Raw genomic sequence first — 144,179 nt, 5'->3', positions numbered from 1 at the left:
ATGTTGGAAAACTAGAAGTAGGTGAAGTTTGAAAAGACTACACAGGGAATGAATTACATTATCTACTTTCCCCCTTTTATTTGGGGGGGGGTGAGAGAGAAAACAAGCATACACTTTATTGTAAGAAACTGGCTCACTTGGGGTGCCTGGATGGCTCAGTCAGTTTAGCATCCAACTCTTGATTTCGGTGCAGGTCATGAGATTGAGCCCCACATCAGGCTCCATGCTCAGTGTTGAGTCTGCTTGAGATTCTCTCCCTTCCCCCTGCTTGCATGTTCTATTAATTAATTAATTAATTAATTAAAATCTTAAAAAAGTAATGGGCTCACACAATTGTGGAGGCTGGCAAGTCTGAAATCTGTAGGGCACGCTGGCAGGCTTGAAATTCAGGTAAGAGTTGATGTTACAATCTTGAGCCCAAATTCCAGGCTGGTCAGATAAATGAGAAATTTAGGCAAGGTTTCTATTTTGCAGTCTTGAGGCTGTATTTCTTCTCCTATGGAAAACTGGTCTTTGCTCTTAAAGCCTTCAACTGATTAGATGGGGCCCCCACACACTAAGGAATGTAATCTGCTTTACTCAAAGCCTACTAATTTAAATGTTAATCACACCTAAAAAATACATTCACAGCAACATCTAGACTAGTGTTTGGCCAAACTATTGGGCACCATAGCATAGCCAAGTTAACATAAAAAATTAACCATCACAGTGTCTCATTACCTATTAGGCTCTGTTTTCTGACATCTTTTCTTCACTCAGCTCTACTTAGTTTCACCTTAATCCACCAAATAAAATGCAACATGATTTCAGCCTTGTAAGGGTCTCCAATTTGCTAAAGACCTGAAATCCCCGAACTAATCAAGATTTCAGAGAGCTGTCTAGATGACACAGCCACAAAGACCAAATCTCCAGGAGCTTTGTGTGTCAGAGGTTTTCCTGCATGGTAGGTTTGGTGGAAGAGACAATGAGTGAAAGAAGTGGATTATGTGAGGCAGGATGAGCTCAAAATGTTAACACAGATTTGTCCCTGAATTGACCTTATGGATGGTGTATCACTTGTGTCATTATTTCTAGAAGTAAATTTTCATGAAGTCTTTAAAGGAGTACCTTGATACATATGTCAAGACTGATGAAGTGTGGGTAAGTAAAGGTGGATCTGAACTGCTCTTTCCTGCTGCATTTGGAATCTCAGTGGTCATCTCCTGGATTTGTTTAGAGCAGAACTGATACAGCACATTTCGAGCTCTCAAAATGACATTTGAATGCATTCAAATGAATGCAAGTAGCTGTATAAAGTAAGCACTAAAAAATGAGATTAACCACTGCTAGGCTTCATGAGCCCTAGCATGTTTTTCTTCTAGCACCGTGGTAATAATAAAACTTACTTGTAGAGGTCTTGGCAGTTTAAAAGCAGCACATTTGTATTTCCACATTTGACTCTCCCTCCAAATAGCATGATGGTGGGAGGGGGGAACGCCTGGATGGCTCAGTCGTTAAGCATCTGCCTTCGGCTCAGGTCATAATCTCGGGGTCCTGGGATCGAGTCCTGCATTGGGCTCCCTGCTCGGCGGGGAGCCTGCTTCTCCCTCTCCCTCTGCTGCTCCCCCTGCTTGTGCTCTCTCTCTCTCTCTCTCTGTGTCAAATAAATAAATAAAATCTTAAAAAAAAAAACAAATAGAATGATGGATAAAATATTGTTCTACAGATATGGAATTTGGGATTCAGAATTCCGATTTCACTTGCTGAAGGACAAATAGTAAATACTGGGGTCAGAAGTAGATAGACCACAGCTTTTTCCACTACATCATCTACTCTGTTAAACATTCTTAATTGCTGTTCTGGGAGATAAAAGTCATTATGTTTCTAAAGGAGATTATGAACAGCACTGAACGACTTGTTTTAGTGGTAGGGGTTCTTACACAGGAAAATAAAAAGCAACTACTTGTGGCATTACTGTGAAAGCCCCTTACTATGAATTATCAGAGAAAAAAGTTAAGTTTACATGAATTTCATTGATTTAAAATGTAACATGAAAATGCTGGAAGAAAAAAGAAATGGTGTTTTTCAGTTATGATAATAAAGGAAGTAATTTTCTTTTGTGACTGGTAATTGCATTGGAAAACATTAAAAAAAAATACGTGCCACTCAAATTTAAGTAGATCTTTGAAGAAGTGGAGGAAGGAGGAGATTCATTCTGAGGATCAGCTTGATCTTTGCTTCTTTCACAGAGATCAAAAGATTTATTGTTACTTGAGAAGGAAAAGCAGAATTCAGTTAGGACTGAAATGAAGGACGCTAGGAGCAGAGTAGCTGCATTCTGTACTTCCTAATTGGGTATCCTGTCTCCAACTAGATACTCTTAACTGATTCTTCAAATTCTTAATTTCAGTAATTAAGTCATGTAGACATCGGAAGGATGTTAACAGAGTCCAGTAAGAGCAACAGGATTCAAAGTCATTGCAAATGACTAGAGGAGCAAAGAGATGAAGGAATTGGAAAAGAGGAAAACTTTTTTCCTGGCCCTCCAAAGTCAATCTGCAATGCCTCAAATGAGTTCATTTATCATTCACAAGCTAGATAATAGGTCTCAGAAATCTCAGAACGGATTCTCTCCATATAAATCCATCCTTTGTTTTAGGTTCAAAACCTAATTATTCCCATTCTGTCATCATCAGCTCGCGGACTTCCGAGCCCTGCCCAAATCAGAATTTGCTGGCTGAAAGTATATTTAGGGGCCTGAACTTTGTGGCAGAATGTTCTTAACTTCCCTAAAATCAAACTCATCACACACAATACATTAAGTTCTGAAGTTGTGTTTTTTTTTTTTAATGTTTTATTTATTTATTCATGAGAGTCAGAGAGAGAGAGAGAGAGGCAGAGGCAGAGGGAGAAGCAGGCTCCCCGCCTAGCAGGGAGCCCGATGCGGGACCTGATCCCAGGACCCCGGGATCACGACCTGAGCCGAAGGCAGACGCCCAACCATCTGAGCCACCCAGGCGCCCCTGAAGTTGTGTTTTTTTTAAAAGCACAACCATGACAAAAGTAAGTGATAAAGCCCCAACTGCATTTCATTTCCATGACAATGAAATGTCATGGAACAATGAAATGTTCTCTGTTTCTAAGAGAGGATCATACGTTCTATAGCACATAATTTAAGAAGGCAAGTTTTAGAGCAGTACAGACATTCAAAATTTGGGCCATGTATTTAATTATGTTTTAAACTGCAATTGTTATTCATTCTCCGTCTTTTGCCCTTTGCTTATCTCAGTGGACAAGCATATTCTCAATAGCCTTCCTCTTTTTCCACATATATGGAATTCCAACCATATAGAGTTGAGAATTAGGAAGGAAATTAGTATTCCCTAAACACCAGTCACTGTCCTTCATAGTGCTTCATTTTATTTACTTCAGAGCTTTCCTCAATATTGCCTCGAATGACCTTGCTCTTTTGTTCAGTTGTTCATGGTTAATTTGTCCCTCACCAGAATGTAAGTTCCATGAAAGCAGAGTCCTTCTCTGTCATGTGCTCTTCTAGATCCTGAGCCCCCAGAGGTGTGCTTGGCACACAGTAGGTATTTATGCTTTGGTTTGTGTTTGTTTTTGTTTTTGTTTAGAGAGAGAAAGCACATGTGCGTGGGGGGAAGGGGCAGAGAGAGGGAGAGAGAAAATCTTAAGTAGGCTCCACGTTCAGCATGGAGCCCGACACAGGGCTTGATCTCATGACCCTGAGATCATGACCTGAGCCAAAATCAAGAGTTGACGCTTAACTGATTGAGCCACCCAGGCACCCTAAGGTATTAATGTTTTTTAATAAACTCCAGGCACAGGATTAGACACATTGTGAACATTACCTCATATAATTCTCAAAGTGATCTTGAATATAAATGTATTATCCCTTTTTCACACGGAGGAATCAAGCTTAAGGGAATTAACTAACTTGTCAAAAATCAAACAATTAGGAATTTAGGTCTGATGGTGTGTTCTGTTTGGGGTCCATGTTATAAGGAATGTTCCCAAAGTGGTCCATGGCTGTAAGTGAGAGGATTATGGGTAGTAAACAAAGTGGCATTAAGTAATGACAGCATTAGACCATAAGAAAAGTATTCCCTCTAAAACTTCTTTGTAATTAATTTTATTACATCAAGGATAAAGTCTCCGATTGGTGCCAGTGCCATTAATCTGGTGCTCAGATTAATGCTTCGCCAGTAATTGCTACTCTCTCCCTCTCTCTCTCCTTATTTCACTTAAGGGCGGCAGGTAAGTCTATAAAGCCAGAGTTTGTTGGCAGTGTATAAGTTTTCTACAACTTAAAGCAAGTGGTTCTGGTTTCCCATTTGCAATAGTTACATAGTTCCTTCAGAAATGAAATTTTAGATAAAAGTCCTGAATTTAGGGGCGCCTGGGTGGCTCAGTCGTTAAGCGTCCGCCTTCGGCTCTGGTCATGATCCCAGGGTCCCGGGATCGAGCCCTGCATCGGGCTCCCTGCTCCTCCCTCTCCCGCTCCCCCTGTTTGTGTTCCCTCTCTCGCTGTGTCTCTCTGTGTCAAATAAATAAATAAAATATTAACAAAATAAAGTCCTGAATTTACTTAAGGAAAATATTAATGGTACAGGGGATCTATTTGGCAAAAATTGTGGAGGTGGCACAGTGTCTGGTTTAGGAAACCCTGCTCTAAAGCAAATTTACAAGGCCCTGAAATAGAAACAAGCAACAGAAGGCATTGCTATGATCGGGAAACTCAGACACATAAAATAAGTATCTCCAAAATTCTTTAGAAGTGGTGTGCTTGAGGAACAAAAAACGAACTCGACATAACTGGGGAAAATACCACTGAGATACAAATTCTGGATGTACAGTGAAGTTATAGTTCCTGACTAATCGTGCCAAAAATACAGTGGGGGACATATATAAGTAACCAGAATACAAGTAGGGAAATAAAAAATGCCCAAAAGAAGAAAAAAATACACGTGGATGTGAGAAATCACAGCTCTACGGTGTTAGTTACCTTTAATTACCTTCTGTTATCATTAAATTTGTTAATTATAATGAATAATTATTTACAGTAATGACATATTTGTTTAAAGTCATAATACATAAATTCTATAAATATTATAAATTAACTTACTTAATTTCAATTAATAATTTTGTCATGCATGCTCAGAATAATGAGTTTCCTTGCTAACTCTATCATATAAGAGGAGAAATAAGAACAAATAGCTTTAATCTCATTGTAGATGGCACACAAATGCAGAATATTCCCACTTGCAAAAGGGCTGGGCACTCTTTCTTATAACTAACTGCAAGAAAAGCCTCGATGGCTTTGGCAAACAGGAGCTGCTAAACTGCCAACCATTTAGAAGAAATCGGAATTCATAACCCCGGTAAAGCTGCCACGTCTTTAACATGGCACCAAATCAGGGCTCCACCAAGGTATGGTGCTGCCCGAGAAACTGTCATCACTTAGTACACTTCTGCGTAAACCTCTCCCGATGAAGGGACTGGATTTGCTCTTCTAGTCTTTATGCTGACATCTGTTTGTAGGGAGTATCGGAGTCCATTCAAATGGTCCCAAAGCTGGGGCTTTCTGTGAGCCACCTGTCCGTGGCTTGCTCCTTGTTCTGCCATCAGCTTCCAAGGTAGAAGCTATAAGCTAATACAGGACATCTGCCACTCTCTAGCTCCGGAGAGGCTATCTGGTGACAGGGCGGGCAGGGACCCGACAGCACAGACTCCACGTTCAAATTCTGATTCTCCCGCTTATTTGAGCGAGTTGCTTAATTTCTCGAGGCCTCAATGTCTTCAACTGCAAATTGAGTGAACGGATCTTATTAGGAGATTTTGAAAATTAAGTGAAATAAAGCAGGAGGTTATTCGGTGAGGCCGGGCACATGATAAGTGAAACGTCAGTTATCATTAGCTACTATTAGCCTGTGTTAGAAGTACAGTGTTCTCTCCTCTGGGCATTCCAGAGCCCTTGGGAAACACGAGCCTTTTCATCGGACGCTCTTGTGTCGGTACTTAGGGTAGCGCTTCAGGCCCGCTTCCCCCATGCAACTTTTGGCTGTTTCCTCAGCCCCTCCGAGTTCTCCCCCCCGCTCTCTCTCTCCCTCTCTCTCTCTCTCCCTGTACCTCCCCGGCCAGAAGAGCGACTCTGGAGGCCCTACCTCCCTCAGTGACTCAAATCCCTCTCCTTCTGCTACACCACCAAAGAGAAAGCCTGCATTAAAATTCAAACAGGGACTTTGGTTTCTCCAGAGACGTGACTTTCACCATAACCTCCGCAGAATCTAGTCTGGAACATTCTTCTCATTTGCCACTCGCTTTAGTTGGCTAAGAGTTCACATCGAATACAGTGCTTGTGCTAATCTTTTTATAGCCACTGGACGGCAGCTCCCTGGAAACTTCTACCTTTTGCTTCTGACAAACAGTATGTCAGACATTTGCCCAAACAAAACACAAAGAAAGTGCCTGAACTCCGCCTGTGCTATCTTTGCATGCCTTTCACTTTATAGCCAAGTGCTACGATAAAGACGTTGTGTACATTTAGTGAGATAGAGTGTGTAAGACCCTTAGACTCCTTCGCCTGTGTCTAGAACAAAATGTTTACTTCTTCAGAATATCTATCTGGAGGAAGAATCATTCCCGAATGGTCTATTTCCAGGAGTGTTTGCCGAGTGGGCAGTGGGCCCCCGCTGCTGGGTTCTCAAGCCCTGCCAGGCTGGCTTAGCCGTTTGGCTTTCTGAGAGCCAACTGGAACGAAGACACCACAGAACTCTTACTCAGTCCTTGCTTTTACTCATCCTGAGGCTTCAGTGTTCACATCTCCTCGGATTCTCAATGTACCGGAGTACCCTTATTATAAATTACCTCTTTGGGCTTAGGCGAGCACAAGTGGATATCTGCCATGTATAATAAGAATTCAAATTTAAAACTGAAATTTAAAAAATTTTAAGGACATTAAGCTTCTCAGCAATCTATTGGGCTTTTATTTTTCTTTCACTGTAAAAGCTCATCGACTTGTTTCAACAGCCAACAGGTAGGGTTAACTGCCTCTAAAAATATCAGGAAAGAAAAACACTCTTATTCAGTGAATTTCTCAAAGTAATGAGGAATATAAAACACACACGTACATAGCATTTCAGATTTCATTTTACCCTCGCCAAAATTATCTTCTTGCTAAAATGACCTAAATCTTTTGAATTAAAACAAGAGGAGTTTCTTATGATACTCAATATTCAATATTCTTGTGATATTAGTAATATGTGCCAACTCTAGAATTTTAAGTAGTGATATGATATACTTTTGCAAATGCGTATCATTTATTGTAGCAACAGATTTTAAGCAATTTGTGGGACTGGGAAGTCACAGTAGCTGCTTTACTTCTTTTTGTAACGTATATGTTAGGAAATTTAGTCCCACCATCCTTCCTCAGGCTCTTCTTTGACTATTTACACATACCCTTCCAACATACTACGCACTTTCTTGTCTCTGCATCTCCCCCTTAACTAAGTTTGCAAGGAAAACTTCTAATCATCCTGCAGGGCGGGATGTAAACATCACCGTCGGGGCAAGTATTCTCTGCACTTTCTGTCTATAGCTCTCTGAGCAGAAGCAATTTTTTACTTCCCTTTTATTTTTCGTCATATCACTTTGTAAAAACATCTAGCATTTTTATATCTGCTCTATTAGTAATTTCAAGCCTGTCACCCCAAGTTATCTGTAAATCCCTTTATGGCAAAAACTAGGTCACGTTCATAATCGTGTCTTTCTAGCACATTAGACAATTTCTCATTGATGACTGACATTTAGTACATGTTTGTTGTTGTCAACAAGGAATTTCAGTTCAGAAAAATGTGAGGAAAGTTTCAGGTGGTCCTGGAGTGATGGTTTTGAGAATTACTAAAATGTTATTAAATATAGTACTAGGGCCTTTTCTGGTTTAGACCTATTTTTTCGATTTATGATTTTATTAAAGCTTGCCAAAAGTTTTTCAAAGTAGTTTTATCAATTTCTATTCCAAGCAACAGTGTGTGAGAGTTCCAGTTGTTCCCTACCTTACCAACGCTTAGCATTTTCACATTATATTTATATACTTATATACATACACACCTATTACTCGATTTGGTTTGACATCTTATTCAGCACTTTTGTTTCTAATGTTTATAAGTGAAGTTGGACTATATTAACTAAACTTTTCCTAATTTAATCATTTCCTTCATTCCACTTTGGGTACATGCTTCCTTTTTTCTAGTTTCTTAGAGTGAAAACTTAGGTTCACACAGATTCAATAGTCTTTCTGGATTTGTATATGTATGTGTGTATACACATATGCATGTATGTATACATATATTTATATATTAGATATCATTAGATATATATCTTAATATATTAATGGTATTTATAGTATATAATATCAATCTTATGTCTTACATATTCTTATTAATATCTACTTTTTTACTGTATTAATTAATATGTAATATAATTAGTATATTAATATTAGCTATAGTAATATCAGGAAAATATATCTTAAGGTAGAATTATTTTCTGAAGAAGTTTAAGTTCTAATGATAAATATTTAATATATGCAATATATAATACATATAATATATAATCTAATATATAATAAGATATATATTAATGACATAAGTTTATCATATATCTTCATTTATACATAATTAATATGCATATATTAAATATAGGTTACATATTTTATATTTGTATTTGTATGTATATTGTATATTTATATTCTATTTTAAATGTATATTATATATTTTATATATATTACATATAATATATAAATTATACATTAGACTATATAAGTAAATAATATATAAGAAGTTTAAGATCTAATGATATATATCTAATATATACATAAATATATATTAGATTTATGTATGTGAAAGATATATTCAATTATATATTAGACTATAATTTCATACTTATATGTAACTTAATATATAATGTACACATATAATGTGTGATTGATATATATTATATGTCTATACATTATATATTATATAATTTATACCTTTTGTGCAATCTGCCAAGATAGGTGGGATTCTCTCTCACCAGATTAGCTTTCTGTGCTTATGCTACTGTGTTTTCTCCCAATCACTTAAAACAAATAAAACCCAGAAGTTCCTTACTTCTGAGACAGCTAGGATTGCTTACAGTTACCCTAATTTCTGCTTATGTTCATTTATAAATATTGTGCCGTCATTTCAATTACCAAGAAACCAAGCTACAACCATTCATTGTTCTCAGGTACTTATGCATCCATGTTAGAAATCAAGTGACCAACCTCCTCTGCTAATGCTTTTGACTCTTCTCAAAGCCAGCCACAGAATTCAGGAAAATCAAAGGTGAATGAATAAGCAAATTCAAGATGCCTTTTTAAACTATTTTGTTTTCTTTTTTTCTTACCCTACAAAGGAAACACTACTAGAAATAAACTTTATTTAATATTCCATCTTTCACAATTAGCTCAATAGTATCATAAAAGCTACAAGGGAAGAACTGTGAAATCAGACAAGTTTCACCCTCATTGGTTGTTATATTCTGGTAAAAGTGTTATTAATTTAATGTATGTCAGAGATTATATACTTTATAGAAAAGCACTCATATATCATACATAATATGTTACTATCCTAAAGGGAAACTGATGTAATCCTTATGTAACATTTGCATATTCTACCCAAAAAGAGGATTTTACTTTCCTCCATTCTGATGTTGTTGGTTACTGATATAATCAACCACAGTCATTCATCCTTATCCTCCACAGGTAAAAATTTCCTTTCCTGCTTGCCCCAAAGCTCTGACATTAGGCAGAGAGGCCAAACACTGTCTTCTGTAAGGAAGGACAGTTTCAGAGCCTCGTGAAAAGGATTGTACCAGGCACTCTAATGACGCTTCAAGGAATGGACTCAAAATACAGCACAGAAGCAGCAGTTTGAAAGACACCTGGAAGGAGACTGATTTCCTGATCTTGCAACTTGTGCTGGGGGTATAGGGATCTTTAGGAGATTTCTCCAAGAACAAAAGAGCTGGTGGGTGCAATTTCCCTCCCCCGCGCCCCGCCCCCCAGTCTAAATATCTAGACAACTGCAGGATCCAGCATGAATACTCTTCACTTAGCTTGCTAACACCGTATGCCTCACCCCTGCATTCTCCTGCGGACCTGCCCACTTCAACACACCCTCAGCAAGAGTCCATCCAAAGCCGCATCACAAGCCTGGCAGTGTGCAAGCAGCCCTAACAGGGGCCAGCACCACTCCACAGTGACTCCTGCCCTGGGGAGAGGGCAAGAAAACCACATACACCAGTTTGTCTGCAGCCCCAGCAGTGGGTTGGGGGCAGACATATGGTCTGACTGCAGGCCCCACCCCCCAACAAAAGCTCCTCGGGGGACAACACAGGGAAAGTACCCTACAGTTCAGTGAGACTGAAGCTCTGGCAAACTGCTGATCTGAGTAAACTCAAGCCCAGGAGGGCCTCAGACTGGCCTATTAACAGCACAGAGACCAAACCCTGCCCACAACAGACAAAGAGAGCCATTGCAGATGACTGGACTGAAGACAAACACAGGTCAGCCACAACAGTAAGGCACATACAACACACATAGGAGACGCCTCTGAAGCATCAGGTTCTGGGCAACAGGGGACATTGCACTGCAGGGCACAACAGGAACTCTTCTTCATAAGGCCACTACCTTCAAGAGCAGGATATGTAGCTGACTTTCCTAACTCAAAGAAACAGAGAATTAGACAAAATAAAGAGATAGAGGAGTATGTCCCAAATAAAAGAACAGCACAAAATCACAGCAAGAGAGCTAAATGAAAGGGAGGTAAGTAAAATGCCTGATAGAGAATTTAAAGTAATAGTCATAGAGATACTCACTAAATTTGAGAAAAGAGTGGAGAACCTCAATGAGACTCTCAACAAAGAGATAGAGAACATAAAAAAGAACCAATCAGAGATGAAAAACTCAATAACTGAAATTAAAAAGACACTGGATGGAAAAGAGGCAGCACGCTGGAGGAAGCAGAAGAATGGGTCAGTGACCTGGAGGGGAGAGTAACAGAAAGCGATCAAGCTGAACAAAGAGGGAGAAAGAATAATAACAAAAAATGAAACTAGACTTAGGGAACTCAACACCACCATCAAGCATAATAACATTGCATAATAAGGATCCCAGAAGAAAGAGAAGAGGGGGCAGAAAATGTAGTTAAAGATATAATAGCTGAAAACTTCCCAAATCTGGGGAAGGAAACCGAGATCCAGATTTAAGAGGAACAGAGGGCCCCCAACAAAACCAACCCAAGGAGGTCCACACCAAGACACACAGCAATTTAAATGGCACAAAGTAGTGGGAAAGAGAATTTTTGAAGCAGCAAGAGGAAAGAAACTAGTTGCGTACGAGGGAAACCCCATAAGGCTATCAGGTGATTTTCAGCAAAAACTTTGCAGGCCGGAAGGGAGTGACATGATATATTCAAAGTGCTGAAAGAAAAAAACCTGCAACTAAATACTCTATTCAGCAAGGCTCTCGTTCAGAATAAATGGAGAGATAAATAGTTTCCCAGACAAAAAAAGTTAAAGAAATTCAGCACAGCCAAACCAGCCTTACAAGGAATGTTAAAGGAGATTCTTTGAGTGAAAAGAAAAGACCATAAGCAGGAATAAGAAGCACAAAAGCAGTAAAATCAAGTATATCTACAAAAACTAGTCAAAGGAGTCACAAAACAAAAAGATGTAAAGTATGTCACCATACACCTAAAATGTGGGGAGAGAGGAGTAAAAATTTAGTGCTTTTAGAATGAGTTCAAACTTAAGGGGAACCATCAACTTAATAAAGACTGCAATATGTGTATAGATGTTACATGTAAACCTAATGGTAACCACAAATCAAAATCTGGTAATATATATGCAAAAAATAAAGAGAAAGAAATCCAAGTAATCCACTAAAGAAATCCTCAAACTGTGAGAGAAGAGGGGTATGTTCCCTCTAGACCTACTTTGTTGAGGGTTTTTTATCATGAACGGATGTTGTACTCTGTCACACACTTTGTCTGCATCAGTTGAAATTATTGCATGGGTTTTATCCTTCCTTTGTGGTTGTGATGTATGATGTTGATTGATTTGTGAATACTAAACCACCCTTGCATCCCAGGAATAAATCCTATTTGATCGTGGTGAATGGTTTTCTTAATGTATTGTTAGATTCTGTTTGCTAATATTTTGTTGAGGATCTTTGCATCTATGTTCATCAGAGATACTGGCTTGTAGCTCTCTTTGTATTTTTGGTAGTGTCTTTATCTGGTTTTGGTATCAGGGTAATACTGGCTTCATCGAGTGAATTTGGAAGCTTTTCTTCCTCTATTTTCTGGAACAGTTTGAGAAGCATAGGTATTAACTCTTTAAATGTTTGGTAGGATTTGCCTGTGAAGCCATCTGGCCCTGAACGTTTGTTTGTTGGGAGTTTTTTTGGTTACTGATTCAATTTCATTGCTGGTAATCAGTCTATTCAAATTTTCCATTTCTTCCTGATTCAGTTTGGGAGACTATATGTTTCTAGAAATTTATCCATTTCTTCTAGGTTGTCTAATATATTGGTATGTCATTTCTCATAATATTCTTATAATCCTTTGCATTTCTGTGGTGTTGGTTGTTATTTCTCCACTTTCATTCTGATCTTGTTTATTTGAGTCCTCTCTCTCTTTTGATGAATTTGGTTAAAAGTTTATCGACAAAATTGATAACTTTGTTGGTCTTTAAAAAAAAAACAAAAACAGCTTCTGGGTTCATTAAGAAAGACTTTTTGAGGTGGCAACCTTTGAATACAGACTTAAAGAATGAGAGATGACAATCTATGTGAAGACCTGGGCCAAGTATATTCCAAGCAGAAGGAATAGCAAATCTGAATCTCTGAAGCAGCAACAAGTTAAGGGAAGAGCAAGAAATCTGGTATGGCTGAAGCAGAGTAACAAAAAAGGAGGAAGTAGCAGGTAAGTTCATTAAGGAGGTAAGGACAAGATCATATAGGGCCTTGTTTACCATGGTAAGAAATTAGAATACAATTCCAACCAAGGTTTAAGCAGAGTAGTAACATGAGGCAATATAATTTTTAATAAGATCACCCTGGTTGATATGTGGAGGACAGACTGCAGAAAAACCAAGAGTAGAAACAGGGAGATAAGTTAGGTAGTCCAGATGAAAAACGATTATGCACTGAGCCAGAGTGGCAGCTGAATAGACGGTGAGAAATAATTATATTCAAAATATACTTTGAATATAGAGTTAGAATGGTCCCTCTAAGAGCCCAATCCTAATGAAGAAGAAGCTCAAACTCAGAGAATTGAGTTCTCTCCTGCTGGCTCACAGGACAACCTTAAGTTTTCATGATAGGTTAAGGACCTTGCCATAGCTTAATGGGAGCTGAATTTCTAAAATATCTGGGCTGGCCATAGTGTGTCCTCAAAGCTGGGACAAGAGTTCCCATAGCTGCATATTTGACTGAGTGACTGACAATACTGTTCTCTGTGAGTGCCAAAATAAGCAGTTCTTTTTCCTCTCATTTGCCCATGAGGATTAATACTTCATCTTTTTCATATACCTTGTTAATTGGTGGAGTAAATGATTTTGTAAAAAAATAATTTTCCTTTTCTTGGTAATGGAAAAGTCTTCATGTTATCCAAGCATAATAACCATCATTTATTAAGTGTTTATATAAGTCAGACTACACCAAATTTCTTACATATTTTATCTCATTTATTCATCTCAATATGCCTATGAAGTAGGTATTGTTATGACCCTATTTTTTTTTGCACATGAGGTAACTGAAGCCCAGAAAATATAACTGACCTGCCCAGAACCACATGGCCCATAAGAGTAAGAGCCAATGTTCAGACCCAGAACTTTTCCCAAAGTCGTTACTCTTAACCTGTATCATATGCATACACAAAAATAGGCTGTGGATAGCAAGAGGAAACCGATATAAATATTGTGAGACGGAAGAATATTCTAGCTTTCCCTTCTCATTCACATGTTCATCCAAGTCCGTTATACTTAAACAAAAAATTCCCCATTTCAGATCTTTGGGGGTCTTCTAGGGATTCTTTTACCTACCAGGAAAATTTTCCTACAATGGTGGAGATTTTTTTTAATAAAAAGGAAGAGAACAAAAGTTAGAAGTTAAAAATGGAAATGATAGAGAATAGTTTCCCCTCTACGTCTAGGTAAATTCATTTCACTTAAGAGCTCTCTTTAATCTTGGTGAAGATAGAGACCCTGAGCGAGTAAAACCAGTATTCTTCCCAACACCTGCTCTCACACAACGAGGACTAAGGATAATCAGGGAAGAAGAACCTACTCAGTCTGCATCACATGCTTCACTAGACTGGCATTGTTCCAGACGAATAAATTACTTGACTACAGAAGGAGCAGTTATATTGGAATTTCAACTAAACAACTACAATAAGAGCAAAAAATAACAATATTAACAACTATGGATTTGTGCACTTATTAATTGTTCAGAAATGTGAGATCCACAACTCTGATGTGTCTGTTGTCCAATGCTTGGTCTGTGGTATACAACAAAAACTTTTCCCTGAAAATTCGTGTGAAATTTACATCCAGTGAGATTCACAGAACCCAATTTTTTATTGTCCATTTTGTCCGGGACTCACTGCCTTATTAAAATCACCCTCTGTCAGCTATTTTTTTCTAATGTGTATTGGTTTCTTATTTAGTCAAACTTACACATTTTATTTCCACTGAATATGGAATTCTAATTCCTTATTATTTAACCTTAACTCAAATCTTACCCTTTTTTTGATAAATTAGGACACACTGGTCTTATAAAATATTATTTGTAATTATCTGCTAGTACATTCCTCTCTCTTCTTTCATTTGACAAGTGAGACATACAATAACTCAATCTTTATGTAAAGATATTTGATGAAATAATATAGATTTTACAGAATACTGTGTATGTTATTTCTATTGAATAATTCATTTTAGTGTTTCCATCCATCAAAATATAGCATTCATATAGAGTTTCTCGAATAAATTTTTTGCCCCTTATGAACAGACATATATAAATGAAGTAACTGCCTTATAACATGAACTTGAGTTGACTTATTTATTTGTATGTGGGGGTTTATACACTGATTTGTCTCCAAAGATCAGTTGAATTAATTTTTAAAAATGGAAAACATAAAAATTTTACTGTGAAGACTACAGGGAAGGTTTTAATTAAGGAGAAGGCTGACAGATTTTCCTGGTGATGACAACACAGACCTTGTTAAATTTCTTTGTGAGGACAATGAGAGAAAAGATAGGAAGGGTGCTTTTATAAAGTTATTGTTATTATTACTCAAGTCAATGAGCTGTTAAGTACAAGCTTAATTATGACCTCTGTTCGTCATCTTGATACTTAATAATGCACCAGATGTGCTTTTCCTGCTTTGTCAATTGCCTGATCTATCAGTTGACTGAGTATTCCCTGCCAAATGTGTAACTATCTTCCATCTCCAGAGGAGATAGATGGTTTATCCACATCTAGCCTCCAGGCAAGTGCCAACTCATTTTCTTCTCAAAAGATCTTGCTCCCTGGGACCTCAGGTTCCATCAGAAATTAAGCTGGATATTTGTTGCTTACTCACCACATCTTAGGTCAGAAGAAACATAGGAAACAGTATCTCAACTTGATAAGTGATTGAGCTATGTCAGATGGCAAAATAACTTTAAGTTAAACGGTTATTTTTGACATGGAGTCTTTCCAGAAGATTCACTAGCTCCAGAAGTTAATGAAATGAGTGTCCTACACAGATACAGCAAAGGAGCACTACTAATTCAAGTGCTGCTCTGCAGCTAACAATTCCGTGGAAGTCTTTCATTTATTTCTCAGAAAAGTTGAGCTCAAATTGAATAAAGAATTGTATTTTTTAAAAGATAGAGAATGAAAGATTATAAAAAGGAGTATTTTAGATTCTTATCAATGGAAAGATATAAATTATCATTTTTTTCATTCTAAACTATCCTTTTACTAATGAAGAACATAATTCTCCAATTTTCAAAGAGTAAAAACTGATATTAAATTCCAAATTTACTTACCAATTGAATTACCCTTCAACTATTTCAGGTGCTCACTATTTTTTATTTTTGGTCTTCATAGGAAAATTTAGATCATAGTTTAGGTCAAACAACAGCCTTACAATTTTTTGTTTTGTTTTGCTTTGGTTAGGTAAAGTATTCTTTACTCAAAACTCAAGAGTTAGTCGTCAGTATTGTACTGACAAATACAGCCTAGGTAACATACACAATTATTTTTGCCTTTCAGAGTAAAAGACCTTTGTTCTTTAGCAGATACACACACATACACACACACACACCTACAACTTGAAAACTGAGCTTCCGTTAGGCCCTTTCGCCATCTGTCTGTAGAAGAAATCAGTCATTTGATAGGCTTTGTCATATAGACTGACCATCTGCAATCCTGGTAACAGTATTTAAGCTATGAGATCCCAGTAGGAAATCTGTTTAAATGTGCTTTCTCAGGTCATCCAATGCTTCATGTTTTCAACTATTTTAAAAGTAAATAAAAGGGAAACCTTGGTTATATTGGGAGAAGTTTCCTTTTCAAGCAGAATGATCTAAGTAAACACTTCTGAAGATGATATCTGGATGCATACAATTTGACATTGTGCATTTCTGCAAAACTATGAGATTAGTTGAAGGTATCAATTAATAAATAGGGATTATGAAAAGTCATTTTAACAAATATAGAAGATTTTGATATATTCACAGAAATAATATAATTTTGGATATAATATTAGATAATTTTAGTTCTTTAAAATTAACATAAATTAACATAGTTACTTTCAGGAAATTTAATCCCAGAGCTGAAATAAGGCTGTCTATGCCAGACTATCAAATATATAGCTAGCACAAGCCGAATGTACTAGAGAACAAAATTAGAAGATGACTTCACGAAGAGTTCCATGGCAAAAGTCATTTCTACAAATTATAGAAAGAACTATTAGTTTCCTCTCATAAATATACAGTAAGAATATTTAGTTTAAGTTGTGAAAGGCTATCCACTCATGAAGGCTATTCATTAGATACTTAATTAAATATAAGGCATATTTTACAAAGGTACATTTTATGTGTAGCATATAATTCAATATTATCAAAATGCCTTAGTGTCCCTCAATCTTATAAAACTTAATATTCAAGAATGGGTCTGATTTCACTGTTTGTTCTTCATAAAACCAGGAAAGAGATAGTTGCAAATAATCCAAATTGTTCCTTCTATTATTAGGCATTACAGAGTCACTGAAGCATCTGTGGCCCCAACAGTCCTGCTTTCTAACTATAGACAGTCACCATGGGCTAGTGGGTACCTATATCCTCTAGATAACATAGAATGGAGCAGAGAATAAACACCTGTTCTTCAGGATCAGCACTCACTACCAGCCCTGGAGTCCTTCCTAGCAATTCCCCTATCCCTTCTACTCTACAGCTGGCCTTTTTTACTCATCCCTAACCTCAGCCAAGTTCCCTGAAGGTTATTCTTTGTCTCCTTAGATCTTTTACATACAGGTCTCTCCTCTCAGCCAGACTTCCTATTGAACTCTCTTGGCCATCTTGCCCAAATGCCACTTAACAGCTCAGGATGATCATCTGTGTCTTGTCTCTCCTTCTAGATTTAAAGTTCCTTGAGGGTATATACCATATTTTATGCCTCACTGTGATCTCATGTAAACCTACAAAGTACACTCAGTAAGTTTACATTAAGTTGATCCTAGGGCCATACAATTTCAACATAAAATTCATTGGACTGGATCAGAAAGAGTCAGACTTTAATTTACATGTTTTATTGGAGTTGGCTGCCTGAAGAGCTGTGTGGATAAAGACTGAGCAGTGGTTATCTGCTGTTTCTGTAGGACATGAGAAAGATGACACCCATGCAAATAGTTGTGATCTTAGCATGAATTCGAGGCAAAGAGTTGCAGCTTCTCATCTAAATGTTTTCGAAAGATTCTGTAGAAGTGGTCTTGCGTGAACTTTTATAGGATAATATGTACTCTTGGTCACGCTCTGCTTCTGTATTGGTCAAATGAATATTTATTTATTTCCTTTAGACCAATGGGACCAGTCTCTGGCCAGGAATCTGGGAAATGGGCTAGGTAGAGCCCAAAATGAATGCTGGCTTTTGGAGTGTAGGCTTTTAGGATTGCATAATACTATCCTTTATAATTACTGCACTCCTAATCTGTAATGATAGGCCATGTAAAAGGATATTCAGCGTCCACAAAAGACTGACTCTTCATAGTTCCTGGCTTAGTAGTAACAACCACAATGAGAATTTCTTGATTCAGAAAAGCAGAATAAAATTCTCTAAATTTCAAAGAGTAAAAATTATTATTAAATTCCATATTTTCTTACCAAGTGAATCACCCTTCAGCTACTTCAGGTGCTCACCATTGTTTTATTGATTCCTTGCTTCAAGTTTCGTTTTATCATATTTAATAGCAATTATTGACATTTTTTATGACTTCTCATAAAACTGGAGGCCAAAGCAAGTGGACTCACTTGCAAAAATTCTGAAAGTAAGATTAGTACTTCCATCTTCCAGAACTTCCTAATCCTACATACACTAAAGGAACCTGAGTGTCACCAAATGTGTGCCTTGGGTTCTCATCTCTCCATCTCACATCCTCCAGCTGCACCAACAGTTAAAGCCAATCTTGATAAAAGTTCTTTATTAGTGTGTTCTCATCAAAAAACACCATACTCTACACTAAAAAGCTAAGGAGTCAGCCAAGTTACCATTTGCCTTTCATCACTGTCTTAAATCTTGGAAGTTTAGATTTCAGAAGACCAAACAGTAGTCCATTTAGAATTATAAAGCATTATGAAACCAACAAGGTGCTTTAATTTCACTCAATTTACATTTAGGACCTCTCAGCTGCTATTTCTCAAGAGTTGCTGAGAAACAGTTTTTACTAAATCTACAGAGCATTTTAAAAAGGGTGTAATTTTCCTCCTACAACATGGAATGTAGAGAAGCTAGCTAATCAAAAGCAGGCTCTTTACTAATGTAACAGTGATACAAACAATATTAAATATTAAAAGTTTTATTCTTGGAGAAATATTTATGAGTTATGGGAAGAACTAACACATAAAAAGTATAAAAAGTAACCACAGAAACTTAAAATATTAACAGCACATACAAACAAATGGGTTAGCCTGTACTGTGAAATGGTAAATGGACTGAACAAAATATTATGTTCCATTTTCTCTTATCTACACTCATCAGAGTTAATATTGTGCAAAATGCTGGGCTATGCTATCTGTTCCCATTTGTAAAGAAGACTTCTGCACACTTTTCAATGCTCTCTTTTTCTTTTTGATAGGCAGAAAGTTTCATATATACAATTTGCGTATTTTTCTGTCAACGGTTTCTGCAGGTCAGTGTAAAAATAGAATGATTTGATCTTTTTAAAAGTGTGCTGCTTTTTGAAAGAACTTTTAAAGAAAATTTTTAGAACTGGGTGTTATACACAACTAATGAATCATTGAACATGACATCAAAAACTAATGATGTATTATATGTTGGCTAATTGAATTTAAATAAAGAAAAAAATTTTTTTATTTCATTTGTTTTTGAGGGAGCAGGCACAAGAAGTTTAGAAAGATTAGGCATACTTTATTCAATGTATTGAAATGATTTTATTTCTCTTCTGGTACACTGAGGTATGAGCCATTTAAACACTCAAATGGGGTGATCCTGTGGATGGTACAATGACAAATACCTTTTTAAAGAAACATCTCATTAGTACTTAGCTGGGAGGGCAGAGTACCAAACTGAAGGCAGAACCTAAATCCCTTTTTCAGCATATGCATTAAGAAGTAATTGTACATCTAAAACCTTTAGAGTCTTTTCAGTTTCGTTGCCCTGTCATTATAAATATGCACTGTATGGTTTCTCTTCTTTAAGAGCTTAAATATAAGGCAGGCATATACATTTCTGTCAGCACCATCCCAGTCACATCATCTCTCTCCCACATATAAATACTTACATAAGGTTAATTTATACCTGCATTTAAGAATGTTTGTATTTTGTATCCATATGATTTTAATTTTGTAGAATATTAGGTTACTTTACATTCTCTATATCATAAATCCATCTGTATCGCATCCCTCTGTCAGGAAGGCGTGTCTAGTATCTGTCCAAAATCCCTCCTGTTTTCGTGGACGTCTATTTCCTCTGTGTGTGACCTTCGCTGATACAAAAAACAGCTGTTCACCATTTTCTATGTAATGTCTTTTTACATGGATCAGACTTTGTATGTCAAACTGAATTCCGGGGTGCCACAAGAGACTTGGGTAGAAAACCCTACGTTTGATTTGGGAAAGAAAATTCTCTGTACTGATGGGAATAATTGCACCATTATACAGCTTTATTATTCATAAGCTGGCTTAGTCTTTGAAATGGAAAATTATGATCTAATTTAAATTCACACATTTAAGATATTAAGCTGATCCCTGCTGTGCAACAGCTTGAAGCGTGTATTCCAACACCGTCCTCAGAAAACTATTTCACGTGAGCCCAGGGCTGCTAAGAGTAAAAGGTGATTTTATTAAGTGTGATAAGACTTCCAAAGACCATGAAAAGAAATAACCCTTCCTCAAAGATCAATTGCTAACATATTTACATACAATACACAAAAGTACTGCCAAAGTAATTTAAGAAAACTTTTTTTTTCAAATTGCCCCCACAAATATCTACTGGACACATGCTACATCGCACTCACTATGCTTTATGACAGTGTTATTCTAGAAGGATTCCTGAGGTGGCCTCCACGGATCCTTCTCCTGGTGTTCACACCCTGTTGTGATTCCCCTCCCCTTGTGTGAAGGCAGAAGCTTGACTTGTTCCCCACAAACAGAATATGGCAAAGGTGATGGGATGTATGTAATTATGTGTATGTGATTGCATGGTTATGTACATAAGATTATAGTCCCGTCTCGCTGGGGTCTCTCTCCCTTGCTAGCTCCAAGGAAGCAGGCAGTCATGGTGGGATAATGAAGGCAAGGAAATGAAGGCGGCTTCTTGAGGCAAAGGGGGGCTCCCAGCCAACAGCCTGTTGGGGTCCCAGCCAGAACTCAGCAAGAAAAAGAATCCCTCGGTTCTACAACCACAAAGAATTGGATTCTGCCAACAGCCTGAGTGCACTTGGAAGCAGATCCTTCTCCCACTGACCCTCAGATGAGGCAGCTCTGGCTTCCCGCCCGGTTGCCTTGTGAGACCTCCCCTGAGCAGAAGACACTGTTTAGCGGAGCCTAGACCCCTTATTCACAAAAACTGGGAGATGACAAATGTGTGTTGCTTCAAGCCACTAACATTGTGGTAATATTGTTACAAAGTAGTAAATAACTAGGTCCTCAGTCTTTCTTTGTCTTTCTTGACCTTGAAGTCTTGGAAGCATACAGGCCAGTTATTTTGTACAAAGTGCCTCAAACTGCGTGTGTTTGTTTGGAAATCCCTCAATCCGATCCTCAGGATTAGATTTAGGTTCAGGAATAACATAGAAGTGATGTTGTGTCCTTCTCAGAATATCCTATTTAGAGGTTTATATGCTTGGTTTGTCCCAATATAAGTGATATTAAATTGATCACTTGGTTAGAAAGGTATCCATAAGTTCTCTCCATTGTAAAGATACTATTTCCCCATGATGACTAATAAAAAACTTATGAGGAGATACTCCATTCATCATCAAACTCTCACTGATTAGTTTTAGTAACCATTAATGATTCTCTTACTACATAATTCCTTTTGTATTCATTAGTTAGCATTCTACTGTAAGGAACATTCTCTTCTTTCCTATTTACTTACTTATCTAGTGATTGACTTATAGCAGAGTGAAATTACAGTTTCTTATTTTAGTCAGCTGTTAAAATTTGTTACTATTACTGTATCCCAATTTTGATATTTAAATTGCCCTAGATTTGTCCATTGGAAGCTCCCTGCAGATATATCCTCTGTCCTTCTGATATATTGCCATCTTTTCAAGCCTTTCTAATTTTCTAGCAAAACAAGATTTTCCAGGCTTATCTAATACTTTCTGTGTCCTAGACCTGGAATTTTTTCTCCACAGACTTCTGATTCCTTTTAAAGTGAAGAATGGTTTTTAGACACCAAAATCTGGGTACTAACTGTACTCATTGCTACTGGAATGTCATAGCTTCTAGTACTTCTCAGTGACAGAGCTGAAGTAGATACAGAGATATATCCAACAAAATATGTGTAAGACAAATATACTAAAAACTACATTACTGGGAGACATTTTAAAAGACTAGAATAAATGGATAAATCCACTATGTTCATGGATTATAAGACTCATTATTATTAAGTTGTCAATTATGAAAATGTCTTAGCATCTTACAAGGCTGCAAGTCTATATATTGGCTGGGATTGTGGTCACATCTGGGGCTCGAATGGGGAAATATCGACTTCTGCACTCACACAGGTTGTTAGCAGAATTTAGGTCCTTGTATTTGTAAGACTGAGGGATCCATTCTCTTGCTGACAGGAACTCCTTGTAGGCTGTCAGCTGGAAGGTACCCACAGCTCTTAGAAACTGCCTGCATTTCTTCATCATGTGGGATTTCTCCCCGTGATACAACTCACACCCACACACAACCCCACATGTTTAATTTTTAACCTCCAATTCCATTTCAACACCACAATGTACCTTCTAGTCTTCCCCCTTCAATAGTGAGGAAACTGGATCATAAGTGCAAATATATTATAAGTGCAAATATATTAATTTTCTCAAGCCTGGAATACACTGGAAGGTTGCAAAGGGGACAGAATATACTGTATGGGATTTGAATGAAAAAAAAGCAGGTCAGTCACTGATATGAGGAATTCTTAATCGCAGGACACAAAGTGAGGGTTGCTGGAGTGGGGGGTGGGGTGGGAGGGATGGGGTGACTGGGTAATAGACACTGGGGAGGGTATGTGATCTGGTAAGCGCTGTGAATTGTGCAAGACTGTTGAATCTCAGATCTGTACCTCTGAAACAAATAATGCAATATATGTTAAGGAAAAAAAAAAAAAAAGGAAGAAGAAGAAGGTAGCAGGAGGGGAAGAATGAAGGGGGGGAAATCGGAGGGGTAGACGAACCACGAGAGACGATGGACTCTGAAAAACAAACTGAGGGTTCTAGAGGGGAGAGGGGTGGGAGGATGGGTTAGCCTGGTGATGGGTATTGAGGAGGGCACATTCTGCATGGAGCACTGGGTGTTATGCACAAACGATGAATCATGGAACACTACATCTAAAACTAATGATGTAATGTATGGGGATTAACATAAGAATAAAAAAATTAAAAAAAAAAAAGCAGGTCAGGAAAGATTTCATGACTCCTGTAATTCACATTCCTTTTTTTGAGAATTTGATCATCATTGATTTATTTTTTTCTAGTTGTATGATCAAAACCTCAAGAGTAGAGGTAGGTAGAAGTCAAATCATGCAGAACTTTGTAAGCCACATTAGAGAGTTTGGGTTTTATTCTACTACGACGGGAATTGGAGGCCTTTCTGTTAGGCCTCCATTGTGCATTTGTTTGTTGTAAATAGCATGAACAGCATTTTTAAAGTTATTTCCTGATAATGTTTATTATTTACTCAATCTTCAACTCATTCTAAAACAAGATTGGAGATGCTTAGGGCAATCCATACCAGTAAGTTAAAACATTAAAAAATCTATCAGATAGGGATAAAAAATAAAATGGAGCTGGGAAACAAGAGGTCAGGGTGAGGTCACCTTTAAGAACTTTAAAGTTACAGAGATTTGTTACAAATTTTATCTGAGATCTCTGGAGACTAGAACAGTTTGAAATAACTCATCCCCCAAACCACTGTGATATGCTCACTTCAAGTAACCAGCCTTCACAAGAACCCCCAATCTGCCATGTATACCACACAGAATTCAGACTCGCCAATGGCAGAATCCACGGATTGTTTTTCTTGCAGTAACTTTTCAGAAAACTCTCTGGTTTCTGATAATTTAACCCTTTCAGGTTAAGAGAAAAATGGACAGTTAGATAGTGCTTGTTTATTTAATCAAGGCAGCCAGCTGAAGCAAACAATTCAAGCCAAAAATTCACTTCATTTTTTGTAGGAAAGTATAGTTTTAAATTATAACTGACCCTCTGTTAGGAGAAATGCATGGATTTCCACAGGGAAAAACTGAGCACTGAGGACAAAGTCTCGAGTTCACGAGCACTGTAATCACACATCAGGATCACAGAACTCGCATTTTAAAATCCGATATAATTTATTGCACATTATTTCACATTCTACTGCTTTGCTTACTTTTTGTTGGTTTGTGGTTACTTGCATACATCAGTAAAGTTTCAGAAAAACTATAATTGTAGAAGGACAATTATTTAATGCAGGAAGGATAAACCATTGCATTGGCGGATTGGAAGACATTTTTTAAAGTTCTTATATTATCAATTTAATTATGCATTTCTATGTAGTAATACTCATTCTATGAGTAATGTCTAACATTCTTGCCAAGAATAGTTTGAAAGGACTTTGTTAAAAGTATGTCAGCTAAATCACTATGGGTATATCACTGCTAATGGTGTCGTTCACACGTTGTGAAACATACAACTCCATATTTCATTCTGCCCCCAAATTAGGTCATTGCAAAATACCGTTATTAAAACTGCAAATTGCGGGACAAGGAGATGGAGATGAGAACAAAGCAAAAGGAAGACACCAATTCCTTTTTGGAAAGCATGATTGGGATAGGACAAAATAGAGTAGGAAAGCTGAGCCCTTTGAAACGGATACTTTTTTGTGGGGTGTGTGTTAATTCCATTTAAATATAAATGACTAATAAAACTTGGGCTAACCAGTCTGCTCTGTACTATCCCCGGGTAGCGTCTATGCTCTCTAACCTAATTGTACAGAGGTTCCCTTGTCTTCTGACTTCATACACAAACCATGATGATTACTTCAGTTTTACCTTTTCCTTTTCCCAGAAAATCTTGTTGCAGTCATAAAAAGGGAATGTTTGATGCAAAGACGCCTACTTTATAATTATTTGTGGTTATTAACAACATAGTAATTACGGAAATGCCTTTGTTGGAAGTTACCCACCAGGAGCCGCAAATCCGTGGCACACCCCCCCGGGCTGCCTGGGCTCGGAGGAAGGTCGATCCCTGCACCTTCCAGACCCAAGCCCTGGGGAGGAAAGCGAGGCCGGGCGGTCACTGTTCACTCAGACCTGAGAAAAGTCGCCAGGGTAGCCGCACCTCTTACTTTTGGTGGAAGGTTCCCCTAACTCCAGCTTTCAGGACTTGGGATGGGCGCACACATCGCGACTCTCCCTTTCGTACTGTGGGGCACTCTGCGAACACACCCCCAGTCACCTCTGCGCGCTCCCCCGGAACCCGCTCAGCCCACAGCGCACCCCAGCGGCCGAGCGGCCTCCTTCCAGCGGCGGCCACTTAGCGGCCGGAGAGCTCGCCAGTTGCCTCCGCCGCCGCCTTGGAATCTGGGGACCCGACAGACGGCGAGACCCAGCCTCCGCCCGACCCCGGCGAGGCCGCGCGGCTGCTGCGCCTGCCCCACCCGCCGCACCTGGGAGCGGTGATCACCAGGAGAGGTGGGGCGTGGCGAGCGGCTGGCCGGGCGCCGGAGCAGCTTCGCCAAAAGCCAGCCGGACCGGCGCAAGGCGGAGGGGGAGGGTCTCGGGGCAGAGGCCGGCTCCTCCGAGGGAGAGACCCCAGCTGGGGTGGAAAACGGCACAAACCAGCTGCACAGACGCTGGGCGCGGATCATGGAGCGGGCCAGCCCCGGCTCCGGGGAGTCGAAGCTGCAGCGGGACCAGGATTCCGTGGAAGCGTGGCTGGATGATCACTGGGACTTTACCTGCTCTTACTTTGTTAGGAAAGCCACCAGGTAAGAAGAGGACCCCTGGAAGACCCACCCGGGGCGCTGAGAGTGACCTGGGGGCTCATCTCTCTCCCTTACTGAATTTTCCTCTTCCTTTACCATTAAACGACCTCGGTTCCCAGGCCCTTTGCTTTTGAAGTAGGTCTTTGGTCCTGTTAGGGTGTAGACACCTCGACTTTATGGCTAGTACAGTCGAAAAGCCCAAGCGTGGGATTCGATCCAACTTGCTCAAAAAGTTCAATGCAAAAATGTACATGCGGACCCCCCCCCCCCCCACACACACACACGGCCGGTGAGAGCAAGATTATTCCCTGAGAGCAAGATTATTTACATACATCCGCGCTCACGGGCCTTCCCCCAGCCGTTCTTTAGCCTCCTAGTCCCCCTAAATCTCCTCAGCGAAACCAAAACAGTTTTGAGCCCCTTCCCTGCGGCTCCGGAAGCACCATTTCCAACTCGGTCCCAGCAGCTCCGCTCCTCCCCCGTCCCCCCTCGCCCTGGCCCTTGGCGGGCGGGGAAGTCGGGGTAGGGGCGAGACCACGAGGAGCCCAAAGGCAGCAACATGCCGGAGTCTTCCCAGAGTAAGCGCTGTCGCCTTTTGCCCCTTTCCAGTCCCTTGCTTGGCCCGGCGCTTCCTTTCACTCTCTCTTGCTCCCAAGGCGGCGCCGCTGAAAGGGCTCCGCAGAGGGGTTCGCGGCGCGCACACAAAGGGCGCTGGGGAGGCGCGGCGGGAGCCGACAGCGGGGCGCTGACGGGTCCCGCGCAGCCCCAGCCGACCCCAGAGGCCAGCTCTTCCCGGTCGAGAGCCAAGCGCCGGGCGGCCGCTGCCGAGGGCGGGGAGGAGGGTGCCTGTCCTTTGGGAGGTGGCTGCCCGGGGGGCAGTTGGGGCGCGCGTGGGAAAGGCTCCCGTAGAGTTGGGGAGGAATTGAGGTTGAAGCCGAGGAAGGAGGGGCCGGAGCAGAGAGTGGAGGCGGGCGGATGCCCTGAAGCCTGAGGAGTTGGTGAGAAGCCGCTGCGCGGGCAAAGGCTTCTACACGCGGACTCCGACTGACTCCAGGACGCGCCTCTTTGGAGAAGAGTCCCGGACCCGCCGCCGCCGCCGCCGCCGCCTCCAGGCAGCGGCCGTCGGGCAGCCGGCGCTGGCTGCCTTGGCCGCCAGGAAAGCGCACTCAGGGCGGTGATGGTGGAGCGGCCGGCCGAGGCTCGGCGCTGGGCTCCCCCCCGCCGGCGTTCGGCCTCCGCTCTGCCGGGCGCTCCCCGCCAGGGGGCGGCGCAGCGCGGAGCGAGCGGGCTGCGGCGGGCGGCGGCCCGGTGGCGGGGTCGGTAAGGGAGCAGGCTTGGAGTCACCGCCTCCCCTGGGCACGTCGTCGCCCCCCGGCGCCTCCCGGAGTCCAGAGTCTGCGGAGGCCGCGTGGTCTGCACTTCGACCTTCCTATGTTTGCTGTGTTGCCCTTTGGAGACAAAACAAGGTAGTCCCTTCAGCATCCCCCCACTTGCCACTTTACCTTGGGGGCGCGGGGCTGGGTGCTGGCTGGGGGCGCCCAGCGGGGGCGGGGGGGCAGAGGGATGCTTCATTGAAAATGGACTGTCTGATATTTTTGTCTTCCTTTATTCTCTTACGGTGTATTCCTTTGGGATTTTAGAAGGGGCTCTTTTTAAGGCAGTTTCTCCTAAACGAGTTTGTGTATGTATGTGTCGATTTCATTCCTTTCGGGGGTTTTGGACCGAGGCGATAGCTTAGGGCAAATCTTATCTCTTCTGTTTAATTACTCCGCCCTCCTTTTAAAGTCCTCTTTCCCCGCTTTGGCTGTCTTCCTTCAAAATCTGAATCTGGAGCAACCAGAGGATAAACCCTGAAAAGAAAAGAAAAAGTGGTTTCTTTTCAAAGGACAGTTTCCTGCGAGTTCGGGGTGAGGCACGAAGGCCATCTAGATCTGGAATTATTGATTGTTGTGGGCCCCCAGTTTTCAAAGGTCACCTGCTACTCCGAGGCCATCTGTCCCTAGTTTCCTTTCACCCTTGCACACTTCCACTTTTCTGCCCCCATTGAATGGGGAGCGGGCAGGAGAGCTGGGCTGATTTTTTTCAGTGTGTCAGGCTGTTCTTTGGAGATGTTCTGTAGGCAGATTATTAGTTGAAAGAAAAAAGTGATTTGTCTTACAAATCAACATCAGTGTCCTCTTCTTTTTTTTTTCCTTCTCTCCCTTTAAAGACAGAAACTTAGGATAGTTTGGTGATCTTTTTAAGTAGTCATACATAAGAACACTTCACTCAGAGCCTGCCAAATCTTTGAAAGTAACATTTTATTGGAAGTTAAATGGAAGGGGTTACATTTAATTTAATTTTCTTTTCACATTACTTTTTCTCCCAAGTAGCACAGGATTACAGTCCTCATTTCTCAAAGTTACACTTTTCTGTGTAAAATTCAGATCATCTGAAACTCTGTATAAAGACTTTTTTAGTTACGGTTTTTATATTATAGCTGATGTTGACAATAGGCTGACCACTTTCTATGACATGTATGTGTATATATATTCTTATATATTTCTAAGAGTTTATGTTGAGTAAAACGTGGAAAACGAAAGTGTAAAATATTTAAGAGTAGTACAGGCCCTCCTTAAGTATAAAGTGCTGAAAGTTGTCAGTTTAAAGAATACGATCTAAGAGCTTGTGTGTAGTCAGAGGTTCCTGTTTGGGCTTATATTTGGTGGCATTAACTAGAGATTTAAGATTGAGAGATTAGACAGTAGTTGATTATAAAAATAAATATAAAAATTCCAAACTTCTATACCCAGTGTGATTCATATGGTTGTGGTAAAAACTTATTGCAGACATTTGAACTTTATAGCTAGGATTTTTTTTTTTAACTAGAAGCTGTTACTCTGCTTTTATCCTTTTTGTTACACTCTGTAAGTGTAAAATGAGTACTGTGTGTGATTCAGGACCCCATGAGACAGTTCTGTAGAAACATTTAACATGTTTTTAAATTTAAAATAAATTTGGATTCACTTAGATTGGCCATCTGTGCCGGTAAACAGGCATGTTGATGGAACTACTTCCATGCATGACATTCATGCATGCTTTTTTATCCTATTCCCAAACTGAATGATCTGTACTCAGTAGTAGTCACTGAACAGAATGAAGGTTTCTGGCATCCCTAAATTCTCATTTAAATACCCGTGAATTTTGGTTGACCTTGAAAGCAGTTCGGCTGCTATATTACATTGTTTCCTATAACTATCTTCAAATACAGAGCTAAGCACCTAGTTCAAAGCTACAAGCTTGGAGCATAGATGCTTTTTAGTAATCACAGCTGCTTTTTTAGTGCCCTGAAAGTACTCATGTGTATCAGATTCTTTCCTCCTAAAAGAAGCTGTAGGAGCCCTTATAATGATGTTTCTCATTGCCCTTCTATCGCTAGTGTTCTCAGGGTTTCAAATTCAGATCCATTTTAGAGTCTGCAATGCAAGGTCATGATTCCTAACAATGTGGTAGAATTAATGCAGTGGCAATTATTCATAGTTGCATATCTCAAAATAAATCTATTTGCTTAGCTAACAAAAACTTAAGTAGGCATATAGTACAATTCAGTAGCTTTTTTTCAGATCTGTGAAAATGGCTGATATTTTCATAAGATCATGTTTTCAACACCTCAAGGTGTACAATTTTTAGCATTTTGAATATGGTGTGCAACAAAATTTTCTTTTAAAGTAATTCCACCTAAATATTTAAATATTTAAAATATCTGAAACTGACCCTCCCCCCTCTCATGTGCTCTCTCTCATTCTCTCTCAAATAAATTAATTCTTTTTTTTTTTTTTTTTAAGATTTTTATCCATTTATTTGACAGAGAGAGACAATGAGAGAGGAAACACAAGCAGGGGGAGTGGGACAGGGAGAAGCAGGCCCCCGGCGGGGCAGGGAGCCCGATGCGGGGCTCGATCCCAAGACCCTGGGACCACGACCTGAGCTGAAGGCAGACGCCCAACGACTGAGCCACCCAGGCGCCCCAATAAATAAAATCTTTAAAAAAAAAACCCAAACCAGGTTTTGGCGTCTTCTTCCCTCAGGCCGGTCTAGTAGACCACAACTACACACGCCCAGCCGGGACCCTGCGGAGCTTGACCACCCAGAACTGGGCGACCACGCCTACCCCCTGCGCCTGCGGACAGGCCAGCTCCGAAAAGCGCCCAGAGGACCTGCAGGCCCCGCCCCACGGGGCGGGGCCTAGAGGCTCATCGCGCCTGCGCCGAGGCCCGAGGGCGTGCTGCGCCGTTACTTTTGAAACGAGTGGCGGGGAACTGCTGTGGGCGTCTCCGCCGTCGCTCTCTGCCGGGGGGAAGCGCACTCCTTCGTCTGTAGGACTGGCCATGGCGCTGCAGCTCTCCCGGGAGCAAGGCATCACCCTGCGCGGGAGCGCCGAAACCGTGGCCGAGTTCTTCTGTAAGTCCTCCTCGCGCAGGCCGGAGGGCGGGGTGAACTGAGGCCAGGCCGCCCGGTAGGCCCGTGGCTCAGCCACGGAGGCGGGGGAAGCGGTAGGGGGCGGAGGGGAGGCCGCGAGGCCGAGAGGCCGAGAATTAAGCTCTCTCTGCCCCAGCCTCCTGCCCGGCGGGAGAATCTAGGAAGAAGCGGATGCAGACGCCGCCTCCGGGCTCCTTGCTAATGGTGGAGCTTGAGGCCTAGGTGCTGCTGAGGCCTGCGGCGCGATGTAGCCCCTCCACCTGCAGCGTTGCTTTCAACTACAGAGCCAGGCCCTTTCCGCCCGCCCCCAGCCTCCGCGACTTAAGAGGGCGTAGGGCCGGGGTGGGGGCCACGTATATTTTTAACAACCCCTCGGCCCCTCTTTGATTCTGGTATTGGCGGTGATGGACTAGATTTAGGAAACGCCATTCCGGACCAGGACAGTTGTGCCTTCTGATAGAATCTGGCAGGACTTGTGAGGAGAAAAGGAGGAAAAAGAGGGAAAGGTTTGCTGAGAGCATTGCAGAGAACAGTTAATCAGTTGCTAACTGAGATGCAAAAGCCTATTTTGACACCCTCTAACCACATAATCTGAATTGGGACTTGGATTACAGTGAGTTGTAGTACTATTTTGACAGTAGATTAATGCAGTTTGGCGTTTTTCTCTTTTTTTGCCACAGAAATGCAGGTATCGTGTTCTCTGTTAATTAGAAGCAAGGTTTTAAGAATGTTTAATGCCACTTTTTAGGAATACTTTTATTACAGCCCATCAGGGGCTGTAACTTTAACCTACGAATTGGTGTGGGAGGGAGACACAATTCAATCTGTGGCAAGCAGCAATAGTTCAGCTCTCCCCACCGCGGCGTGCACTCACGCACACGCGCACGCACGCATTCCCGCGCACGCACGCACGCACTCACAAGGCGCGGCCCCGGGAAAGGGGACTAGAGTTTATGTGTCCTACCATCAGCAGCTGGGAAGCTGTGTAGGCCCCTCTCTTCCTTCTCCAGGCCTTACAGGGGTCCTAGCCTGCTGCAAGGGGTAAGTTAAAGGGGTTTATGGAAGATCTTGCGGCACACTGGGCAACACTCCATCTGGTCAGTCATCAAAAGAGTTCTAAAGATCATTGAGTAAAAAATATATTCACTGGACATAGATTGGAAAAACAGCCAGTCTGCTTAGTCCCTGGGCCCAAGACATGGACAGTATTTGGAGGCAAGAGTACAACATAAGGAAATCATCAGAAGCACAGGCAAAGAATTATGTACCAGGATGTTCATAGAAGCATTATTTAAAGTTGCAGAACAACCAAAAAAAAAACCTGGACTCAAACCAAATAGCCCAAAATATGGGATAGTTAAATAAGATGGACTATTAAACAGACATTAAATATTATGTTTTCAAAATATATTTAATTAAATTGAAAAATACGGAATACTGTAAAGTTAAAAAACATGCACAGCCGTATATATAGTATGTTTTAAATCAGTGTCAAAAGTGCTACGTTCAAAATGAGCCGAGACTTGTGAAAAATACTTAGGACAATATAAAATACTCTTCCATCATATTTTAGGCAATGAGAAAAGAAAAGGCAGGAAAAGAACCGTACTGCTTGGGGAAGAGAGCAATTTGCTAACAAACATTAGAATTTCTTTTTCTCCAGCCAGGAAAATGATCTTCAAATTCTACAAATAGAATATGCAAAGAAAACGTAAATTTCAACACCAAATGGTGAAGAAAGCTAGTAGTCCATAGTTTAGATAAAGATAAAAATCCTGTGTTTGTGTACCATCACATCTATGACACTGGGCACATTGGCACATAATACCATCTCAGTTAAACTTGTGACAAACAACTAAGTATAAGAATGAATACAATGAATACACACTGAGAAGTATTCAAAATGGTGGTTATCAGTAGCTTAGAAGTGGGAGATATGCAAAGATAATTGATTAAAGGGTATAAACTTCCAGTTACAGGATTAGCAAGTTCAGGGGCACCTGAGTGGTCAGTGGGTTAAGCATTTGCCTTTGGCTCAGGTCATGATCCCGGGGTCCCGGCATTGGGCTCCCTGCTCAGTGGGGAGCCTGCCAGGGAGCCTGCTTCTCCCTCTCTCCTCGCTCTTGCTCTCTCTCGCTATCTCTGTCTCTCTCAAATAAAAAAATAAAATTTTGAAAAAAACTAAGATTAACAAGTTCTGGGGCTCTAATGTATAACATGGTGATTACAGCTAATAATACTTTGTATTATATATGTTTATTTATATTTATATTATTATAGCTAATAATACACTTTAAAGTTGGTAAAAGAGTAACTCTTAAATGTTCTCACTACAAAAAAGAAATGGTAATTATGTGACAGGACAGAGGAGTTAGCCATAGGATTATGACTTAGTCATAATCATTTTGTAATACACAAGTTTATTAAATCAACACCCTGTATACCTTAAACTTACACAATGTTATATGTCAATTCCCTCTCAATAAAGTGGGGTAAAATTTTTTAAATATATATTTTTTAAAGTATCAAGGACTTCAAAAAAATTCAGTGATATATCGAGTTGCTCAAAAAATGTCCAGGTATGTCCTCAGTATTTGTAGATAAATTTCAAAACATCAACGAATCTCTTGAACGGTTTCAGAAGAGTGTGTAGAGATTTTCCAATAATTTATCCTGGAAATGAAAATTGATGTATTCGATACATTCAATCCTAAAGACCAAGGAGATGTTAGAGCAGATTGCCATACAGGTGATTGATCAGAAGGGATTGTCGTGCTTAATGTCAAAACAATTATATATCCTTTTATCCATATGTGACCCAACAGAACTCAGCCTCTGCTGGTAATTGTCTTTCATTATTTGGTTAAAAAAATTTTTTTTAACAAAAATAGGGAACCACTGGAGATTTTTGAACAGGGAAACACCTCTCATTGATAAAGATCAGTCAGTTCTGTACCTAATACACTGGAAATTGAAGAGACTGGAGGCCTAAAGATCAAGCATATGACAAACTAGAATATTCTAGGTAAAAGCAGTAATAGGGTAAGAAATACAAAGTAAAAGTCAAAAGGGTGTTAATAGTAGAGACATAAAGAGAAAAGCAGCAGTACAACTGACCTAGCTGGAAGATGGAAACAGAAAAAATCAGAGACTATGCCAAGATTTCAAAATTGGATGGCTAAGTGAATAGTTGTGCCATGACTAGAAAGAAGAAAGTCGTGTTTCCTAACTTAGAGTGAGGTGATGCTTAATTCGATTATTACTCATTATACGTTGGAACTCTCAAATAGCGCATTGAGATTATGGACCCGGCCCTCTGGAGAAAAGTATATGCAGTCCTGCGCCTACACCGTGACCGAACCCGGGAGGTGGGGGTGTGGGGGTGGGGGGGCGCCGAGGTTGTGCACATAGCCTGCTGGGCCAGGTGGAGCACGCCATCTGCTGTAACTGATATTCGCAAAAATGAGTCCCCGTGTTCTACGAAAAAGAAGTTCATTGAGTTTTGAGTGTAGTCCACGTCCACTAACTGCTTCCTCTTATTCCATTCTTTACTGTGTGCTGAAGACCCATCAACGAATAAAGCAGTCTCTTGAGATTGCCACGAAGCACAAAATTTTAGAGATTTTTTTCAGTATTCTCTATATAAGAATAACAGTGTGTTGTAGAAATATTTCTATCAGAAATAGTAAAAAAAAAAAAAATAGGCTTGTCATTTAAATGCATATTCTTCGGATATCTGGGAAGTGTACTGGCATGGAACAAACTTTTCTTGAGCAATGCTGGGAAAATGAGGTGTTGCTGTATTGGGTTAGTGATATTAAATCAGAGATTATATGTAGACAGTGAAGGGATTGAGAAGTAATTTTGGTTTCCTTTTCAGAACGGGGGGATCAGAGAGATTTTTTTTTTTAATAATAATCATCAAGTACGGTAATGGCAAACACTCTGAAAATATTAAGTGTTGCAAGCAATTTATTATGTCTATTACATTCTCAGAAAGACAATCAGTCAATATTGCAATCTTAAATATAAACTTGCAGAGTGCTAAATCCTCTTCCAAACTAAACTTCAAAACCCTCAACGATGATTGTCTATAATAAACAAGGCAGAGTAGTTTACTTATGGCCCAAAGTTAGACTTTGAAGTTCACTTTTAAAGAACGTATTTGATAGTAATTCTCCAAAAGAATGTTAATTATGAAAATGAAAGGATGGATTAAGTCCTGTAAAATTTTATTTTTCAAAGAAATGCTTCAATGCCTCCTTTGATATATGACTCATTTCACCACTTTAAAAGACATAGCAACAGTAAAAACTTCTTTAAAATTAGCAAATCAAAAATTCTAAAATCTCATGATCTGTGTTCACCTCAAAATCATAATACCATAATGATTGCAAGGATGACATTATTGTATGTACCACAAAGAAAGGAATAAAAACAAAGCTACACAAGTTATAACACGTGTTTTTTGTAGCTCAGAACTTTCACTACATACTTACTGAAAGAGCTTTATAATACCTACTGAGGTATAGGTTTTTATCTTATGCCCTGCTTGAATCTATATAAAAATGAAACTGTAAGAGGGGCACCTGGGTGGCTCAGTCAGTTAAGCATCCGGAGGACTCTTGGTTTGGGCTCAGGTCATGGTCTGGGGCTCATGGGATCCAGCCCCAGATTGAGCTCCAGGCTCAGGCAGGAGTCTGCTTGTCCCTCTCCCTACCCTTGCCCCTCCCCCTGCTCCCTGTTCACGTGCATGTGTGCTCGAGCTCTCTCAAATAAATAAATAAAATCTTAGAAAAACAATAAAGTATAAGCAAAACAAATCGGTTAGGGTATTCCTAAAGCTTACTCCCATCCCAAATCCAGTATTTCCAAACATGTTCAACTCAGAGTCATGGATGACCATGTTTCCCACACAATACTATCATCTATGCTATCAAGAGTGCTGGTCATACAGTATCGTCTCTGCAATTTTATTCCAAGTTGCTGATATTCATACTGTAAGTTTTTATGCACGTGGACTAGCAATGACAAGGACATCAGAACCACAAGACACAACCTGTTTCCAGAAATGTGAAAATGTAAAAAGAAATGTAAATGTTAGAATCTTTGAAATATGATGTATCTTAAGAGCTAAGATATAGTAAAGAAATTTGATTTACAGCTCTAATTTCTGACCCCCTCCCCTCATGGAAGTAGAGTTGACACACGGTTCCATTAGTTTCAGGTGTACGACCCAGTGATTCAGTGACTCTACACCTGGTGCTGTGCTCACCATTCAGCTCTAATTTCTTACAGGCTCTTGGACTTTCTTCGCTGTTCACCAGAAACTGTAAATCTGACATTTGCAAAGTGTTAACCTACTCTAAAGGGTGAATTTGGAACTTTAAAAAGGAAAGCAGTGGCCTTTCTACTGCTTCAGTGATGTCAGCACCAACAAAGGAAGCAGCCCCGGCATCCTCACCAGCTAAGGCAAAACCATCTATTTGGACTTATGTCTTCGGACCTGTTAAATTTATGTAGAACTGAACTCATCCTATCCCCACATTCCCAGGATTTTTAAAACAAACAAACAAGCAAAGTCCTTGCTTCTCGGAGGTTATAAGTAAATCTAAGGGAAATGGTGTTTTCTGTTGGGGTTGTTTGTTTGTTTGTTTTGAGAAAGCATTGTCATCTTATTTCAAGTTATAGACTGACTTCTAGAAATGAGATTCAAATTTTTTGAGGCTATAAACACCGAGCCAAGCAATACTCTTGAAGTAAACATCCTAGAAGTCAGACTAGTATGATATATATGATTAAGGCATTGCTGTGCTCACTTTTGCAAGTTTATACTTAAACCAGAGAAAATCAGCTACAAGATGAATCTAAACAAATAGTATGCCGGAATATATTATGTACACTGAAATTTTAGTTTTTTAGCGTTCATAGCGGTAATGACTCAGATCAGCTTTGATATTTTTTTTTCAAACTTACCAAATATCCCAGAAAGTAAAAACACAGAAATAGCAAAATATTTTTTAGAATTTAAATGTAAAATGTTTTTAAATGCTAAATTCTGATCTGTTTGCCACTGGGAAAATCACATACTTTGCAACTAGATTCTGAGAAAGGGGGATTAGGAAAAAAAGTAAAGAGCGAACGATATGTTTTACTAGACATTTACTTCATGTATGTTTATTACTTCTTTAAGAAACATAAGTTTTATCAATCTTTAGTTAAAAGCATGAAAGAAAAGCAATCTAAAATGGGTCAACTGAAAAAATATATATAGCAACGAAACGCTAAAAATGAAATTACATTAGCATGTACCTGTATTTCAAATAGGAAAGTAGATTTAGCTTGAGATGATATTCAAAATCTGTAAGTGCTGGGCACAGACACCAATCAATGAGAATGGCACTGCTCTCAATGGCCGGAACAACCATATATATTATCAACTGGATACCAAGCCAGCAAGTCAGCCTGTGATGTGCTCCACCAATTGCTCAACATCCCAATATATGGGAGAAATAAATGCAAGATGTCTACTACTTTTTGTTTGTTTTACTTACTAGAAGATTTTTGCATTTTCTTGGATCAGTTAATGTGGGGGAAAATGTTTAGAAAACAATGTGCACATTTTCCATTGATAGGCAAGAGATGATAGAGATATGGTGGCCAGTTACTCGAATTACTAGAGATGACAGGACCATCCAACAGAGGGAGGGAATAAAAGGAATTCAGAAAAATGACAACAGAGAAGAAAGATGGCTAATGAGAAATTTCTAGTAGCCAACATGGCGAGAGGACTTTTAGGAACTACTGTCCTGATTTAATTTGCTTTTAAAATTCTTTCTGTGTTTAATCCTCCTGTATTAACCATGAAACCTATGCTACTTACATAAATACCCTTGTTGTAGTATAGCTTGGGGAAACTAAAAACCCAAGGCTGAGTCCTATACTTGAAAGAAAGAAAGAAAGAAAGAAAGAGAGAGAGAGAGAGAGAGAGAAGGAAAGAAAGAGAAAGAAAGAAAGAAAGAAAGAAAGAAAGAAAGAAAGAAAAAGGAAAGAAGCAGAGTAGGAAAAGGACAGAACCTAAGGAAAATTACAAATAGGAATTGAGAAATATACAAGAGTAGTAATTTAGAGCAGGCTGGAAATCATCCCACCCTAACCAAGAATTAATAGAAATACCGAGTAAGGCAATAGGCCTCTCACAATACTTAAAATGGGAGTTCATCTATTACATTTGGACATAGAAAAAAACTGTAGGTAATATCAAAAAGCTGGAGTACATGGGACATCTTTGCTTCACTATATAACACTTTACCATATAATAATGGTTGTCATTAGTTTCTTACTTCCCATGTGTCAAAGAACCTAAAAAGCTATTTTAGAATAAGTAGATTTATGGCTTATTTTGTATTTATATCTTTGACTCAATGTTTTCTACTATGTTTCATCATTTCACAATATGAAATATTTCCATCAAAAAAAAAAACCAAAAAAACCCCCCAAAAAACCCTCCTCTCTCATCCTAAAAATACACCCAAATCAATCAGTGTTATTCTCACTCAAATGCATAGATAGGCTGTCACGTACTTACGGACCGCTTGGATGGAAATACAAAAAAGGAACATTTTTAATGTCAGTTAAGAATAATCACTCGTATGGACCATAACTGACACTGAAACCAGTTTCTTCGTCAATGTTTGTGTAGGAGATGGCTTGGAAATGGACCAACTTTTTAAGGCCCACCTGTGTCAAATTGGTCTAGAGGTAAGGATCATGCGATGCAGATAACATGTTTATTTACTTCTTGGAATTCTATTCTACGTCTAAATACTTGACATAAAAAATCCTAGAATATTGCAATTTAGAATATTTGAGTGAAGTAAGCAAGTTAGACAAAACAAAAGGTTGAAGAACATTATGAATCCCCACATCAGATAAGATCCTTGATTTTTGTGAGGTGATATACTTGCCAGTAAAATAGCATTAGGTAGAACAAATAAAGAACAGAACAAATAAATGGAACAAAGTTGAAGAGTTGAAGAATCCTAAGTATAACTCCAATCACTGCTGTTTCAGAGGACGAGCAATAAACTTCTCAAGAGAGAAAATAAAGTAGATTTTGGTTTCTATGTGGGTATTAACAACTTGGCATCCACGAAAAAGTGATATATACTCATAGGGAGGCACTTGATTTTCAACTAATCCTAAAACAATTCAATTTAGCAAAACTCTACTGGTAAAGGCCATTTTACAATTGATTTTTTGTGTGTTGATTTTGTGTCTTACAAACTTGCAAAATTCACTTATTAGTTTGAATAAGTTTTTGCAGATTCAATTGGATTTTCTACAGAGACAATCTTGCCATCTGTCAATAAAGATAGTTGTACTTCTTCCTTTCCAATCTGTAGGCCTTTGGATTTTGAGGGAGTACAATATTGAATATAAGTGGTGAAAGCATACAACCTTCACTTGTTCCTGGTCTTAGAGAGGAAAATACTCAGTCTTTCATCATGGAGTATAATTTTAAATAAGGTTTTTTATAATTCTTTAGCAGGCTCAGGAAGTTCTCTTTTAATCCTAGCTTTCTGAAAGATTTTAACAAGGAATGGATGTTGGATTTTGTCAAATGCTTTTTCTGCATATATTTGAGCTTATCATTGGGTATTAAATTGATAGATTTTTCAAATATTAAACTAACCTTGCATTCCTGGGTTTATCTTGGTCATGACATATTATCACTTCTGTATACTGCTGTAATTGATTTTTTTATTATGTTAATCACCATACATTACATCATTAGTTTTTGATGTAGTGTTCCATGATTCATTGTTTGCTGTAATTGATTTTTAAAAATTTTCTTTGATAGTTTATGTCTTTCAAGAAATTTGTCTATACCAATTAAGTTACCTTAATTATTAACATGAAATTATACATAATATTCCCCTATTATCTTTCTTTTTTTAGATCAAAATGACATATAACATTGTATTAGTTCTAAGTATACAACATAATGAAAAAAAAATTAAAAAAAATAAATAAATAAGTATACAACATAATGATTTGATATATGTATATATTGTAAAATGATCACCACAATAAGTTTAATTAACATTCATCACTGTACCTAGGTACAATTTTTCTCTTAGGATGAAAACTTTTAAGATTTACTCTCTTAGCAACTTTCAAATATACAGTATAATATTGTTAACTATAGTAACCGTCCTGTACATTACATCCCCAGGGCTTATTTATCTTATAACTGGAAGTTTAGATCTTTTGACCTCTTTCAACCATTTTTTCTATACCCCACCTGCACCCTCAACATCTGACAACCACCAATCTGTTCTATGTACTTATGGATTTCATTTTTTTATTTTTTTAATTCCCCATCTAAGTGAAATCATACAGTATATGTCTTTCTCTGTTGGACTTATTTCATTTAGCATAATGCCCTCATGGTCATCTATGTTGTTGCAGATGGCAAGATTTCATTCTTTTATATAGTTCAGTAATATTCCATTATATATATAGTGTGTGTGTGTAATATAATGAATGTAAAGTACATATATATACCACATCTTCTTTATTCACCCATCGATAGATACTTAGGAAATGTTCATGTCTTAGCTATTGTAAATAATGCTGCAATGAACATGGAGGTACATCAATCTTTTCAAGTTAGTGTTTCATTTCCTTTAGATATATACCCAGAAGTAGAATTGCTGGATCATAGAGTAGTTCTATTTTCAATATTTTGAAGAACTTCCACACTGTTTTCCAAAATGGCTGCACTAATTTATATTCCCACCAAGAGCGCATGAGGGTTCCCTTTCTCCACATCCTTGCTAGCACTTGTTATTTCATGTCCTTTTGATAACAGCCATTCTAACAAGTGTGAGGTCATTGTGGTTTTGGTTCACATCCCTCATTATTAATGATGTTGAACACCTTTGCATGTATCTGTTGGCCATTTGTATGTCTTCTTCCCTAATTATCTTTTTAAATATTTGTATAATCTGTGGTGATGGCACCTCTCTTTTTCCTGACACTTGCAATATGTGTCTCCTCTCTTTTTTTTCCTGACCAGTCTGACAAGACTGCCCCATAGCAGTTTGAAACCTCAATACCGCGATCAGACTGGCCTCTCCAGATCTAATGATCTATCACTGACAGCTGAATTTCCTCAACCTACAGCCTCCTTCATCACCAACCAAACCCAGGGCCCAGTGAGTGAGGAATAAGTCTGGGGTGTTCATGTAGCCAGATCCTGTTGGCCTAATCCATTAGACTGAGTGTCTGGCTCTATCTGCCTCTCTACATTCTGCCAAAATAACTGGCCTAGAATTCCAGCCCCCATGTTTACCCTATTTCATACCACCCCACACACAAACTGTAGAATTGGGATTCTGCCTTGAACCTCAAAAAATAACAAGAGGTCCCTAGTCTTTTGCCTCAATTATGATAAGCCCTTTTCTTTACCTGATTAGTATACTCTGAATTTGTCCACCAATGGCAGGGGATCTGGAGATTTGGAGACATGCACCCTGTTTTTCCTGACTTCCAAAATTGCTATTTATTATTCTTTATTGCTGTTCTCCAGCAGAAAGAATGATTCCTGTTACTATAATTTCCCATTTGTTACTTAGGCTTATGCCTTTCCATGGACCAAACTATATACATGGGAGTCAGCTTGCCAAGGCTGTTTCATCTACACTATTTCCTCCTTTTCCTTTCTGATGGAACATCACTCTCATCCCAGGATATCTCAAACTTAACGCCCATCCAAATTTAATATGACGATCATCCTGCCATTTAGGAATACTTTTTATTAACATCAATACCTACTGAATAAAGTCCAAACAACTTGCTCCAAATTGAAGTTTCTCAGCAATCTGGTCTCAAGTTTCCTTTTTCAGTTATCTATTACTATCCAACAAAGCTGGTCGTTGAGCTGTCCCTGAAATATTCTTGACTTCTCCCCACCTTTGGGGCTTCAGCTGACAATTTTTCCTTGAGCAAGCATAACCAACTACCTTCCTTCCTTGTATTAAAATTATATTCCTATTTCAAGGCCAAATTTAAATCCTACCTTCCCTCCCAAATGATTGGTTTAAGGGTATCCTCCCAGGCTGAGATAGAAGAACAGAATGATAAGTAATAGAAGCTACACTAGAAGAAAGTTTCCCAAGGAAGGGACCTCAAACATCATAGACTATAGGCCTTTTGAGAGCCAAGCCATAAAGAACATATCCTTATCCTTTGTCCAAGAGGCCTTGTGGACTTTTCTTCTTTATCAGACAAGAAATAGCTTCTAGTATGGCCAAAAAGCATTGTTTATATTACCCTAAACTCCCTTTTTAATGAGTGATGGCAAGATCAGAAGCAGCGCAAATGAAAATGGCATAAAGACACAGCCTGTCACTTTTAGAAGTGTTAATGAATGCCCTGTGGATTTTTTTTTTTTTTTAACTTCATGAGAACAGACAAGGAAATGTCTCCATAAAACTGTCGATTCTCAGGGAAACGTGTTCATGTTATGTAAATTAAAATTTGAAAGTCTACTTAACTGAAATCAGTAACTCAGTAACACCAAGAGTTGTGCATATGGAAAACACAATTCCTCAGTCCCAAGAACAGAGCTGTCCAATCTGCTGAGAGCTCTACATTATCTCCAGCTTGGCCATTTTAGGAATTGCTCCCATTCTATGTTACAGTGTAAGCGAGGAGTTCTAATTGACTCCAAAGAGATTTTCCCTGGTTGGTAACTGGTGGTGTGAGGGTGTATCTGTCCAGAAGCAGAAGACAAACCTGATTTCTCTCTTTGAGAAAATTTCATAAAGGCTAAAGTATTCTCGAGAAATGGAAGTAATTACACATGTATGCCCTGAAGACACTTTTCATCCGTGTGATTCCTAAATTTTTCCATTAGACAAATAGGATTTTTTTAAAAGTTTGAAATGAGCTTTTTGTGGGGATTTGGCTATAGATACTAAAATATAAATTAAGTAGCATTCCCATTCTTTATTTTATTTAAATGTTAAAAAGGCAGTTATATTTCCATTCTTTTTCTCATTCCTTACCAGCTTCAGGCAAAAAACTTTTTAACCATGCTACCCTCTGGTAGCACAGTTAAAAGAAATCATGAAATTATAAGTCACAGTATGTATAATATCTATAAATTTTTATCATGGCATTAGCTAAGAGAAAGCCTGAGGCTTTCCAACCTGGCAAAGGTATATTGCTCTATTAATAATTAATAGATAGGTTATGGCTATATAGTTGTTGTGGGTGCCCAGCTACAACACTGAAGAAAATTTAAGAAGGGTAGGATTATTTTACGTAAAGAAATGTAAGGTCAATAGTTTAAGCCAAAAAAGCCCCACAACTTTTTTTTTTTTTAAAGAAACCCAAAATAACCTTGCCCGAACTTGATGTACTCTAGTGCTATGATTCTCAAAGTGTGATCCACAGACCAGCAGAAAAGCATCCCTGGGAGTTTATTAGAAATGCCAAACCTCAAGCCTCACCCAGATCCCCAGAATCAGGGTTTGCATTTTAATAAGATCCCCTGGAAAGCTGTAAGCACATGAAAACTTGAGAAGTACTACTCTAGAGCCAAGCGTAACTGGGAGAAGAATGATGTGAGAAATGACTATGCAAAGACAAATAATGTCCTTCATATGTGCCATGAAGTTTGTACCGATGAGAAGGACTGGAGGGTTTTCTTAAGCAAAGGACTGATGTGATGTGTGTCTTATAAAGATAGTTCTAGTGGCCATGTGGAGATACATGTTTGTGAAGAGAGCATGGGACATGGAAAGTTCAGTGATGGGCTACAGTAACATGATAAGAATGATAACTCCTATTTATTGAGTGCCCAGTACATGCCGGACATCATGGTATTTATATTTTATATTTATATTTATATTTTATATGTGTTGTGTATAGTCTTCCCATAATCCCCAACGTGGGCCTCAAACTTACAACTCTGAGATCAAGAGTCACAAGTTCTACTGACTGAGCCAGCCAAGCGTCCCCCAAATGATCTTTTAAAAATAGAAATCCTCTGTTTAGCATCCAAATTAGAATAAAATGTAAATTTTGTAACCCAAGTCCACAGGCCCATAATAATTTGGCCCCTGCCTCTATCTGAGATCTCATTTTGTGACACACTCCCCCATCACTGTATTCATCACACTGTACATTGAATAACACCAAGCTTTTTTCCCCTTTCAGGACTTTGCACTTATGCTTTGCTTAGATCACTCTCATCCCAAGTGTTTAAACTTGTTACTTAAATATTTTAAAAATATAATCAACTATTGAAAGTAAAAATGATAACAAGGTCCAAGGGGCTTAATAACATGTATAAGTGAAAGGAAAAAAAAAAGGATGTATAAGTAAAATGCATGACAGCAATACCACAAAGACAGAGAGGGAAATAAAGGAAGAACACTTTAAAGTTCTTATTCTATATGTAAAGTATTAGAATATCACTTACAGGTAGGCTGTGAGAAGTTAAAGAGGTATAATATATACCCTAAAATAACCACTAAAATAATATAGCAGAGAGTTATAACTAATAAACTCACAAAGGAAGTAAAATGGAATCCCATTAAGTTAAACTAGCATATTAGCAATCTATTAAATAACACAAATTTAAAAGAGGGGGAAGGAATATTGTATATATCTGATATGGCAAATTAATTTTGGAATTTTATGATATTTCTTGCTCTTAATGCACTGGGTTATAGTCACAATAATATAATTTTCTCTCTACCTCCTATATTACAATCACTTCAAATCCCACAGTCAGTTATTTAAAAATGTAAATCAATACATCTTATCATGTACCACACTGTATTTTAAATTGCAACATTTATTTCCAAATATAATCAGTTATTCTTCTTTTTGTCATATTTCTCATTCTTCAACACTTCTCAAATTATCTCTATAGAAAATAAAAATAATAGAAGACAGATATCTTGATGTCTCATAAAACAAAACAAGAACATTTTCCCCAAGTTATACCTAGCTTCCACAGAATTTGGCAGGAAGCTTCCTGGTGGCATGAGGAATGCTAACTGGTCATTCCCATTTCTTTTTCAGTAATTCAAACTGGAGAAGACAAAATGAAAGTCAAACAACAATAAATTTGATTGGTCCTTTCTAACTAAACCTTCTGTTATTTAAATTTGAACCTTTCCACTGACTAGTAGGTTATCTTCATCATCTATTATCATTTCTGTTCAGGGATGAGACTAGATGTGTTCCTGGTACTTTCCTCTGCGGACTGCTTAATCTACTGAATTAGCTGCTTTTTTGCTAATTACCCAGAGTTAAGATTGGGGGATGGGTGCTGAAATTACCTCTCACATATGGATAGAGAATATATCTACTGGGAGGGGAGCTCCACTTACCTGGTTTCAGGTTCCACATGGAAGTTTATCCACTGCAGTAACCTTTCTGACTTCTGTTCCAACCAGGTAAGGAGTGACTTACCGGATTGGAAATTTTAGAACAAACCGGGTGGTTCAATATGGGCCATTCCTCTCTCAGTGGCAACCTGACCTTGGAAAGTCTGCCTTGGGGTCAGCTCTCTGTGATGGAGAAAGGGATCTGCCCTGAGAGGGAGGCTTGTGCCAGTGGCAAAAGGGTAACCCTGTCTAAATTGGAGGTGCACATACCTATTTGGCCATGGATTGTAAGAAATCCAAATTGTCATTGTATCCAGGTAAAAGTGGATTAATGAATAAATAACAATTTATTAATGAATAAATAACAATTAGTGAAGGCTTATATTATGAGAAGAACACATTGAATTTGGGGGTTAAGAAAAGTAAAAATACTACTCAATGAACATATGGAATCCAGAGGCTAAGAGTTCAATTTAAAAGGACTATGCTAGAATACTCTGATTCTAGAAAGCAGCTTTCTCTTTAATAAAAGTGATGTATTAAGTGATTATTTTCTTCTCTCAAAATCCTGCATCTGTCTCTGGATTGGTTCCAGACTTAGGGTAGGGACAAAAGAGTAGTACTTAGTGATCCAGTCAAACTCCAACACCTTGGTAAATGGGCAGGAGACCTTGAGAAATAAATAAGAGATGGATGAGGGAGGGGACAAAATTGCCCCGGAAATCACAGTGTTTTGATCAGGGCTGGAGATTTAGTGTGTTGGGCTATGTGGGCTTTCGGTCCTGGGTGGGGCATGGAGTCTGGCAGGTAACTTGAGACTCTTGACAGTTCTGGCTGACCCTGCAGGTGTGGCTGAGGCAGGGATTAGGTGTTTTCAGGCATTTTGGGGTGTAATAATATTTGCAGCTTTTGTAGTGTTTTTGAGTCAAGTCTTCAGGCCTTCATTTTAAGGTCCAAAGGCAGACATGTGGCATGGCCTTAACATGTGGCTGCGAACTGGGCCTGGTTTGGTTCTGAGATCTGTGTCACCAGCTCTGGGAACTCAAGTATATAGTCACTCTTCTTGGAATAAGAGCCATGTGGTTGCAGAATGCGTGGGGGTGGGGGAAGCTACATCTTTTCACAAGGTCCACTCCAGTCAAAGAGTCTTTAGCAGCAGATGCAAATGCATCCCGGAGCTTTCTGTTGCCTACACAGCAAATAAATGATGAAGAAGGTGAGCGAAACAGAGGGAAAAGTTATGGAGAGTTCTTTGATGATAATTATGACTACCTAGAGTGTCAGACTGAAAGGTTTTTTTTGTTTTTTTTTTTTAAGATTTTATTTATTTATTTATTTATTTATTTGAGAGAAAGAGAGTGTGAGCAGTGGGGAGGAGCAGAGGGAGAAGCAGACTCCCCGCTGAGCAGGGAGCCCGACATGGGACTCGATCCCAGGACCCCAGGATCATGACCTGAGCCAAAGGCAGACACTTAACCGACAGAGCCATTCAGGCACCCCAGACTGAAAGTTTTTAAAAAGGAATTATTATGTGATTTAGAAAGACTACTCCCATACTAGTGTGCAGGATATATTAAAGCCCAGAAAACCAGCATGTAGAAGGAGGAGTGGAAAGGCTATCACAAGGACAGACATGAGATGGTCAAGGCGTGAGCTAGTGTGATGGTATTTGGGATGAAAACTTGGACCTGAGAGGACTCGGTGAGAGCACGGATGGAAGCAGCACAAAAGTTGGAAAAGCAGTGCTTCCCTGGTACACAAAGCGAGCACAAGAGATCACTGATATAGTATGGAAGATGTCCTAGGCCTGTGAGCTGCAAAAAGATGGACATCTGGTTGGAAATGTACAGAGAATACCTGGAAAATGCAGAAACACAGTCTGAGGGAGAGACTGGGATTGGACATTTAACTATGGGAATCACGGAGGTTATGGCTAATTGAGAGAAAGTAGGTAAAAAGAGAAAAATAGTAAGGAACAATACAGAACTTCCTGCTTACCTTAAGGAGCTAGAAATTAAAACAAAAAGCCATGCAAACCAAGGAACAGACTCTTGATAATAAAGAACAAACTGATGGTTCCCAGAGGGGCAGGGGGATGGGGGGAATAGGTGATGGGGAGAAAAGAGTGTACTCGTGCTGAGCACCGGGTGATGTATGGAATTGCTGAACCACTATATTGTACACCTGAAACTAATAATTCACTGAATGTTAGCTAACTGAAATTTAAGTAAAAACTTAAAAAATAAAGAGAATAAAATATATACATAAGGGGAATAAAACCATGAAAGAAGATAAGAAAGGAATAGTCAAGGAGGTGAGAAAGAAGCAACTGAGATTTATGACAAAATCTAATTCAAGAAGGATGGCTAATCTCAAAATATACAAGGTTCAAGAAAATATTCTGGGGAATCTAAAGTGCATCAAATGTTCAACAGCATTGATTTAGTCATATATTCAGCAGCTTTTCCAGAGTTCTTAACCTGTGCCCAACACTGTGCCCTTGTCCTGGGCAGAAAATAGAAAAGCCAGCTCAGACCCTTCTTTCTTGGAGCTTACAGTATAGTGAAAGAAACAGTTATTAATCAACTGATTGCATATATACAATGGAATATTACTCAGCCATCAGAAAGGGTGAATACGTACCATTTGCCTCATGGATGGAACTGAGGGGATTATGCTAAGTGAAATAAGTCAAGCAGAGAAAGTCAATTATCATATGGTTTCACTCCTATGTGGAACATAAGGAATAGTGCAGAGGACCATAGGGGAAGGGAGGGAAAACTGAATGGGAAGAAATCAGAGAGAGAGACAAACCATGAAAGATTCTGGACTCCAGGAAACAAACTGAGGGTTACAGAAGGGAGGGGGGTGGGGAATGGGGTAACAGGGTGATGGGTATTAAGGGGGGCACGTGTTGTGATGAGCACTGGGTGTTATACACAACTCATGAATCTTTGCATACTACATCAAAAACTAATGATGTATTATATGTTGGCTAACTGAACATAATAAAAAATAAAAAATAAAAACCTAGCTAAAATTAGGCATAAAAAAATCAACTGATTGTACAAATAAATAATTATCAACTACAATGAGCGCAGTGTGTGGAAATCCAAGGCTGTAGAAATGAGATTGCACAATAGGGGAACCTTATCTATTCTGGGAGAGTATGAAAGGTAAAAGATGGTTTCCTTGGATCTTGAATATATTGATAGCCACATCTGCAGAAATCCTCTAGCATGGCTATTGGACTCACAAGCAAAGAGTGACATTACTGTTTTCATCATTAAAAAAAAAACAAAAAAACATGAAAATGTATCATCTGCATTTCCTAGTGGAAACAAACAGACATCAATTTTAAAAGAAAAGGGATTTTAAAGATTAAAGAAAAAAAAAGATTTTTTTTTTTTATAATTAGTTCATTGTTAGAACATTTTGTACCAATGTTTACAAGGAAAAGAGACATCATCAAAACAATGTGTGGGAACATTCTAAATTATTTTTAATAATATGTGACATATTATATGAGTGCCATAAAAGGAAATGTGTAGTTTGGCTTTGATTTCTGGAATACAAATTCACCACTGAAACAAATATTTTCTTTTGGAAATCAATATTTTGGTTCTCAGGGCTCAAGCAAAGGTTTTATTTGGAAATTATTTTCTTGTATACTGACTGTGAAGACAGAAATCTGGGAAAGTAGATCACCATGCCAACAACCATTGATCAAACATTTATTGATATTCCCATGCAGCTCATATCTGTTTAATACATAGAGATAAAGTTATCTCAAAAAAAGATAAAAAGCGAAGGCATTAAGACCTCATCCATGCAATAAAAGTAAACGTGAAAGTTGATTCACCTAAAGAATTAAGAAATCAGGTTCAGGGATGCCTGTGTGGCTCAGTTGGTCAAGTGTCTGCCTTTAGCTCTGGTCATGATCCCAAGGTCCTGGGATGGAGCCCTGAATCAGGTTCCTTGCTCAGCGGGGAGCCTGCTTCTCTGTGTCTGCTGCTCCCCCTGCTTGTGTGCTCACTCTCTCTCTCTGACAAATAAATAGAATCTTAAAAAAAAAAAAAAAAGAAAAGAAATCAGGTTCAGAAATGTGAGCAGTGTTTGTTAGGAAACAACTTTGGTGCATATTAAAATGTTACCCTCTTAACCTTGGGGTTGTGTTACTATTGTTGCAACATTACAATTTATTTTTTTAAAGCAAAAATTAGACTCCTTTTAGAAATCTTCTTGGGGCTAGTTTCAAAGGTATTAAAAGTTTGTTGATATAGTTTCAGATTTCACATTGCATGGGATCTTCAACAAACTAGTACTTGTGGAGATTTGGAGTAATATTAAAGAAGAATACCCACATTTATCTGAAAAAATTAGTAAAATGTCCCTCCCTTTTCCTCCTGTACATTTGTCTGAAGCCGAGTTTTCTTCATATACTTCAATCAAAATACCACACTCTAAGAAATTGAATGTAGAAGCGGGTTAGAGAATCTAACGGTCTTCTGCTAAGACATACATAAAAGACATTTACAAAAATGGAAAATAGTGCCGTTCTTCTCAATATATTTTACTTTGTTTTCAAGAAACTATATTATGTGTGTTAACATGTAACGCGTATTCACTGTTATTTTTAAATGAATTAAATGGATATTTTAAATGAATTAATACATATTTCAAAAATAGCTCAGATTTAATATCTAATGTGATAAATACCCATAGATATAATATCAACAAAATGTCTTTGGGGGTCTTCAATAATAGAACTGCAAAGTGCTCCTGAGATCCTGAATAGGTACAATTCCTGTTTACCATGGTTACTAGTTGTTATTTTGGATCATTCCAGGGATGCTTTAAACACAACCTACTTCTTCCATTTTGGAATTAAACTGTAACTTTCACGGAGTGGTTTGCTTCAACATCACGGCCAAAGTGGTAGTGCCAAGGAAAGAACAGAGTACTTGCCCTTGCAGGTATTTGCCCTTGCAGAGATTTCAGAGGACCGGAGAAAATCATGGTCAAACTATACACTACCTATGCTGGGATCCTAATATGTCTGTTATTTGAAACTGAAAATAGTTACATTTCTTCCTAAGTATAAAAAAAGTCATTAAAAATGGAAGCCAATTCTATAAATAACCCCAAATTTATCCATCACCCAAAGATAGTGTTAACATTTTGGTATGTTTTCTTTCTGACGTTTTTTTTTTTTTATATTATAGTGTTTGCGTGTGCGCGTGAATGTGTGTGCATGTCTAAGGAAGAAATAATCCATGTATACACTTAGCTACGAAAGCTCTATGATCAGAAAAAGTTTCAGCTTGGAAATCTCTGGATTCTGAAAATCATTGGGGTCTAAGAAAGCTATCATATAAAGCTAAGTGTTAATTCCACTAAATCAAATGTTAACTGCTTTACATGCTACAGCAATAAAATGAAGTTTTAAATCTAAAATATAGCTGAGTTGAAATGACTGGGTGGCTCAGTTGGTTAAGCATCTGCTTTCGGCTAAAGTCATAATCCCAGGGTCCTGGTATCAAGCCCCACGTCAGGCTCCCTGCTCAGCGGGAGCCTGTTTCTCCCTCTAAGAACTCATTTTCTCTCTCTCTCTCTGACAAATAAATAAATAAAATCTTCTAAAAAATAAAAAAATAAAATATAGCTGAGTAACAGATTGGTCATTAAACTGTTCTCCAGTTAAAAACTTTAGGGATCTTAATACGCAGAAGCCATTCTACTAATCATATTAAAATGCTATTATGAGTTAGAATAAGCACAAGTAAACTGTCACAGTTCTGTTCTGGTATTTGGTATTATTAAGAAGGCCTGTATTTAAAAAAAAAAGAATGCCTGTATTTTAAAAATCTCATCTCACTGGATCTCTACCTTATCTACCAAATTTAGCCTTAAAACCTTTCTTAAAAAAGTAATGTAATCCTATACACTCACCGACATTTAAGTCATGTGAAAGGTAGGAAGTAATTAGTATCAGATGTTTCTTAAATTAAAGGCCATCTGCTTTTAATTTTTCCTCAGATGTCCTATCCACCTTCACTATGGAAAATATTAACTTTCCACAGATTAGGCATGATTGAAACAATTTTTAAGAGGGGAGAAAAACTGGTAGAACTGACCATTATACAATAAACCATTATACAATAAAGTTGAAATGAGAACATCCCAAATATGCAGGTGAATGCTTTTTTTTCTTAACTACCTTGCAAATGTTTCAACTCAATGCTTTTAATTATGTGACTACTCTCTTAAAAAAGGAAATACATACTCCTGTGGCCTTCTGAATTATTTTATGTATCACATTCAGGCCTCACTGATGAGTTCCAGCAATCAGATTTTGAACAATATTATCTGAAATAATTTACTGAAGTCTTAGAGATTTTTTTGTTATACCACAGTGAAAGGTATGTCACTATATTTCAGTCTATCATATATTAAATGAGTTGTTTTGAGCAAAATAAAGTCAATCTATAGTTTTGACTTAATATACAGTTTATAAACTTTACTGTTAAATGATTTCTTCTTGATTTCAAAGTTGGCTTGCACACTGCTCATTTACACATGGATGTGACTATGAACTGAAAAGGCATCAGACACAAAGAAAGGCATTTACAGACTAATGTAAATGTAGGCCAAACAATAAATGTAAGAATCGTGTTAACTTGCCATTGTATTTTCAGTTTAAAAAATGCTAACCTAATAATTAAGTTATACTACTTAAGGAGTATATTTAATTAACATGAAGAGCACTTACTTAAAACATATTCACTAGTTTTAGATGTTATTGAAATCACAGTTTAATTCAAATGGCCATAAAAATGTTGGACTTCAAATAATTCCATTTATATGCATGTAGATGTTCTCACAGACTGTATAAAGTCCCCACCATGTTCATTTTAAGATGGAGATATACAACATTTACTTCAGTTCACAAAGTGTGGGCATAAAACAATCTACAGAAGCTTTTTATAGGGTTTAAAAGAGTTCTAATCACCCGTGCCAACTGCACTCCTCTCTCAACACAAAACTGCTTTTGAAACCAAGCATTCATTTGCTAAAACAAGGCATCTGCTGTTAAAGAGATTGATTATCCTGGGGCCTGACCTAATTGGGAGATTAGATATGCTTCTCTACTATGGATGGCATGGTTTATAAAGAAAAAAAAAAATAGACCGAAAAAGAGAAAACTTCTTTTAGACTCCAAGTGCACTTTTATTTATTTCTAATTTTCTTTAATAGAAACAAACAGTATTGCGAATGTCAGGTTGGTGAAATTAGTGTGTCATGAGTGAAAAATGCATTGAGTTCATGTCATTTCTTTGGTAACAGGTACACATTCACTTTCATCACATAAGCCAAATAGTACCAAAAAATGACATTTTTGTCATATCCTACTGAGTTAAGATCATTATATAATAGATACACACACACACACACACACACACAATCTGGTCTTCTACTGATGTTATCATTTCAGTGTTTTCTATTGCCAGTTAGGTGTCAGTTTTTTCCCCCAAACACAGACATCACCTCATTGCTGTGGCTAATTGCATTTTTCTTTCTAGCCTTTGACAACCAGACCTTTCTTAATGCTATTCACCAATATATCAGACTCAGGTCATCCATCCAAAACATGACAAAAGACCCAGATGCTCATGTAAATTGCACTCCCCCAAAGTACTGCCCTCTTCCTCCATGCAGATACAGATCTGTGACCCCCTCCCATTTTTGTCCACTCCCTTTGTTTTCACTTAATCTTTCATGGTTAGAAAAAGTGGTTATTTGTAGGCTTTAAGAAACATTATACTTTGTTTACATAATAAATCAAATAATCAAGTTAATTATGAAGTTAGATAAATTTTCTATACAAAATTCAAAAATTGCTTCTTCCCATTGAACTTCAAAATGGATTCATTTTCCACAAAAAAGACTTCTTGCTACCCATTTTTTACCCTTTCTTGAGCTCTCAAGATAAAACCAAGTTTGATTGTCCTCTTCCACTGAAAAAAAAAAGAAGAAAAAAGGTTTCATGTGGAATTGTGCAAGCAGAAGTGTAGGACTGAATCATTTATAAAATATCTCATAATTAAAAAGTTGATCTTATAAATGCTTTCTTATTGCCTTTGGTACATTTGTATTAAGCATTAATTACTCAAAATTACTACTTTCCTAAAGCCTTAACTTAAAAATAATTTTGAGATACTTAGAAACTACTGCAATGATGCTTTTATTTTTTTTATTTTTATTTTTTAAAGATTTTATTTATTTATTTGAGAGTGAATGAGATAGAGAGCACATGAGAGGTGGGAGGATCAGAGGGAGAAGCAGACTCCCTGCCCAGCAGGGAGCCCGATGCGGGACTCCAGAATCATGACCTGAGCCGAAGGCAGTCGCTTAACCAACTGAGCCACCCAGGCGCCCCTGCAATGATGCTTTTAAAGGAAGGTTATTATGGATTCAAATGGCATAGGGACATATTGTGTATGTGTGTAGATATATCCATATTCTAGATTCAAGACTTCTTTCTATTCATTTTCATTCATTTTTTTTTTTAATATATTTTCACCTCATATAGTTAAATGTTCACTATGTTTTGGATACTAAGTCACTGTAAGAGAAGGCGGAAACTGATAATTTCTTAAATAGAAAAACAATGTAACCAATAGAAACCAATGGCAATATTTTAGTATTTTAAGGGGAACATCAAGTTAATGTATATGATTTTCTGTCTTTAATTTTAAAGACTTTCAAATTTGAATAAAATTATGTGAAAACTTAGTAAAATGATAAGAAACATACAGGGTTACTAGAGCTACTATCCTTATCTTCTATTCACAAACACAAAGTTTAACATGCTCCTCTGTTAGTCATAATCCCATGAAAAAAAGGCAGAAATATTTTACTGAATTTAAATAATAAAATGACATCAAACATTAGTAACCATTACAGCTAAGCAAATATTATGGGATATGGCAGTAACATAAGGAATGGAGTGAGTTAGGGCCTCAGTTGATTGAAATCTCTGTGGTGGGGCTGAAATGTGCAGGCCTACTCTCTGAATCGAGTCAGATCAGAGCAGAACAGCTCATACACATAGAGCAGTGGAAGACAAGTTAACAAGGCCAAGAGGAAAGGGTAGGAGCTAAGAAGAAGAGTAAAAATTTGGAGGAATTAAAGAACCAGAAATCAAAGACACCAAAGATAGGGAGAAAAGGGGGGAAACTGATGAATCTATGATAATGAGGCCAAAGGAAGGATTCTCCTGATGATTACAGCACGTGCTGCAATTTAAACAGTGAAGAAACAGTCTTGAGTGCTTCTTGCCTGGACTGTTACATAGCTTTCCAACCTGTAATTCATGTCAGCTACCATCATGTTACTAAAACATCACTATAATTAAATTCTTCCAAAGTTCCCAAACTTCCAATGGCTTCCTCATGTCTCCTGGGAGAAGTCCCAACTTTTCAGCCTGCCACACAAAGGCTCTCTAGAAAAAGGACCCAGATGTGATCTAATTACATCAAGACTGTGTCGTGGGTAAAAGTGAGCTGGTTTGGTGCTTCCATACTTTTGGTCTATTGATGTTAAGTTCTGTGCCTGTAATGTCCTACCTTTATGTCTACATCCAAAAAGGTTATTGTCCTACCTTTTCTTTATGACCCACACCAGACTTAATTGTTCTCAATTTAACCTTCCCTAACAGCCACCCATCTTTGCCTGCTAAAGTTCTAAACACTCTTCAAGTACTGCAATGTCCTCCAAGACACATTCCCATAGTTATTTTTGAATTCATTTTGCATTTACTGCATACATTCACTTGGCTGTTATCTTATCCCTCCTTCTTTGCAGCTGTTTTGGTATATTGGGTCCCCAGCTGCATTTGCCTGGAAAAGAAAGGCTGTTTTTTTGCATCCATATACCTCCACATCATGAGATAAATAGTACTCAGTAAACATCTATCGAGGAACAATGCTCTGTACTATTATTTCTTCTTGGTTGAATTCTCTTCCCATTCCGCACAATGGCTGCCCCCAGAATCTTTCCAACCCTTTTTTCTTGTCTGCCTATCTTTGCCCTCCCCCGCTCCCCTATCTTGCCTCCTCCTCCACTGAGAAACTGAAGGTGATTCCTCACTTCACTTAATATTTCACATCAAGAATGGAGGGAGGGACAGGACATAAGGACCCACTATGCATCACCTCATGATAGATTATCTAAGATATAGCCAGACCTTTCATACTTACAGGATTCATATCCTGCTACCATCTGGATTGCTTGGACTTGACTTCAGTTCTCTGAGTTGGGTGATCTTGGATAAATGATTCAACTTCCTTCTGTAAGTTAGTTTTCTTAGCTATAAAACACAGGTAATTAAAGTACGTAACTTGTGTGCTTGTGAAAGGATTAAGTCAGTAGATTCACATAAAGCACTTGGAAGAGTGTCTGGCAGAAAGGAAGTGCTCAATAAATGCTAGCTATTATAATTGTATTTTGTTTACCATAGTGGTAAGACAGGGTCTGTCCTCATCTTTTTCCTGAAGTTGCGTTACCTGAGGACTCCTCTAGTTATCCTAGACTACACATGTATCAGACTCAGGAAAGGTACTTGGGAAAGTGGAAGAAAAGCTATCTAAATAATAATAACAATAATTTATAATGACAAGAATATAGCAATAACAAGAATAATATATTAACAATAAACCAAAGCTTCAGTTGTATTATCTCCTGTAATCCTCACAAAAATTTTGTCACAAGTATTATCGTTACCTCCATTTTACAGGTGAGGGAAAAAATATCCTTACAGAATTCTTCTTAAATTGTCCAGATATTCCACCTCTAAAATATTTCTCTAGAACATGCGAGGATGACACCTTTTACTTGCACATGTGCCTGTGAACTCTGCTTCTGGTAGATTGGTTGGACATTGTTGCTTCCTTAGACAATGCCATGACCTTCCACCTCTATGCTACAAGTAGTAAAGTTTTTTCATGTGTTCCAAGTGGACTTTTACCATATAAGAATCTGTTGAAACTCCGAAGAGGGTTTTTATTCTGTGCCTTCAGCAGGTTTAAGTGGAAAATGGTGTTCAAAAGTCTGGGGCACCTTTTCCCAATAAAAATAATGTCTTTTCCTCACAGGATTGATCTGGCAGAAGCTGGCATGGAGAATGAGAGCTCACATTCCACACAGGCAAGTCAGTCATCCAAGCTACATTTGTCTATTCCATGTGTACCTGAGAGGGGGGGCAAGCAAGGAACACTACTGTCCCCAACTCAGGGTACCTTATCCTTCCTGTAAACATACTTTTAACTAATGGTTTCCAAAGTGGAATATGTGCACAAAATAGTCCCTTGGGGGTATAAGAAGAACTGTTAGAATGTCTACTTATATTGATTTTTTAATCTAAGAAAATACACTAAACTGTACTAAAATGTAACAAATAGATTGACACCAGCACCCTATCAGAAAGTTACAGGTCACTGTTGGTAGATTGAGGAAATGAAGGCCAACTGTTTCAAATTTACTCACCCTTTCTCTATGTAGGCAACACTCGGTACTGTGCTATCTAAGAAGAATTTCAGAAAAATTAACACTCAATATGTTCTTAAAAAGGAAAAGTGACTTTTTTAAATGAATGAGCAAATGATTTTCAAAAGACAGTCATGCTGCTGAGACAGCATGTTTGTATCGATTATTTTTTTAAAAAAAACTTCATCTGTACAATTGAAAACCTTGGAAACAAATTTTTCTAATCCATTTGTAATTTTTCTAAATTACAAATTAGTTCCAAAGGCAATTAAAAGATGGGAACAATTAATTCCAAACTAATAGAAAGATGTGTTTTCATATTTTTAAGAAATGGGCGAAAACTGCTTAAATCTTTGGTTTTAGATCCATTTGTTAAAACTATAAAAATACAGATAAATATAAATAAATAAGTCATTAATGGACTTCTTCCATTTGTATCCTCCTAAAAACAAAAACTTCAAAAACAAACCAAAAAACTCCCAAGTATTAAAATAAACTGAACTCAGTATCAGACTTTTAAATCATTTACAAATAATTAAACCAAATTTTTTTTAAAAATGAGGCATATTAACCACATAAATTTTAATAGAGTTATTAATACATTTAGTGAACATAAAAATAAATTATTTTCTAGTGATATAACAAGAATCATTTTTAAAGATTTTATTTATTTATTCTAGAGAGAAAGAGAGCGAGCCTGAGTGGGGGGGAGGAACAGAGTGGGAGAGACTGGAGAGGGAGAGAGAATCTGGAGCAGACTCAGAGCTGAGCTGAGCTCAGAGCCAGAGGTGGGGGCTCAATCTCACAACCCTGAGATCATGACCTGAACTGAAACCAAGAGTCAGACGCTTAGCCTACTGGGCCACCCAGGTGCTCCAACAAGTATCATTTTTAAAAGAAACATTCATCTCGGGCGCCTGGGTGGCTCAGTTGGTTGGGCGACTGCCTTCGGCTCAGGCCATGATCCTGGAGTCCCTGGATCGAGCCCCGCATCGGGCTCCCTGCTCGGCAGGGAGTCTGCTTCTCCCTCTGACCCTCCCCCCTCTCATGTGCTCTCTCTCATTCTCTCTCTCTCAAATAAAAAAAAAAACAAAAAAAAAACGAAAGAAACATTCATCTCATCTTTCTTTAATTTCTAACTTGTGTATGTTTTAAATATATACATATTTATTATGTTTAAATATAACATATATAAAATATAACATTTGAAATACATATATATTTTAAATATATATAAATATATAGTATATACTACATGTACCTAATAGTCTGGAAAAGTTTATAATTTAGAGATAAATAAACCTATATTGGTGTATATTCATCATTTTTTCTATTCCTAATGGGATACACTATTTTAAACAAGATCTTTGAGAAAGAAAAGAGGAAGGTATATACACATTTCCAGGGTCCTTCAAATAACCTTCCGTCAAGTTCCAGGGGGACCTGAGGCATTAAGTAATGGCCTGCCCTTCCCACACTCCTGATCTTTTTCCTCAGGCAGGCAGCCATCTGAGAGCAGCACAGAACTTTTTAAGTCCCTAAGACGCTTAACAGTGTTACAGTAGTATATTCGGCTGCCTTTAGGAGTTAAATATTATAATTTCTTATTAATTCAATGGAAACTAAAGATAACTCAAATTTAATAAGAATCTTAATGTAAAATTCCAAACCCAAAAAGGAACCCATCTCATCAATAACTCTTAATTATACAAACTCATAACCACACCTCACTTTTAAGAATATCAAAATTCTGTGAATACATTTTGAATATCTGAATGCTACGGCCTGCTGTTTCTCAGACAAGGGTCTGCAAGAATATTCTTGGAGATAAACAAATTAATGAAACTTCATTTCAAGTCTCCTTTTGATATGAATGTAACACGGGCTTAAAAAGGTATATTCTGGATCATCCAAAAGACAGCCTTACAACAGATAATTGCCATCTATTTCAGTGTGAAAAGTTAGCATCTTTATTTACAACTATACCGAAACTAAGCAATAATAAAAAGATACCATTTATTTTTTAATCCACTTGATCTCCAACACTAAACCAAAAACTCTAGGGTTCAGTAAGACGTTTTGTTGTCAGTTGATGTTGAACAGACTATGTACATTACTCAAGAATAAAAACCACTGTCATAATCAATTTTTAAGTGGGAAATCCCAGCAGAAATAATAGAATTAACGTGCATGACTGATCTGTAACCTGATAAATATGGCTTGACTACTATATTGTTTGAATGAGCTATAAACACAAGGCAGCTTATAAGAGAACAGTTCCAGGTGACAGAACCAAGTTTATCTAAATAGAAAAATATAAATTTAAAGTAAAGTGATTTTCCATGTTTTCACAAAGCTTTGTCTTCTCATGAGTGTTTTATAAGTTGGTATTCACAAATATTTGAGAAAGACCCAAATTTATGGTTTATTTTATTTTGTCTGTAGAACTCCTCAAAAAATATCTTTCTATTCACTCAGATACAATTTTGGTCTAATTATTAGTTGACAGATTTAGCAGAACTAATTCACCTTTACTTACATATGGGCAATAATAAAAATAACCCTATATACAGAATATTCAGAAACAACAAACAAAAAATGTATGATAGGCATAGAATGTTTGATGAGATTTAATATATAATTATAAAATCATTTAAGAAATTAAATCTATTTTTATTAATTTAATAGCAACCATGGCTTTTTCATTCTTCATAGAGGCTTTGTGTTGATAGTTTCTGTACCTGAAACTGTTCTGAGTTGTTTTGAGCTTCAATTACATTTCAAAATACACCGTGCTGTCAAATCCAACTGATTGCAGAACCCATTCTTCATATATATGTTACACACACACACACACACACACACACACACACACACATTCCATCAGTCTGGGGATTAACTATGCATAAGACTATCACCTGCCTTTAAAATTATACCTTTGACACCTAATCCTGGTTGAGCCATGAAAAGACTTCTAAGTGATTATATGCCATTATCATAAGAGAATTATAATATCAAAACAAAATCATAAGAAAGCACAGTAATACTTTCTGATAAGAAACAGCCCATATTTTTCATTATAAGAACTTATGGAATTATTACTATGTTCTCAATAATATTTGGTTCTCAATAATATTTTCTCAATTTTTACTAAAGAAAAGATTATAATATCCTGTATATCAACTGGATCATTAAAAATTATAAATTACACCAGTATGGGGTTATATTTGTTCACTCTATTAAGCCATTGCTTATTAATACAATGTCATGATTCAAATTTGTTGTGCTATCTTTTTGAACATGTGGACCAACAATCAAAGAAAGTCCTTAGCGGGAAAGTATGTGAGGAAAATAGGTCTTTATGACAACATCCTTTTTTTAAAAAGAAAAAAGCACAATCTGCAAACTGACATAATTAATAATTAATTTATTACCTATGTGCACAGTAATTTTTTTCAAAAATTATCATAAAGTATCCCTCTGCTTTAACAGATTTAGAACAAACTGCTTTATGTCAAGATGTTGGCCTCAAGAATAAAATAACACCTAGTGATCTGAAGGAAAACTTTCGTAAGTCTGCAAGAATAATGATTCAACTACCTAAAATGTTTCCTTTTTCCATGTAAAAAACAATATGTAAATTAAGTGTAAATATAGTGAGCATCCATATACTAAATGTTTATAATATATGAATTCTGTAGTATATCATGAACAATCTTTCATTCTGATGTATTTCACATATACCGATACCTTAGAAGCCACTAAATACATTTTCCCTTAATTTTACTTTGAACTGAAGCACAAATTGAAACATATGCACTGAATTTTTGAAAGGTATTATTTCACGTGTAAATAGCGCCATCTTGTGGCGCAGTTGAAACAATTTGTGTATTAACATAAAATGCATTATGGATTGTAACTGCCGTTTTCTTGACAAGTTATATGTACAGTTTATTGAATAAAACCCCTTAATCTTGGGGCACCTGGGTAGCTTAGTCAGTTAGGGGTCCAACACTTGGTTTTGGCTCAGATCATGATCTTAGGATCCTGGGACTGAGCCCCATGTGGGGCTCCTCGCTCAGCATAGAGTCTGCTTGAGATTCTCTGTCCCTCTCCCTCTTCCCTTCCCACTCATGCTCCTCTCTCTCTCTCTAAAATAAATAAATAAATCTTAAAAAAAAAAAAAAAACCCTTAATCTAAAATCAGTTGATTTTTTAAAAATAGCCTTTAAAAACAAGAGCATTAATTAGCATGTCTTCAAATTGATAAAATTCAACAAGAGACTAAGTCAGAAACTCTAGATTCTACTATTAAATCTTCTAACTAGATATTGAATCTTAGACTAACCATGTATCCACTCAGGACCTCAGTTTCCTCAACTATAAGATTGTTCTACTAAGTCATTAATTAAGTTACTTTCAGTCTAAAATTCCATTTGATTCTAGCTTTAGAAATTTTCATTTCTGGTTTTAGCATCCTAATATTGAATTTAAGCCTGTTTATGACACACTTTTTCATAGTTATCTCTTTTGGTGATATGGGTTTGTTTGGTTATGCTCTCTGCTTGAATTTTCTTCAGAAATAAATCTTAATTTATATTTATACTTCTCACTGTCCAAATAGCTTTCCCCCAAATATTAGAAGGACTTCACTGAATTATAAATAAATCTAAACTCAAGTAACTGAAAACAAGTTTTTAAAAAACATTCTATAAAGATAAGATGGTTTAGATAAGATAGGTCAATGTCGAATGGAGCAATTAAAATTAATAGGAAAGACATCTCTCCAAAGCTTCTGGAAACTTAAGTGTTTATGTGATAAATAAGAAATAAAATAGGCTGAGTTTGGGCAGTTCTTCCTAACATACCCATAGACTTCACCAACACTAGCCTGTAGTGCAGGCTTGCCACCTTGGATTTATCTGTACTACCAGTACATTCTTCTCCCTTTTAAGTCATCGATTCAATTCTTGCCTCCAAATAGCTTGCTCTCATATATATACATATGTATATGTATACCTTCTTTTTTTTTTTTTTTTTAGTTTTTGATGTAGTGTTCCATGATTCATTATTCCAACTCTTTGGCATCCATCTAGTCCAGGTTCTCAACCTCCTAGGCCCTCCTGGGCCTGCAATACTAAAATATCCATTATGGTCTAATGCTTTTCTAAAAGTAATGTAAGGATCATTTGGGATGCTGGTTAAAACATGTCATCTCCTAGACCCCATAAAGTAGACCAGCACTGTCCAACAGAAATCTCACATGAGTCACACATGTAATTTTAAATGTTCTTGTAGTCAGATTAAAAAACTAAAATGAAACAAGTGAAATAAATCCAATACATGTGAAAATATCATTTCAATATGTAATCGATTGAAAGACATATCACTGTGATACTTTACATTCTTTTTTTTTATACTAAGTCTTTGAAATCTGGTATTCTTATACTTGTAGCATATCTCAGTTCAGACAAGCACATTTCAAGTGCCTAAGAGCCACCTGTGGCTAGTGGCTATGGTACTGGACTGAATTAGATTTGGAGAAGGGAGAATAAAAGTCAGGAATCTACATATAGCAAAATACCCAAGTGATTCTTTCACACTCTCAAGTTTGAGGACCACCACTCGAGACCGTCCTATATACGATCCATTCTACAACCACTACTGAATTTACACTTGAAAAAAATACCCCTTTAATTATGTCAATTCTAAGAGCCTAGAAATCCCTGGTACGTCCAACTTATTTCAGATGGATATTCAAAGCTCCCAAAATGTGGCCTCACCTCATCCATCCAACCTGCTCTCCAATTTGAAAATGTCTTGGGTTCTTCCATGAAATTTTCCTAGGCAAGTATTCAAATGATCATTCATTCAACAAATATTGTTGGACTAGCCACTGTCATCATGGATCCTCCATGGTGACAAGGAAGATATAACACAAATCATGACGTAATTATTACAATGTCATTGTTTTCATTGTAAGAATGAAAACAATGCTCTGAAATAGTGTTCTGAGATGCTATGAGAATGCACAGGGCAGGATTTTATAGTCCGAGAGGTCAAAGAAAATTTCTAGAATACAGTTACATTTAAGTAAAAAAAAAAAAGTATAAATATAATTAGCAATTTGAATGGATAGAAATTTCTAGGCAGAAAAAAGCACATTACGAAAAGCCCTGAGGTGGAAAAATGACTAAAGGAACGGGCAGATTAGGAAAGTAATCTGAAAGGCAGCCGAAGAGTTAGGCAGAAGCCAGATAAGGCCAAATTATGAGACTTCAATTTTTCTTTTTTTCAAGTATGCATATTTATTTATTTTTTTAAAGATTTTATTTATTTGACAGAGAGAGAGAGAGTGAGAGCAGGAACACAAGCAGGGGGAGTGGGAAAGGAAGAGGCAGGCTCCCCGCTGAGCAGGAAGCCCAATGGGGTTCCCATCCCAGGACCCTGGGATCATGACCTGAGCCGAAGGCAGACGCTGAAGACTGAGCAACCCAGGCGCCCCTCAAGTATGCATATTTAAACAAAACTAGATTACAAACTCCTCAAAAAGTACAGACTTGGTCTTCTAAACATAATTATTTCTTACATCTCACAGAGCACAAAAAAAATATTTAATACTTCTATATATGGAAAACATCTATTTTGCCAGCCTTTTAAGCTCTAGAATCTCCAAAATTATACTAACAATTATTTGTATCTTCAGGTAATTTCAAAACTATATTACCATGAAACTGAAGAAAGTCTTTCCTGAAGTGCTCTGTACTGACATAAAGTTCCTTAGAAAGAGAAACAATTTTTATTTGTAGTAAGGTGGGCATCATGCTCTACCAGTGTGATGCCAGAATTCTGATGCTAAGTTCCTGGTGGAAGGAGTGAAAAGATGGTGAGTCAAACACACAAACACACAGGTACAAGAGACTAAAGGATGTAAGGAAAATATTTTAGGATTACTCGGCCTATTACCTATGTTTTACTCTTCAAACGGATCAAAATCTGATATGTAACACTGTCATAAGCAGCATTCTAAGATGGCCACAAAATCCATGGCCTCTAAGGAGCACATCTTATATAAATAATCTCCTCTGCTTGAGTGTGGCCAGAACCTGTGAATATGATGGGATATCACTTCCCGGATTAAATTCATCAAAGAGGAAATTATCTGACTAGGTCTAACCTAATCAGATGAATCCTTAAAAGGGATCTCCATCAAGTCTGAGAGACTGAAAGTATGAGAAGGCCTATGGAAGAACTACCTGGCAAAGGCACAAAATTTGCCTCTGGCCAACAACTAGCAAAACCACCTCAGTCCAAGAAACAAGGATATTAATTCTGCCAACAACCAAGGGGCTTGGAAGAGAACCCCAGATCTTCGATGAGATTCCACTTGCAGACACCTTTATTTCAACCATGGGAGACTCTTAAGCAGAGCATCCAGCTATATCATACGAACTCCTGATCTTCACGACTAAGATAATGAATGGGTGTTATTTTAAACCATTAATTTGTGGTAATTTGTTAATAGAAAAATAAAACACGAATGCATTTCTCATAATTCAATAGTATAGCTGGTACATAGTTTTTGAGACTTCATTTTACAAATAATTTTTCTAGCTGCTTTAAGAATAAAGTTGTTCCGTAATTGACATGAACAGTAATTGTGCCCTTTAGTACTTCTCATCCTAACAGGAAGTCAATGAGTTTGTGAGTCAAAATTCCCTGAAAAGTTCTTCAGTGTACGTGGGCCTTTTTGATGAATGAGATCTTATTCCTCATCGGCGTCTGTGGGTGCAGCGTACGCGCGGGGTAGACCAGGCCTAAGTTCGACTGCAGTCCCTGCCGCTCCAGACTGCCTCACAGCGGAACTGGGTGGAAATAGGCTGAGCCCAGGATAGACAAAAACACAGGACAAAAAAGGCCGCGGCTCATCCCTTTAAGCCTAACCCAATTTCTCAAGAAAAGCCGCGATTCCATAGAGTAATCAGGCTCTCTCAAGCTGTGGCTTGGCTACCGCGCACGCGGTTTCTTTACTGACTCCCAAAGCATCTAGGAAAAGTTTCAATCGCTAGTTTCAATCTAGGGATCACTGGGGCCACTTAAGATGCGGCTGACGGACAGTTCATATCACCTTGAAAACAGCTCTGAAACTGACAAATTGTGCTCCTTGGTCGCTCACTCCGCACGCCTACGGAGCGGCCATTAAAACCAGGTTTTGGGGCGCCTGGGTGGCTCAGTTGGTTATAGCGACTGCCTTCGGCTCAGGTCATGATCCTGGAGTCCCTGGATCGAGTCCCTCATCGGGCTCCCTGCTGGGCGGGGAGTCTGCTTCTCCCTCTGACCCCCCCCCTCATGTGCTCTCTCTCAAATGAATAAATAAAATCTTTTTTTTTTTTTTTAAAGATTTTTATCCATTTATTTGACAGAGAGAGACAATGAGAGAGGAAACACAAGCAGGGGGAGTGGGACAGGGAGAAGCAGGCCCCCCGCAGAGCAGGGAGCCCGATGCGGGGCTCGATCCCAAGACCCTGGGACCACGACCTGAGCTGAAGGCAGACGCCTAACGACTGAGCCACCCAGGCGCCCCAATAAATAAAATCTTTAAAAAAACAAAAAAACACACCAGGTTTTGGCGTCTTCTTCCCTCAGGCCGGTCTAGTAGACCACAACTACACAGGCCCAGCCGGGACCCTGCGGAGCTTGACCACCCAGAACTGGGCGACCACGCCTACCCCCTGCGCCTGCGGACAGGCCAGCTCCGAAAAGCGCCCAGAGGACCTGCAGGCCCCGCCCCACGGGGCGGGGCCTAGAGGCTCATCGCGCCTGCGCCGAGGCCCGAGGGCGTGCTGCGCCGTTACTTTTGAAACGAGTGGCGGGGAACTGCTGTGGGCGTCTCTGCTGTCGCTCTCTGCCGGGGGGAAGCGCACTCCTTCGTCTGTAGGACTGGCCATGGCGCTGCAGCTCTCCCGGGAGCAAGGCATCACCCTGCGCGGGAGCGCCGAAACCGTGGCCGAGTTCTTCTGTAAGTCCTCCTCGCGCAGGCCGGAGGGCGGGGTGAACTGAGGCCAGGCCGCCCGGTAGGCCCGTGGCTCAGCCACGGAGGCGGGGGAAGCGGTAGGGGGCGGAGGGGAGGCCGCGAGGCCGCGAGGCCGAGAATTAAGCTCTCTCTGCCCCAGCCTCCTGCCCGGCGGGAGAATCTAGGAAGAAGCGGATGCAGACGCCGCCTCCGGGCTCCTTGCTAATGGTGGAGCTTGAGGCCTAGGGGCTGCTGAGGCCTGCGGCGCGATGTAGCCCCTCCACCTGCAGCGTTGCTTTCAACTACAGAGCCAGGCCCTTTCCGCCCGCCCCCAGCCTCCGCGACTTAAGAGGGCGTAGGGCCGGGGTGGGGGCCACGTATATTTTTAACAACCCCTCGGCCCCTCTTTGATTCTGGTATTGGCGGTGATGGACTAGATTTAGGAAAGGCCATTCCGGACCAGGACAGTTGTGCCTTCTGATAGAATCTGGCAGGACTTGTGAGGAGAAAAGGAGGAAAAAGAGGGAAAGGTTTGCTGAGAGCATTGCAGAGAACAGTTAATCAGTTGCTAACTGAGATGCAAAAGCCTATTTTGACACCCTCTAACCACATAATCTGAATTGGGACTTGGATTACAGTGAGTTGTAGTACTACTTTGACAGTAGATTAATGCAGTTTGGCGTTTTTCTCTTTTTTTGCCACAGAAATGCAGGTATCGTGTTCTCTCTTAATTAGAAGCAAGGTTTTAAGAATGTTTAATGCCACTTTTTACCTACTCTGCTTTCAGCAAGACACCCACAAACACGTTAAGGCATTTATGGTTTTATGCCATTAATGAAACGTAGCCACATCTAAATATGTTTTATTTTCCAGAGTTACAAAGTGATAATGACTTTTCTTTAACATTCCTTTTGTTTCCAGCATTTGGCATCAACAGCATTTTATATCAGCGTGGCATATATCCATCTGAAACCTTTACTAGAGTGCAGAAATATGGACTCACCTTGCTTGTAACAACTGATCCTGAGCTCATAAAATACCTAAATGATGTGGTGGAACAGCTGAAAGGTATTTAATTGTTGCAAACCATTTTGAGTTTTGCAGGCCTTGTAGAACCCATATTTTCTGGCATCTTGATGGTCATTTTTCAGCTCTGTACAAAAAGGTATAAAACACTACAACCTCAAATATAGTGATTCTTAATTGGAAGGAAGCAAATAATATATAAATTGAAAGAAAGTCCACCCTTCCCATACTGCAGTTTGAGTGGGTTGAATATTTTGATATTAGGAATCTGATATGGCTTCACAAAACTGTCTCCATCAACTTCCTTAGAAATGATTTTTGCAGTTCATGTAGCCAGATGGAACAAGTTGGAATTTTCTGTCCTTATGATGGTGTTCACTATTGGAGAAAAATCCACTGTATATTTTTAACATATATTTTCTGTAACTGCCTAGAGTTTAAAGCCATCATTACTTAAAGGAAAATAAAATTGGATCCAACCTGGAAACTAAACTTAAAGAAAAGAACTACTAAGTAATAGAGCACCCAGTAGAGTTTTATTTTTTATATATTTCCATTTGTCTTTTTTAAAATCCTGCCTTTAATCAGTAAGCCTTTTCTATCTGAGCACTCACTGTTTTTCTTTAGCTCAAGAAATTACTATATTGAATCAATACTTGTTCTCCATCTATTCCTTTTTCCCCTCATATTTTTCTCTACTTAGGATTCCCACTTCTAATTTTTCTGTTGTAGGATGTTTCTCCCTAGCTCCCCATTTGATCTTCCAAAACTAGTTCCAAAAAACACTAGTCATCTTTTTTTCTTAATTCATGAGTCATATATATTTCTTTGTATCAAGTAGCTTTATTTTTAAAATTAGATTGTTTTTTTTTTTTTTATTCAGGGCTAAAAAGTAAGATTATTAGTAAGCAACTAATAATCTATGTCATCTTAATTTGATGGAGAAGCAAGCCCCACCTAAGCTACTGGTTTTTGGGTTGTCTCCTTTAAGACTACACTGAGGATATTTCTTCACCTCGGATGTATGCAGACCTTCCTATTTAATTTCTCCCTTTTATTTTAGTTAAAATGGAGGAATTGCTCTTCTTAGAGGCAAATTGTTCAATCTGAATCCCCATTCCTCTAGCCTTAAGGATTTTATCCTAGTTCTTCTCTGGTATTTTTGATTTCTTTGTTTTGATCTCTCTTCAGTTTTAAAAGAAAAAAATTTCCACCCACCCCAAATCCTTAAGTTACTACCCAATTTCTTCCTTTTCAGAGCTAAATTGAGAAAAAGTTGATATATGTCAAGAAAAAGTTGATACATACGACAGCCCGTGTCTAGCAAGTGGCTATTTTTGTACTGCCTGCAAACTAAGAATGTTTTCAGATTTTTTTTTTTTTTTTAAGATTTTATTTATTTGAGAGAGAGAATGAGATAGAGCATGAGAGGGGGGAGGGTCAGAGGGAGAAGCAGACTCCCTGCTGAGCAGGGAGCCCAATGCGGGACTCGATCCCGGGACTCCAGGATCATGACCTGAGCCGAAGGCAGTCGCTTAACCAACTGAGCCACCCAGGTGCCCTGTTTTCAGATTTTTAAAGGGCTGTTTTTTAAAGACTATGCAACAGAGACCTAGGTGGCCCACAAGCCCTAAATATTACAAAATTGTTTTGTCTCTTAAAAAAAGAAAAAAAAACACTACAGATTCCTGAGTATACTATCCCAATTTCCAAGATTAATTCAGGGCTTGTCCTGAGGCCCTCTTCTCACTATAATCTCTCTCTAGGATGATCTCTGACATGTACATAGCTTCACTAACAACCTTGGTGTAGTTGACTCACAAATGTACATCCAACCCAATTCTCTTAATTGTGCTCATATATTTTGTGGCTCCGTTGATATCTTCATCTGGCTATCGCAGTGATACCTGAAAACTAAACTTAAGGCGCTCCTGGCTGGCTCAGTCAATGGAGCATGCAACTCTTGATCTCGAGATATGAAGTTGCAGCCCCATGTTGGGTGTGGAGATTACTTAAAAATAAAATCTTAAAACTTAAGCATCATCTCCCATTTGCATTCTTTTTCTCAGTGAATGGATCAGCCATCCAACTAGTGATATAAACTAGGAAGTTGGGAGCTATCTCAGTCTTTCTTCTTGCTTACTCATAAGTAGTCAATAAATCCTAACAGTTTGAACCATGAAATCTCTTGAATCTATCTACTGATCCATCTCTACCAGCTTATCCTTCTCTAAGCCTTCATTACCTCTTGCTTGAATTGCTAATTAATTGGTGTCTCTAGATCCCCTCTTTACCTCTACTCTACTTTCCACATCACAGCCAGAAGGATAGTTCTGAAATACAAATTTAATTACATCATACCATACTTCAAATACAGTAATGACTTCCCTGGTTCTTGAAGTGTAACTTCTTTAATTTGGCCCATATGGCCTTGCGTGGTCTGACCCCTGTGTATCGTACACAAACTGACCTTGTTCATTCTCCCCTTTCTTTACTGCAGTTGTATTACCCTTCTTTCAATCCTCTGGTCAGATGCTCTTCCCTTTTCAATATTTAAGACCTGTACCCTTTTCTGTATCATTTTGCATATTTAATGATAATTTATTTGTAGAACTGAAGTCAAGTGAGAACTCCCTGAGTGAGTCCAGTTTTCCTCTATTATGCTCTCATTGCGTCACATACTGCACCTTCATAGCGTTTACCACAATTAGAATCTTATATTTATCGGTGCAGTGATTAGATTAATGGCCATCTCCTGCATCTTACTTGGATTAGGGTGTACTTCCTGTTTTCTACTCTGTCTTCAGCACTCAGTACTATATCTGGTACAAATACTGAGAATTTGAAAACAGGAGCTAGGTTATTGTGGGGCAGGTTTTCTGTACAGGTTGGCAGAGTTCCGAAATACTAGCGGTAGGAATTTGCTGAGGATAGAAAGTGAGACCTGGGAAGAGAGTTGTTTTGTAATGCAGTGAAACAAAAAAGATTCCTTGTTATGTATTGCAGATTGGTTATACACGTGTTCAGTTCAGAAACTGGTGAGGTCCTTGAAAGGTGGCAATTTGATATTGAGTGTGACAAGACTGCAAAAGATGACAGGTAAGTATGAAGTAAATTGCTTCCATTTTTACAGATCTTTTTCCAAAACTGTTTTCTTTTACTAGATGAGTTCTACTTATATTGAACTAGTTTCATATAAAGTAGTTTGTTTCTAAGTATGTTAGATGTGATCTTTAATCTCCTGTGGAGAAGGATTGGGCTCACAAATTGTGCTCACGAAAGAATTTTGCCTATCACGGACTTTTAACATCATTGCGCTTAGGCTAAATCCATAAATTTCAAACTTTAGTGTTTATGATGCTATATGTAAAGCTACCATGGTGTCCGTCCTAGGTGGGCCATTTCATGAATTGTAGAAAGGTACTTTTAACCATGAAGTATTATCCTAGACTTTCTCCCAGCTTACTGTGCAGCTCTACTGTATTTCATTTAATGCTACAAACTTCTTAGACATTCCTTTTTTTTTTTTTTTTAGGATTTTATTTATTTATTTAATAGAGCATGCGAGAGAGGGAACATAAACGGGGAGTGGGAGAGGGAGAAGCAGGCTTCCCGCCAAGCAGGGAGCCCGATGTGGGGCTCAATCCCAGGACCCGGGAATCATGACCTGAGCCAAAGGCAGTCGCTTAACTAACTGAGCCACCCAGGCGCCCCTCCTTAGACATTAAACTGAAGTTTTTAGATTATCTGGATGGGAGATGCCCATCATTATATGCTAATTTCTAGCATTGTCCTAGGCATGCTTACCTGTAAACTCTGAACTCTCTCTCATAATGAAATGATGGAGTTTGCTCCTGAAGCCTTTGGTCTGTTTTAGAAAATGTTTAATTATTAACGCCATACACGAGTAACATCTTATTTGAGGCAATAGGAAATTAGACATTTAGGCATTACTAAAAATGCCAAAATGATTATACCGATTCAATATTTTAGATACTCCTTGTTATCTTTATTTTAAGACATGCTGAAGCTTTCCTGACTTGAAGTACTTGGCAGGTTTTCTAGTCATCTGTTATTTAATGACTTGATACTAAGAACAACCCTAAAAAATGATTGGAAGGATAAATGAAATAATAGAGATACATATTGTGCCTACTAAGTTTCTTAAGGACATATATTTATTTTCATTTAAAAAAAAACTCCTTTTGAATGCATTACTTATTTGATTTTGGAAGCATTTAATCAGATAAATAATCTTACCTGTGTTTCAAATAACTTGTTAAAACTTAAAATGAATTAATTGGTTTCTTTGATAGTGCACCCAGAGAAAAGTCTCAGAAAGCTATCCAAGATGAAATCCGTTCAGTGATCAGACAGATCACAGCTACGGTGACATTTCTGCCACTATTGGAAGTTTCTTGTAAGTATTATACAACTTCACACTGGCTTAAATTTGTTGTGGAAAAGACTAAGCTACTACTTTAAGAATTAACGCGCTCATTAAGTTTTTTCTTAATTATAAATGTCATGTTATATGAATGAGAAAACTGTGATAAAGCTAAAGTAATGCTATTTGCATTTTATTTACAAGTGCTGAAAAGGAAAGCAATGAAAGTATTCTACAGTACTCACTCTTGAATATTTTGATGTCATTTGTCATTATTTTTATTTTCTACACATTTCTATGTATATAATTAAGATTTATAGCTATAATTGTGTCTTTGTTTTCTTAGTTACTCCTTCATTCATCAGATATATCCTAAATACCTACTACATGCCAGATGCTGTTCTGGGCACTGGGATACAGCTGTCACAGAACCAAGGTATTATCTTTTCTATGGCTTAGATTCATGCTGTCTCATGATTAATTGTATACTTTCTGCAAATATTTTTAGTGGTTTTCTCTTTAAAAAAAAAACTTGAGTTTTTCATAAAGTAAAAGGAGTACAGTATTTTCTGTACTAAAATTTCCATTGAGGAAAAGCAATTAGTTAATATAATTGATTAGAGATCAAGGTAAACTAGCTTTTCTGACACTATAGATGGTTCAAATGTGAAAGACACAGGAAGGGTGGTTGTACTTTAGAAAAAAATAATTGTACTTTAATGATCTTATCCCCAATTTAGGTTCATTTGATCTACTGATACATACAGACAAAGATTTGGTTGTACCTGAAAAATGGGAAGAGTCGGGACCACAGTTTATTACCAATTCTAAGGAAGTCCGTCCCTTCGTTCATTTACTACTACAATCCACAAAGTAAATAGCATGGTGGCCTACAAAATTCCTGTCAATGACTGAGGATAAGATAAGGACAGTGATGTACTTATAACTCTCAGATGTGGTTTTCCTGAAACCAAGTCAACTATAGTTGATACATTTTGTTTCACTGGTTAATTTTTAGATGGGGAAAACTTAACATTATACTTCTATTGAACTGTGCATAATTGTTCCATTTTTTGGTACCCGTATGACTTTATACAGGGTTGGTATAAATTATTGCACATTGTTCAGAAGGGAACTAGCAGATTACATCAGCATTGTTAATGTCAATTCCTTTAAAGGTGGTAACTGTAGATGGAAAGCTTTTGCCATAAAGCTAAATGCCTTCTTAAACCTTTTGGTCAAGTACCTTGATTCGGAATATAGGTAGGGAGATATTTAAATATAAAATACAGCAAAAGAAGTCTGAAAATTCAGAGTCTTTGTTTAGATCCTGAAATTATCTAATGATAATCTGTAAGTAATGAAATACTGCTCCTGTTAGGTCCTTTTGCCATTTATTTTATTTGTATATTTTCCGTATTAAAAGCATTTCCAATTATTTGATTTTAATTTATATAACTTGAACTTACAAAGCTATGTATATTGCCACTGTTTAAATTCCTGTGATACAGAACACTTAAACATTTTTTTTATGTTTTATAAAATCAAGCTTTAAATGATGTAATAAAGTTAAGTATGTATATTTTAATTTGTCTTAACATATTTTTATATTGGTGTGGTATTAACACAGTTAAATAGCAGGATGGATTCAGTATAGCAAATAATATCTTGTACCTACCAGGGCCTAAGAATACAAACTTGAGTCAGTCTGGAGGTGCTTTCAATTTAATGGACAAGCTTTGATTATACCCCTTTAATCTTATAACTGTGGACTTAAAATAAGCATCATTCTTTGTATAAAATAATACATGTCATTTGTTAGCGTATGTTGGGCTGTAGAACTTTTCTATACTCCTAGCCTTATTGCTAGCCTAGTCTTCCTTATTTTGCCAAGGTCAGTTGAAGGCAGACTTCTAAAAAGTCTCTTCTAATCTCTGTTCTAAATCTTATCTCATTTTGTAATAATTAAGTGCTTAGTATCAGGCACTATTCTAAGCTCTTTATATGTATTAACTCGTTAATCTTCACTATAAAGTAAAAACACATAGCCTGTATCCATTCCTTCAAAAATTACAAAGTGAACACCTGTTAACGTGCCAAGTATTGGGATGACTGAAACAGGGTCCTGGCCTTTCTGAAGTTTGAGATATGAAGGAGAGGAAAGTACATGGCAAGCTTCCAAGAAGTAACTACACAGATTTATCACATATGTATTTGTCTTTGTTATTTCACCTGAATGATCTGTTTGATCCTGTTGCCTGCCTGTTAAGAATAAAGGGCAATTCTCTCACTACAAGACAAGTGTAGGTCCCCGTATTTGATGATGGGTGTAGTGAATGCTGTTGCGAAAGCCCATTCCCTTGAGAGTTGAAGCTATCTAATTTTAGAGGTCCACCCACAACTCTTGCCTGAATAAGAAAAGTAGTTATGCAGAAATGGAAATGATTTTGAATTAGGTATGGTCAAGAGTCTGGTTTTCCAACATGAGATATAGTACAAAGTGGTCACTAGTAAGATTAAAACATTTGAATTCTTGGCTGTACATAACCTTCATAACATGACACATTAGGTTGAGAAAGAAAGCAGAAATGGAAGTTCAGTAAAAATATGGAGAGAGTTGAAAATTCTGGAACTACTTTTGGGACAAAAGTTTGAAATTCTTTTCAGAAAGCAGTAACTGCTTTAGGAAACACAATGCCTCTGCTAAATGGCCGGAAATAATGTGGTTCTTCCCCCACAAAAGCTCACTGGTAGCAACTTTCTTAATATATCATTGGTAATACTTAAATTTCTGTCATTTGTGTTTTTATTTACCAAATTAAATGACCCTAATATTATCACTTTTAATTTGTGATTTCTAACATTGCTAATTTCCCCCCTTATAGATTATGTATCATTTAAGAAATACAAATACAAAGCTATGAGCTTTGTTGGTAAAGCTCAATTGGAAAAGCTTTGGCCTATGGCTCCAGCTAAACTTGTCCTGCCTTCTTTCCTATACCTGAAGCTCACCTTAGGAGGGAGATATTTAAACCAACAGGTTCAAGAATTGTGAATGACCGATGAGTACTGGGTGTTACGTGTAAGTGATGAATCACTAAATTCTCCTGAAACTAATATTACAGTATATGTTAATTAAGTAGAATTTAAATAAAGATTTGGAAGGAAAAAAAAAACAAAAACAAAATGTGCGTGACTTCCATACCATGTTAAACAGAGAAGCCAAGATTCCAAGAGAGTCTGATAGGCCTCTGATAGGCCTGGCCTGGACTCTGACTCGGTTTTGCTTACCGTAGGTACAGGAATGAAAACAACATGTTCCGATTGGGCCTGTCGAGGTCTGAAACAGAGCCCCAGATGGGACTGAACCACACCCGGTCTTCAGGACTCTTCTCCCAGTGTCATCAGTTGGACAGAGAAGTCAAGCCTTGATGGGAATTTTACACAGAGGTATAACGATCTCATGTTTTAGTTGGCTTTTGCTTCATAGCAAACAACCATAGGATAACCGTAAGCATTTTTTTTTTTTCCTGTAAGTCTGTGGATTATCTGGGGTGCTTGTTTTATTCTCATGCAAATCTGCAGGTCACATGTTTCATTCTACCATTGAAGGGGCAATAGCTAGCCAGGACTTTTAAAGCTTAGTTTCCAAACTTTGACACTGACATTTTTGCCCACATTCCACTGATTTTGGCCAAGTCTTGTGGCTGAGCCAAACTTCAGTGGGGCAGGGAAGTATACTCCTCCCATGGAGTTGGGGAAAGGGGTATGTGAAAATGTGATGAAAGTGATAATATTATTATTAGACAGGAAAGATCAGAATAGCTATAATGCCGCATTGTAACTCATTTTCCACCAGATGTCACTAATGCTGCAATATTCAAATTAAGGTGAACTTTTGACTTTAAAGGCTGTAATATTCAGCTTTTCTTATTGGAAATTAACAGTGGGATTTCTGGCTACAAAAATATAGACATCCAAGGAAGGAAATACAGCATCTGTAATTGGCTAAGCACTTCACATGAATTATTTAATTTAATTCTCATGCTTTAGTGCACAAGTAGAATTGCGGAATCAGCGGGCGTGCAAACTGCACTACATTTTTTAGAGTTTAGATGGTCTCTTCTGTCCATGACCAAGGAAGCTCATCTGGCTCCTCAGCAAGCACATCAAAAGGAGTGTTTCTTCACCCGTTTCCTAATGGCTCTTACCTTTGACATCCTCTTAGCAATTGAGTGTCCAGAGCAAACTGGTTTTCATTTACTCCGCTTTACAAAACTCTACGTCTCTTTGGGTGCATTTGTATTTACACTTTCCTCAGATGACTTCCTGTAACTTATCCATATTGTGCAAAGAATAAATCAAGTGTGCATTTCTGAGCAGTTGTGAGACACTTTACCCACTAGTCAAAAGAATTGTTCGTTAAGTAACCTCAGTTACTCTTTAGGGAATTAATTTTTGGCTAAAGTTGTAAATAATAATTTCTTATTCTTTTTTTAATTAAATATGTGAAATTAGATTTTAAGTTATTTTGTTCAGTGTAACCGTGATAAAAATTTGTGTTGGAATAACTATGGAATAGAAATGCTGCTAAATTCCAAATTTTATGAGCTACATTTTCTAAGAACAGATCTTTAAAGATCTTTCCATTCATCACGAACATGGCTTTGAAAGCCAGCAGTATTAACTGATGCTTATTAAAAAAAATCTAGTTGGGAAAGCTACTTAAGCTTCATTAGAGTTGACAATGCTGTTCCAATCTGGCAAAAACACTGTAGCCTTAGCAACAAAACTATTAGAAAAGGCCTAGAGAGAAAAATGTCAAGATTTGACCCTCTGATTACACAAGTCAGTTTATGTTACCGTTTCACCTATTTTTGTGCTCTTACCATTTGATCTATTTTTATACTAGAGAAACATAATTTCATTTATTTGTATAAATGTCATTTATGACATTTGTATATGTATATGTATAAATGTCCATTGTCATCTGCGTTTATCTGCACCATTTTGTTATGTAAGCTTGTTTGCACAAAGGTACACATCCTATCAAATTCTTTATTGTTTTGGCATTTTATCTGTGCTGAAAAAGGCCTCTGAATATAAGCACGACCGCTCAGGCTCCACTTCCATGCAGGGGAAAGATGTCAAACCTCTTTAAAAGCTATCTAGATATGGACATGCCCAGTGGATACCTAGACATGGATGTGAATTTCTTTCTGAATGGCAGTCTCACTGACTCACACTCATTTCCTTTAATCCTCACAACAGCCCTAGGAGGGTTATTGTTGCCATTTTACACACGTAAAGCCTGAGATTCAGGGAGCCTAGGTAATTTGCCCAACTTCAAACATCCAGAATCTGTCCTCAGGCCCGACCCCAAGGCCAATATTCTTTCTAGTATATCTCATTGCTTCTCAGAGACTAGGGAACAAAGGAGGGTGCCCCTGCTCCAGTGTGCACAGACTCAGCCAAAAAGACTAGACTGCTACATGACTCTAACCCCAAGTTGGGGAAGGAGAACTCAACAGTATTTGAGTATCAAGTTTCATTAATTTTTTAAAAAACACTTTTTCATAACAAGCGATCATTAAATGTTTATATACACACAGTATTTTGCTGTACGATAGCTGCATGCATCTTCTTCCATCAACATTTTCTTCTCTCATTCTTTCACTTGTTTTTGTAACTACATGCTGTGTTGGAATTTGAACGAGTAAGAAAGAGGAGACAGAAGGCGATTGAGATGTATGTTATCATCCAAATCATGGGGTTCCCTAGCAAAGCTGGGTAGAGTGAGGCTTAGATCTCAAGCAGAAACAGGGTTTGCTACTACACCTCCAGAAATGAGCCGGGAATGGCCAGGCAACTGCAGGCATCCTCGCGCAAGCCCACTCCAACATGGGAGCAAGAAGCCCTGCGTCCTGAACGCCAAGTGCACAATAAGAAAGCACTTGACTCGAACTCCTATAAGTCTTAGAAAGGTCTTTTCTCTGTTGCTTGGGATGGTGTGAGAGAGAAAGTGGAGAGAGGGGCCCCAAATCTCTGCCCAACACCACCTTCTGTCATCAGGATTGGAATGGAGACCCGGAGAGTGGAGTAGCATGCATCCCTCTCGTTGAATATTTGCCAGCTTTTTAAGCTTTTTAGTGTATTACACTGTGCGTTCCACGGGCGTCCTGTGAGTTGCTTTAGGTAGCATGCTCACGGGCATTTTTTTTTTAATTTTAGTAACTATGTATTTTAATCTGTATTCAGAAAAACGTATAACATGTTCTAACACATTACCATGAGCGAAGATTCTAAAGTCCACTCTGAATGTTTAAAGAAAAACATATCAGTATTTTGTATGGATGATGCAAATGTAGACAAGGTAAGAAGGCCGCGCACACACGATGGGAGGCTGAGAACCAATGTCGTAGCCCTTTGTGCTCCAGCCTCCGAAGGGAGCCAGGGCAGCAGTCCCCTTAGCGGAGCCGCGCCTGCTCCCGCTACTGCTGCGCTCACACACGCCTGAACTCGCCTCCTCCCCACAGAGTCCTTCTGGAACTGCTGAAGGGCATCTTGCTTTCTGCCCACAAAAGACTCCGGCCCCATGAGTCCGGTAGAACGCCATGCAGCACGCTAAGCTGAAAGTTAACTCTCCGGTCCATTTCGTATCACTAATTAGGTCCAGTCATGTTGTCCAAAGTGGCTCACCAGACTTTGATGAAATGAACACAGAGACTGTATCCACACGAAAATGTCCCAAATTTGAACAATAGGACACTCTTTGTTTATGACTCCACTTCCCCCCAAACTAAATCCCCTCACAAAAGCCCATAGAAATTAAAGTCCAAGTGCCTTCATTCTCAATCGTATACAGTTGGCTCAGTGTCAGCCAGAGGCTTTTACGCAGAGCCTGGGTTCCGGTAGCTGTAGCGGTGTCCTGGGATTTCACAGGAATGGGCGTAGCTTCTTCAGCCTCTTCAAAGTTGGTTCGAACCTCGAATTAGTTCTAGTCTCCAAGGGGTCAGCAGTCACAAAAGAAACTGCATCTCCCCTATAGAAGTTGTCACAAACAGGGGCGCCTGGGTGGCTCAGTTGGTTAAGCGACTGCCTTCGGCTCAGGTCATGATCCTAGAGTCCCGGGATCGAGTCCCGCCTTGGGCTCCCTGCTCGGCAGGGAGTCTGCTTCTCCCTCTGACCCTCCCCCCTCTCATGTTCTCTCTCTCTTTCATTCTCTCTCTCAAATAAATAAATAAAATCTTTAAAAAAAAAAAAGTTGTCACAAACAAAACTGTGGTCCCCCAATTAAGTGAATAGGTAATGGCGTGGCAGGTGACTTAGTGCTCCCTCTATTGGAGACAGCGAGGACCTGGGAACTGTTGGGTTTCAGTCCCACGGCAAGCCAGCCAGAGGCACCCGCCTTGAGTCCACAGCCTGTGAGTCCGTATTCACTGAGCACACAGCGCCCAGCAACTGTTGTGCTTCCACAACGGTTTATGTTTAATATGTGTGTGTATTTCTTTGTGTTTGTTGTTGTTACTGTTTTGTTTTGGTGACTCGTGTGTAGTTATCTCCCATATATATTGCCTACTTTCAGGGAGTGACCTTTTCTTTTTTTTTTTTTTCTTTCTATTAACATATAACGTATTATTTGTTTCAGGGGTACAGATCTGTGATTCATCAGTCTTCCACAATTCACAGCGCTCACCATAGCACATACCCGCCCCAATGTCTATCACCCAGCCACGTCATCCCTCCCACCCCCCCACCACTCCAGCAACCCTCAGTTTATTTCCTGAGATTGAGAGTCTCTTATGGTTTGTCTCCCTCTGGTTTCATCTTGTTTCATTTTTCTCTCCCTTCCCCTATGATCCTCTGCCTTGTTTCTCAAATTTAGAGAGTGACCCTGAGACATTATTGCCTTCTTCGAAAATTTAGATATTCTGGTTTCATTTCCTTGTGTCTCGTGTCCCATGCTTTTGGCACTTTGGTGCAAGATTGTGGTCTAGAGAAAACGTCTACTCCCAAATTCCTCCGAGTGTGTTCTCTCCAGAACAGTGGAGTGAAACACATTCTCCTCTGCCAGTGCATGAGGAATGGGGTAATGAACGTCACCCTGCTCCCTTAGCACTATGTTTAACTTACTAATATGCCACGTCTTACTTGTTCTGATAGTAGTAATTGTCATCACTCTTCCATAGACTTTTCATTCCTACCTAGGCAGGCTGAGTTGGACCTGGCTAGGAAGTAGTTGACCAGAACCAAGATTCTAAGAAAATAAAATACCACGGTCGCAGTAAGAGCCAATGAGTCAGGATTACTCTTTGTCAAGAAGGAACAGAAGGATACCAAAGTTTAGCAAGACTTTAAGAAGGTTCTAGACATCACAGATGAAAGTAGTCAAAAGTTAGTATTCCAAAGAGTGGCGCCATTTGAAAAGACAGAACACAAGCACAAACAAATAAAAAAGATTCCAAGACACTTAAATTAAGGGCAGAAACTTTTCTTTTCTCTCTTACTCCTTCCTGTCTCAGTAGGATCTGACCACTGGTGTAAGGAAAGAGACTGCAGCTGGGAAGGAAATGATGCCAAGAGCTGCAGCTGCAAAGAGGGTTTTTTTTTTTTTTTTTTAACTTTTATAGTGTAAAATTAATACATACACACATTTTAAAAAACAAGCAGTACAGAGTGGTACCAAATGAAAAGTAAATTCCCTGCCTGAGCCTGTTCCCCAACTCCTCATTTCCAGCTCCCTATTTTTAAATATTTTCTGTTCTGCTGGTGGTTATCACAATACCTCTGAAACCTATGTTAATGCTTTCATTTCTTGTTTTATGAACTTGAAATAGCATCTATTGAAAGATGAGAAACTTATTTCTTTTATCCATCTGCTTCTACATTTTCCAGTTACATTGTTTTGGTTTTTCTGGTTATTACCATTTTAAAGAGTATGCTTACGTCTGTATTTTGTTACATCAATTTTAGACAGTGTATCTTGATTTTTTGCTATATAAATAAATAGGTGAAAAAGATCTGTGACATTATCTCTTCCACGTCTCTGCTGCCTTAATATTCAGACTTCCATTTTTTTTATATTATCAATGTTAGTATTAGTCAGATTCTTTTACAGTTGTTGTCTTCCAAGTTTTGTTTATACGTTGATTCTACAAATTAAAATAGCATTTCCATTATTCCAATGATTAAATTACTCCTTACCGAAGGACCAAATAGCTCTACTTACTGAGAAAGAAAGGGTAATCTTATGTCATTAAAACTGAAAGATGAATGTTCCAAGTGTCAAAGTCAAGTGGGATTCCTGAAACTCAATCTTCAAGACTTTCTAGTACATTTAATTTGGTCGATGATATCTTTAATTTCCAAAAAATCTTTTTCTTTGTTCTTATTTTATAGCCACCCATTCTTTGGCTTCTTGACTCTGAAGATGTTAGTTGGTTTTGTTTTCTTAATCAGTTTTTTTTTTTTTTTTCCCTGTTCTCTTACTTGTTTTCTTTAGGATTCGACTGTTACAATATCTGTTCCACTTAGACCTCCTCATTTTTGTTTTTCACTTACTCTAAATTTTCTGGGTTTTTTCCTCCCATATATGTGAGTGATGAAAAAGGTTGACCAGTATTGATAGCATGATTTGCCACTGCAGTATTAGACCTCTTTCTTGAATGAAAAGATGGATGGCAGGTTCTGTGTACATATAAGCTAGTAGTACTGTTTTAGGGTACATTTAGATATTTTGTTCACCATGTATTTTTTGCAAATTGACTTTTTAAAATACTATATTAAAATTAAAATATCATATCTTATTTACTTAGTTTTTTGGTGCACCTCAAATTTTGTGTGCCTGGTTTCACTCACTGTAGTATCTATTTGGGCCAAGGGCCTGAAAGGTTAAATGTACTTTCCAGGTATGGTCAGTAGAGGGCAGCAAAGGGTAGTGGAGTGAGCACTCGCAGCCAAGGCCTGGGCATCCCTTTTTTCCCCTCTATAGAGATAAAAACCCATCAGTGGTAGTAGAAAGTCCAGAGTGCCAGAATCAGGAGAGAAATTACTCATAGGGATACTGATCCAGAATGGGGATCAGCTGAGGAGGCACAATTCACAGCCTGGTATCTATCTTAGCGATGTGAACCACTAGACATCAGGAGGGGAATCATTCGACTTTCCCAGTCCTGACTCCTCCTACTCCCTGCCTGTCTAAAACCTCAGATCTGGCTCCGTAAAATAACAGGAGTCTCCTGTCCATCTTGGGAGCTGATGCAAACTTCCTGACTGAGAGTTAGGACATGGTACCAGCAGTGGCTAAGTGTTCCTCAACCAGCCATTTCAGGGAGGAGAGACTGAGTGGGATAGGGGCACCATAGGCAAACACTGACAGCTGATGAAAACACTCACATATGTGTCAGTTAAATAATTTGGGAGCCAACCTAAATGGGATGTGGCTTAAAATATATTTTCTTTCCTCCTCCAGAAGGAAAACATTGTTTAGGTGAGGAAAAACTATATGACTTTGAAATTAGACAAACTTGACTCTGCAGATTATTTGGTATGTGGTTCTCAGTTACTTCACTTTATTGAGCTTCAGTTTCTCCATCTATAAAATGGAAATAATGATTCTTACCTCACAAATCTGCTGCAAGCAAATGAGATGATGTCCATAAACTGCCTGGCAAAGAACTTGGCAATTTGTAGTTACTCAATTGGCATTACTACCTGTTCTCTCTCCCTGTCTTTATTCATGGGGGAATACCCATTATATTGTTGCTATTTTTGAATAAAAAGTCTCATTGTCTCCTGTAAGCATAACTAAATTATTTGAAGGATTAATCTGTTAGGTACCATACTAACATTTCTGCAGTATGATCTCATTTAATTCTCACAACAACCCTATGAAGCAGATGCTTTTATCATCATTTTGATTTTGCAGATAAGGACATTGAGACTTTAGAAGTATAACTGGTTTACCCAGTGTCATGTAGGTAGTAAATCATAAGGAAGGATTAAAACTAGGTAATTGGATTCCAGAGCTCATGCTCTCGACACTACATAATGTTTTCCAATATACACATTTAATCAAAGATTTAAAATTGTAAGGGAATAAATCAGAGAAGAAATTAAAAAATACATGGAGACAAATGAAAATGAAAACACCATGGTCCAAAAACTGGAATCCAGCAAAAGCTGTTCTATGAGGCAAGTTTATAGCAATCAAGGCCTACCTCAAGAAGCAAGAAAAACATTGAAGAAACAACCTAAACTTACACCTACAGAAGCTAGAAAAAGAACAAACAAAACCCAAAACCTAAAGAAGGAAGAAAATAATAAAGATTAGAGCAGAAATAAATGAAATAGAAACTAAAAAAAACCCAATAGAGCAGATCAATGAAACCAGGAGCTGGTTCTTTGAAAAGATCAACCAAATTGATAAACCTTTAGCCAGACTCATAAAGGAGAGAGAGAGAGAGGGAGAGGACTCAAATAAACAAAATCAGAAGGGAAAGAGGAGAAAGGACAACCAACACCACAGAAATATGAAGGATTATAAGAATATTATGAAAAATTGTATGCAAACAAATTGAACAACCTAGAAGAAATGATAAATCCCTAGAAACATATAACCTCCCAAAACTGAATCAGGAAGAAATAGAAAACTTGAACAGACTGATTACCAGGAATGAAATTGAATCAGTAATCAGAAAACTCCCAACAAACAAAAGTCCAGGAGCAGATGGCTTCACAGGTGGATTTTACCGAACATTTAAAGAAGAGTTAGAAGGAAAGCTTCCAAAATCACAAATTCATTCTGTGAGGCCAGCATTACCCTGATACCAAAACCAGGTAAAGACACTTAAAAAAAAAAAAAAAAAAAAAAAGAGGATGGCTGGGTGGCTCAGTCAGTTAAGCGTCTGCCTTCAGCTCTGGTCATGATCCCAGAGTCCTGGGATCGAGTCCCCCATCGGGCTCCTGGCTCAGCGGGGAGCCTGCTTCTCCCTCTCCCACTCCCCCTGCTTGTGCGCTCTCGCTCTCTCACTCTTGCTCTATCGCAAATAAATAAAATCTTTTTTAAAAAAGAGAGAACTACAGGCCAATATCTCTGATGAACACAGATGCAAAAATCCTCAACAAAATAATAGCCAACCAAATCCAACAATACATTAAAAAACCATTCACCGTGATCAAGTGGGATTTATTCCTAGGATGCAAACGTGATTCAGTATTCACAAATCAATTAACATCATACATCACGTCAACAAGAGAAAGGATAAAAAGCACATGATTATTTTCATAGATGCAGAAAAGCATTTGACAAAGTACAATATCCATTCATGATAAAAACTCTCAACGAAGTAGATTTAGAGGGAACATATTTCAATATAATAAAGACCATATAAAAACCTACAGCTAAAATCATACTCAATGGTGAAAAACTAAAAGCTTTTCCCCAAGATCAAGAGCAAGACAGGGGTGTCCATTCTCACTACTTGTATTCAACATAGTACTGGAAGTCCTAGCCCCGGGAATAAGACAAGAAAAAGAAATAAGTGGCATCCAAATGGGTAAGGAAGAAGTAAAACTTTCACTATTTGCAGGTGACATGATACTATATATACAGAAAACCCTCCAGACTCCACCAAAAATAGACTAGAACTGATAAATGCGTTCAGGAAAATCACAGGATACAAAATCAATATACAGAAATCTGCATTTTTATACACTAATGAAGAAGCAGAAAGAGAAATTAAGAAACAGTCCCATTCACAATTATACCGAAAATAATAAACTACCTAGGAATAAACTTAAACAAGGAAGTGAAAGACCTATATTCTGAAAACTATAAAACACTGATGAAAAAAAATTGAAGACAACATGAATGGAAAAATATTCTATGCTTATTGATGGAAGAACAAATATTTTAAAATGTCCCATACCCAAAATGATCTACAGATTTAATGCAATCCCTATCAAAACACCAATAGCATTTTTCACAGAACTAGAACCAATAATTCTAAAATATGTATGGTACCACAAAAGGCCCCAAATAGCCAAAGCAATCTTGAGAAAGAACAAAATTGGAGGTATCACAATCCCAGATTTCAGGGTATATCACAAAGCTGTAATAATCCAAACAGTATGGTACTGACGGAAAAGTAGACAATAGATCAACGGAACAGAATAGAGAATCCAGAAATAAACCCATGATTTTATGTACAAGCAGGGAGGCAAGAATATACAATGGGGAAAAGATAGTCTCTTCAAAAACTGGTGTTGGGAAAACTGGACAGGTACATCCAAAAGAATGAAACTGGACCACTCTCTTACACTATACACAAAAATAAAATTCAAAATGGATTAAAGACCTAAATGTAAGACTTGAAACCAAAAAAGTCCGAGCAGAGAGCACAGATAGTAATTTCTCAGACACTGGTTGTAACAACATCTTCCTAGATATGTCCCCTGAGGCAAGGGAGACAAAAGCAAAAATAAATTATTGGGACTACATCAAAATAAAAGGCTTCTGCACAGCAAAGAAAACCACCAATAAAACGAGAGGACAAGTTACTGAATGGGAGAAGATATTTGCAAATGATATAAAAGGTTAGTATCCAAAATATATAAAGAGCTTATACAACTCAACACCAAAAAACCAAATGATCCAATTTAAAAATAGGCGGAAGACATCAACAGACATTTCTCCAAAGAAGACACAGATGGCCAACAGACACGAAAAGATGCTCAAATCACTCATCATCAGGGAAATGCAAATGAAAACCACAATGAGCTATCACCTCATACCTGTCCAAATGGCTAAAATCAACAACACAAGAAACAACAGGTTTTGGCAAGATTGTGGAGAAAAAGGAACTCTTGTGCACTGTTGGTGGGAATGCCAACTGGTGCAGCCCCCTGTGGAAAACAATATGGAGGTTCCTCAAAAAATTAAAGATAGAATAGCTATATGATCCATAACTGAGTATTTACCCCCCAAATAGAAAAACACTAATTTGTGGGGTGTCTGGGTGGCTCAGTCGGTTAAGCATCTAGCACATGGTTTCAGCTCAGGTCATAATCTCGGGATCATGGGATCGAACCCCACATTGGGTTCTGCGCTCAGCACAGAGTCTGCTTGAGATTCCCTCTCCCTCTTCCTCTGCCCCTGCCCCCACCTGTCTGCTCACCCTCTCTCATTCTCAAATAAATAAATAAATAAATAAATAAATAAATAAATAAATAAATAAATAAATAAAATCTTTAAAAAGAGAAAAACACTAATTTAAAAACATATATGCACCCCTATGTTTGTTGCAACATTATTTACAGTAGCCAAATTATGGAGCAAGCCCAAGTGTCCACTGATAGATGAATGGATGAAGAAGATGTGATATATACACACACACACACACACACACACAATGGAATATTATTCAGCAATAAAAAAGATGAAATCTTGCGATTTGCAACAACATGGATGGATTTAGAGGGTATAATGCTAAGTGAAATAAGTCAGAGAAAGACAAATACCATATGATTTCACTTATATGTGGAATTTAAGAAACAAAACAAATAAAAAAGAGATAAACCAAAAGACAGACTCTTAGCTATAGAAAACAAACTGATAGTTATCAGAAGGAAGGTGGGTGGGGGGATGGATGGTAGGTGATGGGGATTAAGAGTACACTTATCATGATGAGCACTGAGTAATGTATAGAATTATCGAATCACTCACTATATTGTACACCTGAAACTAATAATAACACTTAATTATACTGGAATTGAAATAAAATAAATATAAAAAAATTAAAAGAAAGAAATTGAATTAAGAAAATAGTCTAGGGGCACCTGCATGGCTCATTCAGTTAAGCATCTGCCTTCGGCTCAGGTCGTGATCTCAGGGTCCTGGGATCAAGCCCCACATCGGGCTCCCTGCTCATAGGGGAGTCTGCTTCTCCCCCTCCCCCCAACCCCCCTCCCTGCTCATGCTCTCTCTCTCTCTCTCACTTCTCCCTCAAATAAATAAAATCTTCAAAAAAAATTTTTAAATAGTCTTGTCTTTGCAACATGCTTAAAAATATTGGTATTATGGGCCTAGGATTACCTTATACTATCTCTTCTATTTGATATTTAGGGTGAAAAGTTAAGTGTTCAATGAAATAGATGAAAACAAACCCTATCACTGTGATTCTATTTAGAGCTCATTCATCAAATTAAAATAAGTAGCAATGGTATTTTAGAAGAAATTAAGCTTTAGCTATTACTGTAAATGTAACTATTACATGACTAAGGAAAGCTCCCTTTATCTTTCTAAGAAAACTTTTCTCTCCTTGGCTTTACTACAAGGGGAAGATAGAATCAGAACACTACATCTTTCTCAATTAATTCCTGAAGATTAGTAACTCACAATCCTGGTGACATACAAGAATCACTCAAAAAATTTTTCAAAATACAGGTTTTCTGGATCTGATGAATCAGAACCTCTGGGGGTTAGAGAGGGAGTGCCTGAAAACTCCCCCAAGTGAGACTGATGCGTATCAGTATTGATAAGCAGATACTAGATTCTAGAAGGAGAGTTTTCCTGGTCTCTAAATCTCTAACCTCTCTGAAGGGAGAGGCAGAGAAATGGGACATAATCTGGGAATTGGGGAAGGTGCAGAGATAAGTTTGCCTACATTTTTACATTAAATAACTGTTGACAGATGCTTGATGGGAGGCCAGAAAGTGTTGCCCCATGAGCCTCCATGGTTCTAATACAATCAAACATGTCCAGACTAGCACTTGTCCCTTTAAAAGTGGTGAGAAGGGGCATCTGGGTGGCTCAGTCGGTTAAGCTTCTGACTCTTGATCTCGGCTCAGGTCGTGATCTTGGTTCAGGTCATGATCTCAGGGCTGTGAGATCGAGCCCCAGGTCAGGCTCCACTCTCAGCACTGTTTGTGCTTGTCCCCCTCCCTCTGCTACCCCCCACCCAAATAAATAAATAAAATCTTAAAAAAAATAAAAGTGGTGAAAAGTCTGAAGGCCACTATCTACATGTCACTTCTGTGCTAGTTTGGTTTTAAGATGAGAGGCCTCAGTAAAGTCTAAAAGGTCTACCAGGACTTGTGCTCTTGCCTCTACCTACTTTTTCAGGCATATTTCATGCTCCTGTACCTTCTGCCTGTATCTCCAAACTAGCAAACTCTTCCATGTCTCTGAAACGTCACATATTCGCATTCTGTCCCTTCAGCTGAAAAATGTATCTTCCCTTCCAATACACTTCTCTTCTTGTCCCTTCCCTCTGCCTTCCTCTTTTCTCTCCTCTCTCTAATCAATCCCTAATTATTCTTTAAAGCTCATTTTAAAGGAGCTCTTCAAAGGAGACTTCTTCACAACTGAAATCAGGTGTCAGGTCCCTCTTTTAATTTCTCATCTCACTCTTTAATTTTTCTCTGCAGTACTTTCCAGAGTCTGGTGTTACACAGTTATTGATGACACTCTTTGTTTAATTTCTGCCCCCCCCCCCATTTAAATCCTGGTTTTGTGAGAGTTGGGCCTGGCTCTCTGTTGCCCAGACCTAGCAAGTGTCTTTCTCCTAGTACAGGTTCAAACACTATCTGTTGAATGAATGAAGTAAATGAGAGAGAGACTAGTTTAGGTCATGCCTTTTCCCCATCCATCCATGCCAGAAAACTATTTCATTCACCCATTCAAGAGAATTTTTGAATTCCTCCAATGTGCCAATGTTTGTGAGAATTAAAATGATAAATCAGACATAGACTCTTTCCTTGAGGCCCATAGAGTCGAGTGGGGAATAAAAGAGAGGGATTCACATACCTGTTCGAGGTGCCTATAAGGGAAACCATGAACTTTGTTAGTAGGATCAAATTTCAGTCCTCCACTGTTGTCAAAGGAAAGACACTGTCCGTGTGAGAAGAGTGGGGGGCCCTCACAGGAAGCTGAGTGACCTCCTGAGTCAGCTGGATTTGAATCCTTCATGTTATGTCGCAGCTGCTTGAATTGAAAGCGTCTAACCTGTCCGTGAAGCACCTCCTCATCTGTAAGATGGTCAGTTTTCTAGTGGACAGGGAACACCGTCTCCACGGAAAATGTTTTTAACAGACTACTGTAGGTTCCGTCACACTGAAGAAGATGTCCGCACGGCAAATAGATATTTAGCATCACTAACCATTGGGGAAATGCACGTTAAATCCACAGTGAGATATCATGACACAGCTATCAGAACAGCTAAAATAAAAAATGACAACACTAGTTGCCAGTGTGGATGCTAGTGTGGATGTGGGGAAACTGAATCACTCCCACAGTACTGGTGAGAATGTGAAATGGCAGAGCCATTCTGGAAAACAGTTAGACAGTGTCTTAAAAAACAAAACAGAGCAGCTACCCTAGGACCTGGCAATTGGAGTCCTGGGCATTTAGCCCAGAGGAGAGAAGACCGACGCTGACACAAAAACCTGTACACAGATGTTTACAGCAGCTTTATTAGTGAACGCCCAAGCCTGCAGACAATCCAGAATTCCTTCAGCAGGTGGTGAAGCAAACTGTGATACAGCCATATCCTGGCATACTACTAAGAGACACAGAGAAATGAACTGTGAGCACCTGTGGCAATCCGGATGACTCTCCCGTTATGTTGAGTGGAAAAAAGCAAATCACAAAAATGTTACATACTATATGATCCCCTCTGTATACCATTCTTGAAATGTCAAAATTATACACATGGAGAACAGATTCGTGATTGCCAGGGATTAAAGAGGTGGGGGAGGTGGAAGGAAGTTTGTGTGGTTGTAAAAGGGTAATAGGAAGGATCCTTGTGGTGATGGAAGTGTCTGGAAGTCTCTATCTGTAGAAAATTGATGTAATCTCTCTGTATTATTTCTTACAGATACATATGAATCTATAGTTATCTCAAAATAAAAAAAGATTACTTTTAAAAAATCAAAACGTGCAGGCCAAATCAGGGAAACAAGTATGTCAGTTTGGCAGTTACGACATGAGCCTTAGATCCGTGACATCATAATGGTAGTGATCTCAGGTTACTATGGAATCCTCAGGCTTCAAGCATTTTACAGTACTCTGCCTAGTGCTGTAGACTCACTTGATTTTCAGTCCTGAGAACTGAAGACAAAAGGATGTTCACATCATTCAGAAAGTATGCAGAACTTATAGGTGGTCATTCAAGGCTTCACTGCAGAAGGTAGTCTTTTGATATACTATTTTTGAGCCTCAAAACAGACTGACAATAACAGGAAGTGTTGTTCTCTTTTGTTTCTTCTAATACGTGTACACTAATGAGTAACTTCAGCACCAGCTTCGTGAAAGGCTACTCAGGTTCATAAGATTCAGTGCTGCTGAGCTGAAGAGAGCAGGGTTTACATTCTCGGAGGAGACACTTTCTTGGCTCCACGAGAGAGAATTTTCCCAGGTCTATGAAAATATCTGTCCTATTTATGAAAGAACTTTTGCATTCTGTTCAATTTAGCTGTTTTACCTATGATGACCAGAAAGTCCTATCAGAGCTCAGTCAGAGCTCAGCCAAGTAATAGCTAAACTCTTGTGTTTAGAAACTTTTTGATGTTTCCAGTATTTTTGCCGATCTTTGAGAATTTTTCCCCCAAGTTTGAATATTGATTTAGATAAGATTTAGATAGATTTAGATAAGTAAATTTCCAGAATCTTCAGTTGTCTTCATTTTTATCTTAACATGAAAGCAAATTGTAATTAATTCTTCACACACACACCGTATCATTTTGTTTTATATTAGGCCACCAATTGTCCTGTTTGTTGTTGTTGTTTGTTTGCCTTCTTGTAATACACTCTACCTCTTGATCCTCCCCTTCCTAAAAGCTCATGATTAGCTTTGCTGCTTTCTCCACCCCACGTCTAAGTGTTGGCATGCCCAAGGGCTTTGTCCTTGAAACTGTTCTCCATCTGCATCAATTCACCAAGTGACCTCATCTCTCTCTCCTTTTTTAAAATATTTTGTTTATTTATTTGAGAAAGAGAGCATGTGAGAGAGAGAGAGAGAGAGCTCAAACAGGGTGGAGGGGTAGAGGCAGAGGGAGAAGCAGGCTCCCCGCTGAGCAGGGAGCTCGACGTGGGACTCGATCCCAGGACCCTGGGATCATGACCTGAGCTGAAGGTAGACGCTTAACCGACTGAGCCACCCAGACGTCCGACCTCATCTCTTTCAATAGCTTTCTATAACTCAGCGATCCCTGAATGTGAGCTCTGGAGCTCTGCTTTCGGGGTTGAGACTAAATTTTAGTGTTATGCGAACCTTGACATTTAGCATAAAACTCTATTGTATATTTGACTAGTAACTAGCTGCTCCGTGGTGTTTGGTGGGTTGCAGGAAGAGCTCTTCTGTTGAGGTGGATGCCTGCAGCAAAAGCACTACATCATCTGAGGGTGCCGCCCATACCCTGCTTATCCACGGCCCCGTCGAGCTCAAGAGAGGCTGGAGGAGGCAGAAGCGGCACCTCTTCTTATTCAGCGATTTCTTGCTGGTGTCCGATACCAAGTATGTATACTAAGCAACGTGCCCTTGTGATGATCACGAAGTTACATTTCCATTAACCCTTACCATGAGAAGACATGACATTTTTTTTCTTTTGTTTTTGCCCATGTTTGGATCCTTCATTCATTCAACAAGTACTTATGGAGGTCTTGTTTTGTGCCATACCCCCCTCCCCCCCCCGCCTGCAGAGAATACAATAGAGAATGTGACAAGCAGTGTGTCTCTTGCCTGGAACTTACAAATGACAAAAATAAGAGGGGTAATTATAGATTGTGATTAGTGCTTCTGATAGAAAGTAGGCAGGGGGCCGTGTGGAGATGATGGGAACGTATGAGAGAGGGGTAGTCCAGGAGGGCCTCTCCTAGGTGGCAGCACTGAAACTCGATCTATGGGATGAGAAGCAGCCACAGTCCTAGACAAGGTGCCTGAACCTTCTAGGCTGAGGGACCGGCAGGCTACGTGGGTGCAACCTGACCCCTGGGGGGAGGGACTCAGGAAGGCTGATTTGATGGGAGCCGAAAGCATGGGGCATGCGATCAGATGTGAAACTGCGCTCAGGGTCCAGTCACACACGGTCTTCACAGGCCATGGTGAAAAGTGGAAATATTTTGCCAAAGCATTTTTAACTAGGACTGACTGAATCTGATTTATAGCTCTCGCAAATTTTTCTGACTGTTGGCAGGTAATGGGTGGATGGTTAAGCGAGAGTGGGGGCAGGGAGACTGGTTAGGGGAGGCAGTAGTCCTGATGGCTGCTCCCAAGGGCTCCAGGATAGGAGTGCAGTGAAAAGGAAGGAGGCAGCAGACAGCCTGGGAATGTATTCTGGAGACAGAACTAACTGCGTGCACTTTCCTCTCAACCCTGAACACAAAGGTAACTGATAGCCAGCCTGGAACCTGATGATTGCTCAATAACTGTCCAAAAGCAGGTGGATGGGAGGTCAGCTGTTTACTTGCTCTGTCTCTGTTTTCATTATTCACAAAACATCATGAAAGACAAAGACTATTCCAACAAACCAAATATCAAGAAGCTTTTTAGTCACCAGAAAAAAAACTACGCCCCCTTTATTTTGCTGCCCTCACCAGCTCCCAGTTATGCCATGCCATTAGTAAGACATGCAAGTACTAATTTGGCAAAATGCTGTACTCAATCTGAGTGACATTAATGATAATTTATCAGGGGCTTACTACATGACAGGTGTTATGCTAAGAACTTCATGTATGCAATCTTCTCCAACCTTACAACTACCCTGTGAGATGGGATTATTTTTATTTTAGAGAAGACCTCTGAAAATCAGAGGTCTGAAGGTTTTGCCCAGGTCACCATATTAGTGATGAGTAGAGTCTACGTTTGAAATTAGGTCCGTTTCTTTCAAAGTACAGGCTTTTATTCTACGTGTGGTGCTGCTGTTTCTATTATTTCTATTTTTCTGAATTTCATACAACATTCCATGAACACCTAGATTCTCTCTCATTATTGAAATCAACCTTTCCTTTATGTTGAGTAAACAACTCCAATCTGCTTGGTATCTGGTAAGAAATAGGTCAGAATGCTTAGTGAACTGAGAAATGAAGGTAGTGTAGCTGTCCAAAAATAAATAAATAAATAAATAAAAATCAGAGGCAAAGACAGAAATAGTAAAATATATTTGAGATGAGTGATATTGCCTACAGATGTAGCCTTGGAGGTGGTGATGTCATGAGGAGGACAGAGAGAAAAAGACTGTCCAGGTCCTGGCATGAGGTCCGTATGACGCACTCTGCTCCTCCTGATAGAGGGCCACATCATTATTTTTAAAAAAGCAGACTAGTTACCATTCCCTTTATTTAACCAAGGTGAGTACAGGAGACTAAAATGTGTGGGATGCATGCTGGGGACCACACAAGGAGCATTACAGATTCCTCGTGTAATTTCCCCACAGCCCTCCAAGGCCAGTATTGTTACCATCCACCGACTGCAGAAATGAAAGTGGGGATGGAGGAAGTCTCAGGAATGGACCTGTCATCCACAGGGAAATGGTGGGAGAGACTCCAAGCCAGGCCTGCCTTCATCCCAAGGCCACACTCTTCCTGCCACACCATGCCACACCTACTCTTGCATGCTCAGCCCGAGACACGCTAACAAACAGCAAACTCCTTTCCTGCTCCTTGGGACCTTGCAGACCACTCACATTCGATTTATAAGGGGAACAGGTTGTCCTTCACTTTGTTTTCATCTTTGTAATTATTATAGCACTTAGGGAGAGGAGAAGACCTTTCTTTTCTTACTAGAGCCATTTATTGTCCTGGATACTGCTTACCTCTCAGCGGGTTTTACAGAACCTACGGTGTTCTGCTGAAAAGATTTTATATAAAGGCAGTGTTCTTTCCCCATGAGAGAACTGCATCCTTTTAAGAGCTGAATTTTTTATTTTGATTGGTTCACTATTACAAAAGAAGTGCAACATTTTTCCTCTTCACATATTGCTTTTGAGATAGGTCTTTGTGTCTACGCAAGGGTTTTTATGATGTGACAAAATCTACATCAACGTATTTAATAATGTTCTCTTTAAGAGACTCAGCTCCGGAAAGATTATCTTATATACTTTTTACATCCATTTGGAATATTAGAAAATGTAAGTGATCTCAGGCACTTGAATTTGGTTTCTAAAACCAAGGCCCTTGACAGAGAGAGAACACAGATTTTTGGAAGTCCAAGTTCGGGACACCATCAGGGTCAGGTTCCCGCGAGAGCTGTCTTTCCCGCAAGAGCTGTCTTTCTGCTTGCAGATGGCTGCCCTCTCGCCTATGCCCTGTGGGGTTTCCTCAGCGCCTGCACGTACACACACACACACAGAGCTCTCTCTCCCTCTTCTTACAAGGGCACCAATCCTACTGGATTAAGCCCTTACCCTGATGGCCCCATTTACACTTAGTTACCGCTTAAAAGCTCTCTCTTCAAACATGGTCATATTGGCAGAGAGGGCTTCACGGTAAGACTGTGGGGAGCAGTGGGGGAGGGGACACAATTCTGTCCCTAGCAGTCACGAGCAGCACTTCATGCTGTGGCCGCGTACAAGTTTTTGCCACAGTTTTTAGAAAACGACCATGAGGACATTCCCATAGTAAATATTTGGGTATATTTATGATCATTGTTAATATTGGAAAAGTTTACATTTTTTTTCTCTAGAAGGAAACAACTAAAAAGAAATAGCTCCTGCATTAACAACCTTGTTTCATCCCTGTCATCCTTGTTCTTGGAGGATTGTGTTATGCCCTGAATCAATCTGTTCAAATTAATAATCTGAATTTAGGGCCTACGTTTTCCAATTAGCCATAAGAAGGGGTTGGGGTGACCCAGGTTCCATTTTACCTCAGCTCACCTGCAGGCTTCAGCTGGAAACTCTCATCTTTAGGTTGACGCTATAGAAATTAACACAAATTGGGTAAGTAGTTGACTAATTGCTACCTATTTATTCTGTCAAAATTAGTGAATTTTAGTTTGTGTGTAATAATAAAAGGAATTTAAATGTTTGTTTCTTCACAAAGAACTTATATTTCTCTAGTCGTACAAGATGTTAATAATAGTGAAAATTGTTTGGGGATTCTTTTCATACACCTTCAGAAATTTCTCAAGAATTAAGGTCAGATGGAACCTTCCTTATTACTTTTGATATTCATTAGAATACTAAATAAGTTATTTTTCAAAGAAAATTATTACTTTAAAGAACAGTATCTGCTTGATAAATATTAAGATATTAATACTAGTAGAGGCCCATGAAGAATTTACAAAAAGGAAGGGACTGAACTTAGTTCTTTAGACATCACATTCCTCATATGTAGTTATTAAAGAATATAAAATGAAACAAAAAATGAATTTAAATTAGGTCAAAAGATGAAGATGACTATTAACTCATTATCCGTGAAATTACAAAGAATTACTTACAGAATATAACAGGACCCCCACTCCCAACATCTGTAAAAGGATACCCCTATCTTAGAACAGGGGAAATCCCCCTAGAATCCTGTAAATTTCCACAGTGCACTGGGGCTTCCCTTCTGGTATAAAGGTTGAGGTAGCAGAAAGCAAGAGTGATATCCATCATGTTAATACAAATATAATAAAGGACTATTTTTAGAAATAAAAACCACAGTTCTTTCTCCTCCTCTTTCTTCTCCTCAAGTCAGTTTACATCAGATTAATACTTTCTAATTTCTACTGAGATAATCCAGTTGGGTCAGTGATTGAGAGTGAAGAAATGCAGTAAGACCCTAGAAGAATCCACTGAAGTATGAAGCTTTGTTGTAATAAACTTTAAATATTTCCAAGCTAGTAACCAGCTTTGTTAATATAATGTCTTGAGATTTATCCTCTCACTCCCCAGATAATCCAATGAGAAAGCCTGATGGCTCTGGGGACCGAAGTGAGGCTGAGTGAGGGTAGGAAACATGAGAAGGGTAGTTCATGGAACGATAGGTCAGCACCCACAGAGGCCAAGTGGTTACAAACATGGGCTCAAGAGTTAGGCTGTCTGGGTTCAAACTCTCTTGCCTTTGGCAATTTAGTTGACCTTTCTGTGAGTTTCCTTATTTGTAAAATGGAGCTAATAAAGACCACCTAGTGTAGTTGTTTGAGGATTACATTTTTTATATTTGTATTTATAAAATATTTAGAACAGTGCTTGGCATATGATAAGTGCTCCAAATGTGATAGGACAGTCGAAACCATGCTCTGGGCTTTGGGATAACTCCTTGGTTTGGCGTAGATAATCTTGGTGCTTTCTTGAACTAAGGAGAGAATTACTGAAATGCCTTTTTCCAGGTCAATGTATTTGGAAGTTCCCACACAGTACCTTGGGTGTCTGTATACACACAGATACCTACATTAGAAAAAAAAAAAAAAAAAATCTTAAAAACCAACAGATATATGTCTATCTTTCCCATTAGCCATATATTTTTACCCTGACAATGCCTTTGGAGTTACTATCTAGAAAAATGATTTTATCTGATAATCAGACATCTGATATCTGATAATGATTTTATCCGATGACTTTATTCATTGTGTCATAAACTTTGAATCTAGATTATCCTTCAAGTGTGCGTCCAGCAAAATTATTTTTATTTCATAAAACCCATTGGAGAGTCTTAGCTTTAATTGTTCCATGAATCACTGGAGTCACAGGGATTTTTGCACATGAGGTGTCTTTGATCTCATTTTAGTTTAGTGTTTCCACATGTGTTTCTGAATAGTAAGGAGTTCCAGAGTGGTGTGTCCAAGTTCCCTAAGCATCCCTCAGAGGGCTTATAACTATTTAAATCCCAAGCCCACCTGAGAGTTAAAGTTGTGAATTAACCAAATCAATCAATATGGTGGTTTTCATGTTAGAGATCAAAGAAGATTAGGCAGAAATTGTCAAAAAGCAATTTCACCACTGACAAAGTTGATCACCTTCTGACTCCTCAGAGAAATGGGAAGTATCCATCACTCACATATAAGACCTCCTGACCGCTGATCTGGGATTGATTGATGGATGGATTGATGATTTTTAAATTGGGCTCAATCTGTAGGCTAACAGTTTTTCAGTTTTAGCCAGAATCTAAGGGAAAATGATATGGATAAAATTTTAAGAAGGGAAATTGAAAATAACCTATGCTTTAAAGGCTAGAAAGTATTTTTTTAAAATTAAGGTTGAAAATAACTTTTAAATCTTTCTGATCCCCCCCCCAAAAAAAAATCTTTCTGATCCAAGTTTATTTTTTGTTCTTGGTTTGTCTCTCTCTCTCTCTTTTTTTTGAAGATTTATTTATGTATTTATTTATTTTAGAGAGCATGAGCGTGAGCGGGGGGAGGGGCAAAGGGAGAGGGGAAGCAGACTCCCCACTGAGAGGGGAGCCTTACATGGGGACTCGATCTCAAGACCCTGAGATCACCACCTGAGCCGAAACCAAGAGTTGGATGCTTAACCGACTGAGCCACTCAGGCGCGCCCCCTGGTTTGTGTCTCTTAAGCAAAAAATTGTATGACTATTTTTATAAATCGTGTATCAGGTAGCTTTGTTCAGCCCCTCAAATACTTTTTGAAGTAAGCAAGTCATAAATGAATAATTAACTATAATAATAACCATAAAACTATATATAATAAGAAACAAATTCTAACAATAATAAATGAATTAATGGTTTTCTTAAAAAGCTCTGGAATATATAGTCTTTACTCAACACTCAACATTCAGAAAAATGGCCACTTGCTGCCATTTGAGGAAGTGTTTTCAGGGCCTTCCTAGGGCCAGACTTCGCTCAACACACACTTTGTAAAGGTCATGTCACCATTTGCTGTGCTGGGCACAGAGGGTAATAGAGACAAGGGAGGCATGCTGTGCCCTGGAGCAGTGAGAACTGGTCTCTGATGAGCACAGCTGTTCCCATAACATTTATGAAACAAACTAACAGAGGTCTTGTTTGGGTATCTTTCTAGGTATAAGAAAAAACTTAAGATAAAAAAGAAAATACCACTGAACACCATGTGGACTGCCAACTGTATGGACAGAGTGGAGGATGCCAACATCTGTGCTGGGAGGTCCTTTATCCTGGGCTGGCCCACGGTGACCTTTGTGGCCACCTTCGGGTAAGACCGACCGTTTGGTCTTGTATTTACATGGGATAAAAAGAAAAACATTTTAATCTGACTATATGTCAAGCCAGTGACTCCCTTTTTGACTTCCCATAATGACACTCATTTGCCTTGTACTTCCCCCCAAAAGGTATGTACACATGGGAGCAAGTAGATAACATAGAGTGGGAACTATTGGAGTAATTTCTTTTGGTTTTGATCAGTGGTTTTTCCCATGGGCTCTAGGAGCCACTTGAGGAATTGGGTGTTTTAGGCATATGGAAGGAGAATCAAGAGAGTGAGGTTCTAGAACCCCTCTCCAATATCCTGCCCCCTAATTCCCAGGGGGTATGTGTGTTTCTAAATCACTGGCATATTTTTCTTGAGCAAGTACTATTAAAGAGTCCAATTAAATTTGAAAAATTGCTCTTATACTCCCAAGGTCATTCCTTTAAAAATAGTATGGAATTATACAAATAAATTAATCATGTCATTGAATATGAGGTTGCCTGAATTGCTGTGTACTGATTATCTTAGTTGGTGTCTCTAGAGAGGTGGCCATCTAAAACAAAAGTATGATTGCATTGAGTAGAGGTTAGTTGTGCAAGACACATTCTTAGGCTGACACGAGGATGGGGAATGTGACTCTCTACCCCGGACATCCTGAGCAGACACTCCTGAGTTTACAGGGGTGGTGCAACACTTACATCTGCTGTTTGAAACAACCACGCCCCAAGTCTCATTCTTGTTTTGCACAATGAGTGTTCATCACATGCACTTAACACCCTTCTTTCTTCTCCTCACCCCACTCCACCAAAATGTCCCACGTCATCACAAAGGGAAGACAACGAAAATGTTTACAAGTTGTTAATTTATGAAGCCCTATAATGCAGCGTTGACTTAAGGAGAAATTTTCAAAGCTTATTGGGAAGAAATATGTATTTATATGCTCTCCGCATGTCTTCTTTTCCACGACGTATTTCTGTAAAGATTCTCAGTTCCTCTTGCTTCCTGTCTTCTCCATGTTGCAAATGGAAGGAAACAGTTTCAATTGGGAATGTATAAAGTCTTTGACAGGGGAGTTTCCAAGAGACTTTTTTTCCCTAACAAGGAGGAAAATGGGGAAGCCAGGCTTATACATGCTATATTAGTTAAAAAGCTGTGTAAACATATAGAAGGCATTTATAACAATTCCTGGCACCTAGTGCTTTTGCTATTTGTGATTATTACTGTTCTGCAGATCAGCATGGCTAACTAGAAGCTGTGTCCATGCGCATAGGCAGGCTGGGACGCTAAGTGGGCGTTCCATTTTCCAGATGGGACAAATCCTGAAACAGCGATGGAGGGGTTGGGGAGCAGTGTTGCTGGGAGGAGTATAAAATGTGGCAGCCGCTGTGGACAGTTTGATGGTTCCTCAGTAAGTCAAACAGAATTACTATACGACCCAGCAATGCCACCCCCAGATAGATACCCAAGAGAAACATAGGTCCACACAAAAATTGATACACAAACGTTCATAGCAGCATTGTCGACAATAGCCAACAAACAAACAAACAAAAGTAGAAACAACCCAAGTGTTTATCAACAAATACACAAAATATGGTACAGGAGCTAGAAACAGGAAGGAAGGAAGAGTGACTGCTTCGTGGACACAGGTTTGCTTTTGGGTGAAAAAATGTTCCAGAACTAAACAGTCACGGTAGTTGCACAAAACTGTGAATGTACTAAAGGTCACTAATGGTCAATTTTATTTTGTGTAGTTTACCACGGTAAAAAAACGCTAGTAAGTGGTAAGGCCATGTATGCATGAGGCTTAAAACATTCGCAACTTTGGGTATTAAATGCTGTGAAAACTTTAGTTGAGAAAAGACTAACCTTTAGTAGTTTAGCACTAGCTGGATTGATCTTGCTCAGAGGATCACAGTAACGAAGAATGTTTTCTAGAAACTAATTTAACACATTCCAATCTGCTATGTGTATAAAGAAATAAAAATATTACAGGTGTTTCTTCCTAAAAAGCTATTCTTGTTTCTGGGCCAAGATAGTTCCATCCAAATGCCAAATTCCTTAAGTATGATTTAATTTGAATAATAATGTTCTTTATATCTGAATAGCACTTGCAGCTGCAGGAACACTCGGGGTATAATTAACCCTTTTCCAGTTCTGGAAACTGAAGATCAGCGCAGTTAAGCAAAGTGCCCATGATCACATAGCTTGCATCACATAGTTACAATTAAGTGTTCAGATTCAAAACCAACTTTTCTCCCACTTTAGGATCTACTTCCCATTGCTTTAATACGCTCATAAAAGAGTGGGGTCCCTCCAAAGCGCAACTATGAGGACAGTATGATATTAACACATGCATCCACATCCTTAACAACTGGCTGCTGCTATTTTTTTCTGGAATGGTGATCTTATTTTGCTAGTATAAGTATTGTATGTATCTTAATTTTTTCTTCCCATTTTTTTTAAATTGCAGTTCTTCGGAACAAAAGGAAAAATGGCATTCTTTCCTTCAAAGGTATCTTGTCACTATACATATTATACATCTTTAACCCATGAGAAAAGAATAAATCTCTTCAAAGCAGTGCCCCCACACACTATGCTTCCCCTACTTAGTAGAAATTGTTAGACTATCCTCAAATAATTTCTTATTTAGATGTACCCTGGCTGCTACTGCAAATAATCTGCTCTTATTTACATGCACATATTGCTTATTTTTGATGAAATTCTGGTTATCACTCTCATCTTCCCCTTCTCTCAGACCTAATGATTGGAGCTAACATTATTCTCAAAAGATACATATTAAATTTTCTTAAGTGCAATTTACTCTCCTGAGTGATGCTCAAAGCACCTTCTCATTCCTACCCTTGAAGGTGCTGGGCCCTCCAGTCTAGGCAGGAAAGCTTTGATGACTGGATCTGCTACTCACATCTTACATGACAAGAGCAACCTGTTGTTTTCTGAGTCATGTCTTATTTTCCTGAAATAGTTTTGCATGTTTTCTTCCAACCCATAATTTGATGTTGCTGAGTTTATTTACATGCATTTAAAAATAACAGAGTATGTTGAAAATTTTAGCCACATAGATCAATTTGAAAGTAAGCTAATAGCTAATTCATCCTACTCTATTTGGGGTTATTATTGAATTTGATTAGGTACATCAATCTGGCCAAAGAGAAGGACCAGCCCAAAAGCATTCCTCTCAGAATCTTCACTGAGGACATCAAGAACTGTGCCTGTGTAAGTGTTTTTAAGACCAAAAATTAAATTCCATGTTCCTGATTCAGATAGAATGAAAGAGATGGAGATGGAGATGGAGATAGAGAGAGGGAGGGAGGGAGAGATGGGGAGGTAGGAAGGAGAGAGCAAGAGATAAGAAGAGAGAGAGTATTTGGAAAAGTACCATGTGGGAAAATGTATTTTCCTGTCTACACGTGTCTTTGTATACATAAAGAGTGAATCCTAGGTAATATGAAGCGAGAGGAATCCATGCCACAGTACTTAAGCATGGAAAGAATATTGCATGTTAAATATCCATAATATTTCCCTGGCTCTTTCTAATAGCAACAACACTGGCTTGTAATAAGGTGATTTTCACATGCAGGTATTTCCTACTAGAAGTAAACATTTTTTCCCAATGGTTACTACTTATGTACAGAATGGTTTGGATTGTTTCCACAGTTCTCCACCCTCCCCCCATTGACGCTTTATTTGGTATAACTGTAAACTCACAGAAAAGTTGTAGGTATAAAAATAAAACAAAAAACACCCCATGCACCCTTTACCTAGATTCAGCTATTAGTAACATTTTACTCCACTTGCTTTATCATTTATTTTCTTTCTCTGTCCCTATTATGTGTATGTTATACTTATTTTTGAGGGTCATACAAATGCCATGGCCCTTTATCCTTAAACCTAGGTATTTCCCAGGAATAAAGATATCCTCTTATATCACCATCACACAGTTATCACCTTTAGTAAATTTAACATCGGTGTAATACTTTACTCTGCCTTCCATGTTCCCGTTTTGTCAGTTGACCTCAATAATGTCTCCTTTCCAGTACAGGATCTACTCAAGGGTCAGGTATTTCACTTAGTAGTTATATCAACTGCAGAGGGGTTTTGAAAGGTCTTTTGATCCAAGGAATATCAGGGTTGAATTGAGCTCAGAGGGATGACACTTTTAAGGGATCAGCATATTTCTATCTCATTTTCTTTTGGCTGTTGGGGGAAAATAAATCAAACCAGTTGCCCATTCTTGGTATAAAATTTGATTTCTGAAATTGTAGTGCAGTAGCCAAGACATTTGCAATGATGAACAAGATACTTTGGGTATCTTTAAGTGACATTTTTTTTTTCCCTGTTATACTTTACAGTAGCTCTAGGTCACACAAAATAGTATTTGAAGGTGGAAAAAGTGGTAGTTATTCCTGGCCAAAGCAAAAGCCATGCAAATATTTTGATTGGTTTCTAAGCACCAGGTAGATGCATTGCATGAAGGAGATAAGGCCAGAGGGTTCTCTAGCAGCAGAGCACACTCTTGTCTCTGCCTGCTTTGATTTCAGCTGTGGCAGTGGGTTACACTCAGAATTTTCCATGGAAAATTACCTTGAAATCTTTAAAAATCAACTTTATTTATGTATAATTTACACAAAATAAGCATTTCTAATGTTCTTCACTTGTTCCTGAACATCCAAGTTTCCCTCTAACACTGTTTTCATTTCATCCTAGAGAGATGATCCTTAGCATTTCTTGTGCAGACCTGGTGCAAACAGATTTTCTTAATTTCTCTTATCTGAATATGGCTTTATTTCACACTCACTCTTCAAGGATATTTTGAGGGATGTAGAATTTTGTTCGCAAACTTTTTCCTTTCAGCTCTTTAAAGATGTTCCACTGTCTTTTTGTCTTTGTGCTTTCTGATGAGTAGTCTGTGATCAATCAAACATTAATCCCCTGTAGGTGATTTGTCATTTTTCTCTAGCTGCTTTCAAGAGTTTCTCTTTATTTTTGGTTTTTAGCAGTGTGGCTATGAAGTATCAAAGCATGGTTTTCTTTGAATCTGTCCTATTTGGCATATTCTGAACTTCTTGAATTTATAAATTTAATTTCACCAAATTTGGGAAATTTTAATCATGATTACCTCAAATATTTTTTTCCCCATTTTCTCTCTCCTCTCCTCCTGAGAGTCCAGTTATATGTATATTAGACCCTTTCATATTGTTCATAGATCCCTCAGACTCTTAATTTTTTCAATCTTTTTTTCCCCTTTTCTTCTTCAGACAGGATAATTTCTATTATCTATTTTCAAATCACTGACTTCTTTTTGTCATCTCCATTATGCAATGTAGCCTAGTCAGTAAATTTTTTCTTTAAGATATTTTTCAGATAAAAAATTTCTGTTTTTAAATATTTTTAGTTTCTATGCTAAGATGCCTCTTTCGTTTATTGTGAGCATATTTTCATTTGTATCATTGAGCATTATTGTAATAGCTGTTTTTGGCTAACAGTCTGAACATCTAGATCATCTATCTCAGGGTTGGCTTCAGCTCTTGAGAATTGATCACATATTCCTTGTTCTTCATATATTAAGTAACACTTTGACTCATATAAAAAAAAAGTAACATTTCTTTTTCTTTTAAATTATTTCAAAAAGCAGCTTATTTTTCTGAAGTCATTTGTTTACAGAGAGCTCTATCTACTGGAATTTATCTGTTTTGGAGAACCTACAACATGCAGGAAAATATACATACATCTCTGGAATTACTATTTTGAACATAGTATGTTCCTTATACCATGAAAACCATTATCTTGCAGACCAGATAAATTAAAAAGTGATTATTAGTATTTCAAAAGAGATTTTTTTTTCTTTAAAAAGATTTCATGGGAGGGATGCCTGGGTGCCTCAGTCAGTTATGCATCTGCCTTCGACTCAGGTTATGATCCCAGGGTCCTGGGATGGAGTCTTGCATCAGGCTCCCTGCTCAGAGGGGAGCCTGCTTCTCCCTCTGCCTTCTCTGCCTGTGGCTCCCCCTGCTTGTGCTCTCTCTCTGACAAATAAATAAACAAAAATCTTAAAAAAAAAAAAAATTTTTGTGGGAAACTTTTTAAGTTGTACTGAAAGGCTTTCAGACATCTTAAAAAAAATAGCAGAGCCATTACTTCTAACTAAATTTCAAGCTAAGACCCAGTCTTGAATCCTCTAGACAATTTAACATAGGAAGCCCCTCCTAGACAATTTAACATAGGATATCCTTGAGTTTGGGTGCTCTGAGTCCTACTGCTAGGTTCTGAACACTTTTTTTTATAATCCTTAAAGCTCAAGTAGTTTGAAATCAATGAACACTTTTGTTTATAAAAGTTCGATTATCAAGCAACTTTTGGGCCATCTGTCATATCAAGCAATTGCATTTCAATTCATAAGAAGAAAAATACAATGAAAGAACAAGTTTCTTTTAACTTTGTTTTTAATATTTTTAAGGACTGTGAGTGTCCACTTCTGTTGCTTGTCTTCTTCATGCACTGTTTCTCAAAGAACACAGGCCTCATTGCCTAATAATGTTATAAAAAGTGTATGCGTGGTTGGTTACATATTGTCCTATTTTAAAATGTCTTTTGGAATTCGGGTACTTTTATCGATATCATCTCAGATTCCTATCCATCCCTTTCAGATAATTTTCAATAACTGTTTTCCTTGTTGTATGGAGCAGTTTCTCAATATAAGGTGTGATAGAGAGATATTATAAGTAACTACTCACTGTCAGAGTTGTGAATGGAATATAAACTTCTAAAATTTTCAGTCTCATTTCCTAGACTCATTGGTTTTATTTGTCTCAACAGATTTCAACAATGGAAATCTTAGTAACCATGATGACACAAAGAAAGTATTGACTAAATAGTAGTTTTTTTTTTTTTTTTTAAATGTCTGTCACAGACGGTTCTTATTCTGATTTTGCTGAAACTGAGTATGTAATTGCGAAGAGAGAAAAGTATCTAGCTCCTCCTTTTTAAACTATCTCCCCTCTCTATTTTGGGAATAGCCTTATGGAGCTGAGGGTCAGTTCATGTCCCCTCGTGGAATTCTGTTTTTCTCTTTCTTGCTTAAGCTGCTATATTTTGTAAGCCACAAATCCTTGAAGGGAAATATATGTTTCACTGAAATGTTTCCTACTAGCTTCATGTTATGTAAAGAAATGAAAATATTGTAATCAAGGGTGTGTGCTCTACATATGCTTTACTTTGTCATTAACTGAAAACAAGCTTTGCCTTTAGAGTATGGATAATAATTTGACAATAATTATTTGGTCACCTGCTTTAAATTTTTAAAAATTTATAGCAATTTTTCTCATTTCTTTTTTACAGTCTGTAACTGTAACAGTAACAAATTCAGACACAGTGAATGACATTATCAACATGTCACTACCAATGCTAGGAATAACTGTAAGTTCCCTTGCAAACTATTTTTAATTTAAAAACCATCTTTGACTTTTGAGATTTGTGTGTGTGTGTGTTGTGTACCTCCCGTTATAAGACAGCTGATTATTATACATATCATAGTCATATTTTGTCCCCCAGATTTAGAAATTGAAGGCAGCAAAGCTATATTATTAGCCTATACATGGGTGCTCTTCTTGTCTTCCCATTTTAAATTTTCTGCGAATTCAAAATCATAGCATAAAATTGGGCTATAATTTTAGAGTGCTAATAACAACATGCAGTTTATTGTATATATTTTATACACAGACAATAAAATATTTCTAAGTTTCTAAATATTTCCTCCTCTATTGGACTCTTCTGTCTGTGTCTTCATTCCTGATTCCTCCCCATCCCTGTTTACCCTGGTCATCACCCAAGGACTCAATCCCAGTTAGATGAATCCTAAATTATATGTTTTGTTGTACATTTTGACATAAAGACCACATGGCTAGAAGCTACCTCCTCTTGATGCAGTTCCTTGGGATGAGGCGGCTCACACCCCTTATGAACTGGTAAAGAGGACAAGTTCTGAATAAGACCATGATCTGGGGGCAGTTTCGTACATATCACTTTCATCTTGTTTTGGTTTTAACGGCCTGTTCCTTTATGTTTTGATGGTGCTGGTGTGAGTTGATGGATTTTTTTTTTTTTTTTTTTTTTTGATGAAAGACATGGACATATTTGAGGATGAGGTTTTCTAAGGGAAAAGAGAGGGAGAGTGATAGTCAGATGGACAGAACTGAAGGGAGCACTTGTAAAGCACAGCTTCTTATATAAAATCCTCTATAAATGCAAAAATGTCTTGCTATTATGACATGACATAATTACAAGATTCTTCCTTAAATTCTGTCTGACCCAATGGTATAATAAAGCCCCTTAAAAATTCAGGGCAACTGGAATTTAGCATAAGAAATCAATGATTTCTGTACAAACAAATTTTAATAATATATCTGAAATAAAATTGAATTTATATGTACTGAGTAAAGCACATATCTACATTGATTTCTAACCTGTATGATATATATACCCTAAATAGGAATTAAGTCTTAGAAAGAGAGTGAGTGGTTTTAGGGATGAAGTTGAGGAGATTGATTAATGATGAAGCTCATTTTATTTCATGTTTGTGATTTTCCTTTGCATAAAGTGATCAATCTCACCACACAAAGAATTTCTGTTTTAATGAAGAATTGGGGTTATTTGGCTTTATGTATGCCTGATTTAAGGGATTTCAGCATAGCATTTCCAAACCCTACCCTACCTTACTAGCTCTCACGAGTTATTTGCAATACAATTTTGAGCAGATTTAGCTATGTGTGTGTGTCTGTGTGTCTGCGTGTGTCTGTGTGTGTGTCTGTGTCCATACCTATGACCTTTCTTCATAAGGGCAAGACCATGATTCTTAATCAGGAGTCCAGGTCAAGCATAGTACCTATCACCAACAACTCCATGTCAAACATTTTTTGCTTTAGTCTCCTGGAAGACTCTCTAAAATAGTTCAGCGATCTTTATAATTTAGATGTGTTTGTTTCAAGTAGGACTTCCAGGTTTACTGGGCGGTAATTCTGCTGGGAGTAATTGTTTTCTGCATCTGATATGTTGTCTAGGTTAGAGTCCTTGTTCTTTCTCTCCCTGAAGTGGGGCTTGCCTGCACCAAAGCCAGTGGCTGACTTCAGTCCACTATCTCCTCAAGGCCTCTTGGGCGTTTGTCTCCTTTTGCCCAGGGCTGCTGAACTATTGATGCCTTTCAAGTTACTTTGCTCAGGAATAGTCATAGCAGGGTATATGGCTCTCTGGACAATATGCATGTCAGGGCAGGGACATTTGGCGGCAAAAGCCAGCATTATCCAAGGAATCTAGAGACAGTGGAAGGCAGGACTCTGAGATTAGAAGTTTCCTCCTTAGCGAAGGGGCACAACTGTGATTTCTTAGGCCATGGGCCACCCACACCGTGAGGGGCTGATTGTACTGTGGTTTCCTGGCCTTTATCAAAAATGACAAGAACCTGGGACGGTCCACTGGAGGCTATGAGGGAACAAGTTAACAAGTACTGTAGCTACCTCCATGGACCAAATGGCATTTATACTGGCCCCAATTCTTTCTTTCTGGAAACAGAGAAATGCAAAGGAAATGTGTTCTTCAAGTACTGTGAAAGATTTGTTATGATGCATAGTTCTTTTTGTTTCCAAGGGCTCTGAGAAAGACTACCAGCTGTGGGTGAGTGCTGGCAAGGAAGCGTCCCCACACCCACTCACTGGTAAGTGTCAGGAAAAATCTAAGATGGGATTGATTAGGTTCAAAATTGTAACTCTACATCTCAAAGTAATGGTTGTTCTGTCTTCAGCTTAAATACCCTTAAAAGTGAAAATCACATGCAATATTCACTCTCACGTTTATTAAAGAATTACCAGGTGCTTACTTGTTCCCAGGCACTGAGGACATCTCTTCATTCATCAGCTTAAGGTCTAGTTAGGGAGAGAAATGTAAATTTTTCGTTTCTACTTCATTTTACCTGACAAACAGAGCTGTCTTAAAAATTTTTTTGTTTATTGTTTACTTACTTATTTACTCACTTAGGTATGAAAGCATAGAATTGGAATTTCTTTTTCCCATACATTTATTTTTCATATTCCAGTCTTGAATTCCAGTTCCTAACAACTAAATAGCCTCTATTTTGTGAGAATCCGCTAAAATCCAATCATGTCTCTGAATCCAGGTATAGGTATGTATTTAACACCTGCTCTGTGCCCAGAAGTTTTCTCAGCATCATAAAGAGAATGAGATAATCACATTTAAACTCCTCAAGTCTTCACTGACTAAACTACCTGCACTTTGTTGTTTCTCAGGCTTTTTCCATCACTGTTCTTAAGGTTATTGATAAACAGATTACACCTCTCCTAAAATAGTTATTAGCACAAGTTCTCTAAAAAAAAATCTTTGGATTAGCAAAATTGTTCAGTGCTTACCAAAAATAGAAGGATTAAAAAACCAGAGAAAAAAGAGAGGATCTGTAGCAGACCTTGAAGTATAGTAATGTATGGTAATGGTGACAATGATTTCTGCTAGAAATCTTAGAGCATTCCTTCTTACATGCATTTTTCAAAATCTTTTTAATAATCCTGTGAGGCGGGATGCCTGGGTGGCTCAGTTAAGTGTCTGCCTTTGGCTCAGGTCATGATCCCAGGGTCCTGGGCTCCTTGCTCAGTGGGGAGCTGCTTCTCCCTTGGCCTGCCGCTCCCCCTGCTTGTGCTCTCTCTCTCTCTCTGACAAATAAATAAATAAAATCTTAAAAAGAAAATAATCCCGTGAGGCTATTACTCTTTTTCAAGTTATCTAAAGAATATTTTCAAGTGATCTAGAAATCTAAATAACCAATTTCTTTCTACGAAATGTATATTCCCAGTCTTAGAATACAGAGAGTCACCAAGGGCATAGCTGAGGAAAAAAATCCCCCCCACCATTTCATGTTTCATATTAATATTGACATCTCTGTAAAAGTCGGCCAACCACAAAAAGGAAAAAAGTCAAATACTTAAATATATTTATTTTAATAAAGTGCATTAATTTAGGTAAAACAATAGAGATGATAACTTTTTAGACTTTGAGCAGCTTCACACACCAAGGCAGCTCTAAGGAATCCAGAGAGCCTGTCATTCATGATGATCCATTGGCAGCATTCAAAATGCATTTTTTACCAATGCTCTCAATTCTCAATTGCGGATTATCTCCTGGTTATCTTTGTGATTTGGTTGTATTGCTGTCGTAGAAGCTTCTTTTTCCTTAAAAGAGGGAAGTCACTGTGATTCTTGTGAACACATCACTGACACTGCATCTATGACAGATGAGAAGGAACAGCAAAAGCTCCCCAAGTTACATTCAATAATAAATCAGAAACGACAGAAAGAGAACTTCCATTCTGTTCTTAAAAAATGAGATCCATATCCTATAGCACAGGGTCTTTGAGAATTCTATAGAGAGGAAACAATTTAAAGCATACAAGAACAAAACAAATCACTTGGCAGGCAACTCTCACTGACTCTGGGTGCAGTTTTCCACTCTGTAAACATCGTTTTGCACTTTGCTTCTGGGTTCCCAACACTGTGCAGCCTTCCCTCTGATCATCACCTGGCAGGACTCCCCTTGGAGGAAGGGCAGCAGTGGGAGGGAAGTATAAAGCATAAAGGCAACCCATCCCACTGCCCTTGAGTAGCTCTGCCTCTAGAAATTGACAAAAGGAAATGAAAAAAAAATCTGCTCAACTGACATTATGTGAGAGAGAATAGCAATTCTTAATATATATGTTCAATTATTTAAAAAATATTACCCACCAATGCATATTAATATATTTACTCTGATCCTTATAAGTTTGTGTGAGGGCAAGCATTTCAAAGGATGAATGTAAGGCTCAGAGGGGTCAAGTAATTTGCCTAAGATGTGCAGATCTCGTTAGTGTCAAGGCAGAAACTAGAAGGCCTTAAATATTCTCAGATGGAAACACAGCAAAAGTCAGCATTGTGCAATGCACTGATGAATCTTTGTATTCCAAGTAAAGTAACATGCTTTAAATTTTTTTTCTCTTTTTAAAATCTTTTCCTTGGGCACCTGCTTTCTGCAGGGTGTCTCCAACAAGAGCGAATATGATGCTCACTCAGGAGGCACAGAGTGAGTGCCAGAAGCCCCAGGAGAATAGCAGCATATACCAGTGTGATGCATACACTCATGGGAAGGGGGATTTGATCAGAGCCATCACCATCAGCCTGAATCTATATTTTTTCCATATAGGACATAAACATCCCTATGGAATTAAAATGAGCCATCTTCCATCTACCACACTGCTGCCGCAGACACCAGAGGACTCCATCTCTCCTTCCACCCTCCAGGAGTCCCTCCTTCTGGAGCAGGGGTTCGCAGAGATGCAAGGCCGGTTCATCCTGAAGCCCAGGCACCCGGCGCAGAATGAGCAAGGGAGAGGTGAGCCCCTTCCCTTTCTTCAGGTGTCTTCTCTTGGCTCATGTCTCCACTCTTGCCCACAAATTGAGGACACAGAGCTCACTCTCTCTGTGGGGGGTGGGGAGGAACAGTAGAGGCAAGAACCCCAAAACTGCACAGAATCGAGCTTAGAGAAACCCAAAGGTCTTAGGACCCAACTCACTTCGAGGAAGGTTGTGTGCTTGTTTTAATTCTCCTAGGTAGACTGTTAGCTCCTTTCTCTGTATCCCCAGAACACTTTCTACATATAATTATGTGAGTACACATCTGTGTGTCTTCTTAGAGCACAAGCTGTTTGTGGCCTGGAAACAGGTCTTCCCTATTCCAGGGTTTTATCTAGTATCTCAGGCCATCACAGGATGGAATCAAATGACTGCATGGCTTAGACGCACCTGGAATGGAAGAACTCCAGTGGAGTAAAGAGTTATGGAACTGAATTGGATTTATTCTGGGCTTAGGCTGAAGTGGCCTTGGGCTTACAGTTAGAATTCAAGTCTCAATTCTGCCCCCACTTTCCATGTCTGCTTCAGACACAGGTCAAGGCTGGAGCTAGACTGAATGTTTATGGTCAGGGCTTTTTCATCTTCCTTCTTGCTATTTTTTTCCCTACCATTCCAGTATTCTCCCATTGATATTTTTTTCTCTGATGAAAATGTGTTATTCATCTGAGAAGTATTGGGCCAAAATAGAAAGTATTTTATTGTTATGATTGTTATTCTATAAGCACAAAGTTTCAAAAATTTTATTTTTTAATATTCATACCCTAATTCAAGCATTAGGAAACATTAACCCAAATCTTGCCAGGACTGTTTAAGAAAGAATAGGTTTCCATAAAGTTAGCTTGTTTAATCATTCCTATATTTTTCATGGCTATAGCATATATTTTTATTAGTAATAGAGGCAACATGACCTCTAACAGCAAATAATGTACATTATGAAACATCCAGCTAAGCCTGAAAATACCTTGGAGAAAGTATAGGACTCAATGTGTACTTATTTTCTGTATACTCATAGAGTAGCTAGATATATAGCTTTGTACCAAGGGATACAACATTCTTCTTAAGAGCATTCTTCTTATTAAAGCTGAAGAATGGAATATATTTGGGTAGTTTTAGAAATAATAAAACTAGGGGAAGAGTAGGGAACCCAGGTTGCATACAACAACTCAACTTACATATTAACACGTATCTTCAGCAAATGCATACATTTTGATGTACAGGAATCTCCTCCTGGATTTAAGAATGTGTTTGCTTTCTTTCTTCTCTCCTTTTAAAATGGTAGCGGTATCAATTTCAGAGCAGGAAGAAAGAGCCTTAGTTAAGTAAAGTGGTAGCCATCCTTCATGATTGCCTACCTTCTAGAGGTTGCAAAATCAAATAGAGAATGGGAGTGATGTCTGCTTTGGAGGGGGAAGAGACTGATGTCTAGACTGCCTGAGGCCTTCTGAGCAAGGAAATTACTTTTATCAAGGCTGCCACGAGCCATGCCTTGTGCTGAGTAGTACATTACATTTAGTTCAACGAGTTGTAGGCAGCAGCATTTATGTTAAAGTGAAGCAAACCAAAGCTTAAGAATTTTTGAGTAATCTAACTAGGTGGCAGAACCAGGATGCTTCTGGTTCTTAGATCCTGGTCTCTCTGGTCAAGTGCCATGAGTGTTGCCACCCACGTGAGTGGATACGGTGATGCACTCACTACATCCCAGAAAAGCCCAGTGGACAGGTGTTTATGGGTGTTTGGTGAAATGTTGCTCATTTGTTTATCCTTCTACAGCTTGGCTCCTCTGTGGACTTTTAAAGAATTCAGTTATTTAAGCAGATTTTGGAAGCAAATGTTAAGGTATCTTCTAAGGAAAACATTCATAGCTGAGCAGTAGAAACTTTCAACTCAGCTTTTCACTGCAGATCACCTTTTCTTTGTAAAGCTCTTCTTCTGCATTCCTTTGATAGGGAATGTTGGGTAATTCAAAATCATCTCTGGAAATTGGGGATAAATCAGGCATTCATAATCTCTCATTGTTTTTCTTTTTGTATGTTTTCTTTCAAGCCTTGTACTGGTATGGTGTATATACATGTATGTTTGAGTATGTGTGAGGAATTGGGTGCAATTCATTGTGGATTAGACTCTTTTCCGTAAATATCAAACATAATTTACAAAAAAAAAAGTCATCTCTGGGTAGCTTGGTGGGGTATCACAAGAAAACACAGTCACCTGGAATCTTACCACATAGCCAGCATGTAATGACTATTTCCCAAGAACCCTGACTGCAGGGAGTCATCCTTGGGGATGGCCCAGAGCAGAGACACCAGAGGCTGCCTGAGAAGTGGGGTCAGGCGGATCATGTCATGAAAGGCAGATCCTTTTGATCATAGAAAGATGAGCACTCAGGGGCACCTGGGTGGCTCAGTCGTTAAGCGTCTGCCTTCAGCTCAGGTCATGATCCCAGGGTCCTGGGATCTAGCCCTGCATCGGGCTCCCTGCTCAGTGGGAGTCTGCTTCTCCCTCTCCCAATCCCCCCCTGCTTGTGTTCCCTCTCTCGTTGTCTCTCTCTGCCAAATAAATAAATAAAATCTTAAAAAAAAAAAAAAAAGTTGAGCACTCAGAAAGCCAAAGAGGAAACTTAAGACTGGAAGGAGACTCACTGTGAAAGCAGATGATTAACAAACTCAGCTTGATTTGAATACCAGATCTTTTGAGCTTTTAAAATCAGATCTGACGCCGGATGAATCCACTAATCATACTTACCAATAGGAAACAAACAACAAGTTAAGTGCCTCATGATAAAGCACAACGGGCAGTAGATGGGATTGAAAGCATTGACACTAAGTCTGATCAAGTCTCTAGGTTTAACCATCAGTTTGCAGGATCTGGGGAACAACTGTTAACACCATAAGAATGCTATTGGCCAATTTCAAAACATGGAAAATTCTACACAAAAAATGCCTCAGATTCCCTCTTCTAGCCATTGCAGTGAATGTACCGTAGAATGGGAATGGTGAAAATAAGGTTAAGCGGGATGGCTGGGTGGCTCAGTTGTTAAGCGTCTCCCTTGGGCTCAGGTCATGATCCCTGTGTCCTGGGATTGAGCCCTGCATTAGGCTCCATGCTGGGTGGGAAGCCTACTTTTCCCTCTCCCGCTCCCCCTGCTTGTGTTCCATCTCTCACTGGCTCTCTATCAAAAAATAAATAAAATCTTTAGAAAAAAAAAGAAAAGAAGGTTAAGCGAATAAAACAACAACTACTACTACTAATCTCACTTCTTCCTTAGATTACAGGCAGAAGACAGTTAAAAGCGGTTTTTTCAGAGACTGGGCCTGTTGTCTGGGCTCCAGCACTAGCCAGGACAGCCAGTGCACAACCCCACCTTCTTCAAAGCCAGGACAGCTCTTTGGAGTTTCCCTCATGGATGTGTGTAATAAAGACAACTTGCCCTTCCCAATCCTGGTAGGTCATCTCCTTTTGGTCTTCTATAGCCCTTCTGAGGAGGGGACACTCTGAGAGGCCACGTGTCCTCATCCAAATCTATTCCCAAATGGAGAAGTCATTAGACAGCCCCTGGCTTTGGCTGAGAAGCTCTGTTACTGTTATTTCAAAGAATAGAATCTGATTTAGGTCCTGCAGAGTCATGAGGCAAATACAACAGGAAAAGACATTCTCCATTCCACTTGGGTCTTGTTTCCACAAAGACAGGCGGAGGCTTGTTCAGATCAGTCAAAATGGACTCTGTGTATGTGAGTCTCTGAGAGTCCACCTCATCTTCACACTCTCCTCTCATTGTCTTCCTGAACTCACAGGAGTCTCAAGTCTCCTTCAGCAGAGTCTACTCAGTCTAACAACTGTAAACATCTGACACGAGCATAGACTCATCCTCTGGCAAATAGGAAACTATCAATCCTAACAGAATATGTCAAATGAAAGCCACAGAGTTTGGCCTGTGTTATCTCAAACTGCTCTAGTGAATTGTCAGTGTGGACATTCACTGAGTATTCGGTGTCTCTGCAAGCATTGTACGGGATGTAGGGAACGTTCTGCTAGCTATGAAGAAATGAATCATCTTAGCTAGCATGTTACCTGCTAGCTACTACCCCAGGTCCTTGCATCACAGCAAATTTAGAGGATAGCTAGGATTATCATCCTCCACACTTCTTAAACGAATCGGAAAAGCCTCAGTACAGTATGTATGTGCCCCAGCTCACACAATAGATAAGTAGCATAATAGACTTCAGATCCATTTTATTCCCTGAGTCCAGCCCCTATTAAGATTCTACACAGCAGGGAGAGGACATGAAGATACAGCAAAAGACAATGAAAGACTCATGAGAAGGGAGGGTAATCAGAGAAAGAGAAGAGAGTTTCTGAGCCTGACTTTAAAAGAGGGAAAGAAATAGAACAAGTAGGAATGGAGTATACACTCACTTAAAGAGAAATAAACAAATGGGAAATGTGTATTTCCTAAATAGACTTCCATACTTGGGGGAGAGCATCTATGTAAGGGAATAATGAGAAAAGAATGGTAAAGTAGGAAACAGACGGTGATTGTGCAAAGGCCTTGAAGCAGAGAAGTTGATTTAAGAGTGGAAACTCAATGGAAAGGAAAATCTGCTTAAAAGAAGTGTTTAAAATGTTTCAGTGTATGACTGTAAAATGGATATATGGGTAGAAAGTATATAGAGAGACACTGAAAAAAAAAACAATCTAAATTGACTTTAGTCCTTTCAGCTCAAAAACAGTGTACCATTGCATTCCCCTCCTCTTTCAAAACGGAGGCAAGCTTGAGCTCTGCGTTTGGGGTATGAGATGCGATATAATTTTCTTTTCTTCCTACAGGATATGCTTTCCTTTATTAATCAAAAAGGGTCACTCACAGAATGCATCTTCAGCAAATCACCCAATATAAAATCAACCAGGGTCCTAAAGGAGAAACTAAATTCTGGGGTCAAAGTGGACCTGTACAGCGAATCTGCTCATGTGGTCGCATCCGTCTTAAAGGTAGGGAAGGTTCTAGCATTATCCACACATGAGTAACTGAAGCTATGATTGGTGTCTTTCATCATGACTGCTCAAGAACCATAATGGGCATAATAGATTAAGAACCTGACAAGCTGAAAAACGCTTGACAAAATCAAAATTTAAGGAAGCTACTTTAGGAGTTAAAAGCCCCATATGTTAAATATTCTTTCTGTTTTCACCACACACCGCCTACCCTGCCTTCACTCCTGAAGTCGCCATGCAAAATACTAATACTGAAATGACTACTAGTCATGATAATAAATTTCAAAATACGCACTGACACATACACACTGTTTACCCATGCAAACATTCTCACCACCCTCCTAGTGAAGGCAAAGTTTCCAAAAGAAATAGAACAGGGAAAGAATTTAATCCATCCACCTTGGCACTTATGAACAGCTCTGAACAACCCTATGTTAACGTAGTAATGACTACAGTCTTAGAATCTCAGTCACATTTGGTTTTCCCTTGTCCCCCATTAATGTTTGAAGATGTGATCAATAGCAAAGTCCAGAAATGACTTAGGTAACCACTCCTACACTGGGGCTCTAGTGATATCCAGTAGTAATATACATATAGAAGAATGCTGATACATTACGTAGCAAGATGAGTGTTGCCCTCTGTAAGGTGAGCACATGGAATCGATTTTCTAGCAAGAGTTAGGAGGTTCCGGGCGCCTGGGTGGCTCAGTTGGTTAAGCGACTGCCTTCGGCTCAGGTCATGATCCCGGAGTCCTGGGATCGAGTCCCACATCGGGCTCCCGGCTCAGCAGGGAGCCTGATTCTCCCTCTGACCCTATCCCATCTCATGCTGTTTCTCTCTCTCTCTCTCTCTTAAATAAATAAATAAATAAAATCTTTAAAAAAAAATCATTAAAAAAAAAAAAGAGTTAGGAGGTTCCTTCCTGATTCGGTGTTATAAGCACCGACTAGGAAGAAGGTATGCACATGTGGGTATAGTGCTTAGACATTTCTAAAGTTTTCTCTTCCTGAAGTTGATGGATCTTGGTGGAGAAACAGACTCTGCAACTTTGGCCTTGATAATATCATGTCAAAAAACTGGGAATGGACCTAATCTAGAAATGAATCTATCCTCAGGACCTCAGTGAGTCTACTATTAGACTCTCGACTTTTAGACAGTTAAGAAAAGGAAGAATGAAGGAATTATGAGAGTAGTTTTCTTCCAGGGAGCACACCTACCCCGAGTGAGAAGACCTAGTTCTTTCCTAATATGTGTGCAAGAGCCCACCTGTTTCTGTTTCGATTGTTTCAGGCCTTTTCTTGCTAGAGTTAAGAGCTAGCACTGTGTCTAAAACAAGCAACATGGGTAAGCGTATTTCTGTCCAAGAAGCTAATAGGATTTAGGATGGTCTATAGCCAGACCCTGTCAGTTTGTGGTACTTTGCAAAAAAAGCACACAAAGAAAATAAGTTCCAGATGATAGAAGGGAGCTTTATCTTCATTTCTTCCACAGCCTAAGCTCTGCTTTAATGCCTCTAAGATTTATGGGGAGAATATCCAAGCACCTGATGCTGCGTGTGCAAGTCAATGGAGAGTCAGAGCCAACCTCCGTGTGGGTCCCAGTTTGGGTATCTGTGAAGGAAGTGGGGGCTGAACTGAATTTTTTAACTACATATTTTCTCTGGAATATTTCCAATACATATTTTCTGTAATATATATACATATTTATTTTTATCTCCACAAGGATTTCCTAAGAAATATCCCAGGAAGTTTATTTTTGTCTGATCTCTATGACAAATGGCTCGGTGTTATTGATCAAGGGAACGAAGAGGAGAAGATGACTGCAGCGCGGAGGTAATGATGCAATAATTACTCTACTCTGGTCATATCTCCAAAATACAGCCAACATACTATTAGGAAAACATTGGCTTACGTTTTGCAGCTTTGCCCACTATAATCATGACCAACGCCAAAGACTTTCAATTCTTCACACCCATGGGGGTCAGCTTCAGAATAGAGGCACGCTTTAGGGCTATTATTGTTCTTCTCCTGATCTTATTAATGTGGACTCCTTGGCCGTTTGACACCTTCTGGATCCATGAAACTTGTAGACGAAATTCCCTGGTTCAAGACACATGCAAGAGCATCACCTGCCAGGGCTATGACCTTAAAAGTCTGTCAAACATTTAACTAACCAGAGAAGTGTTTATCTGGCTCAGGAACTAAATTCAGTGCAACAATTTTGTCTACATTCATGCCTGGAACTCTGCTAGAGAGGGGTTGTGTGCTAGATATACAAGGATGTATCCTTTTCCCTGTCTCTGTTTTTCCAACCTCCTAAGTGGAATCATTTACCTAATTTAAAGTGTGTTTTTCTGACCCTAGGCTTTTAGCCCAGCTGCCAAGAGCAAATATTGTTCTCTTGCGATACCTTTTTGGAGTGCTATACAACATTGAGAAACATTCCTCATCCAATCAGATGACAGCTTATAATTTATCCGTTTGTATAACCCCAAGCGTTCTTTACCCACCTGATTCCGGCACCTTGGAATTGGAAGACAACTTGATAAAAAAGGTAATGAGAGCTCTCATTTTTGTCGCCCAAGGGGTAGAATCCCTACTTTGAACCGGACATGTGCAGTAGTAACTCTGACGGATGGAACTTTGTGAAGTGCACATTTTCATTAGGCCCCTGTGGAGTGGCAGAGTTCTTTATCCTACTCTGGCAGGGTCTGGGAAGGGGTGTCGTTAAACGGGAAACTCGGAGCAGTCGAGTCACTTCTTCACCCTCCAGGAGACTAAACACTAGAGTGACTAAACGAGAGAGAGAAGAGTCGTGTGATACGATAGGAAAGAACCTGGGCTTTGGAGCTTCACCAGTCAAGGTTCAACTCTCAGCCTAATCCCTGAGGGACTCGTAACCTTGGGCAAAGCCATGGTTTCCTCACTACACAATGGCGACAACAGCCAGCTCCTCCGGTCATCACTGGCACATCCTGGGTGGCTTGGGCAATATGAGCCCCCATGCCTCCAAACACATTGGCCTTCCTCTGCCAATTGTGGCTCATCTAGAAAAGTACTCAGCTGCTATTTCACCTCTGCTACGTCATTTGGAAACTAGCAAGAGATTCCAGAATATCCTAATAAGATGACAGGTCTTCCCCAAGCTCACACAGAGAGAGCCAGCATGAGGCAAAGCAATGCGTGAGAAGGGACTGAAGTTAGACAGACAGATACATTTTCTCTCCAGCTGTGTGGGTTTTCCCTCACAACCCCACCAAAATCTCTGCTTCCCAACTTTAAGATACTTCTTCATTTAAGAAATGGTTTTCTTAAGTTTTTGTTCATACTTTATAAAGTTTCATAAGATGTTATACATCAGTTGCAGCTCAATAAAACTGGAAACAAAATTTAAAAGCAAAAAATAAGTAAACTTTAATAAGGTAGGCTACTTTGAAAATTATCCTTGTTTTATTTATATTTTGATATGTATTTATTTGAGAGAGGGAAAGAGAGAGCGTGAGCGGGGCAGGGGCAGAAGAAGAGGGAGAGGGAGAAGCCCAAGCCCATTCCCCGCTGAGCACGGAGCCCAAAGTTGGCTCCATGTGGGGCTGGATCTCACCATCATGAGATAGTGATCTGAGCCAGAATCAAGAGTCAGATGCTCAACTGAGGGGCCCCAAAAATTATCCTAGGCTTAATGATGTAACCACTGATACCAAAATGTTGGCTATTAAACTAGGCCACATACTAAAACTTTAGCCTACTGATTAGCAGTATTTTAAAATGTGTACCCAAAGTACACGGAAAAGTATCACTCTTCCTAAGTTATTTCTTAGAGAATTCTGGTCTCTGTTTTTTATTTTATTATTTTTTTTAAGATTATATTTATTTTCTTGACAGAGGCAGACACAGCGAGAGAGGGAACACAAGCAGGGGGAGTGGGAGAGGGAGAATCAGGCTTCCCACTGAGCAGGGAGCCTGATATAGGGCTGATCGCATCACCCTGGGATCATGAGCTGAGCTGAAGGCAGACGCTTGACCGATTGAGCCACCCAGGCGCTCCTGATCTCTATGTATTTTTATCAGTTCTGAATTTTTCTGGGAAATCTTTCACATTCTTTCTTAGATCCAAGGTCTATATACATAATGTGATTTATAACTATGCCCTATGGAAAAGAGCACCCCATTCTTGTCTTTTTGTGTTACAGATTTCTCTTGTACAATTTCTCATTGAAAATTGCCTTAAAATATTTGGAGAAGACATCACTTCCCTCTTGGGAGAGAACTCAATGAGTCGTGGTAACAGCGAGCAGGCTGCAGGTACCGGGAATAATTTTATTGGCTTTAGTGAGAAGCAGACAGCAAGGCTGCCAGGGGTCATGGGAGATGCTTAGACAGAGCTGTTCTGGAGCCCAGAGCATCGCCAGGGCAAGGATTTCCATGGGCTCCTTCTTCCGAAGGCTGGCTCACAGGTCAAGGGAGGTTCCACACTGTTGTGAGACCAAAGAAAGGATAAGATGAGGTCTCTGACTTCAAGAAGTTTCTAGTGTAGATCATAACAGAATTAGGACTCATCATGGTATGCCACAGTGTTTGGGAACTTTTTCTCACAAAATTTAAATGGGTGCTATATATATATCTATGTAGTTATATATATTACATAATTATATACTGATACTATATAAATATATAAACATAATGTATATATTTATGTATATTACATGTGCGCTGGTTGAAGCCAGAGAAAGGGGCCTTTCTTCCCCTCCCTCCTCTTTTGGCTCAGGGGCTCTTGAGGCACCACAGGATTCCAGTGCCCTTTGAAATGGGTTGAAAAGAATTGGCATCTTTGAGAAAAAAGAACTTGACTTGATGTCAAACAACCTCTCCAGAGTGTAAATTCCTGTACCCCCATTTACCAGCTATATTATCTTTGGCCCGTTATAGCAGCTAAGCATCAGTTTATTCATCTCTAAAATGTGGATAAAAATAATGTCTAAATCTTAGAATTGTGGTGTAGAATAAATAAGATGATGGATGGAATCCAAAAAAAGCCATTAATAGCACTAGGAGAAGTGCCCCTGACACTAGAGGTAGTATGATTTGAGCCTAGCTAATCAGACCTAACTGGCAGCAGTCCACCTTAGAAGGTAGACTTTCGATTCAGAACCTGGAGACATGTATCATCAATCCCTCCATATTTTTGACATTTCTTGTTTTCATGACACGTACCACATACTTTGAGGAAAGTTTTAGGAAAATACAAGTCATCAGGAATTAAGATGAGTCTGAGGCACCTGGGTGGCTCAGTCGTTAAACATCTGCCTTCAGCTCAGGTCATGATCCTGGGGTCCTGGTACCGAGCCCCGAGTCGGGCTCCCTGCTCCAAGGGACGCCTGCTTCTCCCTCTCCCCCGCCCCCTACTTGTGTTCCCTCTCTTGCTGTCTCTCTCTCTCTGTCAAAAAATAAATAAAATCTGTAAAAAAAAAAAAAAAGGAAAAAGAAGGTTCAACATATTAAACAACAACTACTACTACGAGTACTCTCACTTCTTCCTTAGACTCCAGCCTGAAGACTGTGAAAACCCGTTCTTTCAGAGATAGGGCGTTTTGTCGGGGTTCCAGCACTTCCCAGCACAACCAGTGCACAGCCCCACCTTCCGCAAAGCCAGGACAGCTCTTTGGAGTTCCCCTCATGGATGTGTGTGATAAAGACAACTTCTCCTTCCCAATTCTGGTAGGTCATCTCATTTTGGTCTTCAATAGCCCTCCTGAGAAGGGGAAACTCTGAGAGGCCAAGCGTCCTCATCCAAATCTATCCCCAAATGAAGATGTCATTAGACAGCCCCTGGCTTTGGTTGAGAAGCTCTGTTACTGTTATTTCAAAGAATAGAATCTGATTTCGGTCCTGCAGAATCATGAGGCAAATACAACAGGAAAAGTCATTCTTCTCCATTCCACTTGGGTCTTGTTTCCACAAAGACATGCGGAGGCTTGTTCAGATCAGTCAAAATGGACTCTGTGTATGTGAGTCTCTGAGAGTCCACCTCATCTTCACACTCTCCCTTCATTGCCTTCCTGAACTCACATGAGTCTCAAGTCTCCTTCAGCGGAGTCTACTCAGTCTAACAATTGTAAACATCTGACACAAGCATAGACTCATCCTCTGGCAAATAGGAATCTGTTAATCCTAACAGAATATGTCAAATGAAAGCCACAGAGTTTGGTCTGTGTTATCTCAAACTGCTGTAGTGAATTGTCAGTGTGGACATTCACTGAGTATTCGGTGTCTCTGCAAGTACTGTACGGGATGTAGGGAACGTTCCGCTAGCTATGAAGAAATGTATCATCTTAGCTAGCATGTTACCTGCTAGCTACTACCCCAGGTCCTTGCATCACAGCAAATTTAGGGGCTAGCTAGGATTATCATCCTCCGCACTGCCTAAACGAATCAGAAAAGCCTCAGTACAGGATGCGTGTGCCCCAGCTCACACAATAGATAAGTAGCATAATAGACTTCAGATCCGTTGGATTCCCTGAGTCCAGCCCTTATTAAATTTCTACACAGCAGGGAGAGGACAGGAAGATACAGCAAAAGACAATGAAGGACTCATGAGAAGGGAGGGTAATCAGAGAAGGGGAAGAGAGTTTCTGAGCCTGACTTTAAAAGAGGGAAGGAAATAGAACAAGTAGGAATGGAGTATACAGTCACTTAAAGAGAAATAAACAAATTGGAAATGAGTATTTCCTAAATAGACTTCCATACTTGCGGAAAAGCATGTATGTAAGGGAAAAATGTGAAAAGAATGGGAAAGTAGGAAACAGACGGTGATTCCGCAAAGGCCTTGAGACAGAGAAGTTTGATTTAAAAGTGTAAACTTAGTGGAAAATCTGATTAAAAGAAGTGTTGAAAATGTTTCAGTGTATGACTGTAAAATGGATATATGGGTAGAAAGTATATAGAGAGACACTGAAAAAACAGCAATCTAAATTGACTTTAGTCCTTCCCGCTCTAAAACATTGTACCATTACATTCCCCTTTTCTTTCAAAACGGAGGCAGGCATGGTATATGAGATGCCATATACTTTTCTTTTCTTCCTACACGGTATGCTTTCCTTTATTAATCAAAAAGGGCCACTCGCAGAAGGCATCTTCAGAAACTCAGCCAATATAAAATCCCGCAGAGTCCTAACGGAGAAACTAAATTCTGGGATCAAAGTGAAGCCGTACAGGGAATCTATTCATGTGTTCGCATCCGTCTTAAAGGTAGGGAAGGTTCTAGCATTATCCACATGTGAGTAACTGAAGCGATGATGGGTGTCCTTCATCATGACTGCTCAAGAACCATAACGGGCATAGTAGATTAAGAACCTGACAAGCTAAAAAACGCTTGACAAAATCAAAATTTAAGGAAGCTACTTTAGGAGTTAAAAGCCCCATGTGTTAGAAATACTTTCTGTTTTCACCACACACGGCCCTCCGCACCTTCACTCCTGAAGACTCCATGCAAAATACTAATACTGAAATGACTACAGTCATGATACTAAATTTCAAAATACGCACTGACACAAACACACTGTTTAACGAAGCAGACATCCTCACCACCCTCCTAATGAAGGCAAACTTTCCAAAAGAAATAGAACAGGGAGGGGCGCCTGGGTGGCTCAGATGGTTAAGCGTCTGCCTTCGGCTCAGGTCATGATCCCAGTGTCCTGGGATCGAGCCCCGCATCGGGCTTCCTGCTCAGCGGGGAGCCTGCTTCTCCCTCTCCCTCTGCCTCTCTCCCTCCTCATGCTCTCTCCCTCTCTATCTCTGTGTCTCAAATGAATAAGAAAAAAAAAAAAAAAGAAGAAATAGAACAGGGAAAGAATTTAATCCATGCAGCTTGGCACATATGAACAGCTCTGAACAACCCTATGTTAATGTAGTACTGACTACAGTCTTAGAATCTCAGTCACATTTGGTCTTCCCTTGTCCCCCATTAATGTTCGAAGATGTGATCAATAGCAAAGTCCAGAAATGACTTAGGTAACCACTCCTACACTGGGGCCATAGTGATATCCAGTAGTAATATACATATAGGCATCAGGAGACAGGAGAAGAATGATGATACACTAGGTAGCAAGATGAGTGTTGCCCTCTGTAAGGTGCACACATGGAATCGATTTTCTAGCAAGAGTTGGTAGGTTCTTTTCTGATTCTGTGTTATAAGCACTGACTAGGAGGAGCATGAGCACTTGTGGGTATAGTGCTTAGACATTTCTAAAGTTTTCTCTTCCTGAAGTTGACGGATCTTGGTGGAGAATCAGACTCTGCAACCTTGGCCTTGATAATATCATGGCAAACTAACTGGACAATTGTCCTAAACTAGAAATGAATCTATCCTCAGGACCATAGTGAGTCTGCCATTAGACTCTCGACTTTTAGACAGTTAGGAAAAGGAAGAATGAAGCAATTGTGAGAGTAGCTTTCTTCCAGGGAGCACACATACCCCGAATGAGAAGACCTATTTCTTGCCTAATGTGTGTGCAAGAGCCCACCTGTTTGTGTTTTGATTGTTTCAGGCCTTTTCTTGCTAGAATTAAGAGTTGGCGCTGTGTCTAAAACAAGCAACATGAGTATGTGTATTTCTGTCCAGGAAGCTAATAGGATTTAGGATGGTCTATAGCCAGACCCTGTCAGTTTGTGGTACTTTGCAAAAAAAGCACACACACAAAATAAGTTCCAGATGATAGAAGGGAGCTTTATCTTCATTTCCACCACAGACTAAGCTCTGCTTTATGCCTCTAAGTTTTAGTGGGAGAAAATCCAAGCATCTGCTGCTGCGTGTGCAAGTCAATGGAGAGTCAGAGCCGAGTACCGTGTGGGTCACAGTTTGAGTATCTGTGAAGGAAGTGGGGGCTGAACTGAATTTTTTAACTACATATTTTCTCTGGAATATTTCCATTACATATTTTCTATAACATATATACATAGTTTTTTTTTTTTATCTCCCTAAGGATTTTCTTAGAAATATACACGGAAGTATATTTTTATCTGATCTCTATGACAAATGGCTCGGTGTTATTGATCAAGGCAACGAAGAGGAGAAGATAACTGCAGCCCTGAGGTAATGATGCAATAATTACTCTGGTCACATCTCCAAAATACAGCCAACATACTATTAGGAAAACATTGGCTTACGTTTTGCAGCTTTGCTCACTATAATCATGACCAATGCCAAAGAGTTTCAATTCTTCACACCCATGGGGGCCAGGTTCATAATGGAGACACACTTTAGGGCCATTATCGTTCTTCTCCTGATCTTATTAATGTGGAATTCTTGGCCGTTTTACATCTTTTGGATACATGAAACTGTTAGGGGAAATCCCCTGGTCCAAGACAGATGCAAGAACATCAATTGCCAGGGCTATGACCTTAAAGGTCTGTCAAACATTTAACTAACCAGAGAAGATTTTATCTGGCGCAGGAACTGAAGTCAGGGCAACAATTTTGTATACATTCATGCCTGGAACTCTGCTACAGCGGGTTGTGTGCTAGATATACAAGGATGTATCCTGTTCCCTGTCTTTTTTTTCAACCTCCTAAGTGGAATCACTTGCCTAATTTAAATGTGTATTTTTCTGACCTTAGGCTTTTACCCCAGCTGCCAAGAGGAAATGTTGTTCTCTTGCGATACCTTTTTGGAGTGCTATACAACATTGAGCAACATTCCTCATCCAATCAGATGACAGCTTATAATTTATCCGTTTGTATAGCCCCAAGCGTTCTTTACCCACCTGATTCCGGCAGCTTGGAATTGGAAGACAACTTGATAAAAAAGGTAATGAAAGCTCTCATTTTTGCCCCCATGGGGTAGAATCCCTACTTTGAACCGGATATGTGCAGTAGTAACTCTGACGGATGGAACTTTGTGAAGTGCACATTTTCATTAGGCCCCTGTGGAGTGGCAAAGTTCTTTATGCTACTCTGGCGGGGTCTGGGAAGGGGTGTCGTTAAACGGGAAACTCGGAGCAGTCGAGTCACTTCTTCCCCCTCCAGGAGACTAAACACTAGACTGACTAAACGAGAGAGAGAAGAGTCATGTGATACGATAGGAAAGAACCTGGGCTTTGGAGCTTCACCAGTCAAGGTTCAACTCTCAGCCTAATCCCTGAGGGACTCGTAACCTTGGGCAAAGCCATGGTTTCCTCACTACACAATGGCGACAACAGCCAGCTCCTCCGGTCATCACTGGCACATCCTGGGTGGCTTGGGCAATATGAGCCCCCATGGGTCCAACCACATTGGCCTTCCTCTGCCAATTGTGGCTCATCTAGAAAAGTACTCAACTACTATTTCACCCCTGCTACATCTTATGGAAACTAGCAAAAGATTCCAGACCATCCTAACAAGATGACAGGTCTTCCCCAAGCTCACACAGAGAGAGCCAGCATGAGGCAAACCAATGCGTGAGAAGGTACTGAATTTAGACAGACAGATACATTTTCTCTCCAGCTGTGTGGGTTTTCCCTCACAACCCCACCAAAATCTCTGCTTCTCAACTTTAAGATTCTTCTTCATTTAAGAAATGGTTTCTTAAGTTTTCATTCATACTTTATAAAGTTTCATAAGATGTTATACATCAGTTACAGCTCAATAAAACTGGGAACAAAATTTAAAAACAAAAAACAGGTAAACTTTAATAAGGTAGGCTACTTTGAAAATTATCCTAGTTTTATTTATTTTTTGATATTTATTTTTTTGAGAGAGGGAAAGAGAGCGTGAGCGGGGCAGGGGCAGTAGAAGAGGGAGAGGGAGAAGACCAAGCCAATTCCCTGCTGAGCCCAGAGCTGAAAGTTGGCTCCATGTGGGGCTGGATCTCACCACTATGAGATTGTGATCTGAGCCGAAACCAAGAGTCAGACGCTCAACTGAGGGGCCCCGAAATTTATCCTAGGCTTAAAGATGTAACCACTGATCCCAAAATGTTAGCTATGAAACTAGGCCACACATTAAAACTTTAGCCCACTGATGAGCAGTATTTCAAAATGTGTACCCAAAGTACACGGGAAAGCATCAGTCATTCTAAGTTATTTCCTAGAGAACTCTGGTCTCTATTTTTTTTTTGGTTTTTTTTTTTTAAGATTTTATTTATTTACTTGACAGAGAGGGAACTCAAGCAGGGAGAGTGGGAGAGGAAGAAGCAGGCTTCCCGCTGAGCAGGGAGCCAGATATAGGGCTGATCCCAGCACCCTGGGATCATAAGCTGAGCTGAAGGGAGACGCGTAACTGACTGAGCTACCCAGGTGCCCCTGGTTTCTACGTATTTTTATCAACTCTGAATTTTTCTGATAAGTCCTTCACGTTTTTTCTTAGATCCAAGGTCTATATACAAAATGTGTTTTCTAACTATGGCCTATGGAAAAGAACACCCCATTTTTGTCTTTTTGTGTTACAGATTTCTCTTGTACAATTTCTCCTTGAAAATTGCCTCAGGATATTTGGCGAAGACATCACTTCCTTCTTGGGAGAGAAGTCAATGAGTCGTGGTAAGAGCGAGAAGACTGCAGCTACCGGGAATAATTTAATTGGCTTTAGTGAGAAGCAGACAGCAAGGCTGCCAAGGGTCATGGGAGATGCATAGACAGTGCTCTTCTGGAGCCCAGAGCATCGCCAGGGCAATGATTTCCATGTGCTCCTTCTTCCAAAGGCTGGCTCACAGGTCAAGGGAGGTTCCACACTGTTGTGAGACCAAAGAAAGGATAAGATGAAGTCTCTGACTTCAAGAAGTTCCTAGGGTAGATCATAAAGGCATTAGGACTCATCATGGTATGCCATAGTGTTTGGGAATTTTTTCTAACAAAATTCTAATAGGGTGCTATACATATATATACATATATATTTGTATATATATGTATATATGTAATAACGAATCAGAAAAGCCTCAGTACAGGATGTATGTATATGTATGTATATATTTGTATATGCATATATATATGTAAAACACATCAAACATATGTATGTAGTTATATATAATATATAATTAGATACTTATACTATATAAATATATTATCATAATATATATATTTATGTATATTAGAAGTGCTCTGGTTGAAGCCAGAGAAGGGGCCTTTCTTCCCCTCCGTCCTCTTTTGGCTCAGGGGCTCTTGAGGCACCACAGGATTCCAGTGGCTTTAAAATGGGTTGAAAAGAACTGGCATCATTGAGAAAAAAGGACTTGACTTGATGTCAAACTACCTCTCCAGAGTGTAAATTCCTGTGCCCGCATTTACCAGCTATATTATCTTTGCCCAGTTATACCACCTCAGCATCAGTTAATTCATCTCTAAATATGGATAAAAATAATGTCTAAATCTTAGAATTGTTGTGTAGAATAAATAAGATGATGGATGTAATCCAAAAAAAGCCATTAATATGACTAGGAGAAGTGCCCCTGAGACTAAAGCTAGTATGTTTTGAGCCTAGCTAATAACAGCTGTCAGCAGTCCACCTTGGAAGGTAGACTTTCGATTCAGAACCTGTAGACACGTATCATCAATCCCTCCATATTTCTGACATTTCTTGGTTTTATGATGCTTACGACATTGATTTGAGGAAATCTTTAGGAAAATACAAGTCATCAGGAATTAAGATGAGTCTGGGGCACTTGGGTGGCTCAGTCGTTAAGTAACTGCCTTCAGCTCAGGTCATTATCTCGGGGTCCTGGGATCGAGCCCCGCATCGGGCTCCCTGCTCCGAGGGAAGCCTGCTTCTCCCTCTCCCCGTCCCCCTGCTTGTGTTCCCTCTCTCGCTGTCTCTCTCCCTCTATCAAAATATAAATAAAATCTGTAAAAAAAAAAAAAAAAAAAAGGAAGAAGAAGTTTCAGCGGATTAAAGAACAACTACTACCACTAGTACTCTCTCTTCTTCCTTAGACTCCGGCCAGAAAACTGTGAAAAGCTGTTCCTTCAGAGACAGGGCCTTTTGGTGGGGCTCCAGCACTTGCCAGCAAAACCAGTGCACAGCCCCACATTCTGCAAAGCCAGGAGAGCTCTTTGGAGTTTGCCTCATGGTTGTGTGTTATAAAGACAACCTGGCCTTCCCAATTCTGGTAGGTCATCTCATTTTGGTCTTCTATAGCTCTTCTGAGGTGCGGAAACACTGAGAGGCCATGTGTCCTCATCCGAATCTATCCCGAAATAGAGAAGTCCTTAGACAGCCCTGGTTTTGGCTCAGAAGCTCTGTTACTGTTATTTCAAGGAACAGAATCTGACTAAGGTCCAGCAGAGTCATGAGGCAAATACAACAGGAAAAGACATTCTTGTCCATTCTACTTGGGTCTTCTTTCTGCAAAAACCCACCGAGGCCTGTTCAGATGAGTCAAAATGACTCTGTGTATGTGAGTCTCTGAGAGTCCACCTCATCTTCACACTCTCCCTTCACTGCCTTCCTGCACTCACATGAGTCTCAAGTCTCCTTCAACGGAGTCTACTCAGTCTAACAACTGCAAACATCTGACACGAGCATAGACTCATCCTCTGGCAAATAGGAATCTGTTAATCCTAACAGAATATGTCAAATGAAAGCCACAGAGTTTGGCCTGTGTTATCTCAAACTGCTCTAGTGAATTGTCAGTGTGGACATTCACTGAGTATTTGGTGTCTCTGCAAGCACTGTATGGGATGTAGGGAACGTTGTGCTAGCTATGAAGAAATGTATCGTATTAGCTAGCATGTTACCTGCTACCTACTACCCCAGGTCCTTGCATCACAGCAAATTTAGGGGCTAGCTAGGATTATCATCCTCCGCACTGCCTAAACGAATCAGAAAAGCCTCAGTACAGGATGTATGTGCCCCAGCTCACACAATAGATAAGTAGCATAATAGACTTCAGATCCGTTGGATTCCCTGAGTCCAGCCCTTATTAAGATTCTACACAGCAGAGAGAGGACATGAAGATAGAGCAAAAGACAATGAAAGACTCATGAGAAGGGAGGGTAATCAGAGAAGGGGAAGAGAGTTTCTGAGCCTGACTTTAAATGAAGGGAAGGAAATAGAACAAGTAGGAATGGAGTATACAGTCACTTAAAGAGAAATAAACAAATGGGAAATGAGTATTTCCTAAATAGACTTCCATACTTCGGGAAGAGCATCTACGTAAGGGAATAATGAGAAAAGAATGGTAAAGTAGGAAACACATGGTGATTGCACAAAGGCCTTGAAGCAGAGAAGTTTGATTTAAGAGTGGAAACTCAATGGAAAGGAAAATCTGATTAAAAGAAGTGTTTAAAATGTTTCAGTGTATGACTGTAAAATGGATATTTGGGTAGAAAGTATATAGAGAGACACTGAAAAAAAAAAACAAAAAACATTCTAAATTGACTTTGGTCCTTCCTGCTCTAAAACAGTGTACCATTACATTCCCCTCCTCTTTCAAAACGGAGGCAAGCTTGTGCTCTGCGTGTGTGGATATGAGATGCCATATACTTTTCTTTTCTTCCTACAGGCTATGCTTTCCTTTATTAATCAAAAAGGGCCCATCACAGAAGGCATATTCAGAAACTCAGCCAATATAAAATCCTGCCATGTCCTAAAGGAGAAACTAAATTCTGGGGTCAAAGTGAACCCGTACAGCGAATCTGTTCATGTGGTCGCATCCGTCTTAAAGGTAGGGAAGGTCCTAGCATTATCCACACACGAGTAACTGAAGCTATGATTGGTGTCCTTCATCATGACTGCTCAAGAACCATAACGGGCATAATAGATTAAGAACCTGACAAGCTGAAAAACGCTTGACAAAATCAAAATTTAAGGAAGCTACTTTTGGAGTTAAAAGCCCCATGTGTTAGAAATACTTTCTGTTTTGACTACACACCGCCCTCCCCACCTTCACTCCTGAAGACTCCATGCAAAATACTAATACTGAAATGACTACTAGTCATGATAATAAATTTCAAAATACGCACCGATACATACACACAGTTTACCCATGAAAACATCCTCACCACCCTCCTAATGAAGGCAAACTTTCCAAAAGAAATAGAACAGGGAAAGAATTTAATCCATCCACCTTGGCACTTATGAACAGGTCTGAACAACCCTATGTTAACGTAGTAATGACTACGGTCGTAGAATCTCAGTCTCATTTGCTCTTCCCTTGTCCCCCGTTAATGTTTGAAGATGTGATCAATAGCAAGGTCCAGAAATGACTTAGGTAACCACTCCTACACTGGGGCCATAGTGATATCCAGTAGTAATATACATACAGGCATCAGGAGACAGGAGAAGAATGATGATACACTAGGTAGCGAGATGAGTGTTGCCCTCTGTAAGGTGCACACATGGAATCGATTTTCTAGCAAGAGTTAGGAGGTTCTTTCCTGATTCCGTGTTATAAGCACCGACTAGGAAGAGGGTGAGCACTTGTGGGGAGAGTGCTTAGACATTTCTAAAGTTTTCTCTTCCTGAAGTTGACGGAATTTGGTGGAGAATCAGACTCTGCAACCTTGGCCTTGATAATATCATGGCAAACTAACTGGACAATTGTCCTAAACTAGAAATGAATCTATCCTCAGGACCACAGTGAGTCTGCCATTAGACTCTCGACTTTTAGACAGTTAAGAAAAGGAAGAATGAAGCAATTGTGAGAGTAGCTTTCTTCCAGGGAGCACGCATACCCCGAGTGAGAAGACCTAGTTCTTTCCTAATATGTGTGCAAGAGCCCACCTGTTTGTGTTTTGATTGTTTCAGGCCTTTTCTTGCTAGAGTTAAGAGCTAGCACCTTGTGTAAAACAAGCAACATGGGTATGTGTATTTCTGTCCAGGAAGCTAATAGGATTTAGGATGGTCTATAGCCAGACCCTGTCAGTTTATGGTACTTTGCAAAAAAAAAGCACACACACAAAATAAGTTCCAGATGATAGAAAGGAGCTTTATCTTCATTTCCACCACAGGCTAAGCTCTGATTTTTGCCTCTAAGGTTTAGCGGGAGAAAATCCAAGCACCTGCTCCTGCGTGTGCAAGTCAATGGAGAGTCAGAGCTGAGCTCCGTGTGGGTCCCAGTTTGGGTATCTGTGAAGGAAGTGGGGGCTGAACTGAATTTTTTAACTATATATTTTCTCTGGAATATTTCCACTACATATTTTCTATAATATATACACATATTTTTTTATCTCCCTAAGGACTTTCTAAGAAACATCCCAGGAAGTGTATTTTTATCTGATCTCTATGACAAATGGCTCGGTGTTATTGATCAAGGCAACAAAGAGGAGATGATAACTGCAGCTCGGAGGTAACGATGCAATAATTACTCTACTCTGGTCACATCTCCAAAATACACCCAACATACTATTAGGAAAACATTGGCTTAGTTTTCCAGCTTTGCCCACTATAATCATGACCAACACCAAAGAATTTCGAGTCTTCACACCCATGGGGCCCAGCTTCAGAATAGAGGCACACTTTAGGGCTATTATTGTTCTTCTCCTGATCTTATTAATGTGGACTCCTTGGCCGTTTTACACCTTCTGGATCCTTGAAACTGGTAGACAAAATTCCCTGGTCCGAGACAGATCAAGAGCAACAACTGCCAGGGCTATGACCTTAAAAGTCTGTCAGACATTTAACTAACCAGAGAAGTGTTTATCTGGCTCAGGAACTGAATTCAGTGCAACAATTTTGTCTACATTCATGCATGGAACTCTGCTACAGCGGGTGGTGTGCTAGATATACAAGGATGTATCCTGTTCCCTGTCTCTGTTTTTCCAACCTCCTAAGTGGAATCACTTGCCTAATTTAAAAGTGTGTTTTTTTGACTTTAGGCTTTTAGCCCAGCTGCCAAGAGCAAATGTTGTTCTCTTGCGATACCTTTTTGGAGTGCTATACAACATTGAGCAACATTCCTCATCCAATCAGATGAAACCTTATAATTTATCCGTTTGTATAGCCCCAAGCGTTCTTTACCCACCTGATTCCGGCAGCTTGGAATTGGAAGACAACTTGATAAGAAAGGTAATGAGAGCTCTCATTTTTGTCCCCCAGGGGGTAGAATCCCTACTTTGACCCGGACATGTGCAGTAGTAACTCTGACAGAAGGAACTTTGTGAAGTGCACATTTTCATTAGGCCCCTGTGGAGTGGCAGAGTTCTTTATGCTACTCTGGCGGGGTCTGGGAAGGGCTGTCGTTAAACGGGAAACTCGGAGCAGTCGAGTCACTTCTTCCCCCTCCAGGAGACTAAACACTAGACTGACTAAACGAGAGAGAGAAGAGTCGTGTGATACGATAGGAAAGAACCTGGGTTTTGGAGCTTCACCAGTCAAGGTTCAACTCTCAGCCTAATCCCTGAGGGACTCGTAACCTTGGGCAAAGCCATGGTTTCCTCACTACACAATGGCGACAACAGCCAGCTCCTCCGGTCATCACTGGCACATCCTGGGTGGCTTGGGCAATATGAGCCCCCATGCCTCCAAACACATTGGCCTTCCTCTGCCAATTGTGGCTCATCTAGAAAAGTACTCGGCTACTATTTCACCTCTGCTACATCATATGGAAACTAGCAAGAGATTCCAGAATATCCTAATAAGATGACAGGTCTTCCCCAAGCTCACCCAGAGAGAGCCAGCATGAGGCAAAGCAATGCGTGAGAAGGGACTGAAGTTAGACAGACAGATACGTTTTCTCTCCAGCTGTGTGGGTTTTCCCTCACAACCCCACCAAAATCCCTGCTTCCCAACTTTATGATACTTCTTCATTTAAGAAATGGTTTTCTTAAGTTGTCGTTCATACTTTATAAAGTTTCATAAGATGGTATACATCAGTTACAGCTCAGTAAAACTGGAAACAAAATTTAAAAGCAAAAAATAAGTAAACTTTAATAAGGTAGGCTACTTTGAAAATTATCCTTGTTTTATTTATATTTTGATATGTATTTATTTGAGAGAGGGAAAGAGAGAGCGTGAGCGGGGCAGGGGCAGAAGAAGAGGGAGAGGGAGAGGGAGAAGCCCAAGCCCATTCCCCGCTGAGCACGGAGCCCAAAGTTGGCTCCATGTGGGGCTGGATCTCACCACCATGAGATCGTGATCTGCGCCGAAATCAAGAGTCAGACGCCCAACAGAGGGGCCCCGAAATTTATCCTAGTCTTAAAGACGTAACCACTGATCCCAAAATGTTAGCTCTTAAAGTAGGCCACGCATTATAACTTTAGCCCACGGATGGGCAGTATTTTAAAATGTGTACCCAAAGTACACGGGAAAGTATCACTCTTTCTAAGTTATTACTGAGGGAACTCTGGTTTCTATGTGTTTCTGTTTTTTTGTGTTTTTTTTTAAAACTTTTATTTATTTACTTGACTGAGAGAGTCACAGCGAGAGAGGGAACACAAGCAGGGGGAGTGGGAGAGGGAGAAGCAGGCTTCCCGCTGAGCAGGGAGCCCGATGTAGGGCTGATCCCAGCACCCTGGGATTATGACCTGAGCCGAACGCAGACGCTTAACCGACTGAGCCACCCAGGCGCCCCTGGTTTCTACGTATTTTTATCAAGTTTGAATTTTACTGGGAAGTCCTTCCCATTTTTTCTTAGATCCAAGGTCTGTATACAAAATGTGATTTATAACTATGCCCTATGGAAAAGAGCACCCCATTCTCGTCTTTTTGTGTTACAGATTTGTCTTGTACAATTTCTCATTGAAAATTGCCTCAGGATATTTGGAGAAGACATCACTTCCCTCTTGGGCGAGAACTCAATGAGTCGTGGTAACAGCGAGAAGGCTGCAGGTACCGGGAGTAATTTAATTGGCTTTAGTGAGAAGCAGACAGCAAGGTTGCCAGGGGTCATGGGAGATGCTTAGACACAGCTGTTCTGGAGCCCAGAGCATCGCCAGGGCAAGGATTTCCATGGGCTCCTTCTTCCGAAGGCTGGCTCACAGGTCAAGGGAGGTTCCACACTGTTGTGAGACCAAAGAAAGGATAAGATGAGGTGTCTGACTTCAAGAAGTTTCTAGTGTAGATCATAAGGGCATTAGGACTCATCATGGTATGCTACAGTGTTTGGGAATTTTTTCTAACAAAATTCTAAGTGGGTGCTATATATCTATATATATATACAACATCATACATATATATGTAGTTATATAGATATATAATATATAATTAGATACTTATACTATATAAATATAACCATAGTATATATATTTATGTATATTAGATGTGCTCTGGTTGAAGCCAGAGCAAGGGGCCTTTCTTCCCCTCCCTCCTCTTTTGGCTCAGGGGCTCTTGAGGCACCACAGGATTCCAGTGCCCTTTGAAACAGGTTGAAAAGAACTGGCATCATTGAGAAAAAAGGACTTGACTTGATGTCAAAAAACCTCTCCAGAGTGTAAAGTCCTGTGCCCCCATTTACCAGCTATATTACCTTTGATCAGTTTTTCTAGCTCAGCATCAGTTTATTCATCTATAAATGTGGATAAAAATAATGTCTAAATCTTAGAATTGTGGTAAACACTAAATAAGATGATGGATGGAATCCAAAAAAAGCCATTAATAGGACTAGGAGAAGTGCCCCTGAGACTAGAGCTAGTACGATTTGAGCCTAGCTAATCACAGCTACCTGGCAGCAGTCCACCTTAGAAGGTAGACTTTTGATTCAGAACCTGGAGACACGTATCATCAATCCCTCCATATTTCTGACATTTCTTGGTTTTATGATGCTTACCACATTGCTTTGAGGAAATCTTTAGGAAAATACAAGTCATCAGGAATTAAGATGTGTCTGGGACGCCTGGGTGGCTCAGTCATTAAGCGTCTGCCTTCAGCTCAGGTCATGATGCCGGGGTCCTGGGATCGAGCCCCGCATCGGGCTCCCTGCTCCGAGGGAAGCCTGCTTCTCCCTCTCCCCCTCCCCCTGCTTGTGTTCCCTCTCTCGCTGTCTCTCTCCCTCTTTCAAAATATAAATAAAATCTGTAAAAAAAAAAAAAAAAAAAAAAAGGAAAATGAAGGTTCCGCGTATTAAACAACAACTACTACTACTCGTACGCTCTCTTCTTCCTTAGACTCCGGCCGTAAGACTGTGACAAGCCGTTCTCTCAGTGACAGGGCCTTTTGTCAGGGTTCCAGCACTTGTCAGCACAACCAGTGCACAGCCCCACCTTCCGCAGAGCCAGGACAGCTCTTTGGAGTTCCCCTCATGGATGTGTGTGATAAAGACAACTTGCCCTTCCCAATTCTGGTAGGTCATCTCCTTTTGGGCTTCTACAGCCCTCCTGAGGAGGGGAAACTCTGAGAGGCCACGTGTCCTCATCCAAATGTATCCCCAAATGGAGAAGTCATTAGACGGCCCCTGGCTTTGGCTGAGAAGCTCTGTTACTGTTATTTCAAGGAACAGAATCTGACTTAGGTCCAGCAGAGTCATGAGGCAAATACAACAGGAAAAGACATTCTTGTCCATTCCACTTGGGTTTTGTTTCCGCAAAGACCCACCGAGGCCTGTTCAGATCAGTCAAAATGACTCTGTGTATGTGAGTCTCTGAGAGTCCACCTCATCTTCACACTCTCCCTTCATTGCCTTCCTGCACTCACATGAGTCTCAAGTCTCCTTCAACGGAGTCTACTCAGTCTAACAACTGCAAACATCTGACACGAGCATAGACTCATCCTCTGGCAAATAGGAATCTGTTAATCCTAACAGAATATGTCAAATGAAAGCCACAGAGTTTGGCCTGTGTTATCTCAAACTGCTGTAGTGAATTGTCAGCGTGGACCTTCACTGAGTATTCGGTGTCTCTGCAAGCACTGTACGGGATGTAGGGAACGTTCTCCTAGCTATGAAGAAATGTATCATATTAGCTACTTTGTTACCTGCTAGCTACTACCCCAGGTCCTTGCATCGCAGCAAATTTAGGGGCTAGCTAGGATTATCATCCTCCACACTTCCTAACCGAATCAGAGAAGCCTCAGTACAGGATGTAAGTGACCCAGCTCACACAATAGATAAGTAGCATAATAGACTTCAGATCCGTTGGATTCCCTGAGTCCAGCCCTTATAAAGATTCTACACAGCAGAGAGAGGACATGAAGATAGAGCAAAAGACAATTTAAGACTCATGAGAAGGGAGGGTAATCAGAGAAGGAGAAGAGAGTTTCTGAGCCTGACTTTAAAAGAGGGAAGGAAATAGAACAAGTAGGAAAGGAGTATACAGTCACTTAAAGAGAAATAAACAAATGGGAAATGAGTATTCCCTAAATAGACTTCCATACTTGGGGAAGAGCATCTACGTAGGGGAATAATGAGAAAAGAATGGTAAAGTAGGAAACAGACGGTGATTCCGCAAAGGCCTTGAAGCAGAGAAGTTTGATTTAAGAGTGGAAACTCAATGGAAAGGAAAATCTGATTAAAAGAAGTGTTTAAAATGTTTCAGTGTATGACTGTAAAATGGATATTTCGGTAGAAAGTATATAGAGAGACACTGAAAAAAAAAACAAAAAACATTCTAAATTGACTTTGGTCCTTCCCGCTCTAAAACAGTGTACCATTACATTCCCCTCCTCTTTCAAAACGGAGGCAAGCTTATGCTCTGCGTGTGTGGATATGAGATGCCATATACTTTTCTTTTCTTCCTACAGGCTATGCTTTCCTTTATTAATCAAAAAGGGCCCCTCACAGAAGGCATATTCAGAAACTCAGCCAATATAAAATCCTGCCATGTCCTAAAGGAGAAACTAAATTCTGGGGTCAAAGTGAACCCGTACAGCGAATCTGTTCATGTGGTCGCATCCGTCTTAAAGGTAGGGAAGGTCCTAGCATTATCCACACACGAGTAACTGAAGCTATGATTGGTGTCCTTCATCATGACTGCTCAAGAACCATAACGGGCATAATAGATTAAGAACCTGACAAGCTGAAAAACGCTTGACAAAATCAAAATTTAAGGAAGCTACTTTTGGAGTTAAAAGCCCCATGTGTTAGAAATACTTTCTGTTTTGACTACACACCGCCCTCCCCACCTTCACTCCTGAAGACTCCATGCAAAATACTAATACTGAAATGACTACTAGTCATGATAATAAATTTCAAAATACGCACCGATACATACACACAGTTTACCCATGAAAACATCCTCACCACCCTCCTAATGAAGGCAAACTTTCCAAAAGAAATAGAACAGGGAAAGAATTTAATCCATCCACCTTGGCACTTATGAACAGGTCTGAACAACCCTATGTTAACGTAGTAATGACTACGGTCGTAGAATCTCAGTCTCATTTGCTCTTCCCTTGTCCCCCGTTAATGTTTGAAGATGTGATCAATAGCAAGGTCCAGAAATGACTTAGGTAACCACTCCTACACTGGGGCCATAGTGATATCCAGTAGTAATATACATACAGGCATCAGGAGACAGGAGAAGAATGATGATACACTAGGTAGCGAGATGAGTGTTGCCCTCTGTAAGGTGCACACATGGAATCGATTTTCTAGCAAGAGTTAGGAGGTTCTTTCCTGATTCCGTGTTATAAGCACCGACTAGGAAGAGGGTGAGCACTTGTGGGGAGAGTGCTTAGACATTTCTAAAGTTTTCTCTTCCTGAAGTTGACGGATCTTGGTGGAGAATCAGACTCTGCAACCTTGGCCTTGATAATATCATGGCAAACTAACTGGACAATTGTCCTAAACTAGAAATGAATCTATCCTCAGGACCACAGTGAGTCTGCCATTAGACTCTCGACTTTTAGACAGTTAAGAAAAGGAAGAATGAAGCAATTGTGAGAGTAGCTTTCTTCCAGGGAGCACGCATACCCCGAGTGAGAAGACCTAGTTCTTTCCTAATATGTGTGCAAGAGCCCACCTGTTTGTGTTTTGATTGTTTCAGGCCTTTTCTTGCTAGAGTTAAGAGCTAGCACCTTGTCTAAAACAAGCAACATGGGTATGTGTATTTCTGTCCAGGAAGCTAATAGGATTTAGGATGGTCTATAGCCAGACCCTGTCAGTTTAGGGTACTTTGCAAAAAAAAAGCACACACACAAAATAAGTTCCAGATGATAGAAAGGAGCTTTATCTTCATTTCCACCACAGGCTAAGCTCTGCTTTTTGCCTCTAAGTTTTAGCGGGAGAAAATCCAAGCACCTGCTCCTGCGTGTGCAAGTCAATGGAGAGTCAGAGCTGAGCTCCGTGTGGGTCCCAGTTTGGGTATCTGTGAAGGAAGTGGGGGCTGAACTGAATTTTTTAACTATATATTTTCTCTGGAATATTTCCACTACATATTTTCTATAATATATACACATATTTTTTTATCTCCCTAAGGACTTTCTAAGAAACATCCCAGGAAGTGTATTTTTATCTGATCTCTATGACAAATGGCTCGGTGTTATTGATCAAGGCAACAAAGAGGAGATGATAACTGCAGCTCGGAGGTAACGATGCAATAATTACTCTACTCTGGTCACATCTCCAAAATACACCCAACATACTATCAGGAAAACATTGGCTTACGTTTTCCAGCTTTGCCCACTATAATCATGACCAACACCAAAGAATTTCGAGTCTTCACACCCATGGGGCCCAGCTTCAGAATAGAGGCACACTTTAGGGCTATGATTGTTCTTCTCCTGATCTTATTAATGTGGACTCCTTGGCCGTTTTACACCTTCTGGATCCTTGAAACTGGTAGACAAAATTCCCTGGTCCGAGACAGATCAAGAGCAACAACTGCCAGGGCTATGACCTTAAAAGTCTGTCAGACATTTAACTAACCAGAGAAGTGTTTATCTGGCTCAGGAACTGAATTCAGTGCAACAATTTTGTCTACATTCATGCATGGAACTCTGCTACAGCGGGTGGTGTGCTAGATATACAAGGATGTATCCTGTTCCCTGTCTCTGTTTTTCCAACCTCCTAAGTGGAATCACTTGCCTAATTTAAAAGTGTGTTTTTTTGACTTTAGGCTTTTAGCCCAGCTGCCAAGAGCAAATGTTGTTCTCTTGCGATACCTTTTTGGAGTGCTATACAACATTGAGCAACATTCCTCATCCAATCAGATGAAACCTTATAATTTATCCGTTTGTATAGCCCCAAGCGTTCTTTACCCACCTGATTCCGGCAGCTTGGAATTGGAAGACAACTTGATAAGAAAGGTAATGAGAGCTCTCATTTTTGTCCCCCAGGGGGTAGAATCCCTACTTTGACCCGGACATGTGCAGTAGTAACTCTGACAGAAGGAACTTTGTGAAGTGCACATTTTCATTAGGCCCCTGTGGAGTGGCAGAGTTCTTTATGCTACTCTGGCGGGGTCTGGGAAGGGCTGTCGTTAAACGGGAAACTCGGAGCAGTCGAGTCACTTCTTCCCCCTCCAGGAGACTAAACACTAGACTGACTAAACGAGAGAGAGAAGAGTCGTGTGATACGATAGGAAAGAACCTGGGTTTTGGAGCTTCACCAGTCAAGGTTCAACTCTCAGCCTAATCCCTGAGGGACTCGTAACCTTGGGCAAAGCCATGGTTTCCTCACTACACAATGGCGACAACAGCCAGCTCCTCCGGTCATCACTGGCACATCCTGGGTGGCTTGGGCAATATGAGCCCCCATGCCTCCAAACACATTGGCCTTCCTCTGCCAATTGTGGCTCATCTAGAAAAGTACTCGGCTACTATTTCACCTCTGCTACATCATATGGAAACTAGCAAGAGATTCCAGAATATCCTAATAAGATGACAGGTCTTCCCCAAGCTCACCCAGAGAGAGCCAGCATGAGGCAAAGCAATGCGTGAGAAGGGACTGAAGTTAGACAGACAGATACGTTTTCTCTCCAGCTGTGTGGGTTTTCCCTCACAACCCCACCAAAATCCCTGCTTCCCAACTTTATGATACTTCTTCATTTAAGAAATGGTTTTCTTAAGTTGTCGTTCATACTTTATAAAGTTTCATAAGATGGTATACATCAGTTACAGCTCAGTAAAACTGGAAACAAAATTTAAAAGCAAAAAATAAGTAAACTTTAATAAGGTAGGCTACTTTGAAAATTATCCTTGTTTTATTTATATTTTGATATGTATTTATTTGAGAGAGGGAAAGAGAGAGCGTGAGCGGGGCAGGGGCAGAAGAAGAGGGAGAGGGAGAGGGAGAAGCCCAAGCCCATTCCCCGCTGAGCACGGAGCCCAAAGTTGGCTCCATGTGGGGCTGGATCTCACCACCATGAGATCGTGATCTGCGCCGAAATCAAGAGTCAGACGCCCAACAGAGGGGCCCCGAAATTTATCCTAGTCTTAAAGACGTAACCACTGATCCCAAAATGTTAGCTCTTAAAGTAGGCCACGCATTATAACTTTAGCCCACGGATGGGCAGGTTTTTAAAATGTGTACCCAAAGTACACGGGAAAGTATCACTCTTTCTAAGGTATTACTGAGAGAACTCTGGTTTCTATGTGTTTCTGTTTTTTTGTGTTTTTTTTTTTAAACTTTTATTTATTTACTTGACTGAGAGAGTCACAGCGAGAGAGGGAACACAAGCAGGGGGAGTGGAAGAGGGAGAAGCAGGCTTCCCGCTGAGCAGGGAGCCCGATGTAGGGCTGATCCCAGCACCCTGGGATTATGACCTGAGCCGAACGCAGACGCTTAACCGACTGAGCCACCCAGGCGCCCCTGGTTTCTACGTATTTTTATCAAGTCTGAATTTTACTGGGAAGTCCTTCCCATTTTTTCTTAGATCCAAGGTCTGTATACAAAATGTGATTTATAACTATGTCCTATGGAAAAGAGCACCCCATTCTCGTCTTTTTGTGTTACAGATTTGTCTTGTACAATTTCTCATTGAAAATTGCCTCAGGATATTTGGAGAAGACATCACTTCCCTCTTGGGCGAGAACTCAATGAGTCGTGGTAACAGCGAGAAGGCTGCAGGTACCGGGAGTAATTTAATTGGCTTTAGTGAGAAGCAGACAGCAAGGTTGCCAGGGGTCATGGGAGATGCTTAGACACAGCTGTTCTGGAGCCCAGAGCATCGCCAGGGCAAGGATTTCCATGGGCTCCTTCTTCCGAAGGCTGGCTCACAGGTCAAGGGAGGTTCCACACTGTTGTGAGACCAAAGAAAGGATAAGATGAGGTGTCTGACTTCAAGAAGTTTCTAGTGTAGATCATAAGGGCATTAGGACTCATCATGGTATGCTACAGTGTTTGGGAATTTTTTCTAACAAAATTCTAAGTGGGTGCTATATATCTATATATATATACAACATCATACATATATATGTAGTTATATAGATATATAATATATAATTAGATACTTATACTATATAAATATAACCATAGTATATATATTTATGTATATTAGATGTGCTCTGGTTGAAGCCAGAGCAAGGGGCCTTTCTTCCCCTCCCTCCTCTTTTGGCTCAGGGGCTCTTGAGGCACCACAGGATTCCAGTGCCCTTTGAAACAGGTTGAAAGAACTGGCATCATTGAGAAAAAAGGACTTGACTTGATGTCAAAAAACCTCTCCAGAGTGTAAAGTCCTGTGCCCCCATTTACCAGCTATATTACCTTTGATCAGTTTTTCTAGCTCAGCATCAGTTTATTCATCTATAAATGTGGATAAAAATAATGTCTAAATCTTAGAATTGTGGTAAACACTAAATAAGATGATGGATGGAATCCAAAAAAAGCCATTAATAGGACTAGGAGAAGTGCCCCTGAGACTAGAGCTAGTACGATTTGAGCCTAGCTAATCACAGCTACCTGGCAGCAGTCCACCTTAGAAGGTAGACTTTTGATTCAGAACCTGGAGACACGTATCATCAATCCCTCCATATTTCTGACATTTCTTGGTTTTATGATGCTTCCCACATTGCTCTGAGGAAATCTTTAGGAAAATACAAGTCATCAGGAATTAAGATGTGTCTGGGACGCCTGGGTGGCTCAGTCATTAAGCGTCTGCCTTCAGCTCAGGTCATGATGCCGGGGTCCTGGGATCGAGCCCCGCATCGGGCTCCCTGCTCCGAGGGAAGCCTGCTTCTCCCTCTCCCCCTCCCCCTGCTTGTGTTCCCTCTCTCGCTGTCTCTCTCCCTCTTTCAAAATATAAATAAAATCTGTAAAAAAAAAAAAAAAAAAAAAAAAGGAAAATGAAGGTTCCGCGTATTAAACAACAACTACTACTACTCGTACGCTCTCTTCTTCCTTAGACTCCGGCCGTAAGACTGTGACAAGCCGTTCTCTCAGTGACAGGGCCTTTTGTCAGGGTTCCAGCACTTGTCAGCACAACCAGTGCACAGCCCCACCTTCCGCAGAGCCAGGACAGCTCTTTGGAGTTCCCCTCATGGATGTGTGTGATAAAGACAACTTGCCCTTCCCAATTCTGGTAGGTCATCTCCTTTTGGGCTTCTACAGCCCTCCTGAGGAGGGGAAACTCTGAGAGGCCACGTGTCCTCATCCAAATGTATCCCCAAATGGAGAAGTCATTAGACGGCCCCTGGCTTTGGCTGAGAAGCTCTGTTACTGTTATTTCAAGGAACAGAATCTGACTTAGGTCCAGCAGAGTCATGAGGCAAATACAACAGGAAAAGACATTCTTGTCCATTCCACTTGGGTTTTGTTTCCGCAAAGACCCACCGAGGCCTGTTCAGATCAGTCAAAATGACTCTGTGTATGTGAGTCTCTGAGAGTCCACCTCATCTTCACACTCTCCCTTCATTGCCTTCCTGCACTCACATGAGTCTCAAGTCTCCTTCAACGGAGTCTACTCAGTCTAACAACTGCAAACATCTGACACGAGCATAGACTCATCCTCTGGCAAATAGGAATCTGTTAATCCTAACAGAATATGTCAAATGAAAGCCACAGAGTTTGGCCTGTGTTATCTCAAACTGCTGTAGTGAATTGTCAGTGTGGACCTTCACTGAGTATTCGGTGTCTCTGCAAGCACTGTACGGGATGTAGGGAACGTTCTCCTAGCTATGAAGAAATGTATCATATTAGCTACTTTGTTACCTGCTAGCTACTACCCCAGGTCCTTGCATCGCAGCAAATTTAGGGGCTAGCTAGGATTATCATCCTCCACACTTCCTAACCGAATCAGAGAAGCCTCAGTACAGGATGTAAGTGACCCAGCTCACACAATAGATAAGTAGCATAATAGACTTCAGATCCGTTGGATTCCCTGAGTCCAGCCCTTATAAAGATTCTACACAGCAGAGAGAGGACATGAAGATAGAGCAAAAGACAATTTAAGACTCATGAGAAGGGAGGGTAATCAGAGAAGGAGAAGAGAGTTTCTGAGCCTGACTTTAAAAGAGGGAAGGAAATAGAACAAGTAGGAAAGGAGTATACAGTCACTTAAAGAGAAATAAACAAATGGGAAATGAGTATTCCCTAAATAGACTTCCATACTTGGGGAAGAGCATCTACGTAGGGGAATAATGAGAAAAGAATGGTAAAGTAGGAAACAGACGGTGATTCCGCAAAGGCCTTGAAGCAGAGAAGTTTGATTTAAGAGTGGAAACTCAATGGAAAGGAAAATCTGATTAAAAGAAGTGTTTAAAATGTTTCAGTGTATGACTGTAAAATGGATATTTCGGTAGAAAGTATATAGAGAGACACTGAAAAAAAAAACAAAAAACATTCTAAATTGACTTTGGTCCTTCCCGCTCTAAAACAGTGTACCATTACATTCCCCTCCTCTTTCAAAACGGAGGCAAGCTTATGCTCTGCGTGTGTGGATATGAGATGCCATATACTTTTCTTTTCTTCCTACAGGCTATGCTTTCCTTTATTAATCAAAAAGGGCCCCTCACAGAAGGCATATTCAGAAACTCAGCCAATATAAAATCCTGCCATGTCCTAAAGGAGAAACTAAATTCTGGGGTCAAAGTGAACCCGTACAGCGAATCTGTTCATGTGGTCGCATCCGTCTTAAAGGTAGGGAAGGTCCTAGCATTATCCACACACGAGTAACTGAAGCTATGATTGGTGTCCTTCATCATGACTGCTCAAGAACCATAAAGGGCATAATAGATTAAGAACCTGACAAGCTGAAAAACGCTTGACAAAATCAAAATTTAAGGAAGCTACTTTTGGAGTTAAAAGCCCCATGTGTTAGAAATACTTTCTGTTTTGACTACACACCGCCCTCCCCACCTTCACTCCTGAAGACTCCATGCAAAATACTAATACTGAAATGACTACTAGTCATGATAATAAATTTCAAAATACGCACCGATACATACACACAGTTTACCCATGAAAACATCCTCACCACCCTCCTAATGAAGGCAAACTTTCCAAAAGAAATAGAACAGGGAAAGAATTTAATCCATCCACCTTGGCACTTATGAACAGGTCTGAACAACCCTATGTTAACGTAGTAATGACTACGGTCGTAGAATCTCAGTCTCATTTGCTCTTCCCTTGTCCCCCGTTAATGTTTGAAGATGTGATCAATAGCAAGGTCCAGAAATGACTTAGGTAACCACTCCTACACTGGGGCCATAGTGATATCCAGTAGTAATATACATACAGGCATCAGGAGACAGGAGAAGAATGATGATACACTAGGTAGCGAGATGAGTGTTGCCCTCTGTAAGGTGCACACATGGAATCGATTTTCTAGCAAGAGTTAGGAGGTTCTTTCCTGATTCCGTGTTATAAGCACCGACTAGGAAGAGGGTGAGCACTTGTGGGGAGAGTGCTTAGACATTTCTAAAGTTTTCTCTTCCTGAAGTTGACGGATCTTGGTGGAGAATCAGACTCTGCAACCTTGGCCTTGATAATATCATGGCAAACTAACTGGACAATTGTCCTAAACTAGAAATGAATCTATCCTCAGGACCACAGTGAGTCTGCCATTAGACTCTCGACTTTTAGACAGTT

The 144,179-nt window shown here is 39.4% G+C and overlaps 2 protein-coding genes and 2 long non-coding RNA genes across 12 annotated transcripts; all 4 read left to right on the top strand.

Annotated features, from left to right (window-relative positions):
- The first annotated feature begins 25,527 nt into the window (after positions 1–25,527).
- LOC135363617 (uncharacterized) lies at positions 25,528–90,346 on the top strand. Of its 9 annotated transcripts, XM_064584848.1 has the most exons (10): positions 26,371–27,449; positions 30,051–30,423; positions 38,144–38,202; positions 56,012–56,063; positions 65,049–65,421; positions 66,337–66,483; positions 69,448–69,540; positions 70,758–70,861; positions 71,175–71,264; positions 71,569–72,416. In XM_064584848.1, exons 4-8 carry the CDS (start codon positions 56,034–56,036, stop codon positions 70,808–70,810), a joined length of 696 nt encoding a protein of 231 aa, XP_064440918.1. In that variant the 5' UTR covers positions 26,371–27,449; positions 30,051–30,423; positions 38,144–38,202; positions 56,012–56,033; the 3' UTR covers positions 70,811–70,861; positions 71,175–71,264; positions 71,569–72,416. The 9 variants fall into 9 exon arrangements, with proteins under 9 accessions (XP_064440914.1, XP_064440913.1, XP_064440912.1 ...); XM_064584843.1 differs by lacking the exons at positions 26,371–27,449; positions 30,051–30,423; positions 38,144–38,202; positions 71,569–72,416 and adding exons at positions 25,530–25,986; positions 74,125–74,278; positions 90,175–90,346; XM_064584847.1 differs by lacking the exons at positions 26,371–27,449; positions 38,144–38,202 and adding an exon at positions 25,533–25,986.
- A 5,720-nt stretch (positions 90,347–96,066) lies between these two features.
- LOC135363535 (rho GTPase-activating protein 20-like) lies at positions 96,067–114,413 on the top strand. The gene is made up of 8 exons (XM_064584017.1): positions 96,067–96,939; positions 99,404–99,445; positions 100,083–100,167; positions 104,290–104,367; positions 106,591–106,657; positions 109,183–109,371; positions 112,657–112,832; positions 114,216–114,413. Exons 1-8 carry the CDS (start codon positions 96,836–96,838, stop codon positions 114,411–114,413), a joined length of 939 nt encoding a protein of 312 aa, XP_064440087.1. The 5' UTR covers positions 96,067–96,835.
- Positions 114,414–118,567: 4,154 nt separating this feature from the next.
- On the top strand, positions 118,568–123,459 carry LOC135363619 (uncharacterized). The gene is made up of 3 exons (XR_010409475.1): positions 118,568–118,681; positions 119,919–120,094; positions 123,358–123,459. It is a non-coding gene; the product is annotated as an uncharacterized LOC135363619 (long non-coding RNA).
- Positions 123,460–125,649: 2,190 nt separating this feature from the next.
- LOC135363618 (uncharacterized) lies at positions 125,650–129,000 on the top strand. Its single transcript, XR_010409474.1, has 3 exons — positions 125,650–125,889; positions 127,276–127,451; positions 128,847–129,000. It is a non-coding gene; the product is annotated as an uncharacterized LOC135363618 (long non-coding RNA).
- The last annotated feature ends 15,179 nt before the right edge of the window (positions 129,001–144,179 follow it).

Source organism: Mirounga angustirostris, unplaced genomic scaffold (genome assembly GCF_029215605.1).
Source record: "Mirounga angustirostris isolate CCGP_5_RB_7025 unplaced genomic scaffold, mMirAng1.0.hap1 SCAF_2, whole genome shotgun sequence".
NCBI classification, from domain to species: Eukaryota; Metazoa; Chordata; class Mammalia; order Carnivora; family Phocidae; genus Mirounga; species Mirounga angustirostris.
Note: the sequence above shows the minus strand (reverse complement) of the source record. Positions and strands in the feature narration are given on the sequence as shown.

What these genes read in the sequence shown, in the direction of transcription:
- LOC135363617 (XM_064584844.1), top strand. Translation starts at nt 25,865, where the DNA reads ATGGAGCGGGCCAGCCCCGGCTCCGGGGAGTCGAAGCTGCAGCGGGAC. An exon ending in AGAGCTCACATTCCACACAG is followed by an intron (nt 56,064 to 65,048) that starts GCAAGTCAGTCA and finishes TTCTTCCCTCAG; the next exon opens with GCCGGTCTAGTAGACCACAA. An exon ending in TGTGGTGGAACAGCTGAAAG is followed by an intron (nt 66,484 to 69,447) that starts GTATTTAATTGT and finishes TATGTATTGCAG; the next exon opens with ATTGGTTATACACGTGTTCA.
- LOC135363535 (XM_064584017.1), top strand. Translation starts at nt 96,836, where the DNA reads ATGTGGACTGCCAACTGTATGGACAGAGTGGAGGATGCCAACATCTGT. An exon ending in ACCTTTGTGGCCACCTTCGG is followed by an intron (nt 96,940 to 99,403) that starts GTAAGACCGACC and finishes TTTAAATTGCAG; the next exon opens with TTCTTCGGAACAAAAGGAAA. An exon ending in TGGCATTCTTTCCTTCAAAG is followed by an intron (nt 99,446 to 100,082) that starts GTATCTTGTCAC and finishes GAATTTGATTAG; the next exon opens with GTACATCAATCTGGCCAAAG.